The sequence below is a fragment of the Anomaloglossus baeobatrachus genome, chromosome 5 (assembly GCF_048569485.1).
Source record: "Anomaloglossus baeobatrachus isolate aAnoBae1 chromosome 5, aAnoBae1.hap1, whole genome shotgun sequence".
NCBI classification, from domain to species: Eukaryota; Metazoa; Chordata; class Amphibia; order Anura; family Aromobatidae; genus Anomaloglossus; species Anomaloglossus baeobatrachus.
The window spans coordinates 53,106,807-53,250,985 of NC_134357.1; the positions used below are offsets into that span (position 1 = coordinate 53,106,807).

General features: G+C 47.5%; 3 protein-coding genes across 4 annotated transcripts; 2 read left to right on the top strand and 1 right to left on the bottom strand.

The window, feature by feature from the left end:
* Positions 1–3,970: 3,970 nt before the first annotated feature.
* LHPP (phospholysine phosphohistidine inorganic pyrophosphate phosphatase) lies at positions 3,971–37,845 on the bottom strand. Its single transcript, XM_075348508.1, has 7 exons — positions 37,694–37,845; positions 13,481–13,668; positions 12,998–13,151; positions 4,744–4,807; positions 4,585–4,677; positions 4,351–4,442; positions 3,971–4,267 (listed from the first exon to the last, which is right to left on the bottom strand). The coding sequence occupies exons 1-7, from the start codon at positions 37,810–37,812 to the stop codon at positions 4,165–4,167; spliced, it is 813 nt and encodes a 270-aa protein (XP_075204623.1). The 5' UTR covers positions 37,813–37,845; the 3' UTR covers positions 3,971–4,164.
* On the top strand, positions 37,696–68,066 carry NKX1-2 (NK1 homeobox 2). Of its 2 annotated transcripts, none has more exons than XR_012754214.1 (2): positions 37,696–37,855; positions 66,903–66,992. XR_012754214.1 is itself a non-coding variant. In XM_075348509.1 (2 exons), the coding sequence occupies exons 1-2, from the start codon at positions 44,359–44,361 to the stop codon at positions 67,475–67,477; spliced, it is 732 nt and encodes a 243-aa protein (XP_075204624.1). In that variant the 5' UTR covers positions 44,242–44,358; the 3' UTR covers positions 67,478–68,066. The 2 variants fall into 2 exon arrangements, 1 of the variants encoding a protein (XP_075204624.1); XM_075348509.1 differs by lacking the exon at positions 37,696–37,855 and adding an exon at positions 44,242–44,515 and having other exon boundaries at positions 66,903–68,066.
* Positions 68,067–86,405: 18,339 nt separating this feature from the next.
* On the top strand, positions 86,406–126,176 carry OAT (ornithine aminotransferase). The gene is made up of 10 exons (XM_075352263.1): positions 86,406–86,485; positions 107,559–107,789; positions 111,357–111,581; positions 113,865–113,960; positions 114,711–114,838; positions 121,050–121,172; positions 121,249–121,377; positions 121,658–121,771; positions 121,854–121,998; positions 125,662–126,176. The coding sequence occupies exons 2-10, from the start codon at positions 107,591–107,593 to the stop codon at positions 125,820–125,822; spliced, it is 1,320 nt and encodes a 439-aa protein (XP_075208378.1). The 5' UTR covers positions 86,406–86,485; positions 107,559–107,590; the 3' UTR covers positions 125,823–126,176.
* The last annotated feature ends 18,003 nt before the right edge of the window (positions 126,177–144,179 follow it).

Consider the following 144,179-nt stretch of genomic DNA (forward strand, 5'->3'; position numbering starts at 1 on the left):
CACCATATCCGCAGTCCACATCCCAGGCGTAGAAAACTGGGAGGCAGATTATCTCAGCCGTCAAACCGTGGACAGCGGCGAGTGGGCCCTGCATCCAGCAGTGTTCCGGTCAATCTGCCGCAAGTGGGGCACTCCGGAAGTGGATCTCATGGCATCCCGGCACAACAACAAGGTCCCGGTTTACGTGGCTCGCTCCCACGATCCTCAGGCCTTGGCAGCGGACGCGCTGGTTCAGGATTGGTCCCAGTTCCGTCTGGCCTACGTGTTTCCCCCTCTAGCTCTCTTGCCCAGAGTCCTGCGCAAGATCAGAATGGAGGGCCGTCGGGTCATAATCATTGCTCCAGACTGGCCCAGGCGAGCTTGGTACCCAGACCTGCTCCGTCTGTCCGTAGAGGTGCCGTGGCATCTCCCGGATCGCCCAGACCTTCTCTCACAAGGTCCGTTTTTCCGCCAGAATTCTGCGGCTCTCAGATTGACGGCGTGGCTCTTGAGTCCTGGATCCTGACGGCTTCAGGCATTCCTTCTGAGGTCATCTCCACTATGACTCAGGCTCGGAAGTCTTCCTCGGCCAGGATTTACCACAGGACTTGGAGAATTTTCCTGTCCTGGTGTCGCTCTTCCAACCATGCTCCTTGGCCTTTTTCCTTGCCGACCATCCTGTCCTTTCTACAGTCCGGTCTGCAGCTAGGACTGTCCCTCAATTCCCTCAAGGAACAGGTCTCAGCTCTGTCAGTGTTGTTCCAGCGGCGTATCGCCCGACTGGCCCAGGTGCGCACCTTCATGCAGGGCACATCTCACATCATTCCTCCTTATCGGCGGCCTTTGGATCCCTGGGACCTTAATCTGGTCCTCACGGCCTTACAGAAACCCCCCTTTGAGCCTCTTAGGGAAGTTTCTTTGTCTCGACTTTCACAGAAAGTGGTCTTTCTAGTGGCCATAACTTCTCTCAGGAGAGTCACTGATTTGGCTGCGCTCTCTTCGGAGTCACCCTTTTTGGTTTTTCACCAAGACAAGGTGGTTCTCCGTCCGACTCCGGACTTTCTCCCTAAGGTGGTGTCTCCTTTCCACCTTAACCAGGACATTTCATTGCCTTCCCTTTGTCCGGCTCCTGTGCATCGCTTTGAGAAAGCGTTGCATACTCTGGATCTGGTGCGGGCGCTCCGGATCTATGTGTCACGCACCGCTGCTCTTAGGCGGTGCACTTCTCTTTTTGTGCTAACCACAGGTCAGCGCAAGGGTCTCTCGGCTTCTAAACCGACCCTAGCTCGTTGGATTAGGTCGGCCATATCCGATGCCTACCAATGTACTCAGGTGCCTCCCCCGCCGGGGATTAAGGCGCACTCGACCAGAGCTGTCGGTGCCTCTTGGGCTTTCAGGCACCAGGCTACGGCTCAGCAGGTCTGTCAGGCTGCCACTTGGTCTAGTCTGCACACCTTTTCGAAGCACTACCAAGTGCATGCTCATGCTTCGGCAGATGCGAGCTTGGGCAGACGCATCCTTCAGGCGGCTGTCGCCCATTTGTGAAGTTAGGTTTTGCCTACTTCTCAGTTTTCTGTTTATTCCCACCCATGGACTGCTTTGAGACGTCCCATGGTCTGGGTCTCCCATGAGGAACGATGAAGAAAAAGAGAATTTTGTTTACTTACCGTAAATTCTTTTTCTTATAGTTCCGACATGGGAGACCCAGCACCCTCCCTGTTGCCTGTTGGCAGTTCTTGTTCCGTGTGTTTTCACCGGCTGTTGTTGTAGACAGAGGTTCCGGTTATTCCGGGTTTTACTTTATCTCTACTTGTGGGTGGATGTCCTCCTTCAGCTTTTGCACTAAACTGGCTATATTTGGTTATCCGAGGAGTGTATATGCTCGGAGGGAGGAGCTACACTTTTTAGTGTAGTACTTTGTGTGTCCTCCGGAGGCAGAAGCTATACACCCATGGTCTGGGTCTCCCATGTCGGAACTATAAGAAAAAGAATTTACGGTAAGTAACAAAATTCTCTTTTTTGTCCGCCACAAGCAGCGATTTGCCCGTGACGCACAAACGACGGGGGCGAACGCTAGCAATGTCGCTGCGTGTAAAGCCCCCATAGTGTTTTATGTGTTAGATGCAGAACATGGACTATATATACCAAGAAGGGGCCCAGGATAAAGAAGTATAAACTACGATGGGAGACATATTCACAAGAATGGGGCACCAGATAGATTACAGCTCTGGCAAAAATTAAGAGACCACTGCAAAATTTTCAGTTTTTCAGATTTTTCTCTTTATAGCTATATTTTTTAGTGAAATGTAAATGGTTCTTTTATTCTATAAACTACTGACATCGTCTCCGAATTTCCTAGCAACATTTTTGTATTTTCTGAAAATGAGAAATGATCAAAATAACAAAAAAACAATGCATTGCTTTCAGACCTCAAATAATGCAAAGAAAATAAGTTCATAATCATTTAGCCACAACAATACTAATAATGTTTTATCTCAGGAAGAGATCAGAAATCAATATTTTGTGGAATAACCATGATTTTAAGTCACAGCTTTCATGCGTCTTGGCTGCTTTCCACCAGTCTTTCACACTGCTTTTGGGTGACCTTATCCCACTCCTGGTGCAAAAATGTAAGCAGTTCTTTGTTTGATGGCTTGTGACTACCCATCTTCCTCTTGATTACATTCCAGAGGTTTTCAATGGAGTTGATGGGGATGCTTCAGCAAGGCTGGAATTGGGCAGATTAAACTTTGCGAAGGACGTATGAATCAAGCCGTATACAAGGTTATCCTGGAAAAACACTTGCTTCCTTCTGCTCAGGCAATGTTCCCCAACTGTGAGGACTTTTTTTTCTTTTTGTCCCTGGTGGCCTCTGTACCTGGAATGTTTGTCTCTGGAGACCTCTGTGCCTGGAACGTTTGTCCCTGTGGCCTCTGTACCTGGAATGTTTGTCTCTGGCGGCCTCTGTACCTGGAATGTTTGTCTCTGGCGGCCTCTGTACCTGGAATGTTTGTCTCTGGCGGCCTCTGTACCTGGAATGTTTGTCTCTGGTGGCCTCTGTGCCTGGAATGTTTGTCCCTGGTGACCCTTGTACTTGGAAAGTTTGTCCCTGGTGACCTCTGTACCTGGAAAGTTTGTCCTTGGTGACCTCTGTACCTGGAAAGTTTGTCCCTGGTGACTTCTGTACCTGGAAAAGTTTGTCCCTGGTGACCTCTGCACCTGGAAAGTTTGTCCCTGGTGACCTCTGTACCTGGAAAGTTTGTCCCTGGTGGCCTCTGTTCCTGGAATGTTTGTCCCTGGTGACTTCTGTACCTGGAATGTTTGTCTCTGGTGGCCTCTGTGCCTGGAATGTTTGTCCCTGGTGACCTCTGTTCCTGGAAAGTTTGTCCCTGGTGACCTCTGTACCTGGAAAGTTTGTCCCTGGTGACCTCTGTACCTGGAAAGTTTGTCCTTGGTGACTTCTGTACCTGGAAAAGTTTGTCCCTGGTGACCTCTGCACCTGGAAAGTTTGTCCCTGGTGACCTCTGTACCTGGAAAGTTTGTCCCTGGTGACCTCTGTACCTGGAATGTTTGTCCCTGGTGACCCTTGTACTTGGAAAGTTTGTCCCTGGTGACTTCTGTACCTGGAAAAGTTTGTCCCTGGTGACCTCTGTACCTGGAATGTTTGTCCCTGGTGATCTCTGTACCTGGAAAAGTTTGTCCCTGGTGACCTCTGTACCTGGAAAAGTTTGTCCCTGGTGACTTCTGTACCTGGAAAAGTTTGTCCCTGGCGACTTCTGTACCTGGAAAAGTTTGTCCCTGGCGACTTCTGTACCTGGAAAAGTTTGTCTCTGGTGACTTCTGTACCTGGATAGTTTGTCCCTGGTGACCTCTATGGACGTGGATTACTGGTGAGCACGAGATTTGTGATCCAGAATGTAAAATAAAATATTATAACATATCTAAACATAATAACAGAACTTTTACAACACACTTACTTTGAATTTACAACTTTGTTATTCAAGTAAATGATTTATTTCTGTAAATGACAAGGCGTGTAACCCAATAAACGTTACCTATGCTGGAGAGGTTAGGATCAGGCTGAGCGGGCACAGTGCAGTTATTGCTTACAGTCCTTTCTTTTGCTATCATTATTCTTTTGCTCCTAATATCATTTAGTGAGAGGTCTCAATGAGTGTTCTGCGGTCACTGGTCGGCTGATATAGAGGCCAGGAGGATGTCCACGGCTTGGGCTAAGTTATCCACATACCCATCAGCAGTCACTTGAGGATGGCTTTCGTCACTAGGCCTGGAAAAAAGAACATTTTACCGGTATACTTAGGCAAATTCTTGTGTATACGACGCAACTGTGCGAAGACCTTATCGGCCTACCTGTATTTTCCAGTTCTGACGAGTACACCTCGAATGCCACAACTTTGTGCTCCTCCGATATCATTCACCACGTCATCTCCAATCATTACAGCCTAAAATATAAGGACAGTGTATAGGGCAGTGATCACCAACTTGTGGATGTCAGACCAATTCATCAAAAGTGGTGCACTTGCCTATGAGCCACCAAACCGGTTGCCATATGCATGCACTGGGCATGACGGCTCCATATTGTACCTCGTGGGGTTGCATTCCTAGCTCATCCAGTGCAGACAGGAAGAAGTTCTTGGACGGCTTTCCCACGACCTCTGCTGTGATATCACAGGCATACTGTACAAAAAGTGAAGAATTACATATGTGCAACAATGATTGATGAGAGCGCAAAAGGCTCCTTACCTCCAGAGCTTTCATATAGGCCCCCACGTCTAACATCAAGCCATCAGTCTCCTTGTAATAACGTCTGAAAAACACACAAACCTCTATAATATGGATGGAATGATAGATAGATTAATAGATAGATGATAGATGGATAGATAGATATAGATAGATGATAGATGGATAGATAGATATAGATAGATAGATAGATTAATAGATAGATGATAGATGGATAGATAGATATAGATAGATAGATAGATTAATAGATAGATGATAGATGGATAGATAGATATAGATAGATAGATGATAGATAGATTAATAGATAGATGATAGATGGATAGATAGATATAGATAGATGATAGATGGATAGATAGATATAGATAGATAGATAGATTAATAGATAGATGATAGATGGATAGATAGATATAGATAGATAGATAGATTAATAGATAGATGATAGATGGATAGATAGATATAGATAGATAGATGATAGATTAATAGATAGATGATAGATGGATAGATAGATATAGATAGATGATAGATGGATAGATAGATATAGATAGATAGATTAATAGATAGATGATAGATGGATAGATAGATATAGATAGATAGATAGATTAATAGATAGATGATAGATGGATAGATAGATATAGATAGATGATAGATGGATAGATAGATAGATTAATAGATAGATGATAGATGGATAGATAGATATAGATAGATAGATTAATAGATAGATGATAGATGGATAGATAGATAGATATAGATAGATAGATAGATTAATAGATAGATGATAGATGGATAGATATAGATAGATAGAGGGATAGATAGAGAGATAGATTGATAGATAGATAGATAGAGGGATAGATAGAGAGATAGATTGATAGATAGATGATAGATGGATAGATGATAGACAGATAATGATAGATAGATATAGATGGATAGATAATGGATAGATCGATAATAGATAGATAAATGATAGATAGATATAGATGGATAGATAATGGATAGATGATAAATCGATAATAGATAGATATTAGGATAGATAGATATAGATGGATAGATAATGGATTGATCGATATTAGATAGATAAATGATAGATAGATATACATATTAGGATAGATATAAATGGATAGATAATGGATAGATGATAGATCGATAATGGATAGATATCTAGATCATAAACAAGAAATACTAAAGGAACAAATAAAAGAAAAATCCAGCAGTGAAGCAAAAAAGGCTAAAAAAATATATATATTTTTTTGTATTTTAATTTTATTATTTTTTTCCCCACAAAACATGACGGTGATAAAGGAAACTCGATGCTGATATGGTTCATGAATCAAATGGTACGAGTCAGAACATTACTTTTCACATATTTCTATGATTCCTCTCTAGATCATTTTTAAGGCTATGTGCGCACGTTGCGTTTTTTCCCGCGGAAACGCTGAGTTTAGAACTGCAGCGTTACAGTGCCAAGTAGCATGCGTTCAGCTTCCCCAGCAAAGTGTATGAGAAAGCCGAAAAATTGATGCACACGCTGCATTTCTAAACGCAGCGTTTTGGATGCCAAAAATCGGTGCGGATAAAAAAGCAGCATGTCACTTCTTTTGTGCGTTGTAGCTGCGTTCTCCACCCATTGAAATCAATGATGTGGGTCAGAACGCAGCTACATCGCAGTTCACTGCATTGTTGTTGCAGTACGCATGCTTTTTGGGCATACAGAACGCAGGCATTTTTACCTGGAAGTGAGGTCAAGAGGTTTCCTGTTGACCTCACTTCCTGGCAAAGTTCAGGAAAGCCGGTGTCTCCAAAGTGCCCGCCCTGACCCCCAACCCCCTCCCGAAAATCCAAGATGGCCGCGCGCACAGCAGCGCACCAGCCGTACCCTATTCCTCTGTTTCTGCCGCATGTGCCATAACACATGCGACAGAAAACTGCTCCCCAGGCCCTGCCAGTTCACCCCCTATTCCCCCCCGGTGTCCCCCATACCTGTCGCTGATCCCCCGCGGCCCCCTCCTCCTTCACAGTGCGCGCCGGTCACATGTGCAGAGCAGGTGACAGCTCAGCTTCCTGCCTTCACTCTGCAGCTGTGGCCCGGGGAGAGTGGGTGCAGATTCTTTGCACCCACTCTCCTCAAATGGAGGGTCTGCACTCCTAGAAAATGGGGGATACGTTCCCTGAACGTGCCCCCCATATTCTAGAAGGTCCAGAGTCGTGGGACGTCAAAAATGGATTACTGCAGACCCGATTTTTTTTTCTTTTCAATAAATTGGTCAAAGAGGGAATATTTTGGGGAGTGTTTTTTCAAATAATTATTTTTTTTGTTGTCAATTTTTTTTTGCTATTACTGTCAATTAGTTTTGTCGGGTATCTGATAGACGCCATGACATCACTAATTGCTGGGCTTGATGCCAGGTGACATTACACATCTGGTATCAACCCCATATATTACCCCGTTTGCCACAGCGCCACTTCTGGGGCGCCACTTCTGGGGCGGCTGCGGCCTGCTATTTTTAGGCTGAAAAGAGTCCAATAACCATGGCTCTTCCCATCCTGAGAATACCAGACCCCAGCTGTCAGCTTCACCTTGGCTGGTGATCTAATTTGGGGGGACCCCACGTTTTTTTTTTTTAATTATTTATTTATAAATAAAAAAAAAAAACAGCTTGGGGAGCCCGCCAAATTGATCACCAGACAAGATAAAGCTGTCAGCTGTGGTTTGCAGGCTACAGCTGTCTGCTTTACCCTTACTGGCTATCAAAAATAGGGGGGACCCCACGTCATTTATTTTAAATTTTTTTTTTTTGGGCTAAAAACAAGGCTAGGCAGCCTTTAGTGCCACATGAAAGGCACTAAAGGGCGCCAGCTTAGAATATGCAGGGAGGTGGGACATTATATATATGTTTGACATCCATTGACGCATTTTTGGCTGTGTGCCGACAATCAGGGTTTCCAGCGTTTTGGGCGCATAGTGTTTTCCCTGCGTCCATAACGCTGCGTTGTGCAGTAGAAGCACAGTGGAAGGATTTTTAGAAATCCTGTGCCCACTGTGCTTCTTTTCTCCGGCGCATAAACTGACCTGCGGCGTGGCTTCCTGAGCCTCAGAATGTCAATTTATGCTGCGGAGACGAGAGTGTTCTCTGCACGTAGAATAGAGCTAAAGTCCACAGCAGCCTGAACCCAAATCGTGGGCATGGGCAGCTGCGTTCTCCCGTGGACAACACTCACATCTCTGCAGGAAGGCTGGCACTGTGTACTACACGCCGTGTCACTGGATCATGTGGTCAAAAACGCACCTGAAGAGAACGCATGTAAAACACATGAAAAACGCATGCATTTTCGATGCGTTTTTTCCAAAACGCATTGTTTACAATTGTCCCCTCTGCCAGAGGGTGCGGTTTTTTCTGCACTGAAAAAAACGTGCGCACATAGCCTAAGATTATATTACATTTTTTATGATAGTTTTTTTTAATTAGTTTTACAACTAAAAGTTAATCACAAACGTTTCTGTTAGATTATGTTTAAAAGGACGTTGACACCTTAGGGAGCATTTTTTTTTTCTTTTCTTACTTTTTAGTTTTACTGTAAGGCTATGTGCGCACAGTGCGTTTTTCGCGGCGTTTTTGCGCGTTTTTCGGGTGCGTTTTTGGCCTCAAAACTGCATGACTTTGCTTCCCCAGCAAAGTCTATGAGTTGTCATTTTTGCTGTCCGCACACAACTGGTTTTTTTAGCTGCGTTTTTGAGCTTGAAAAAAAAATGGACATGTCAGTTCTTTCCTGCGTTTTTGATCTCTGCGTTTTGCTGCGTTTTTCCAATGCAATGAATGGGCAGAAAACGCAGCAAAACGCAGAGATCAAAAACGCAGCAAAACGCAGCCAAAAACGCACCAAATCGCGGTAAAAACGCATGCGTTTTTTGATGCGTTTTTTTCGACGCAGGTGCGTTTTTGTGCGTTTTTAGCTGCCAAAAACGCACAAAAACGCAGCGTCAAAAAAACGCAGCGTGCACACATAGCCTAAGAGAACCTGTGAGCAAGTTTCTGCTATGTAATCTGAAAGTAGCATAATAAAGGGACTGAAACACTAAGGCTATGTGCGCACGCTGCGTTTTTTTGACGCTGCGTTTTTGGCCGGAAAACGCAGAAAAACGCAGGAAAGAATTGACATGTCCATTTTTTTTTTTCAAGCTCAGAAACGCAGCTTAAAAAAACATTTGTGTGCGGACAGCAAAAATGAAAACTCATAGACTTTGCTGGGGAAGCAAAGTCATGCAGTTTTGAGGCCAAAAACGCACCCGAAAAACGCGCAAAAACGCCGCGAAAAACGCACTGTGCGCACATAGCCTTATTCTAGTATTCTGTACTTTCAATGCAATCAGTGTTCTATCAGCAGGGGATTATGACTGCAGGACTAGGTGCTGCGTGCCAGATAATCCAGCTAATCCGTTTAACCCCGCCTACATCACTGATTGGCAGTTTGCTGACAATGTACAGTGTACACAAGAAGGGAGCATTTTTTTTTTTTTCTTTTACTTTTTAGTTTTACTGTAAGAGAATCTGTGAGCAAATTTCTCCTATAATCTGAAAGTAGCATAATAAAGGGACTGAAACACTTAGGGTACCGTCTCACTAAACGACGTACCAGCGATTCCGACCACAATATTAGGTTAGGATCGCTGGTGCTTTGCTACATGGTCACTGGTGAGCTGTCAATCAGGCAGATCTCACCAGTGACCAGCCACCAGTGACTCGTGGAAACAATGCTGCGCTTGGTAACGAAGGTAAATATTGGGTAACCAAGCAAAATGCTTTGCTTGGTTACCTGATATTTACACTAGTTACCAGCGCACACCGCTTAGCGCTGCCTCCCTGCACTCGTAGCCAGGGTACACATCAGGTTACTAAGCAAAGCGCTTCGCTTAGTTACCCGATGTGTACTTTGGCTACGTGTGCAGGGGGCCAGTACTGGCAGCCTGAGAGCGGCGTACGCTAGTAACCAAGGTAAATATCGGGTAACCAAGCAAAGTGCTTCGCTTAGTTACCCGATGTGTACCTTGGTTACCAGCGTCCGCAGAAGCTGGCTCCCTGCTCCCTGCACATTCAGATCGTTGCTCTCTCGCTGTCAACCACAGTGATGTGTGCTTCACAGCGGGAGAGCAACGAGCAAAAAATGAACCAGAGGTGTGTGTAACGATCAGCGATTTCACAGCAGGGGCCAGATCGCTGCTCAGTGTCACACACAGCGAGATTGCTGATGAGGTCACTGGTGCGTCACAAAACCTGTGACTCAGCAGCGATCTCGCTATGTGAGAAGTACCCCTTATTCTAGCATGCTGTACTTTCAATGCAATCAGTGTTTTATCAGCAGTGGATTATCACTGCAAGGACTAAAGCTGGTGTCACACATAACGACGACGACAACGACGTCGCTGCTACGTCACCATTTTCTGTGACGTTGCAGCGACGTCCCGTCGCTGTCGCTGTGTGTGACATCCAGCAACGACCTGGCCCCTGCTGTGAGGTCGCCGGTCGTTGCTGAATGTCCAGCTTCATTTTTTGGTCGTCACTCTCCCGCTGTGACACACACATCGCTGTGTGTGACAGCGAGAGAGCGACGAAATGAAGCGATCAGGAGCCGGCACTGGCAGCTGCGGTAAGCTGTAACCAGCGTAAACATCGGGTAACCAAGGGAAGACCTTTCCCTGGTTACCCGATGTTTACGCTGGTTACCAGCCTCCGCTCTTGCTGCCAGTGCCGGCTCCTGCACTGTGACATGTGGCTGCAGTACGCATCGGGTAATTAACCCGATGTATACTGTAGCAAGGAGAGCAAGGAGCCAGCGCTAAGCAGTGCGCGCGGCTCCCTGCTCTCTGCACTGACATGTAGCTGCAGCACACATCGGGTTAATTAACCCGATGTGTGCTGCAGGAGAGCAAGGAGCCAGCGCTAAGCGCGGCTCCCTGCTCTCTGAACTGTGACATGTAGCTGCAGCACACATCGGGTTAATTAACCCGATGTGTGCTGCAGGAGAGCAAGGAGCCAGCGCTAAGCGCGGCTCCCTGCTCTCTGCACATGTAGCACAGCGACGTTATGATCGCTGCTGCGTCGCTGTGTTTGACAGCTAAGCAGCGATCATAACAGCGACTTACAAGGTCGCTGTTACGTCACCGAAAATGGTGACGTAACAGCGACGTCGTTGTCGCTGTCGTTTAGTGTGACACCAGCTTTAGTGTTGCGTGCCAGATAATCCAGCTAAACCATGTAACCCCGCCTACATCACTCATTGGCAGCTTGCTGACAATGTACAGTGTACACAAGAAGCTGCCAATCAGTGGTGTGGGTAGTGGTTATACAGAGTTCAGCCTTCTGACCACTGCTACATCTACATCAGAGAAAACAGAAACTTAGAAAAAAACAAAAAAAAGAGCTCTAAACTCCCTGCCAGAACGAGCTCACTGACAAGACTCTTAGTTCATCTTGTGCTGCACCCAGCAATAATGAGCAGAGGAAAAAAAATAGGCCTTCAAAATCAAATGGTGCCAATTTTTAATGAAACTCAATTGCAAAAATTATTTTTAGACAACATACTGTACATTTAAGTAAAAATGCAGGTATTTAGGATTTGCTCATGATAATAATCTGCGGGGGCCCCAGTAGTCAGACCCTACAGATCTTAAAGGGGTTGTCCACTATAAGGACAACCTCTTATGTTTCCACATGTTTAGGTGAAATGATAAAGCCTATACTCACCTCCTCTACCAGCGCCATTCCAGAGACTTGCGTACCCGGGGCTCACATGGGGTTGTAACATCATGTGAGTCCCGTGTCCAATCAGCTTCGGGTTCCTTTTCTCTGCCTTCAGACCAAACAACAGGAAGTGATCAGCAGCCGCTGCGCTCATTTCCTGTTGATTAACACATTTGGTCCGAAGGCAGGGAGACAGAAGCCGGTGCTGATTGGATGCAGGGCTCACCTGAAGTCACAATGTCAGGTGAGCCCTGGCACCGCGAGGCTCGGCACCGCTATAAGGGCGCTGGTATGGGAGGGGAGTATAGGCTTTATCATTTTACCTGGGGGAAACATTTGGAATCAGAAGGGGTTGTGGGAATAGTGGACAACTCCTTTTAAAGAGGATCAACAATCAGGATTTTCATATATAAACAGGAAACACTCTTTCCTCCCTCCTCTCCCTGTAATAACAGAGGCGGGGAGATAGGGCAGACAGCAGACAGAGGCGGGAATAACTAGCAAAGCCCGACCCACCTATTAGATATTCTATAGCTGCTATCAATCAAGTAACAGTGAATTTCACAGACTTTATTTGCCTGTATTTCAGAAACTATACATCCGATCTCACAACTAAAGGTATGTATAGAATCAGCATGATAGCGCCAGTATAGCACTGGTTTTAGTTTATATATGAAAATCCTGGTGGTTTGTCCTCTTTAAAGGGAACCTGTCACCACTTTTTTGGCGTATAAGCTGCAGCCACCACCACCGGGCTCTTATATACAGCATTCTAACATGCTGTATATAAGAGCCCAGGCCGGGGGTATAACATAAAAAACACTTAATAATACTTACCTAATGGTCGTGCGGTGGGCCTTATGGGCATCTCCGGTGCCAGCGCCGCCTCTTTTGGCCATCTTCGTCCTTTTTCTGAAGCCTGGGTACATGACGAGGCTGCGTCATACACACTCGCCGGTCCTGCGCGGGCGCACTACAATGCTTTGATCTGCCCTGCTCAGGGCAGATCAAAGTGCGCCTGCTCAGGACCTGAATGCCGGTGAGTGTGGATGACGTTGGACCCGTCATGCACCACGGCTAAAGAAGAAGGAGCACAAAGATGGACAAAAGAGGCGGCGCCGGCACCGGAGACGCCCATGAGGCCCAGCGTGCGACCGTTATGTAAGTATTATAAAGTGTTTTTTATGTTATACCCCCGGCCTGGGCTCTTAGATACAGCATTTTAAGATGCTGAATATAAGAGCCCGGTGGTGGTGGCTGCAGTGTATAGGCCAAAAAAGTGGTGACAGGTTCCCTTTAAGCTGGATATAAGCACTAGATGTGTATTAACCTAAACTAAAGATGAATTATCTAATGTGTATTGTGCCCCCCTAATTTTCCTTGATATCGGATGCCGGGATGATAAGACTCGGGAAGTAGCATTTGTTCCTTTTGTTTGGCATGAACAACCAATATTCCTACTCATGTTCGTTAATTTGGATTCCAATAGCTAATTCCATGGACACGTAAGAAACTGAACCACTCACCCTTTCCCAAGAGATATCAGCACTGGTTTCTCCAAGTTCACCAACACCTGAAATGCTTGGTTGACATTTTGATAGGAGAAGTTTTCGGCAGCGTCTCCGATCACAACACAGTTGGGTTTGGATTTATCAATGGAGTCAAATTCTGGGAGAAGATCTAAAACAAAAAAGGTGGTGGACATATACATACCATTCACTGATCTATCACAGTAAGCACTTCATTTTTCAAAATATCATGTGGGGTGACCGGTCGATATTGACTTTTAGGTTTGCTATATCCAATGAGTGGTGGTGGAACTCATGGCCTTCTGAAGAGGCTATTTGCAAATATTAAAGGTGTCATGAACGATGTAAAAAATCTTGCATAAATCAGTATTTGTCTGAATAAACCATTCTTTGATATATTATCCACCATCATCTGCTCGGGTATATGACTTCCATTATTGGACTGGTACAGTATCCTGGCATGAAGCTTCTTCCACTCACCGTCATGGACTAATAAGTGAGGGCGCAATCCCTGTTCCAGCATCAGTTTTCTTGCAGCAGGTCCTGGAGCCGTTACTTCATCTTCACATATGTTGAAACCAAACTTCTGCAGTTTTCGGACAAATTGGGCTCTTGTGGCCTGAGACTCATTTGTGCAGAATCGCAACTTCAAACTAGATTGACGGATCCTAGTGAAGAAGACCGGAGATTTCGATTGATAAAATCGGAGTCCATAAATGTGCAGGCACAAAAATCATGCACATGAAGTGACATTTCTTCTCTTTGAGAAGACCAATCTATAACTAGATCATATTTTTTTGGTTTCGGAGTTTTAGGCCCCTTATACCATGTGTATAGTGGCTTTTTTCGTTGAGCGGGGCACTCTACTCAAAGATAATTTTTTCATTGCAACTTTGGGCACCTGTAGTCAAGGGATTTTTTGTGTTATTTATTAGTTAGCAAAAGTGGATATGTTAGAAGCAAGAAAAATGGGCAAGTGTAAGGAACTGAGTAATACAGACAAGGGGAGAATTGTCTTGACTGGACAATTGGGTCAGAACATCATAATGACAGGTCACAGTATGCAGTGATGCAGTGGGTGGTTAGAACCTAGGAACAATGGTCCAAGTTAGGACAACCAGTTAACGGACGGCAGGACAATGGACACCTGTAACGCTTTTGGCCGGATTAGTGTCATTGAGCGGGATTAGTGGACCCACTGGACTACAGGGGGATGGGATTACCTTTTAATGGGAGGGGGTTAACTGGGAAGGGCTTAACTAAGCACCCACTGCGAGGCGGACGCCAGGTACCAATCCCAGGGCAGTGACTGGAACTGTGGCAGCTGACCCCCAGGTCAGGTGACGGACTCAGGGTACAGGCGGGGTGACTGTGGCAGGCCGGACAGGCGAGTACGGACAGGAATGGTGGGCACGGCAGGGGCAGACAGGTGTCGGAAGGCAGGTACTGGAAACGGACACAGGGTTAACATGACGGGAGCTCAAAACCTGACAACTAGATAGGTAGCAGACTGGAACACGGACTAAGAGCATTGTGCAGGCACCTCCCCTAATTGGAGGATGCCTTAACCAAGCTGTGCCTCTGAGCCATTAGCTGAGAAGCATTTCCTGGAAATAGCACGCCAACCCTTTATGAGGAGGGCCGATGCATGCGTGTCTTAGGTTAAGGCTGGAGCCACACGGGGACTACTGCGATCCCCTTATATGACACTCGGCTCATGCTGGCAGTAAAGCAGAGCCGAGTGTCATGCGAGTGTCCTTGCTACTGAGGTCCGTTCGTGCAAGCAGACCTCAGCTGCGGGGGGCGGGCCGGCACTCAGGAGGGGAGGGAGGGATTTCTCTCCCTCTCTCCTGCATAGCCGGCTATTGCCATTCTCACACTGCACTTGCGGTACACCGGTGTACCGCGAGTGCAGTGCGATTTTTCTCTCGCCCCATTCACTTGAATGGGTGCGAGAGAAAGAGTCTCGCATTACAATCGCAGCATGCTGCGATTGTTTTCTCAGTCCGATTAGGGCTGAGAAAATAATCGCTCATGTGTGCTCACACACATATGGAGATAAGGTATGCACACCAGTGACTATGCAAGGGGAATACATGTAATAGCAGAAACTGCTGTGTGAATACTGACATGAAAAATTCAATAGCTATATGTAAGAATGAAATGTGAAAAATGGAACCTGCATTACTGCCATGAATATATGAATAAAGAGAAATTTAGCTACTGAATTGATCAATGCAATAGAGCCCCAACACTACGCCAAAGTATTTCCCTACGTTGGGGTCCCTAGCTTGTGTGTGTCCTCTCATGCAGTTAAAAAACTTACCGTGTATGGGAAGCTGAGACCCAGTCTATTTATGCGTATGATATGGATTGGCAATAGGTGTGGTTGGGGAGGGTTCACAAACGAAAAACTACTAACAAATAAGGAATAACGTTTGGAACTCCATTCTAAGTCTGAACTGGGTGCAAAAACCTAAAAAAACATCACTATATGGAGATAAGGTATGCACACCAGTGACTATGCAAGGGGAATACATGAAATAGCAGAAACTGCTGTGTGAATACTGACATGAAAAATTCATTAGCTATATGTAAGGGTGAAATGTGAAAAATGGAACCTGCATTACTGCCATGAATATATGAATAAAGAGAAATTTAGCTACTGAATTGATCAATGCAATAGAGCCCCAACACTACGCCAAAGTATTTCTCCCCTTGCATAGTCACTGGTGTGCATACCTTATCTCCATATAGTGATGTTTTTTTAGGTTTTTGCACCCAGTTCAGACTTAGAACGGAGTTCCAAACGTTATTCCTTATTTGTTAGTAGTTTTTCGTTTGTGAACCCACCCCACTCACACCTATTGCCAATCCACATGATACGTATATATAGCCTGGGTCTCAACTTCTCATACACGGTAAGTTTTTTAACTGCATGAGAGGACACACACAAGCTAGGGACCCCAACGTAGAGAAATACTTTGGCGTAGTGTTGGGGCTCTATTGCATTGATCAATTCAGTAGCTAAATTTCTCTTTATTCATATATTCATGGCAGTAATGCAGGTTCCATTTTTCACATTTCACCCTTACATATAGCTAATGAATTTTTCATGTCAGTATTCACACAGCAGTTTCTGCTATTACATGTATTCCCCTTGCATAGTCACTGGTGTGCATACCTTATCTCCATATACTGATTTTTTTTAGGTTTTTGCACCCAGTTCAGACATAGAATGGAGTTCGTTATTCCTTCCTTCCTTGTGTGCTCACACACAGGCTAGAATTGGTCCGAGTGGAATGCGATGTTTTATAGCACTCCACTCGCACTGTTTTTCTCTCCGTGTGTCTTAGGCCTAACTAATGGGAACCCTGTGTGGGATGTACAGGACTTGGGAGGTGAAGGAGGCCACAGCATACATGGAAGGTTGCACGGCAGCAGGGGAAAACGGGACCGAGCTGGGGCAGTGAGTAAGTCTACAGCAGCCAAGGTTCAATGATGCTGGTGGGAGTGAAGCCTAGCCTGTCTAGTCCGATCCCGCAGATGATGGAAGTGCATTGTTGGGCAACCCAAACCAGTCAATACCAAGCCTGGTATTGACTGTCAAAGCCATCCTGGTATATCAGAAGGAGAAACTAATGATCCCAATGCAAAATCTGTGGTTGTACAATTCAGAGAAAAGTAAGTTTTGGGGACAAAGTCAGCCCTGAGGTTAAGTATACACCGCGCTAGAGTAGAACTGGGAACAAGAGTTGGAGGAGCGGAGTCCGAGCCCTTGTGGTACCTCAGGCCTCAGCAGCTCGAGGTTAAATACAGCTCTATGGCTTGTCTGTGGCCATCAGACAGATGAAAATTACACATAACACTTAACGTGTAATTGCCCTTCATAACATGAGCTTTTCTCTTTTAAATGAGGCCATTTGGATAAAGAGATAACGAGATTCCAGCGTACGTTACTAATGTACCAGCGAAGCGTGGCGCACTTGGAGGGTAATGATGCAGGTGAGCAAAGCATACGAGGGACCAATTATCCCTAATAAATTACTATGCGACCTTCTCAGAACAGTGAGCAGAGGGCGACAGGAGGAAAGGGCCGAGGCAGCATCTGTTCTCTCATGTTATGGTGAATACTCCCAACAAGTGCCCACCCGAACCGAAATATACGGACGAACACAGCCATGGTCCCAGAAATGTGCACTTGATGGCCAAACTTTTATTCAAAGTTCACTACTGTATATGTGAATTTTAGAAATCTACTAAGCTCTTGTGGTATCGATATGCAATGACAAAGGTCCTGGAGTGGAGGGTCTACTGGCACAGGTGTGTGGAGGGTGCAAGGCAGTGCTCTCTAGACCAGGGCACTTTACTACTACTATAGTGTTGGCAAAGCTGGAAAAGGATGGTTAAAGCCATGAATCACACAGGACCATTTCCAAATTCACAACTGATGTTAAAACACCGGCCAAAACAACATGAGTAATAAGGCCCGGTCACACACACAGATAAATCTTTGGCAGATCTGTGGTTGCAGTGAAATCATGGACATAGTTACATTTGTACACAGCCACAAACCTGGCACTGATTGCCCACAATTTCACTGCAACCACAGATCTGCTGCAGATTTAGCTCAGTGTGTGACAGGGCCTTTATGGTCGCCGAGGAGCAGCGAGTGACCGGAAGTGGACCCAAAGGACCTTACACCGGTCTCCCCTGAAGGAGCTAACCTAGAGCTAACTCCAAGGGGACTGTCAGGCACAGCCCCAGGGGCCTAAATGCACGACCGCCAGGACCAGTGGTATCGGCTCTACAGACAGAAGCGTGTAATACTATTGTATGTACTGAGGATTTCGATTGCGTTAGGGCAATGACAACCAGAGACAGGTTCTTGGTGCAAAGACGTTTTATAATATGTAACCACAATATGTACACAGGACAGAATATACACAGTAGAACATAAACACAGTAAATACCTGCCGGGTTCAGAGCAAAGGGGAATTCCCGGGACCGCGCACCGGACTCCCCCAGGGAGACCACCAGGAGCGAACCCCTATACAGGGGCTGTCTGGCAATCACCCCAGAAGGCCTAAATGTGCAGCAACCGGGACACGAAAGGGCAACAGGTATAGTCAAAAAAATGTCCATACGTGATGTGAGTCCTAGGGTGGATATGAAATGGAAGGGACCGGGCAGAAGTGCCGACCAGAGACGGCAGACAGAGTCCGAGCACAGCTTGATGAGACAGGTGAAGTCCAGAGCTGGTGTCGGGTGTTTCAACAGGATCCAAACAGCAATCAGGAGATGAGAGCAGCAGGGCAGGAGTACACAGGAAGCAGTATACTCAGGCAACTAGACAAAGCTTAGGGGCGGGCTTTTAAACAGATGAACAGGAAGTAGGGCAACAGAACAGAAAACTCCATGTTAACAAAGGGCAAGATCACTCAGAAGAAAACTGGAAATCCCGGAACTCTGACAGTACTCCCCCCCCCAGAAACGGCCTCAGGACGAAACTGATGAAACTGAGCAACCTTCCGGGGTGCTCGGATGTTACCCACAGGTTCCCAGGAATCGTCCTCGGGGGAGTACCCCTGCCAACGTACCAGATACTGAAGCCGATGCCGATGGAGCCGGGAGTCAATAATGTCCTCAACCACAAACTGCTCCTGGCCATCAACCATCACTGGTGGAGGAGGAGGCACGATACGACCATGAAACGTATTAGGGGAAACGTGAAAGACCGGGTGTACCTTTAAATTGTGCGGCAACCTCTGCCGACAGGCCACAGAGCTCACTATCCCGGTGATCTTGAACAGACCAATGAATTTCTGCCCCAGCTTCTGCGAAGGAACACCTAGTTTCAGATTCTTGGTGGATAACCACACCGAGTCCCCTACCTTATACAGTGCCTACAAGTAGTATTCAACCCCCTGCAGATTTAGCAGGTTTACACATTCGGAATTAACTTGGCATTGTGACATTTGGACTGTAGATCAGCCTGGAAGTGTGAAATGCACTGCAGCAAAAAAGAATCTTATTTCTTTTTTTATTTTATTTTTTTAAATTGTGAAAAGTTTATTCAGAGGGTCATTTATTATTCAACCCCTCAAACCACAAGAATTCTGTTTGGATCCCCTAAAGTATTAAGAAGTATTTCAGGCACAAAGAACAATGAGCTTCACATGTTTGGATTAATTTTCTCTTTTTCAAGCCTTTTCTGACTAATTAAGATCCTCCCCAAACTTGTGAAGAGCACTCATACTTGGTCAACATGGGAAAGACAAAGGAGCATTCCAAGGCCATCAGAGACAAGATCGTGGAGGGTCACAAGGCTGGCAAGGGGTACAAAACCCTTTCCAAGGAGTTGGCCCTACCTGTCTCCACTGTTGGGAGCATCATCCGGAAGTGGAAGGCTTATGGAACTACTGTTAGCCTTCCACGGCCTGGACAGCCTTTGAAAGTTTCCACCCGTGCCGAGGCCAGGCTTGTCCGAAGAGTCAAGGCTAACCCAAGGACAACAAGGAAGGAGCTCCGGGAAGATCTCATGGCAGTGGGGACATTGGTTTCAGCAAATACCATAAGTAACGTACTCCACCGCAATGGTCTCCGTTCCAGACGAGCCCGTAAGGTACCTTTATTTTCAAAGCGTCATGTCAAGGCTCATCTACAGTTTGCTCATGATCACTTGGAGGACTCTGAGACAGACTGGTTCAAGGTTCTCTGGTCTGATGAGACCAAGATCGAGATCTTTGGTGCCAACCACACACGTGACGTTTGTAGACTGGATGGCACTGCATACGACCCCAAGAATACCATCCCTACAGTCAAGCATGGTGGTGGCAGCATCATGCTGTGGGGCTGTTTCTCAGTCAAGGGGCCTGGCCATCTGGTCCGCATCCATGGGAAGATGGATAGCACGGCCTACCTGGAGATTTTGGCCAAGAACCTCCGCTCCTCCATCAAGGATCTTAAGATGGGTCGTCATTTCATCTTCCAACAAGACAACGACCGAAAGCACACAGCCAAGAAAACCAAGGCCTGGTTCAAGAGGTGAAAAATCAAGGTGTTGCAGTGGCCTAGTCAGTCTCCTGACCTTAACCCAATTGAAAACTTGTGGAAGGAGCTCAAGATTAAAGTCCACATGAGACACCCAAAGAACCTAGATAACTTGGAGAAGATCTGCATGGAGGAGTGGGCCAAGATAACTCCAGAGACCTGTGCCGGCCTGATCAGGTCTTATAAAAGACGATTATTAGCTGTAATTGCAAACAAGGGTTATTCCACAAAATATTAAACCTAGGGGTTGAATAATAATTGACCCACACTTTTATGTTGAAAATTTATTAAAATTTAACTGAGCAACATAACTTGTTGGTTTGTAAGATTTATGCATCTGTTAATAAATCCTGCTCTTGTTTGAAGTTTGCAGGCTCTAACTTATTTGCATCTTATCAAACCTGCTAAATCTGCAGGGGGTTGAATACTACTTGTAGGCACTGTACATGGGTGTCTGTTTCCGGTGAGTGTCTGCCGACTTCTTGTAACGCTCCTGAGCCGAAGCCAAAGAGTCCTTTAAAACCTCCAGATTCCGTTGTAGCTCCGTCAATCTGTCCTCCACCGCTGGCACCGAAACCGCCACCGGTGACCTAGGCAAAATATTCGGATGGTAACCCAAGTTAGCGAAAAAGGGCGTTACCTTAGTGGAGCTGCTCTGAGTGTTGTTATACGAGAACTCCGCCAAAGGAAGCAGCTGCAACCAATCGTCCTGCAGATGGCTGACATAACATCGTAGGTACTGCTCCAGGGTTTGATTAGTCCGTTCGGTTTGCCCATTTGTCTGGGGATGGTATGCAGAAGACAAACAGACATCAATATGGAGTGCCGAACAAAACCCTTTCCAGAACTTAGAAGTGAACTGCACGCCCCGGTCAGAGATGATCTCATCCGGTACCCCATGCAACCGAAATATATTCTGGATAACCAAATCCACTGTCTTTGCGGCTGAGGGAAGACCGGTACATGGAATAAAGTGAGCAGCCTTTGTCAACCGATCCACTACCACCAAAATGGTATTGTTACCGCCCGAGACGGGCAACTCCACAATAAAATCCATTGAGATGGATCCCAAAGGTCGAGATGGTACGGGTAACGGTTGAAGGAGTCCCGTAGGAGCCACACGAGGGACCTTGCACCGGACACAAACCACACATGAGTGGACATAGTCTTTCACATCCTTTAAACAGGTAGGCCACCAGAAAAAACGACTCAAAAATTCCTGTGTCTTCTGTACCCCCCTATGACCTGCCAACACGGAGTCATGGACCAACTTGAGAACCCGAAGTCTTACAGCCTCCGGGACATAAATACATCGCTCTCTCGACCACACACCATTCCGAAGGACAAGAGTCACATCATTCGGGGGGGCAGCAAGAAATACGTCACCATCATAGGCCAGCTTGATGTCCTTCCACAAGTCCTGGTCCCGGATTACTCCAACAAAATTGGCATCTGATAAAACGGTCTGAGACGGGGTTCCAGGCACGGAGTCCATGGCGTGGATTCGGGACAAGGCATCGGCTTTCCCATTACGTGACCCTGGACGGTATGTAACGATAAAATTGAACTGGTTAAGGAACAGGCTCCAACGGGATTGCCGTGGAGACAGGCACCTGGCAGATTTAAGGAATTCTAGGTTACGATGGTCTGTGAGAACTATCACTTGTTGCGCTGCTCCCTGTAAGTGGTGTCTCCATTCCTTAAAAGCAGAAATAATCGCCAACAATTCCTTGTCCGCAATGTCATAGTTCTTTTCTGCAGGGGACAACCGGCGAGAAAAGAAAGCACACGGGTGCAAGAGACTCTTGTCCCCAGTCCTTTGTGAAAGGATAGCCCCTAATGCATAATCGGAAGCATCGACTTCCACAATAAAAGGGAGTGCGGGATTCGGGTGTATTAGTATGGGCGCTGAGGTAAAACAAACCTTGAGACGATTGGAAGCTTCCTGGGCCTGGGCGGACCACACAAACTTCTGCCCCTTTTTGGTTAACAGAGTGATAGGACGGACGATCTCTGAAAAGTTACGGATAAAGCGTCTGTAAAAGTTAGCAAAACCGACAAAGCGTTGTACCTCCTTGATGTTTCCCGGTTCCGGCCAGTCTAGAATTGCCCGTATCTTGCCAGACTCCATGTTCAATCCCTGAGGAGAGATGACATATCCTAAAAATTGTATATTTGAGCAATGGAATTCGCACTTCTCCAGTTTAATATACAGGTGGTTATCCCTCAGACGGGTAAGTACTGTCTTGACGTGCTCCTGGTGTTCCTGTAGGGAATCAGAAAAGATCAAGATATCATCCAGGTAAATCACCATGAACTGGTCCATTATATCCCTAAAAATATCGTTGACTAGGTGTTGGAAAGCCGCAGGGGCGTTACAAAGTCCGAAAGGCATCACTAGATACTCATAATGTCCATACCGACATCTGAACGCTGTTTTCCACTCGTCCCCGGGACGTATGCGGAGTAGATTATATGCCCCACGGAGATCCAATTTAGTAAATATTTTGGCCTGTTGTACTCTCTCCAATAGTTCGGGAATCAACGGTAACGGATACCGGTTCCGGATGGTTATCTTATTTAGTTCCCGGTAGTCGATACAAGGTCTCAGAGTCCCCTCTTTCTTTTTCACGAAAAAGATGGGTGCCCCTGCTGGTGAGGTAGAAGGTCGAATAAATCCCTTGGCTAGGTTTTCATCGATGTAATCTTTTAGTGCTTGTAACTCAGGTGCCGCCAACGGGTAGACATGACCAAACGGGATCTCTGCCCCTGGGAGTAAGTCTATGGGACAATCATACGGTCTATGCGGGGGAAGCCGATCTGCTTTTTTTTTGTCGCATATATCAGCGAAGTCATTATAAACCGGGGGTAGAACAGGTACCTGTACAGTGCCCTCCGCATTCGGTGTTACTGGAACCGGTACAGTTGGACTAATGGTCGGACCACTCTGGGGTGGGAAGGATATTTCTTTAGTCTCCCAATCGATGACTGGATTTGTAGACCGCAGTCAAGGAATTCCTAAAATTATCGGAAAATGGGGAAAAGAAATCAACATGAAAACAAGGGTCTCCTGCTGACCTGGTTTCATCACACATTCAAAGGGTACTGTCTCCCGATCAACTGGTCCGGAAACTAATGGAGAACCGTCTACCGTCTCCATGGTAACCAGTGAGGATCTTTGTTGAGTCTGGATACCGTGTTTCCTGGCAAAAGAAGAGTCCATGAAATTTCCCCCTGCCCCAGAGTCTATCATAGCAGATGTAGGAATTAACTGTCCCTCCCACCGTATCTGAATGGGAAGCGAGCAATGGGTGTATTTCCCTTCTGGGTCCTTAGGTGAAGTTGACATCAATGTCGAGGGAAATACCGCATCCAGGTGTAAACTTGCCTCAGAGATATCGGACTCTGCGTCCGTGTTGTCACACTCTGCCATTGCTGCCAGTACCTTATTCGGGCGATTTGGACGTTTTGGGCAGTCAATCAGAAAATGGTCCGATTGACCACAATAGAAACACAAACGCTCACGGAGCCGATGTTCACGACGTTCGTTGGTCTCTCGCCTTTGTAGAGAGTCCACTTGCATAAGAACATCCTCGGCCTCCCGTGGCGTCTTGTGAGCGGGTTCTTTAGAAGGAAACGCAAAGTTGGTTACCCGGTTTACAGCTGCCCATTTTTCCTGTCTGCGTTCCGTCAAGCGGGTATCGATACGCACACAGTGTTGGAGAAACAGTTCAAAATCCTGTGGAGATTCGGCACGAGCTAACTCGTCCTTGATGGTACCGGACAGACCCTTTCTGAAAACTGACAATAGCGCATTGTTTCCCCAGTCGGTGTCTACCACTAACCTTTTGAACTCAGTGGCGTATTCGACGACAGACCGCTTTCCCTGACGTAAGGAAAACAGAGCCGATTCAGCGGTAGCACGGCGATTAGGATCATCAAACATTTGCGCCATTGCTGTTAAAAAGTCATCCAGGTTATTTAAACGGATATCACGATTCTCAATCATAGGATTAGCCCAAGCCAGTGCTCGTGAGGTTAACAACATGATTATACATAACACTTTTGACCGGTCAGACCGGTAATAATCAGCATGTACATCAAAAAACAGTATACACTGGTTAACAAACCCACGGAACTGACTTCGATCACCACTGAAACGAAATGGAGGTAACCTAGGCATACCGGGAGCTGATACGGATGTAGCGGGGGTGGCTTCCTGAGCCTTCATTCTGGATTGCAAATCCTGAATAGCCGGACCCAGTACCTGGTGATCATGGCCCAGCTGTACCTCCACATCTCTAAGCTTAGTTTGCACCTCCTCCATCTCCTGCTGCAAGGAGTTAATCATGGAGAAAAGCTGATCTACTCGTGTCTCAGTCATTGCCCCAGCGAAATCCTCTTATTGGCCTGAGTATAATGTAATACTATTGTATGTACTGAGGATTTCGATTGCGTTAGGGCAATGACAACCAGAGACGGGTTCTTGGTGCAAAGACGTTTTATAATATGTAACCACAATATGTGCACAGGACAGAATATACACAGTAGAACATAAACACAGTAAATACCTGCCGGGTTCAGAGCAAAGGGGAATTCCCGGGACCGCGCACCGGACTCCCCCAGGGAGACCACCAGGAGCGAACCCCTATACAGGGGCTGTCTGGCAATCACCCCAGAAGGCCTAAATGCGCAGCAGCCGGGACACGAAAGGGCAACAGGTATAGTCCAAAAATGTCCGTACGTGATGTGAGTCCTAGGGTGGATATGAAATGGAAGGGACCGGGCAGAAGTGCCGACCAGAGACGGCAGACGGAGTCCGAGCACAGCTTGATGAGACAGGTGAAGTCCAGAGCTGGTGTCGGGTGTTTCAACAGGATCCAAACAGCAATCAGGAGATGAGAGCAGCAGGGCAGGAGTACACAGGAAGCAGTATACTCAGGCAACTAGACAAAGCTTAGGGGCGGGCTTTTAAACAGATGAACAGGAAGTAGGGCAACAGAACAGAAAACTCCATGTTAACAAAGGGCAAGATCCTTCAGAGGAAAACTGGAAATCCCGAAACTCTGACAAAGAGTCTGTGAAATCCAGTACAGATGTGCTCAGAAGTAATGATACAGAGGTGGTGACTCAGACGTGACCGCGACGAGGTGGTGACTCAGACGTGGCCGTGCAGAGGTGGTGACTCAGACGTGGCCGTGCAGAGGTGGTGACTCAGACGTGGCCGCGCAGAGGTGGTGACTTAGACGTGGCCGCGCAGAGGTGGTGACTCAGACGTGGCCGCGCAGAGGTGGTGACTCAGACGTGGCCGCGCAGAGGTGGTAGTAGTAGGAGGCTCTAGGAAGAGACGCAGATTAGCGGGTACAGGTAACTGGTACTAGGACACGTGACGCAGGACTAGACACAGTAACGGGCACGGGACCTGAGAACTAGCAACACACTATGGATAGGCATCGTTGCTCAAGCGCCTCCCCTAAGAGAAGAGTGCTTTCTATAGCTTCAGGGTGATAGGTGACCCCAGGAGTCACTTCCGGGTAATAGGGCGCCGACCCTTTAAAAAAGGGGGCGTGGCTGTGTGCACTTTGGGCACTTCCAGAAGACCTGCGTGTGACCTTGAATCAGGAGGGAGCTGCGGCAGGCCCCGGGGCAGGGACAGGGCGCATGGGTACGCTGGGCAGGTGAAGAGAACAGCGCCCTCGCCTAGGCATTAGAGCAGGGGGGGGGCACCGCACCGGGATCAGGCGCTACAATAAAACCTCATTCAGATTTCAGAAAACTGCACCGAAACGGCGTCAAAACCGTTTTTGACCAAAAAATCCAGATTTGGTGCTGAAAATTTTTATACCATATTCTTGCACTTAAGCTACACCTCCTGGCAAAAAAAATCGCATCACTATCGCATCAAAACTGCATGGTGTTTTGTTGCGTTTTTTTGCCAGGAGGTGTAGATTGGGTGCAGTAATATGGTGTCGAAATTTCAGCACAAAATCTGCATCTCTTGGCAAAAAAAAGCTCAATTTTCTGCCAGGAGGTGAAGGTCTATGACCTCAGTGACCTCACTTGAGGTGAGGGCATTCAGTTCAGTGAAGTCACATGAGATCAGGTTATCTGCGGTCACAAGTGGAGGACCACGGGAACCTCCAACTGTAACCGCAAATAAACTGAGTGACGTCATCGCTCAACACTGTGGCTCAGTCTCTCCCTGAAGCTCACAGCATGAGGTCATGTTCTGTAGCGGCGCACTGTGCCTTCTGTAATGTAGAAGAATTGGAATCTTAATGGAACCTCATTTGGATTACATTGGACCTGGGTGTTTTAGGGATTAATAAAGGGGTGAAAGGGTGTTTTTTTTGTATTGTATTTTAAAGAAAGGATTTTGGATCTCCCCAACCTGAGAATACCAGCCCGGAGTTGTCAGGCTTTATTGTGGCTGGGTATCAAAGTTGATCAGGGGTGTCGAACGCAGTTTTTTAAAAATAATTTCATTTTAAAAAGAGATGCATGTGTTTCCACTATTTATGATACACAGCCAAGATAAGCACACAGCTGGGGGCTGCATCTTGTAGCCGTATGCTTTATCTGTGCTTGTTATAATATGGGGGGACCCTATGCCAATTTTTGTATTTATTTTTACACTAATATAGACACACAGGCAGCATCTTTGTGAAAAGACACTTGGTGCAGTTAGCAACTAAACCAACAGGTGTCGCTTAAGTACATCTAAACAAGATACACTAGCATAAACCCTAGGAGGAGCAGAACCCAGCTTAGAGTAATCAAAACAGGCCGAGGTCAATGCACAGAGAGGTAGCGTCAGGACAAAAGGGGAAACAGAGACAGAAACAGAACAAGCCATGACCAGTAAACCAAGGAAGTCAGTCAGGGGGTAGGGAAGAGAACGGACAACAGAAATGGGAAAGAAAGGAGGAGGGTAATACAGCTGGGGGTCTATGGAGGGAGTTGGGCAATACATCGGGACAGGTGGAGACAAGGAGGTGAGACGGAGGGAGTCACAGGGAGGTCAGGGAAATCAGACATGGGCGAAGGAAGGCAGTCAGGAGGACTGGAGGAGGGGAACGATAGCGGGACAGGATCAGGGAAGACACAAGCAGAGCACTAGCCGAGCACTAACCAAAGCCAAGCCGGAAATAACACTGGCAGTGCAACAGCAGGGTCAGCTCTGCTATAAAGTGGAGGAAGGTCCAAATTGAGGTTAGAATGATCCCTCCCCCATGGTCTGAGGCTGAAAACCCAGAAGGGATCGCAAGGGGTAAGCCAACTGTGCAGGGGGCCGGCCAGCAGAGCAAGGTGAGACACTGGCTCTGTAGGACGACGGGCCTGCAGAGCATGGTCATGACAATCTTTGATTGAAAGCAGCCCAGACATTGTCACACAGGGTGGGGGCGCATCTGACTGCAACCAATCAGGACTAGTGGTGGGTGGGGTAAGCAGTGCATATGCATGAAGGATAATGAGCGGGCCCAGAAGTAGTGTGAGTGGACCCGGAATCAGTGTACAGCCTCACAAGCACAAGACACTCGGTAAGCACAATGCACCTGCGTTCCCTTTTTTTCTTTATTTTTCTTTAATTACCCTAGTTGATGAACCTGGATTGTTACTCGGAGTTCCCTGAGAACGGGGCCAGTGCTCGGGTACTTTTGATCCCATGTGGATCTGCGCTTTTACAGTCCGGTTCTGCCTTTCCCTACTCCTTACAATGAAAGTGTAGGGAAATGTAATATTTGTGTGCGTGAGGTGTAGCCCAAAAATATTCCTACGCCAATACAGACAAAAAAAAAACTAATAATTCTACCCAGAGGGGATCATTCACGATCTATAATAACGCTTGTGTTTGGGCGTCTGTATTGTACATTGCAAGCGTTCACTTTCCAAAATTAAATTAGAATTTCTGTAAATGGACACGTGTCAATAAAGAGGGGGAGCAATAAAACCCGTGCACACTTTGGTACCCCAGCCTCACCTCCAGGCCGCCTTCCTGCTCATTATCTGCAGTGTAACGCCGCTCGGCAGGAGGTTAATGTGATCCTAATTCCCGCAGACAATCAGGTCTTCTGATCTTTTACGACTTCCACAAAACATCTGTGTTGGTAGAACAATTACCTGCGTAGATGCCCGTGTGCTGTTTAATCATTAATCGGCTGAGGGCTGGAATCTGGAGTGTGATCAGGGCATCTGTCCCCTCATTACACACGCCATGGACTCATCAGTAACAATCACACATATTGTAATAAGGCAAAAGAAGTTGTATCTTAGAGGATCACGAAAGCGACATTCCTGCCCGGTATGGTTACTATAAAAGAAACGCAACGTCTCATTCTGCTCCTTCTATGTTAAGTCTTTTCCCCAAATAACGAATGGATAATCATTTATGTTCTAACATCCTTAGAAGAAGCAGACGGCCATCCGAGTACACAGCGAGCCACTTCTTGGGACTGAAAGAATGGCGCTTAGGGTAAATGCAAACCTGCCGCATGGACTGTGGATTTTCATCCAGATTTGCCTTCATAAATGTAATACCAGCTATTAGTAATATATGTAATTATATGTAATCTATGTAATATACTCGAAACTAGTGATGAGTGAGCACTACCATGCTCGGGTGCTTAGTACTTGTAACTAGTGATGAGCGGGCACTACAATGCTCGGGTGCTTAGTACTCGTAACTAGTGATGAGCGGGCACTACAATGCTCGGGTGCTCAGTACTTGTAACTAGTGATGAGCGGGCACTACCATGCTCGGGTGCTTAGTACTCGTAACTAGTGATGAGCGGGCACTACCATGCTCGGGTGCTCAGTACTTGTAACTAGTGATGAGCGGGCACTACCATGCTCGGGTGCTTAGTACTCGTAACTAGTGATGAGCGGGCACTACAATGCTCGGGTGCTTAGTACTCGTAACTAGTGATGAGAGGGCACTACCATGCTCAGGTGCTCGGTACTTGTAACTAGTGATGAGCGGGCACTACAATGCTCGGGTGCTCAGTACTTGTAACTAGTGATGAGCGGGCACTACCATGCTCGGGTGCTTAGTACTCGTAACTAGTGATGAGCGGGCACTACAATGCTCGGGTGCTTAGTACTCGTAACTAGTGATGAGCGGGCACTACCATGCTCGGGTGCTTAGTACTCGTAACTAGTTATACTCAGGTACACGAGTCGCACCCATCTGAGCATCCAACTACTCATTACGAGTACTGAGCACCTGAGCATGGTAGTGCCCACTCATCACTAGTTACGAGTACCGAGCACCCGAGCATGGTAGTGCCCACTCATCACTAGTTAAGAGTACTGAGCACCTGAGCATGGTAGTGCCCACTCATCACTAGTTACGAGTACTGAGCACCCGAGCATGGTAGTGCTCGCTCATCACTAGTTACGAGTACTGAGCACCCAAGCATGGTAGTGCCCGCTCATCACTAGTTACGAGTACTGAGCACCTGAGCATGATAGTGTTCACTCATCACTAGTTACGAGTACCGAGCACCTGAGCATGGTAGTGCTTGCTCATCACTAGTTACGAGTACTGAGCACCCGAGCATGGTAGTGCTCGCTCATCACTAGTTACGAGTACTGAGCACCCGAGCATGGTAGTGCTCACTCATCACTAGTTACGAGTACTGAGCACCCGAGCATGGTAGTGCCCGCTCATCACTAGTTACGAGTACTGAGCACCCGAGCACGGTAGTGCCCGCTCATCACTAGTTACGAGTACTAAGCACCCGAGCATTGTAGTGCCCGCTCATCACTAGTTACGAGTACTGAGCACTCGAGCATGATAGTGCCCGCTCATCACTAGTTACGAGTACTGAGCATTCGAGCATTATAGTGCTCGCTCATCACTACCCGGTACATATGGCCCTATCAGTATTTTTGTTCCATGTGTTTTTCATTATTTTTCCCCTTTTGATAGCAGTCACATTATAATCAATGCACTTTTTCACATGTACATTTTTTGTGAACAATTATCAGCAACAAGAAAAAATGGAGACATCTTCTAATTTGAGCTCAAACTCGCACATGTAGGTGAATAGATGTCATCCGTCAGCTTTCCATTAAAGTTTAATCCCTAGGAAAGGCTAAGATGCAGCATTTGGAGTGCACGCTGATGTACTCACCAGAATAAGTCCAGCTTTTGTGTGTGTGCAGCTTCTTCTCCGGTGATATACCGCCATACACCGCCATATACCGCCATATAACGTCATTACGTTGTAAGTGTAATTGAACTAAAAACCTCTAAAAAGACTGAACATTTTAAAAGGCAAATAGCTATAAATTCCGAGCCGGGCTCCCCGGGCAGACGCCTCCCACAGTGCGGGATCATTTTATGGGCTCTCTATGGGCACATGCTTGGCGGTACCAGTGCCTTGTTCTGCCCGGTGGGAGACCCCGCGGACACCCGCCAGCAGATGCTCACTTCTTCTGTCACGCTCACAACTTTATTGCAGGTTCTTCAGACAGAAGTTGTGTGCAGATCTCCAATAATACGCTGTAAACGTCCGCCCAGCCCGCTATTCACATGCGAGGGGGGAGCGGAGAAGAATGTCACCCCCTCCTGGTCTCTATCGATCGGACACACTTCCCAATGAAAACATTCATTCAATACACTTGTCACTACAAAGTTCCAAGACAACGAGGTAAACAAAGGACTACAAGCACATGTACGTTTTGAAGAGTAACTAAACTTTTTTTTTTTTTCTCATTTTGTCCAGTATGGAAAGTTATAATATTTTGGAAATCGCTTTACACCGTGTGCAGAATTATTAGGCAAGTTGTATTTTAGAGAATTGTTTTTTATTATCGATCAACAACTATGTTCTCAATCAACCCAAAAGACTCATAAATATCAAAGCTTAATATTTTTGGAAGTTGGAGTGGGTTTTTTTTTAGATTTGGCTATCTTAGGAGGATATCTGTTTGTGCAGGTGACTATTACTGTGCCGAATTATTAGGCAACTTAATAAAAACCAAATATATTCCCATCTCACTTGTTTATTTTCACCAGGTAAACCAATATAACTGCACAAAATATAGAAATAAACATTTCTGACATGTAAAAACAAAACCCCAAAAAAATTAGTGACCAATATAGCCACCTTTCTTTATGATGACACTCAACAGCCTACCATCCATACATTCTGTCATTGCTTGATCTGTTTACGATCAACATTGCGTGCAGCAGCCACCACAGCCTCCAGACACTGTTCCGAGAGGTGTACTGTTTTCCTTCCCTGTAGATCTCACATTTTGAGGGACCACAGGTTCTCTATGGGGTTCAGATCAGGTGAACAAGGGGGCCATGTCATTATTTTTTCATCTTTTAGACCTTTACTGGCCAGCCACGCTGTGGAGTAGTTGGATGCATGTGATGGAGCATTGTCCTGCATGAAAATCATGTTTTTCTTGAACGATACCGACTTCTTCCTGTACCACTGCTTGAAGAAGTTGTCTTCCAGAAACTGGCAGTAAGTCTGGGAGTTAAGCTTCACTCCATCCTCAACCCGAAAAGGTCCCACAAGTTCATCTTTGATGATACCAGCCCATACCAGTACCCCACCTCCACCTTGCTGGCGTCTGAGTCGGAGTGGAGCTATCTGCCCTTTACTGATCCAGCATCTGGCCCATCAAGAGTCACTCTCATTTCATCAGTCCATAAAACTTTTGAAAGATCAGTCTTAAGATATTTCTTGGCCAAGTCTTGACGTTTTATCTTATGTTTCTTGTTTAAAGGTGGTTGTTTTTCTTCCTTCCTTACCTTGGCCATGTCCCTGAGTATGGCACACCTTGTGCTTTTTGATACTCCAGTAACGTTGCAGCTCTGAAATATGGCCAAACTGGTGGCAAATGGCATCTTGGCAGCTTCACGCTTGATTTTCCTCAATTCATGGGCAGTTATTTTGTGCCTTTTTTGCCCAACACGCTTCTTGCGACCCTGTTGGCTATTTGCCATGAAACGTTTGATTGTTTGGTGATCACGCTTCACAAGTTTGGCAATTTCAAGACTGCTGCATCCCTCTGCAAGACATCTCACAATTTTGGACTTTTCAGAGCCCGTCAAATCTCTCTTCTGACCCATTTTGCCAAAGGAAAGGAAGTTGCCTAATAATTAAGCACACCTTATATAGGGTGTTGATGTCATTACACCGCACCCCTCCTCATTACAGAGATGCACATCACCTGATTTACTTAATTGGTAGTTGGCTCTCAGCCTATACAGCTTGGAGTAGGACAACATGTATAAAAATTATCATGTGATCAAAATACTCATTTGCCTAATAATTCTGCACAGTGTATTCGAGAATTTGTCTTTATTGCTGTATAAAATGTATTTAAATGTCTTCAAAACCCCGACTTATCCACAGTGTATTTGCCTGCCATAATCTGGACTGATAGTCTTCTCTGAAAATAAGACTTAGCAGGAATTTTCTGCATTTTCGGCGTAAGGCTTAAATATAAGTCCTACCGTGAAAAATAAATAAGCCCTCGTCGCAGTCCAATAATGAAGTGTCCATGCAGCTAAAAAAGATAAAGATACTGCAGAACACTTCACTATAGAAAGCAGAGACCCCAAAAGAGAAAAGAAAGAAGAGAGAAGACCCTGAAATCATACTCACCAGACCGCGAACGGGAGGACCTGCAGTGGAACGCACATACACCCATCAGATCGCACACACCCATCAGATCGCACACCCACACACATCAGATCGCACACCCACATACATCAGATCGCACACCCACACCCATCAGATCGCACACCCACACACATCAGATCGCACACCCACACCCATCAGATCGCACACCCACACACATCAGATCGCACACCCAAACCCATCAGATCGCACACCCACACCCATCAGATCGCACACCCACACACATCAGATCGCACACCCACACCCATCAGATCGCACACCCACATACATCAGATCGCACACCCACACCCATCAGATTGCACACCCACACACATCAGATCGCACACCTATACACATCAGATCGCACACCCACACACATCAGATCGCACACCCACACACATCAGATCGCACACCTATACACATCAGATCGCACACCCACACACATCAGATCGCACACCCACACACATCAGATCGCACACCCACACAAATCAGATCGCACACCCACACACATCAGATCGCACACCTATACACATCAGATCGCACACCCATCAGATTGCACACCCACACACATCAGATCACACACCTATACACATCAGATCGCACACCCACACACGTCAGATCGCACACCCATCAAATTGCACACCCACACACATCAGATCGCACACCTATACACATCAGATCGCACACACATCAGATCGCACACCCACATACATCAGATCGCACATCCACACACATCAGATCGCACACCCACACAAATCAGATCGCACACCCACATACATCAGATCGCACACCCACACACATCAGATCACACACCCACACACATCAGATCGCACAACCACACACATCAGATGGGCACACCCACACACATCAGATCGGCACACCCACACACACACCCATCAGATCGGCACACCCACACACACACCCATCAGATCGGCACACCCACACACATCAGATCGGCACACCCACACACACACACACAGACCCATCAGATGGGCACACCCACACACATCAGATCGCACACACACACACACACACACATCAGATGGGCACACCCACACACATCTGGTCACACACACACGCACTCACCACGTTCGGCGATAAGGACTGCCTCCGGCTAGCAGAGGAACCTGGGATGTAGTGCAGCACGAGGACCTATGGTGGAATGTATCGATGTGTTCCACCGCAGGTCCTGGCACTCCACTGCACTGCATCCGATGTTCCTCCGCCAGCTGGAAGCAGTTGGTAATATGTGTGTGTGTGTGTGTGTGTGTGTGTGTGTGTGTGTGGGTGTGTGTGTGTGTGTGTGTGTATAATCTGTTGTATGTGAGTATCGAACAGAATTAGGCAAGGACCCGCCGATGATCACAGGAGGATGTGGGAGCGACGCCGACGTCCGGGGTCTGGTAAGTATGAGTCTTCTGGGAAGGGTGGGGGGACAGCATTTTTTTAGGAGTAAGCCTCCGAGAATAAACCCTACCCTGAAAATAAGCCATAGCGCATTTTTTAGGGGCAAAAATAATATAAGGCAGTGTGTTATTTTCAGACAAAAATGGTATCAGTATGTGCTCGTTTGGAGTACAGATGATTGCAGTGATGCGTCAGCGCCTGTCTCCACCTCTGAGTGTCCTGTTTATCAGACCGATCTCCTGCAGCAGCTTATCCCTGGACTAAGGGGTACCTTGCACGTTGCGACATCGCTACTGCGATGTCGTCGGGGTCAAATCGAAAGTGACGCACATCCGGCGCCGGTAACGACGTTGCAACGTGTAAAGCCTAGATGCACCGATAAACGATCGCAAAAGCGTCGTAAATCGGTGATCTGTGTAGCGTCGGACATTTTCATAATTTCGCTGCAGCGACAGGTACGATGTAGTTCCCCGTTCCTGCGGCAGCACACATCGCTGTGTATGAAGCCGCAGGAGCGAGGAACATCTCCTTACCTGCGTCCACCAGCAATGAGGAAGGAAGGAGGTGGGCGGGATGTTTACGTCACGCTCATCTCCGTCCCTCCGCTTCTATTGGCCGCCTGCCGTGTGACGTCGCTGTGACGCCGCACAACCCTCCCCCTTAGGAAGGAGGCGGGTCGCCGGCCAGAGCGACATCGCAGGGCAGGTAAGTGCATGTTTAGCTGCCGTAGCGATAATGTTCGCTACGGCAGCTATCACACAATATCGCGCTCGGCATCGCTACAATCGGCCTGCGATGTCGCAGCGTGCAAAGTACCCCTTAGTGACACACACTTACATGCATTTTTTTTTTTACATGAATGAGGAGAAATCACCTAATAATTTTTTTTTAAAAGAAAGTTTAGTTACTCTTTAAAGGCAACCTGTCACCAGGTTTTTCCCTTATAAGCGGCGACCACCACCTGTAAGCCCCTATATACAGCATTCTACAATACTATGCAAATGTCCCCAATCTACTCTGCATAACATTAAAAATGGCTTTTACTATACTCACCTATGGGGCGGACCAGTCCGATGGGATAAACCTGGTTTCTTGAGGGGTGCTTCACACACAGCGAGCTCGCTGCCGAGATCGCTGCTGAGTCACGCTTTTTGTGACGCAGCAGTGACCTCATTAGCGATCTCGCTGTGTGTGACACTGAGCAGCGATCTGGCCCCTGCTGCGAGATCGCTGCTCGTTACACACAGCCCTGGTTCGTTTTCTTCAAAGGCGCTCTCCCGCTGTGACACACAGATCGCTGTGTGTGACAGCGAGAGAGCGACAAAGGAAGCTAGCAGGGAGCAGGAGCCGGCGTCTGGCAGCTGCGGTAAGCTGTAACCAAGATAAACATCGGGTAACCAAGGTGGTTACCCGATATTTACCTTAGTTACCAGCCTCCGCAGCTCTCACGCTGCCTGTGCTGCCGGCTCCGGCTCTCTGCACATGTAGCTGCTGGACACATCGGGTTAATTAACCCGATGTGTACTGTAGCTAGGAGAGCAAAGCTAAGCGGTGTGCGCTGGTAACTAATGTAAACATCAGGTAACCATACCCGATGTTTACCTTAGTTACCAGTGTCCGCAGCTTCCAGACGCCGGCTCCGTGCAAGCGCAGCGTCGCTTGCACGTCGCTGCTGGCTGGGGGCTGGTCACTGGTCGCTGGTGAGATCTGCCTGTTTGACAGCTCACCAGCGACCATGTAGCGATGCAGCAGCGATCCTGACCAGGTCAGATCGCTGGTCGGATCGCTGCTGCATCGCTAAAGTGTGAAGGTACCCTTAGACTGTACAAGTTCTGAAATTTGCACACTGTCCACACAGGCTCCTATGAATGGAGTACTGATAATAGCAGCAGACTGCATGGCTCCTATGGGGCCGGAAAGATAGGAGGGAGGACAAGTACCAGCACTGGTACTGGGCCTGATCGATGGGGTGCGACACCAACCACCTACCCCCTCCCATGCTGGTGTCCATACTTTCTGTTTTGTATGAACAGGCATGTGTATGTCTTGGACGTGTAGTGCCCCGGCAGCGGTTGAACCGCTCGGCTCCGGGTGTTGCTACTGGCGTCTTGAGGGTCTGTGGACCCGGGGGCTCAGGGTCACTCCGAAACGTGATGGTGGGTTATTTACAGGGGAGTTAGGTAGTTTGTGACGCCACCCATGGTGTGCGGTAATAGGGAGTACCACCGCTGCTGTTGGGAGTACCCGGGGTGATGGAGTGGGGCAGCCAGATGACGTTACCCTCCATGGGTATGGAAAGGCCCCGGGACACTGAATGCTGTGATGGAGTGCAGGGGGAGCGCAGACTCGCTGGTAGCACGGGTTAATCAGGTACTCAGAAGGAAAGCAGATGCTGACAACGTGGTAAACCAAGTCTCTGGGTGCCGCTGCCCTCTTGGGGAGCTCATCCGGGTATCCGTCCCCTGCAGCACTGCCTGGTGGTCTGTGGCCTGCCTCCGTGCACAGAACCTGGTGCTTGCAGCTTTCCGGGCCCCGCTCCCCACTTTTTGGTGTGAAGGAGTTGTGCTCTCAGGAGCTCACACTTGGGATTTCAGTGGGCCACTTGTTTGGAAAGCCCTATCCCCCTCGTTGCGCTACTGGCCCGATCTCTGAGCTTTGTGGGAACAGTCCATAAAGGCCCTATCCTCCGCAGGTTAATTGCCGGGTTGCTTGAAGCCTCTCCCCGACCTAGGGTCCAGTATCCCGACGTGCTTTCGGCCCCAGACCGGCTATCGGACTGCAGCTGCCGAACGTCCTCCTCGGCTAGCCAGGCTCCCAGTCCCAATATCCCAAGACCGGGTCTCCGACTCCTCCGGGTACAGACCACCGTCTGCAACCCAATCTGCTTCTCCCCTGGGAGCTCCAATTGCCTGACCCCTAGGTGGGCGGCCCTATTCCAGCTTAGCAGCCCACTGGTGTGCCTGTGTGGTTAGGATTTTTAGATGCTGGTGGAGGCAGCACTGCAGGATGGGAACCCAGAACCAATAGGGGTTGAGTCCTGCACTAGACATAGTGTGCTGGGGCGACCTGACTAGTGCAGGGGCGTCACATGAACACTGCAGCCAATCACAGGTCAGGTGGTAAGCAATGTGTGACTGCTGTGGCTTTTGATCGGCTGCAGTGGTCACATTAGTCTGGACTGAGCAGAAAGTTCATTTGCAGGTATCACCGCCCAGTACAAATCTGTAATGCTCTGTGACTGTGCGAGCTCCTCTATATATAGAGCAATGTACTAAGTATAGCTGCCACCTGACAGCAAACACTGCCAGAAACCGTCACTGGGATACAGTATACAATGTGGATACAGCACTGACTACAGAGAATAGTAAACCTCTGTGCTCTGATGTTTTATGGATCTCAGCAGAGTAAAGAATTGCAAAGTTTCTATCGCTGGGGAATCACATTGACGCCGATCTAATTGAAAAGACTGAATTGGAAGAACTTGACTATACAGGTCACGTGACAGAGACAAACTGAAAATAAGCCACGCCTCTTCGCCGGACCCTAGCCCCGCCCAGTCACTTACAAACCACGCCCCGCCGCTCACCTGCTAACGGCCTCAGGGGAGCCAGTTATGGCGGAGCCCCCCGCGGAGCCGCCGCTGTCATACAGCACCCCGCTGACGTCCAGCAGCACCGCCCGGACCCCGCTACTCCAGGACGCCATGACCAGCGGCGCCTAGCTAAACCGGGCCGCGCGCACATATGACGTATGTAGCAGTGGGGCATCATGGGAAATGTAGTTCTGATATGGAAGCTGCTTGTTTTAGCGCTTGGACCTCGTTAGTGATAAAGTCACCAGAAGTGCAAATATTTAGTGAAAAAGATAACTCATAAATATGTGCGAGAGTCCCTGATAAAAAATACATAAAATATGTCTAGAAAAAATGGAACCGCATGAATAATAAACAATCTATTGGCTTCAAGGAATAAGACAAAGATTCAGAGGAATGGGATGTAAGTTTATGTGTGCAGTGCATGGGCTCCAGGCCCTGCGGGACACCGCTTTTAGGCCACTCCTGAAAAAAACCAAACAGTGACATCATTGTGCTGCGTGTACCGGCTGTGACGTCATTGTGTTGCCTACACCGGCTATGACCTCATTGTGTTGCCTGCTTCAGCTGTGGCGTCATTGTGTTGCCTGCTTCAGCTGTGGCGTCATTGTGTTGCCTGCTTCAGCTGTGGCGTCATTGTGTTGCCTGCACCAGATGTGACGTCATTGTGCTGCCTGCACCTGCTGTGATGTGACATCATTATGCTGCCTGCACCTGCTGTGACATCATTGTGCTGCCTGCACCTGCTGTGACATCATTGTGCTGCCTGCACCTGCTGTGACATCATTGTGCTGCCTGCACCTGCTGTGACATCATTGTGCTGCCTGCACCTGCTGTGACATCATTGTGCTGCCTGCACCTGCTGTGACATCATTGTGCTGCCTGCACCTGCTGTGACATCATTGTGCTGCCCGCACTGGCTGTGACATCATTGTGCTGCCTGCACCGTCTGTGACCTCATTGTGCTGCCTGCACCTGCTGTGACCTCATTGTGCTGCCTGCACCTGCTGTGACCTCATTGTGCTGCCCGCACTGGCTGTGACATCATTGTGCTGCCTGCACCGTCTGTGACCTCATTGTGCTGCCTGCACCTGCTGTGACCTCATTGTGCTGCCTGCACCTGCTGTGACATCATTGTGCTGCCCGCACTGGCTGTGACATCATTGTGCTGCCTGCACCGTCTGTGACCTCATTGTGCTGCCTGCACCTGCTGTGACCTCATTGTGCTGCCTGCACCTGCTGTGACCTCATTGTGCTGCCTGCAGCGGCTGTGACCTCATTGTGCTGCCTGCAGCGGCTGTGACCTCATTGTGCTGACTGCAGCGGCTGTGATGTCATTGTGCTGCCTGCAGCAGCTGTGACCTCATTGTGCTGCCTGCAGCGGCTGTGACCTCATTGTGCTGCCTGCAGCAGCTGTTAAAAGGCAAAATAAAGTAGCACTTCTTTCTTTTGAAACTTTTACCAAAAGAAACTGACAAAGTAAGACCAGAGAAGCCAGATCACCGATTGCCGATTGATTAGCTCCACAGCATGGAGCAACGTTCCTGCCGAAGACAACACCGATCGCCAAACAACAAAATAGGATCCTGCTTCACATTTTTATTGGTGAATATATACTGTGGATGAAATAAGTATTGAACACGTCACCAATTTTCTAAGTAAATATATTTCTAAAGGTGCTATTGGCCTACATTTTTCACCAGACATCAGTAACAACCCATCCAATCCTCACAGGCAAAGAAATCAATCCATAGATTTCCATAAATTAAGTTATGTGTAATAATGAGAAATGATACAGGGAAAAAGTATTCAACACATGAAGAAAGAGAGGTGCAAAAAGTCATGGAAAGTCATGACACCTGCTGATATCTATCAATAATTAGAAAGCAATCCTGCCACTTAGTGGAAAATAATATCAGCTGACTCTACTGATGGCCTATAGAAAGGTGTCTCATTACCAAGGTGCCACACAAGAAACACCTAATGATGGGTAAAACTAGTGAGCTGTCTCAAGACCTTCACAACCTTTTTGTTGCATTGGCATTGGATACAGAATAATTTCTAAACTGTTGACAGTTCCAGTGAACACTAGAGGCCATAATCTGGAAGTGGAGAGTGATTTGTGTGCTTTTTCCTGCAGAGGGACAGCGATCACATAACGGAGACAGAGCGAGCGGTGTCAATCAATATAGAAGGAATAGCAGTAAATCTAAATAAGTGGGTGGATCGGTGCACCAATGCACGTATTCACACCAAGGGTGCACTCAGTACAATAAATTAGTTTTTTGAAGCAATGGATTTTAATTTTTGCTCCATTTCCCACAAGGCCATGGGGTTAGTGTGAAGTCTAAATTTGGGGTTACAGACTTACAAATTGACTTACATTTCAGGCTTTAGGAAGCTGCGTATTCCCCTTTCTGTAGGTACAAGCTGCACAATGCCGCTTTCTGGGCTTGATGTCTATGTCTAATAATGAATCCGACCAGCCGCACCTTTGAAGGCCAAACCGCGCCGCGCTCCCTTATCAGACCAAGCCACACGCTGAGAGTATTGATTTCAGCTTGCTCTAGTCATCAGGACAGGTCGGGGGTGATACACACCCAGGATCAAAGCAATTTAAAGGCTGTACGGGCACAGAATATTAATGATGGATGGGAAATATGAAATAAGAATTCATAATGGAACAGGGGGAAAAATGATATCATAATTTACGGTTTCCTTATGAAGTGCAGGAAGATGTGTCTTTTCGGTCAGGAAAGGTACCAGATTATTGGAGCTCTGGAATTTATTCCAATACCTTTCATTTTAACCAAAACGAGGAAAATTGGATAAAACAGGAGACACGGAGTAATGTACAGGTGGAGAAGAATATAGTACAGCAATAGCTGCATAAGTAAGGGCTTATCCGCCGTATATTACATCTATGATTAGTTTAGCTGTCGCTTTTATAGGATATTTGATTTAAAGGGAAGCGTCACCTTATGCCATCGTTTGACTCGACCTTGGTAGAGATCTGTGCTCCTTGACCCTCACCGATCACTAGAACATGACATGTCGGAGGATGTTTTAAAGGGGTTCTCCCACCAAGGGTATTAATCATCCATCCACAGGATATGGGATCTGACACAATTACTAGGAGCCTTACTGGTCCGAAGAACAGGGGTGCAGAGTGCCCCATTACACCACTTACTGGGAGCCTTACTGGTCCGAAGAACAAGGGTGCGGAGCGCCCCATTACACCAATTCCCGGGAGCCTTACTGGTCTGAAGAACAGGGGTGCGGAGCGCCCCATTACACCAATTACTGGGAGCCTTACTGGTCCGAAGAACAGGGGTGCGGAACGCCCCATTACACCAATTACTGGGAGCCTTACTGGTCCAAAGAACGGGCGTGGAACGCCCCATTACACCAATTACTGGGAGCCTTACTGGTCTGAAGAAGAGGGGTGCAGAGCGCCCCATTACACCAATTACTGGGAGCTTTACTGGTCCAAAGAACAGGGGTGCGGAACGCCCCATTACACCAATTACTGGGAACCTTACTGGTCCGAAGAACAGGGGTGCGGAGCGCCCCATTACACCAATTACTGGGTGCCTTACTGGTCCGAAGAACAGGGGTGCGGAGCGCCCCATTACACCAATTACTGGGTGCCTTACTGGTCTGAAGAACAGGGGTGCAGAACGCCCCATTACACCAATTACTGGGAGCCTTACTGGTCCGAAGAACAGGGGTTCGGAGCGCCCCATTACACCAATTACTGGGAGCCTTACTGGTCCAAAGAACAGGGGTGCAGAACGCCCCATTACACCAATTACTGGGTGCCTTACTGGTCCAAAGAACAGGGCTGCGGAACGCCCCATTACACCAATTACCGGGAGCCTTACTGGTCTGAAGAACAGGGGTGCAGAGCGCTAAATTACACCAATTACTGGGATCCTTACTGGTCCGAAGAACAGGGGGGCAGAGTGCCCCATTACTCCTACCTGCCCTACAATGAGCAGCGAGACTAGAGCATGATCATACGAGTATGTGTCCTGCCATTCCAAAGAGAACAGGAGCAGTAGGGAATCAGATGGATAAGTAATATTTACTTTATTAATTTACATCATTTTGAATGTTTAATAAAATATTTTACGAGTGGATAATGTGGCTATAAGAGCTTTAAGCTGCTGGGAAACCATGCTATAGGATTCTAAAAAAAAAATGGCTGCCTTCTAAAACAGCGCCACATCTGTTCACAGGCTGTCTGTGGTATTGCAGCCCAATTTTTTAAAAAAAATCGTCTGGATTTCAGTACCAGGCACATAGGGGTTGCAACATTGATTGAGAGAGGGGTGGACGTGGACGCGTCAACGTCATGCACAGAGGCTTAAGAAGGAGGACGAAGATGGCCGAAAGAGGAGGCGCCGGCACCGGAGAACGAAGACGGCCATCTGTCTAGAATCTGCAAAACAAGAATGCCGCGGAGACATCATCACATGTTTCTCAACGCTGGCAGGACACTAGCCAGGTCTTTATCTGGGAAGGAACAACCACAGGAAGGGCAGTCTCCAGTCAAGGAAACCGCCTATACCAAAACATGGGATCCATCCACAGACAGCTGTTTCGGGGTATTTGCCCCTCATCAATGTGGAGTAGGAAACTGGCTAGTGGGAGCATTGCCTAGTAGAAGACTACATAGGTAAGGATGGTTGACCTCGGGGAGATCAACATCCAACACCGCGGAGACACCATCACGTGTTTCTCAACGCAGTGACACTAAAACAAGGCTCCCTGGGAATATATGCATATGTTTTGCATATTTTCCCAGGGGGCCTTGTTCTAGTGTCACTGCGTTGAGAAACACCTGATGGTGTCTCCGCGGTGTTGGATGTTGATCTCCCCGAGGTTACCCATCTTCACCTATCTGACTAGAATCCACCGTAGAGCGACCTTTAGGTAAGTATTATAAATTGTTTTTACGTTCTATACAGCGGCCTGGGCTTTTATATACAGCATGTTAGAATGCTGTATACAATGTGTCCACCACCATTAACTTGAGAACGGCGGCAGCTATAGGCATAGAAGTGGTGTCTAGGTATAGTAAAGTAACCATGTGCTACGCAATGAAACCACCTATAGCGCCACCTGGGCATCCCCCTACCCGTGGAGGGTTATAACACCTTGCTGCCCCACTTCATCACCCCGGGTAGTCCCAACAGCAGCAGTGGTACTCCCCAAATTACCGTGCACCATGGCTGGCGCCACGAACTATACATCAACTCCCCTGCAAATACTCCCTTTCAATTGAGTGGCCGCACGACCCCCGGGTCCGGAGACCCTCGAGCCACAGCGAATCCGGATTTCTGTATGCAAGGTGTCGATTCGTATTGAATTGATGATGCCCTACAACTTTGTAATTCACTTTTTTCTCTATCTCGTTTCGTTTTCGAGATAAAAATGCTAACTCTGTTGTTTTCCACCAGGTGGCGCTATAGGTGGTTTCATTGTATAGCGCATGGATACTTTACTATACCTAGACACCACTTCTATGCCTATAGCTGCCGTCGTTCTCAAGTTAATGGCGGTGGACATGATATGGGTGGACACACTATATAAGAGCCCATTGGTGGTGGCTGCGGCTTATAGGCCAAAAAACTGGTGACAGGTTCCCTTTAAAGACTTGCAATAATTGGGGGCCCCATTGGCACTTTTGCATTGGGGCCATGAGCTTCAGGTTATATCACCGGTGAAGAACATTTTTTTTAAACACTTGCAGCTAATGACAGGTGTTTTCTGAAACCGGAAAACCCCTTTAAGCAACACCGTGTATGCCGATATCAGACTGCCAATCTTGTGCATTCATCTGCATGTGGATAATCCACTCACTCACCTCTAGGAAACAATAAACAATTACACACAAGCTGCAGATCATCTGCAAAATATTTTCATTATGTGTCAATATTGATACAAAGTTTCAAATTGTTCTGAAAAGTAACATTTAAAAATTGTGTCCATTTGTCACTTAGTTTCTGGCAGCGCTCCATCCATTACCCTCACTGTAAAGATTGATGAGAATCACTGGACGTTTCGTGTTTTGTTTTCTTTGTGAATTATTTAGAATCCACATCAATCTATAACCGGGGAACAATGACCTGTTAATGTCTGTTTTAATCTTTACCTTGAAATTCACATTATAACTAACCAACCAATACTAATTTGGAGAGTGAGGCCAAATGGATGAGGAGTTAAATAGATGATTGGGATGATGGGCAGATGGGAGATGAAAGCGCAGAATTACAGGATGGGGTAGTGTAAGTGCACGGTAATTGTGCCTATGAAAGAACACAATAGTAGGACACCAAGGACAAATAAATGGACTGGGTACCAGGATAAATAGACTTCTCCTCTCCTCCCCTTGTCTTGTTGTCATTCCAGTTTAGTGTCTTCTCCTCCCCTCTGTTTCTCGTGGCTGCAATGTCTCCTCCTTTATGGGATGCCCACTAAGCCAGAGGCTCGCACCTCACATAAAGAGTGGTCATCACACAGAGGAGACACTGAGATCATCCTGCCGCATTCCAGACTCATCCTACAAAAAAAAGGAACATTTTCTAATCCTTCAAGACACAGACCCTTCTGAGGAATTTCAGGTGCCACCCTATAGGACACATCGGAACATTATGGGGATGTTCAACTGCGACAGTGGGGACGAAAAAATGAACTCTGCTCCGAAACATCTCCACACACCTTTCTCCATTGTGGACATCTTGAGTCAAGCCAAGGACAAGAAGCCAAGTGAGAGTTCTGAAGAAAGTAAGACAGGGGAGGAGGATGCAGGTGAGACTGGGGAAGTGATGGTGGAGAAGATGATGATCTTATTCTGTGGCTTTAGGGTTGTTTCACACCATGATTTTCACTAAAATCCTGTGTTTATCTTCGCTTTTACATTTTTTTTTCCTGCCATATCATCATACAATGACATTAAATGCACCACAAACTGAGTGTTTTCTTCAGGTGTTTTGGTGATTTTCTTGGGTCAGTGTCATTTTTCCCAAACAGCATACGCTGAGTATCATATTATTCCAATACTGCATTTTTCATGGAGTTTTTGAAACTGAGCAGAGAGTCCCCTCCAAAACTCAAAAATTTGAAGTTTCAGCTCCAAAAACTCAGCTAAAAAAAACTCAGTGTGCGCCTAGCCAGCATATCCATAAAACATGAAAAATGCCAGAAAAAAAATGCATTGAGAAATGTAACCAAATAATATAAAATAGTATCTTTTAAGAATGATTAGATCACTTGTTGCTCACAAACTTTTGTAAAACTTTTGTCAATCTTCTACCTATTGGTGCTGGGACTTTTAGTTTCTCGATAACCAGAGAGACATGGGATACCTATTTAACCATTTCATTGTTTAGTTATTAGTTTAGTTATTACAACCAGCGGTCATTAAGACCATTTTGTTTATATTATCTACCTATAAAAAAAATAAAAAATATTATATATATATATATATATATATATATATATATATATATATATATAATATTTTGGGTTTTTTTTATAGGTAGATAATATAAACAAAATGGTTTTAATGACCGCTGGTTGTAATACATTTATATATAATCCTGACTTTTAATATAGGTGGAGAAAAATTGGGATATTAATTAACAACAAACTTCCGGTGGTCACAAAATGTTTCAGATCTAATTCCAGTTTTTTTTTTGATTACTAATTAGAATTTTTTGGTTTAGAGAAAAGCAAACTGTGTCTGTATGGGAATATTATTCCTATCACTGCAGAACCTCTTTACAAAAGACCATTACTGTGCGAAGACAACCCCCTCAATCCGGACCAGATCTTTAGTTTCACCATATATTAGCTTACTAGTATATTTTTTAAGAAGACCACCCACTTTTTAATGAAATTTTTGGATGTGGTTTTATATATATATATATATATATGTATGTGTATGTATGTATGTATGTATGTATGTATATATGTATGTATATATATATATGTGTATATATATATATGTATGTATATATATATATATGTGTATATATATATATATATATATATATATATATATATATAGTAACATTATTACTGCTGGGTCTGGATACCTTTTTCTCTGATCTGGATACTGTGTGCATTATTAAGCTGCACCCCATCCTACATTCTCCTATTGGACGTACGGTCATTCAGATTTTTGGGATTTCTAGCTCATAATGTGTTCCATAGCTACATAAGGTGATATATAGATGAGTACTGTTTGGGGGGGGGGGTCCTACTATATAAAATATATGCATATAATAATGTCCCTCACACTTTTTATCCCAGACTTGGGTGACGTCATTGGGCATAAGGTGAAAATGAGATTAATAAGGCATCATGATTACCCAGAGCCCGGGGCCCCAGTAATTGCTCTGGCCCCGATGGGAAGCAGGGGCAAGTAGGTTTAGTTGTAAGACTGCTTGTCCCTGGCAGTGATCAATATCCCATTACTGGTGGCTGCCTATCTCTGAGCACAGGCTTCCTGTCTGATGAGAAGCCCCTGTATTACAGAGATGACAGCTATCGATCTAATCACTGGCCGGTCACTTCATCTGGGCACGGAAGCCGACAATTTCTCCGTAATAACCCCCGGCTAATAAAAGCCGCCAGTCTGTGCTCACTCGGTACATGTGAAAGCCACAGGTCACTGTTTTAGCACTTGTACAATAGATACAGGGAGATGCTGATGTGTGGAACTACAAGTCACCGGATGACCTTAAAGTCATTTACTCATGGGGTATGGATATTCTTAAGAAAAGCAGGTGACAAATAAGTCCAAATGAGAATTGAAAAACTAATAAAGTAAAGAAATAAAGTTTTCTTAGACTCATACAGGGTGTCTTGGTATAACACTTGCAGCTGATATAGGGACAGTGAGGGGGATTAGTGGACCCACTGGACCAGAGGGGAAACCAAGGCTTACCCTTTAGTGGGAAGAGCTTAACTAAGTGCTCACTGCGAGGCGAACGCCAGGTACCATTCCTAGGGCAGTGACTGGGACTGTGGCAGCTGACCACAGGACTAGTGACGGACTGAGTTACAGGTGGGTACGGACACGAATGGTGGGCACGGCAGGGACAGATAGATATGGGAAGGTAGATTTAGGTACAGGTGACTAACACGGGTAATGGGACATGACAACTAGCTATACAGAGAGGACATTGACTAACTGGGAAAGCTGCTTAGGCGCCTCCCCTAATGGGAGGGTGCCTTAAATACATACTGCCTCTCAGCAATGTGCACCCTGGGTTACATCTCTACATTGTCACAGGTTAAGGCTGGGGCTAAACGACAACTTTAACTGTGACATAAGTCGAGTGGCCAAAGGTCGCTGTATGGCACTGCTACATCATGACCTCAGAGAGCAAGTCAAAAAAAGAAATTAGTTGGAGTTGTTCTTGGGGTTGTTGGAAAAAAAATAAAAAGCTCAGTAAGTAGTGTTATGTGTTTGGGAAAAATGATGAACACCCAGTTGGAATCCCACAGAATCCATAATTGTCAGGATTTAAAATGACAGGAGCTGTAAGGCCCTGATTACATTTCTTACACTCTGAGCCATCACCTGGTAAAGAGCCCTGTGGGTAAGACTCACATGTACGTTTAGAGCATATTCCGGCATACATGCTAAGTATAGGCTAAAAATGTGATGTGGACATGGCCTGAAATGTCTTTATAGTGCTCAGCTTTTTTGTCCGTTTAGAGCTGGAGAAGGCTATTAGTTTTCCTGAGGGGCCACATAAGACACCAGTATGGAGGGCCGAGCCAACAGGCTGAAAATAATGCTGCTAAATATTAATATTAAAGGGGAATTCCCATCTCCAAGATCCTATCCCAATATGTAGTAGGCAAAATAATGATAATATTAGCAGATACCTCCAATTAGAAATGTAGTATAGTTCTCCTGATATAGTCATGTCTCTTACCTCATATGCAGGGCATTGCTGCTCAGGTATCCATGGTTATGACTATGAGAAACTAACTATCACTATATAAGTGGTCGTAACCATCAATGCCTAAGCTGTAATGCCCTGCACATGAGGCAAGAGACATGGCTATATCAGAACTATACTACATTTCTAATTGGAAGTATTTGCTAATATTATTATTATTACACCTACTACATATTGGGATAGGATAATGGAGATGAGAATACCCCTTTAACGTATTAATTCAAATTATTATTTTATATTAATACTAGCTGTACTACCCGGCTTCGCCCGGGTTAATAACTGCTGTTAACAAAATAGAATGTATTAACAAAAATGTATTCTGCACACAAAAACCACAAAACAAATAGATAGAAATGTAATTATTAAAAGGCAAAAACTAAGCTAATAAAAGCATTTCACAACATATATTTCAACACCACAGATATTCCACACAGATTTAACTAAATTGGCCAAGTAATGTGCTCCGTCTGTCTCTTTCCAGGTCTGTCTCTTTCCAGGTCTGTCTCTTTCCCCGTCTGTCTCTGTCTGTCTCTTTCCCCATCTGTCTCTTTTCAGGTGTCTCTTTCCAGGCCTTTCTCTTTCCAGGTCTGCCTCTTTCCAGGTCTGCCTCTTTCCAGGTCTGCCTCTTTCCAGGTCTGCTTCTTTCCAGGTCTGCTTCTTTCCAGGTCTGTCTCTTTCTCCGTCTGTCTCTTTCCCCGTCTGTCTCTGTCTGTCTCTTTCCCTGTCTGTCTCTTTCCCCATCTATCTCTTTCCCCGTCTGTCTCTTTCCCCGTCTGCCTGTCTGTCTGTCTCTTTCTTTGTCTGTCTCTATCTCTCTGTTTCTTTCCACATCTGTCTCTTTTCAGGCCTGTCTCTTTCCCCATCTGTCTCCCTGTCTCTTTCCCTGTCTGCCTGTCTCTGTCTCTTTCCTTGTCTGTCTCTATTTCTCTGTCTCTTTCCCCGTCTGTCTCTATCAAGGTCTGTGTCTTTCCCCATCTATCTTTGTCTGTCTCTCTGGCTGTCTCCTCCTTCCCTGTCTGCCTGTCTCTTTCCCCGTCTGTCTCTTTCCCCATCTGTCTCTTTCCCCATCTGTCTCTTTCCCCATCTGTCTCTTTCCAGGTCTGTCTCTTTCCAGGTCTGTCTCTGTCTGTCTCTTTCACCATCTGTCTCTGTCTCTTTCACCGTTTGTCTCTGTCTGCCTCTTTCCCTGTCTATCTCTATCTCTCTGTATCTTTCCCTGTCTGTTTCTCTGTCTGTCTCTCTGTCTGTCTCTCTCTATCCGTCTCCCCACCGACATCTTATTACCTCACATATAAGCTTCTTATACTATGAATGTCTTTTGTTCCTATAGCAACCAATCACAGCTCCTACTAATAACCTGTAGTTCCAGGCTCCATTTACATTAATGGAGGCATGTTTTTTGGAGTGTAACTGTAAAACGCGGGGTTAAATTTTCCTGTCAAAACATAGTCTACGATGTTCCCTGGGTCACATGAGGTGTCTGTGCAAAATTTTGTGATTGTAAATATGACGGTGCGGATACACTTTTCGTTTCACTTTTTCCCGATTATGTAGATAGGGGCAAAATTGACTGGTAAATTGGAACGCGCGGGGTTAAAATTTCACCTCACAACATAGCCTATGACGCTCTCTGGGTCCAGACATGTGAGTGTGCAAAATTTTGTGGCTGTAGCTGCAACGGGCAGATGCCAATCCCGAACATACACACATACATACACAGACCCTTTGCTCAGTATTTAGTTGAAGCAACCTCCTTTTGAGCCAGTACAGCCATGAGTCTTCTTGCGATCCTGGATTTGGGGATCCCCTGCCATTCTTCCTTCTTCCTTGCAGAACCTCTCCACTTCCGTCAGGTTGGATGGTGAACGTTGGTGGACAGCCATTTTCAGGTCTCTCCAGAGATGCTCAATTGGGTTTAGGTCAGGGCTCTGGCTGGGCCAGTAAAGAATGGTCACAGAGTTGTTCTGAAGCCACTCCTTTGTTATTTTAGCTGTGTGCTTAGGGTCATTGTCTTGTTGGAAGGTGATCCTTCGGCTAAGTCTGAGGTCCAGAGCACTCTGGAAGATGTTTTCTTCCAGGATATCTCTGTACGTGGCCGCATTCATCTTTCCTTCAATTGCAACCAGTTGTCCTGTCCCTGCAGCTGAAAAACACCCCCAGAGCATGATGCTGCCACCACCATGTTTCACTGTTGGTATTGTATTGGGCAGGTGATGAGCAGTGCCTGGTTTTCTCCACACATACTGCTTAGAATTATGACCAAACAGTTCTATCTTCGTCTCATCAGACCAGAGAATCTTATTTCTCATATTCTGGGAGTCTTTCATGTGTTTTCTTGCAAACTCTATGCGGGCTTTCATATGTCTTGCACTGAGGAGAGGCTTCCGACGGGCCACTCTGCCATAAAGGTCCGACTGGTGGAGGGCTGCAGTGATAGTTGACTTTGTGGAACTTTCTCCCATCTCCCTACTGCATCTGGAGCTCAGCCACAGTGATCTTGGGGTTCTTCTTTACCTCTCTCACCAAGGCTCTTCTCCCACGATTGCTCAGTTTGGCTGGACGGCCAGGTCTAGGAAGAGTTCTGGTGGTCCCAAACGTCTTCCATTTAAGGATTCTGGAGGCCACTGTGCAGAAATTCTTTTGTAACCTTGGCCAGATCTGTGCCTTGCCACAATTCTGTCTCTGAGCTCCTTGGGCAGTTCCTTTGACCTCATGATTCTCATTTGGTGTGACATGCACTGTGAGCTGTGAGGTCTTATATAGACAGGTGTGTGCCTTTCCAAATCAAATTATCTCTCCAGGACAGGAGACAAAGTCTAGCGCAGCGCCACCTATTGGAAGTAACGATCCTAAAAGTTAAATGTGGATTTTTAACAATCCTTTACATATAACTAGGATATATGCCAGATCAGAATCCCAATTTGCAGACACGGTGTTTCAGGGTGCTTGCCCTTCGTCAGTGCAAAGTATAGGGTGTCTGATCTTACTCATGAGAAGCTTTGTTAGGACCACTTGATTTCCAAATCAAGTCCTATCACTTGAATTAAACACAGCTGGTCTCCAATGAAGGAGTAGAACCATCTCAAGGAGGATCACAAGGAAATGGACAGTATGTGACTTAAATATGAGTGTCTGAGGAAAGGGTCTGAATACTTATGTGATATTTCAGTTTCTCTTGTTTAATAAATTTGCAAAAATGTCTACATTTCTGTTTTGTTTTCCTTCAAAATGGGGTGCAGAGTCTAATGGGAACAAAATAAACTTATTTGAATTTACCAAATGGCTGCAATGAAACAAAGAGTGAAAAATTTAAAGGGGTCTGAACAGTTTCTGTACCCACTGTAGCTTGTGAACACCCATATAGCCCCTCTAAATACAGTATGAATCCCCACATAGGCCCTATATACAGTGTGAGCCTCCACATAGCCCCCTATGTACAGTATGAGACCCCACATAGCCCCCTATATACAGTGTGAGACCCCACATAGCCCCCTATATACAGTGTGAGACCCCACATAGCCCTTCTATATACAGGGTGAGTCCCCATATAGTCCCTCTAAATACAGTATGAGCCCCACATAGCCTCCTAAAAATTATAAGCCCCATATAGCCTCCTAAATACAGCATGAGCCCTCACATAGCCCCCAATATACTTTATGAGCCCCACATAGCTCTGTATTACAGCATTGGCCTCCATGTTACTCGTGTTCTGGACACAGCTATTTTCGCTTCTTCTGCATTTTACAGTACAAGCACAGTGGATGGGATTAATAGAAATCTCCTTCCCACTGCGCTTCTTTTTTATGCTATGTAACCTGACCTGCAGTGCGTGAGTCCAATTCGCAACATGTCAATTTCTCTTGCGGGAACGCTCATTTGTCAGTGATGAATTTCCCAATAGACTTGCATTAAATGTGGAAAAAACATTGGTAAAGGATACACACGCGGTTTTGGTGCTTGTACGCAGCGGAAATGCACCAAAACCGCATATAACCACACCTAATGATGTCAACACCAGGGAATTTCAAAAGCAAAGCAGCTTTATTTAAAGGATGACACAATGAAATAGAGACAAAAACGCAGCTATAAAAACACAATGAAAAACTGCAGGTAAATTAAGGTGCGGAGGTGGTGCAGAAATTCAGCAGCATCAAAACTGAACTGATCCTGATGGAAAGTGGCCTAATTTGCCACTGACAGTGCACACACAGCTCCAGTATTCTGCTGTCTGCTTGATGTTCAGGACGCCACCTTGTGTTGGAAGTGAGCACTGCATGGTAGAAATGTCCAAATATATACTGTATACATATACATATATACATATATATATATATATATACACACATATATATAGTACAGACCAAAAGTTTGGACACACCTTCTCATTTAAAGAGTTTTCCTTATATTCATGACTCTGAAAATTGTAGATTCACATTGAGGGCATCAAAACTATGAATTATCACAGCCAGACTGGCTTGCAAAGTCTCCTTAAGGAGAATAGTGTTCCCCCGTGGTCCCCACATAGCTTTCTCATGAGCCAGATCAGACACCCCCATACTTTGCACTGACGAGGGGCAAGCACCCCGAAACACCGTGTCTGCAAATTGGGATTCTGATCTGGCTTATATATCCTGAGTCATATTGCAAAGGATTGTCGAAAATCCACTTGTGACTTTTAGGATCGCTACTTCCAATAGGTGGCGCTGTGCTAGAGTTTGTCTCCTTTACTGGAGAGACAATTTGAATATTTCCCAGAGGGGCATTGCAGCTATAAGTCCCCTTACCTGGCAGCCAGACTGGCTTGCAAAGTCTCCTTAAGGAGAATAGTGTTCCCCCGTGGTCCCCACATAGCTTTCTCATGAGCCAGATCAGACACCCCCATACTTTGCACTGACGAGGGGCAAGCACCCCGAAACACCGTGTCTGCAAATTGGGATTCTGATCTGGCTTATATATCCTGAGTCATATTGCAAAGGATTGTCGAAAATCCACTTGTGACTTTTAGGATCGCTACTTCCAATAGGTGGCGCTGTGCTAGAGTTTGTCTCCTTTACTGGAGAGACAATTTGAATATTTCCCAGAGGGGCATTGCAGCTATAAGTCCCCTTACCTGGCAGCCAGACTGGCTTGCAAAGTCTCCTTAAGGAGAATAGTGTTCCCCCGTGGTCCCCACATAGCTTTCTCATGAGCCAGATCAGACACCCCCATACTTTGCACTGACGAGGGGCAAGCACCCCGAAACACCGTGTCTGCAAATTGGGATTCTGATCTGGCTTATATATCCTGAGTCATATTGCAAAGGATTGTCGAAAATCCACTTGTGACTTTTAGGATCGCTACTTCCAATAGGTGGCGCTGTGCTAGAGTTTGTCTCCTTTACTGGAGAGACAATTTGAATATTTCCCAGAGGGGCATTGCAGCTATAAGTCCCCTTACCTGGCAGCCAGACTGGCTTGCAAAGTCTCCTTAAGGAGAATAGTGTTCCCCCGTGGTCCCCACATAGCTTTCTCATGAGCCAGATCAGACACCCCCATACTTTGCACTGACGAGGGGCAAGCACCCCGAAACACCGTGTCTGCAAATTGGGATTCTGATCTGGCTTATATATCCTGAGTCATATTGCAAAGGATTGTCGAAAATCCACTTGTGACTTTTAGGATCGCTACTTCCAATAGGTGGCGCTGTGCTAGAGTTTGTCTCCTTTACTGGAGAGACAATTTGAATATTTCCCAGAGGGGCATTGCAGCTATAAGTCCCCTTACCTGGCAGCCAGACTGGCTTGCAAAGTCTCCTTAAGGAGAATAGTGTTCCCCCGTGGTCCCCACATAGCTTTCTCATGAGCCAGATCAGACACCCCCATACTTTGCACTGACGAGGGGCAAGCACCCCGAAACACCGTGTCTGCAAATTGGGATTCTGATCTGGCTTATATATCCTGAGTCATATTGCAAAGGATTGTCGAAAATCCACTTGTGACTTTTAGGATCGCTACTTCCAATAGGTGGCGCTGTGCTAGAGTTTGTCTCCTTTACTGGAGAGACAATTTGAATATTTCCCAGAGGGGCATTGCAGCTATAAGTCCCCTTACCTGGCAGCCAGACTGGCTTGCAAAGTCTCCTTAAGGAGAATAGTGTTCCCCCGTGGTCCCCACATAGCTTTCTCATGAGCCAGATCAGACACCCCCATACTTTGCACTGACGAGGGGCAAGCACCCCGAAACACCGTGTCTGCAAATTGGGATTCTGATCTGGCTTATATATCCTGAGTCATATTGCAAAGGATTGTCGAAAATCCACTTGTGACTTTTAGGATCGCTACTTCCAATAGGTGGCGCTGTGCTAGAGTTTGTCTCCTTTACTGGAGAGACAATTTGAATATTTCCCAGAGGGGCATTGCAGCTATAAGTCCCCTTACCTGGCAGCCAGACTGGCTTGCAAAGTCTCCTTAAGGAGAATAGTGTTCCCCCGTGGTCCCCACATAGCTTTCTCATGAGCCAGATCAGACACCCCCATACTTTGCACTGACGAGGGGCAAGCACCCCGAAACACCGTGTCTGCAAATTGGGATTCTGATCTGGCTTATATATCCTGAGTCATATTGCAAAGGATTGTCGAAAATCCACTTGTGACTTTTAGGATCGCTACTTCCAATAGGTGGCGCTGTGCTAGAGTTTGTCTCCTTTACTGGAGAGACAATTTGAATATTTCCCAGAGGGGCATTGCAGCTATAAGTCCCCTTACCTGGCAGCCAGACTGGCTTGCAAAGTCTCCTTAAGGAGAATAGTGTTCCCCCGTGGTCCCCACATAGCTTTCTCATGAGCCAGATCAGACACCCCCATACTTTGCACTGACGAGGGGCAAGCACCCCGAAACACCGTGTCTGCAAATTGGGATTCTGATCTGGCTTATATATCCTGAGTCATATTGCAAAGGATTGTCGAAAATCCACTTGTGACTTTTAGGATCGCTACTTCCAATAGGTGGCGCTGTGCTAGAGTTTGTCTCCTTTACTGGAGAGACAATTTGAATATTTGCCAGAGGGGCATTGCAGCTATAAGTCCCCTTACCTGGCAGCCAGACTGGCTTGCAAACTCTCCTTAAGGAGAATAGTGTTCCCCCGTGGTCCCCACATAGCTTTCTCATGAGCCAGATCAGACACCCCCATACTTTGCACTGACGAGGGGCAAGCACCCCGAAACACCGTGTCTGCAAATTGGGATTCTGATCTGGCTTATATATCCTGAGTCATATTGCAAAGGATTGTCGAAAATCCACTTGTGACTTTTAGGATCGCTACTTCCAATAGGTGGCGCTGTGCTAGAGTTTGTCTCCTTTACTGGAGAGACAATTTGAATATTTCCCAGAGGGGCATTGCAGCTATAAGTCCCCTTACCTGGCAGCCAGACTGGCTTGCAAAGTCTCCTTAAGGAGAATAGTGTTCCCCCGTGGTCCCCACATAGCTTTCTCATGAGCCAGATCAGACACCCCCATACTTTGCACTGACGAGGGGCAAGCACCCCGAAACACCGTGTCTGCAAATTGGGATTCTGATCTGGCTTATATATCCTGAGTCATATTGCAAAGGATTGTCGAAAATCCACTTGTGACTTTTAGGATCGCTACTTCCAATAGGTGGCGCTGTGCTAGAGTTTGTCTCCTTTACTGGAGAGACAATTTGAATATTTCCCAGAGGGGCATTGCAGCTATAAGTCCCCTTACCTGGCAGCCAGACTGGCTTGCAAAGTCTCCTTAAGGAGAATAGTGTTCCCCCGTGGTCCCCACATAGCTTTCTCATGAGCCAGATCAGACACCCCCATACTTTGCACTGACGAGGGGCAAGCACCCCGAAACACCGTGTCTGCAAATTGGGATTCTGATCTGGCTTATATATCCTGAGTCATATTGCAAAGGATTGTCGAAAATCCACTTGTGACTTTTAGGATCGCTACTTCCAATAGGTGGCGCTGTGCTAGAGTTTGTCTCCTTTACTGGAGAGACAATTTGAATATTTCCCAGAGGGGCATTGCAGCTATAAGTCCCCTTACCTGGCAGCCAGACTGGCTTGCAAAGTCTCCTTAAGGAGAATAGTGTTCCCCCGTGGTCCCCACATAGCTTTCTCATGAGCCAGATCAGACACCCCCATACTTTGCACTGACGAGGGGCAAGCACCCCGAAACACCGTGTCTGCAAATTGGGATTCTGATCTGGCTTATATATCCTGAGTCATATTGCAAAGGATTGTCGAAAATCCACTTGTGACTTTTAGGATCGCTACTTCCAATAGGTGGCGCTGTGCTAGAGTTTGTCTCCTTTACTGGAGAGACAATTTGAATATTTCCCAGAGGGGCATTGCAGCTATAAGTCCCCTTACCTGGCAGCCAGACTGGCTTGCAAAGTCTCCTTAAGGAGAATAGTGTTCCCCCGTGGTCCCCACATAGCTTTCTCATGAGCCAGATCAGACACCCCCATACTTTGCACTGACGAGGGGCAAGCACCCCGAAACACCGTGTCTGCAAATTGGGATTCTGATCTGGCTTATATATCCTGAGTCATATTGCAAAGGATTGTCGAAAATCCACTTGTGACTTTTAGGATCGCTACTTCCAATAGGTGGCGCTGTGCTAGAGTTTGTCTCCTTTACTGGAGAGACAATTTGAATATTTCCCAGAGGGGCATTGCAGCTATAAGTCCCCTTACCTGGCAGCCAGACTGGCTTGCAAAGTCTCCTTAAGGAGAATAGTGTTCCCCCGTGGTCCCCACATAGCTTTCTCATGAGCCAGATCAGACACCCCCATACTTTGCACTGACGAGGGGCAAGCACCCCGAAACACCGTGTCTGCAAATTGGGATTCTGATCTGGCTTATATATCCTGAGTCATATTGCAAAGGATTGTCGAAAATCCACTTGTGACTTTTAGGATCGCTACTTCCAATAGGTGGCGCTGTGCTAGAGTTTGTCTCCTTTACTGGAGAGACAATTTGAATATTTCCCAGAGGGGCATTGCAGCTATAAGTCCCCTTACCTGGCAGCCAGACTGGCTTGCAAAGTCTCCTTAAGGAGAATAGTGTTCCCCCGTGGTCCCCACATAGCTTTCTCATGAGCCAGATCAGACACCCCCATACTTTGCACTGACGAGGGGCAAGCACCCCGAAACACCGTGTCTGCAAATTGGGATTCTGATCTGGCTTATATATCCTGAGTCATATTGCAAAGGATTGTCGAAAATCCACTTGTGACTTTTAGGATCGCTACTTCCAATAGGTGGCGCTGTGCTAGAGTTTGTCTCCTTTACTGGAGAGACAATTTGAATATTTCCCAGAGGGGCATTGCAGCTATAAGTCCCCTTACCTGGCAGCCAGACTGGCTTGCAAAGTCTCCTTAAGGAGAATAGTGTTCCCCCGTGGTCCCCACATAGCTTTCTCATGAGCCAGATCAGACACCCCCATACTTTGCACTGACGAGGGGCAAGCACCCCGAAACACCGTGTCTGCAAATTGGGATTCTGATCTGGCTTATATATCCTGAGTCATATTGCAAAGGATTGTCGAAAATCCACTTGTGACTTTTAGGATCGCTACTTCCAATAGGTGGCGCTGTGCTAGAGTTTGTCTCCTTTACTGGAGAGACAATTTGAATATTTCCCAGAGGGGCATTGCAGCTATAAGTCCCCTTACCTGGCAGCCAGACTGGCTTGCAAAGTCTCCTTAAGGAGAATAGTGTTCCCCCGTGGTCCCCACATAGCTTTCTCATGAGCCAGATCAGACACCCCCATACTTTGCACTGACGAGGGGCAAGCACCCCGAAACACCGTGTCTGCAAATTGGGATTCTGATCTGGCTTATATATCCTGAGTCATATTGCAAAGGATTGTCGAAAATCCACTTGTGACTTTTAGGATCGCTACTTCCAATAGGTGGCGCTGTGCTAGAGTTTGTCTCCTTTACTGGAGAGACAATTTGAATATTTCCCAGAGGGGCATTGCAGCTATAAGTCCCCTTACCTGGCAGCCAGACTGGCTTGCAAAGTCTCCTTAAGGAGAATAGTGTTCCCCCGTGGTCCCCACATAGCTTTCTCATGAGCCAGATCAGACACCCCCATACTTTGCACTGACGAGGGGCAAGCACCCCGAAACACCGTGTCTGCAAATTGGGATTCTGATCTGGCTTATATATCCTGAGTCATATTGCAAAGGATTGTCGAAAATCCACTTGTGACTTTTAGGATCGCTACTTCCAATAGGTGGCGCTGTGCTAGAGTTTGTCTCCTTTACTGGAGAGACAATTTGAATATTTCCCAGAGGGGCATTGCAGCTATAAGTCCCCTTACCTGGCAGCCAGACTGGCTTGCAAAGTCTCCTTAAGGAGAATAGTGTTCCCCCGTGGTCCCCACATAGCTTTCTCATGAGCCAGATCAGACACCCCCATACTTTGCACTGACGAGGGGCAAGCACCCCGAAACACCGTGTCTGCAAATTGGGATTCTGATCTGGCTTATATATCCTGAGTCATATTGCAAAGGATTGTCGAAAATCCACTTGTGACTTTTAGGATCGCTACTTCCAATAGGTGGCGCTGTGCTAGAGTTTGTCTCCTTTACTGGAGAGACAATTTGAATATTTCCCAGAGGGGCATTGCAGCTATAAGTCCCCTTACCTGGCAGCCAGACTGGCTTGCAAAGTCTCCTTAAGGAGAATAGTGTTCCCCCGTGGTCCCCACATAGCTTTCTCATGAGCCAGATCAGACACCCCCATACTTTGCACTGACGAGGGGCAAGCACCCCGAAACACCGTGTCTGCAAATTGGGATTCTGATCTGGCTTATATATCCTGAGTCATATTGCAAAGGATTGTCGAAAATCCACTTGTGACTTTTAGGATCGCTACTTCCAATAGGTGGCGCTGTGCTAGAGTTTGTCTCCTTTACTGGAGAGACAATTCACATGTGGAATGAAATACTTAACAAAAAAGTGTGAAACAACTGAAAATATGTTTTCTATTCTAGGTTCTTCAAAGTAGCCACCTTTTGCTTTGATTACTGCTTTGCACACTCTTGATGAGCTTTAAGAGGTAGTCACCGGATTTGGTCCTCACATCACAGATGTGCCCTGTCAGGTTTAATAAGTGGGATTTCTTGCCTTACTGTATAAATGGGGTTGGGACCATCAGTTGTGTTGTGCAGAAGTCTGGTGGATACACAGCTGATAGTCCTACTGAATAGACTGTTAGAATTTGTATCATGCCAAGAACAAAGCAGCTAAGTAAAGAAAAACGAGTGGCCATAATTACTTTAAGAAACAAAGGTCAGTCGGTCCGACAAATTGGGAAAACTTTGAATGTGTCCCCCAAGTGCAGTGGCAAAAACCATCAAATGCTACAAAAGAAACCGGCTTGCATGAGGACTGCCCCAGGAAAGGAAGACCAAGAGTCACCTCTGCTGCGGAGGATAAGTTTATCCAAGTCACCAGCCTCAGAAATCGCAGGTTAACCGCAGCTCAGATTAGAGACCAGGTCAATGCCACACAGAGTTCTAGCAGCAGACACATCTCTAGAACAACTGTTAATAGGAGACTTTGTGCAGCAGGCCTTCATGGTAAAATAGCTGCTAGGAAACCACTGCTAAGGACAGGCAACAAGCAGAAGAGACTTGTTTGGGCTAAAGAACACAAGGAATGGACATTAGACCAGTGGAAATCTGTACTTTGGTCTGATGAGTCCAAAATTGAGATCTTTGGATCCAACCACCGTGTCTTTGTGCGACGCAGAAAAGGTGAATGGATGGACTCTACGTGGCTGGTTCCCACCGTGAAGCATGGAGGAGGAGGTGTGATGGTGTGGGGGTGCTTTGCTGGTGACACTGTGGGGGATTTATTCAAAATTGAAGGCATACAGAAATAGCATGACTACCACAGCATCTTGCAGCGGCGTGCTATTCCATCTGGTTTGCGTTTAGTTGGACCATAATTTATTTTTCAACAGGACAATGACCCCAAACACACCTCCAGGCTGTGTGGGCTATTTGACTTAGGCTAGTTTCACACTTGCGTTGGACGGGATCCGTAGCATTGTGTTGTGTGACGCATGCAACGGATGCGTTGCATATAGTGGCACAACGCATGCTACAGATCGTACAAAATAACGCAATCCGTTGTAGATTTTTTTCCTTGACTTTACACATCTGAGCATGCGCAGTTGTGTAAAGACAGCTGCGTTAACGGAATCCGTCAAATGACGCATTCTAACGGAATCCGCCACCATAGGCGTCCATTATAAAAACAACGGACGCCTAACGGATTCCTGCAGGTTGCGTTTTTTTGACACTCCGCCAAGCGCAGAAAAACGTTACATGCTGCGTTCCATCCGCCCGACGCAGCGTCAAAATAACGACGCTGCGTCGTCCAGCGGATGCAACGCAGACACTTGCGTTACAGTGCGTCGTCCATACAAGTCTATGGAGAATAGCGCAGTGCGTTAACGGACTGCGCTATTCTCCATAGTGACGGAATGCGCTGAACGCAAGTGTGAAACTTGCCTAAGAAGGAGAGTCTCTGGGAACTCCTTCAAGACTGTTGGAAAACCATTTCCGGTGACTGCCTCTTGAAGCTCATCAAGAGAATGCCAAGAGTGTGCAAAGCAGTAATCAAAGCAAAAGATGGCTACTTGGAAGAGCCTAGAATATAAGACATATTTTCAGTTGTTTCACACTTTTTTGTTAAGTATTTCATTACACATGTGTTAATTCATAGTTTTGATGCCTGCAATGTGAGTCATGAAAAATAAAGAAAACTCTTTGAATGAGAAGGTGTGTCCAAACTTTTGGTCTGTACTGTATATATATATACCGTATATACTAGAAGGTGGCCCGATTCTACGCATCGGGTATTCTAGAATTTACGTATTGTGTAGTTCATGTATGATTTTTGTTATATATATATATATATATATATATATATATATATATAGATATATATATAGATGTTGTTGTGTGTAGTTACCAAGTGTTTGTGTAGGGGCTGTACATGTTCTGGGTGTTGTCTGGGTGTGACGGGGGGTGAGAGCGGTGTTGTATGTGTGTTGCGTGTGTTGCGTTGTTTGTGGAGCGCTGTGTGTCTGTAGCGTTGTGTGTGTGTGTTGCACGGTTTGTGTGTGTGTGGTGTGTTTTGGGGGGAGGTATGTTTTGTGCAATGTGTGTGTTGTGCGGTATGTGCGTATATTTGTGTGTGCCGCGGTGTTTGTGTGTTGGTTGTTGTGTGTGTGCAGCGTTGTCTGTGTGTGTGGGTGTCTGTGTAGGGCAGTTGTTTGTGGTTCCCAGTGTGTGTGTGTGTGTGGTGTGTTGTGCAGTGCGCGCGCGCGTGTGTGTGTGTGTGTGTTGGGGGGAGGTGCGCACTCCCAAACGTGCTCCATCCCCCATGCAGCGCACTCCCCATCGTGCTCCATCCCCCATGCAGCGCACTCCCCATCGTGCTCCATCCCCTATGCTGCGCACCCCCCATCGTGCTCCATCTCCCATGCTGCGCACTCCCAAACGTGCTCCATCCGCCATGCTGCGCACTCCCAAACGTGCTCCATCCGCCATGCTGCGCACTCCCAAACGTGCTCCATCCGCCATACTCCGCACTCCCCATCGTTCTCCATCCCCGATGCTGCGCACCCCCCCCATCATGCTCCATCCCCGATGCTGCGCACCCCCCCATCGTGCTCCATCCCCCATGCTGCACCAGCATCAGCCTCTCTGCCCCCAGCATCAGCTTCTCTGCCCCCAGCATCAGCCTCTCTCCTCCCAGCATCAGCCTCTCTCCTCCCAGCATCAGCCTCTCTCATCCTAGCATCAGCCTCTCTCCTCCCAGCATCAGCCTCTCTCCTCCCAGCATCAGCCTCTCCTCTCTGTCCCCAGCATCAGCCTCTCTCCTCCCAGCCTTCCCCAGCATCAGCCTCTCTCCTCCCAGCCTCCCTCCTCCCACCCTCCCCCAGCATCAGCCTCCCTCTCCCAGCCTCCCCCAGCATCAGCCTCCCCCAGCATCAGCCTCTCTTCTCTCAGCCTACCTCTCCCAGCCTCCCTCCTCCCAGCCTCCCTCAGCATCAGCCTCCCTCTCCCAGCCTCCCCAAGCATCAGCCTCCACCAGCATCAGCCTCTCTCCTTCCAGCCTCCCCCAGCATCAGCCTCCGCCAGCATCAGCCTCTCTCCTTCCAGCCTCCTCCGGCATCAGCCTCCCTCTCCCAGCCTTCCCCAGGATCAGCCTCTCTCCTCCCAGCCTCCGTCCTCCCAGCCTTCCCCAGCATCAGCTTTCCCCTCCCAGCCTCCTTCAGCATCAGCCTTCCCCAGCATCAGCCTCTCTCCTCCCAGCCTCAGCCTCTCTCCTTCCAGCCTCCCCCAGCATCAGCCTCTCTCCTTCCAGCCTCCCTCAGCATCAGCCTCTCCTTCCCAGCCTTCCCCAGGATCAGCCTCTCTCCTCCCAGCCTCCTTCCTCCCAGCCTCCCCCTCCCAGCCTCCCTCAGCATCAGCCTTCCGCTCCCAGTCTCCCCCAGCATCAGCCTCCCCAAGCATCAGCCTCCACCAGCATCAGCCTCTCTCCTTCCAGCCTCCCCCAGCATCAGCCTCTCTCCTTCCAGCCTCCCTCAGCATCAGCCTCCCGTTCCCAGCCTTCCCCAGGATCAGCCTCTCTCCTCCCAGCCTCCTTCCTCCCAGCCTCCCCCTCCCAGCCTCCCTCAGCATCAGCCTTCCCCTCCCAGTCTCACCCAGCATCAGCCTCCCCAAGCATCAGCCTCCACCAGCATCAGCCTCTTTCCTTCCAGCCTCCCCCAGCATCAGCCTCCCCAAGCATCAGCCTCCACCAGCATCAGCCTCCCTCGTCCCAGCCTCCCCCAGCATCAGCCTCCCCCTCCCAGCATCAGCCTCTCTCATCCCAGCATCAGCCTCTCTCCTCCCAGCATCAGCCTCTCCTCTCTGTCCCCAGCATCAGCCTCTCTCCTCCCAGCGTTCCCCAGCATCAGCCTCTCTCCTCCCAGCCTCCCCCAGCATCAGCCTCTCTCCTTCCAGCCTCCCCCAGCATCAGCCTCCCTCTCCCAGCCTTCCCCAGGATCAGCCTCTCTCCTCCCAGCCTCCGTCCTCCCAGCCTTCCCCAGCATCAGCTTTCCCCTCCCAGCCTCCCTCAGCATCAGCCTTCCCCAGCATCAGCCTCTCTCCTCCCAGCATCAGCCTCTCTCCTCCCAGCCTCAGCCTCTCTCCTTTCAGCCTCCCCCAGCATCAGCCTCTCTCCTTCCAGCCTCCCTCAGCATCAGCTTCCCCTTCCCAGCCTTCCCCAGGATCAGCCTCTGTCCTCCCAGCCTCCTTCCTCCCAGCCTCCCCCTCCCAGCCTCCTTAAGCATTAGCCTTCCCCTCCCAGTCTCCCCCAGCATCAGCCTCCCCCTCCCAGCCTTCCCCATGATCAGCCTCTCTGCTCCCAGCTTCCTCCAGCACGCCGTGCTCCTCTGCCGACACTCACACACCCGATCGCATCCACTCACACACACCCGATCGCATCCACTCACACACACCCGATCGCATCCACTCACACACACCCGATCGCATCCACTCACACACACCCGATCGCATACACTCACACACACAGACACTGACGATATCGCACATACGCGCTCACACTCACAACATCCGGAGATACCACATGCCTCTGGCCATGTGATCCTCCGTCAGGTCCTGGAAGGTCACAACAGCACAGTATCGAGGCCGAGAAGCAAGCGATATCGCCGGATGCTGTGAGTGTGTGGATGCGATGTGAGGTGTGTGTGAGGTGTGTGTGAGAGTGAGTGTGATCTGATGTGTGTGTATGTGTGTGTGTGTGCTGTTATGCGTGTGCGTGTGAATGCTCCGCCGCTGCAGGACCTTGATGCGCTTGTAACCATGCCAACGTGAGCCCACACCACTCCCGTGCGAGCGGGGGATGGGGGACGGGGGGGGGGGGGGAGTACAGTACTCACCTCCGTGACAGCCGTGTCAGTTCGGGGAATGCGCGGGGGGGAGAGGGGGGGGGGGGAGTACAGTACTCACCTCCGTGACAGCCGTGTCAGTTCGGGGAATGCGCGGGGGGAGGTGGGCGGGGCCAGAGCTAACGTGCGTTGCGTGAGGGGGGCGGGGCGTGGCGTGGCCGAATTGCCAATGCCTGCAGGGTGCCGGGGCGAGAGGCCAATCTGTGGGGGGGGCGGAGCCTGGGCGAGCGGCTGGCCAATCCGTGTGGGGGCGCAGCCTGGGCGAGCGGCCAATCGGTGTGGGGGGGCGGGGCCATGGCGAGCCCAGCGGCCAATCAGCTTTGTGTCACCGTAAGGACACAATTTTGAAGCATGACACACAGACAGACAGACAGACAGAATAAGGCAATTATATATATAGATATATATATCTATATATATATATAAATTGCAAAAAGAGCAAATACTCACCATGCACACTTCCGGTTCTGTCTTTTCACCGTGCTCTGACCTGCTCTGGAGGTAACTTTCTGTACATATGTACTGTTTACAGTATACCATTGTACAGTACAATAAACTGAGGAAAGGAAAAGGTCAGCTCACCCACTCTGATGGAGACTTGAATGGAGGACAGGTGCACGGGAAGTAAGCCGGCCAGGCTGAAGATTCCAAACCGAGAAGAATTTGATACTGTACCACATAATAGCCTTATACTAAAGCTCCAGAAGCAAGGACTGGGGGAAACTATATGCAACTGGGTAAGGAATTGGCTAAAAGATAGGAAACAAAGAGTAGTCATAAATGGTATATTCTCTTATTGGGCTATAGTCAGCAGTGGGGTGCCGCAGGGATCTGTGCTAGGACCAATTCTTTTTAATCTCTTTATTAATGACCTTGTGGATGGAATTGATAGTAAAGTGTCAGTCTTTGCTGATGACACCAAACTATGTAGGATATTAAAAACTGAACTTGATAGTATAATATTACAAAAAGATCTGGATAAGATGTCAGAATGGGCAGATACTTGGCAAATGAGATTTAATGTTGATAAATGTAAAGTGATGCACCTAGGACGGAGTAATCCTATAGCTGTGTATACATTAAATGGAAGTAAACTCGGGACTACAGAACAGGAGAAGGACTTGGGTATTCTCATTACAAATAAGCTGAGCAGCAGCACTCAATGTCAGGTAGCAGCTGCTAAAGCAAACAAGATTCTAGGGTGTATAAAAAGAGAGATTAGATCCCGTGATCCCAACGTATTGTTACCCCTCTATAAATCACTTGTAAGGCCACATCTGGAATATGGGATTCAGTTTTGGGCTCCACATTTTAAAAAGGACATTCAGAAGTTAGAGTCAGTTCACAGGCGGGCAACTAGACTACTACAAGGAATGGAGGCCGCCCGTATGATGAGTAATGGAGGCCGCCCGTATGATGAGTAATGGAGGCCGCCCGTATGATGAGTAATGGAGGCCGCCCGTATGATGAGTAATGGAGGCCGCCCGTATGATGAGTAATGGAGGCCGCCCGTATGATGAGTAATGGAGGCCGCCCGTATGATGAGTAATGGAGGCCACCCGTATGATGACAGGTTGAAAAAGTTAGATATGTTTAGCTTAGAAAAAAGACGTCTCAGAGGAGATCTCATTTATATGTATAAATACATGTGTGGTCAATATAAAGGAATGGCACATGACTTATTTCTTCCAAAGACAATACTAAGGACCAGGGGGCACTCACTGCGAGTGGAAGAAAAGCGATTCCGGCAGCTAAATAGGAAAGGGTTCTTTACAGTTAGAGCAGTCAGACTGTGGAATGCCGACCACAAGAGGTAGTAATGGCAGACACTATAACAGCTTTCAAAAAGGGGCTGGATGATTTCCTCAGTACACAAAACATTGTTGGTTATAAATGACTTGGTGACCAGGTGTAGAACTGGTGGAGGAAGGTTGAACTAGATGGATCTAGGTCTTTTTTCAACCTTAGTAACTATGTAACTATGTAACTATGTAAGAAGATTCCAGCATCCACGTCCAAATAATATAAAATGGTCTTTATTGGATATGCATTAAAAAGGTGATGAAATCACATCCCAAGCAATAAAAATCCCCATGGAGATGATGGGAATGTTATATGGTACGCGTTTCGAGCGTTCACCGCTCTTAGTCCCAATCCATAATGTTACAAACAACAGAGTGGGGATTTAAAGGGAAAAGGTGTGTAAAAAGGATATGACATCACATCAATGAAAAAAGTCAGACAAGTAATCAGTAAGCGGTTCTCAACATAGAACAATGGTAAATTTAACCCAAACACATAGGAGAAAACGTGCAGAAAAAGGGAAGGTAATTCAATAACATTTGCACCACAAAAAAAAAAATATTTCTCAAAAAAACATTTTCACAAAAAAAATAATAAAAAAAAATAAAATAAAAAATAAATATACATAATATGTAACTCTGCACAAGTACAGTACAGTGTATACTATATAGCATGTTTATCAATTTGCATTTGTGGATATAGTATTGTACTTTCTTTCTGCTAACCAGTGCAGCACATTGCTTATACTGTACCTCTCACACACCAACAATTCTATTGTAAGCAAAAGGGCAGTTTAATTTGCTTTATGTGTTTTTCATGTACAGTATTGTGTATTAGTGTACTGTAATAATTTTATATGAATACAGGACATTATTTTGTATCACTGTAATAAGTTTGTATAAATACAGTAAATATTTTTGGGTTGTGGAACAAATTGTCTGCGTTTCAATTGTTTCCTATGGGAAAATTCACTTTGATGTAAGAGTAACTTGGTTTAAGAGCATAGTCCCGGAACCAAGGTTCCACTGTGTGTATGTATATATATATATATATATATATATATATATATATATATATATATATATAATGCAGTGAAAATCAGCAGAATGTAGTTTGGGATGTGGTTTTAATTTATGATTTATGGGAAAATCGGCTTCATTTTGTGAAATTACACCCCTAGCAATGACATGCTGGAGCTTGAATAGAAGCAGAAGCTTCTCTAATCTAGAATATACGTGATATTAATGCAGCAGTAGCTTTTTGGAACATTAATGCTTTTATTATGCTTTATATACATTCTTACTGTTATAAAATGTTTGTTCATTTACATTAAGTGATGCAGAATTTTTGGGTGGAACATTCGCACTTCTGTAATTTCCAGAATTATACTTATGGTTGTCCACTTTTTTCTATTTCTTTTTTCAATGAATGACAGATGAGAACTTCTCCGCTGTGGACATTGAACCTGGACCTGGAAATGACGTTGGATCATCTACTGCCTATAGAATAAAGGAATCAGAGGAAGAAGATTCAGTAAGTGAGGAGGCTCAGAAAGACCTCAGCCCTCCCGTGGCCAGCTCCAAGCCCAGGCGAGCCCGTACTGCATTTACTTATGAGCAACTGGTGGCATTGGAGAGCCGGTTCCGCAGCAGCCGCTACCTGTCGGTGTGTGAGAGGTTAAGTCTGGCATTGAACCTGCACCTAACAGAGACCCAAGTCAAGATCTGGTTCCAAAATAGAAGAACTAAGTGGAAGAAGCAGCAGCCGCCGGGAAGTTCTGAGGCCAGAGGATGTAGCACTCACAACTGTCCAAGAAGTCCAAGTCAACAGTTTCTTCCACCATTCCCACCCTACCCCTGCCCTGCACAGCTTCCTTCCAGTACAAACCACCATTTACCTCCGTTCCCAAGACTATTCTTCTCTCCTTCCTCCAACAATCTCCCACTTCCATCATGCCCATTTCCCCAGCTTGTAAATTCAGTTGGCATTGTATCTTTCTATAGTCGCTAATGACTCCTACAACCTACACAAACTAATGGATTTAGAGGTATTCCATGATCTTGGCTGTCGTGATACTATCACTACCGACTTTTCTGTCCCATTGGTCACATTGGAAGTTGTATATCGGTAATTTGAGGGGGGCAGCTATTAATAGATGGGATGTGCAAGCGATCCATATCTTCCGTCAGTCATGATATGCAATATACTCCCTTGTGTGAGAAGGACGAGCTCTTTGCACTTTCATGGTGTTACCGTAGCATCATAAACGGACAACCATTTCACCGAGCGAAGGAGGACCACTACGGATTTAGGGAACGATTGGACTAGCTTCATACATCCAACTTTCATAGTCCATTTTGTCCTAATATGCATATACGAGGCTGTGGAGTTCAGGTCATTGAATATTTTGAGAATGAATTATCAGTCCGGGAGGAGAAAAAAATCAGATTTCTCTAATACAATATGTTAGAAACTTTCTTATTTTCATGTGTACTTCTTTTTTCTGAAATCAATAGTACAAATGAAAAGAAATAAGAAATTTTGTCATATACAGTCATATGAAAAAGTTTGGGCACCCCTATTAATGTTAACCTTTTTTCTTGATAACAATTTGGGTTTTTGCAACAGCTATTTCAGTTTCATATATCTAATAACTGATGGACTGAGTAATATTTCTGGATTGAAATGAGGTTTATTGTACTAACAGAAAATGTACAATCCGCATTTAAACAAAATTTGACCAGAGCAAAAGTATGGGCACCTCAACATAAAAGTGACATTAATATTTTGTAGATCCTCCTTTTGCAAAAATCACAGCCTCTAGTCGCTTCCTGTAGCTTTTAATGAGTTCCTGGATCCTGGATGAAGGTATATTTGACCATTCCTGTTTACAAAACAATTCCAGTTAAGTTTGATGGTTGCCGAGCATGGACAGCATGCTTCAAATCATCCCACAGATTTTCAATGATATTCAGGTCTGGGGACTGGGATGGCCATTCCAGAACATTGTAATTGTTGCTCTGCATGAATGCCTGAGTAGATTTGGAGCGGTGTTTTGGATCATTGTCTTGCTGAAATATCCATCCCCTGCGTAACTTCAACTTTGTCACTGAATCTTGCACATTATTGTCAAGAATCTGCAGATACTGAGTTGAATCCATGCGACCATCAACTTTAACAAGATTCCCGATGCTGGCATTGTCCACACAGCCCCAAAGCATGATGGAACCTCCACCAATTTTTACTGTGGGTAGCAAGTGCTTTTCTTGTAATGCCGTGTTTTTTTGCCTCCATGCATAACGCCTTTTTGTATGACCAAACAACTCAATCTTTGCTTCATCAGTCCACAGGACCTTCTTCCAAAATGTAACTGGCTTGTCCAAATGTGCTTTTGCATACCTCAGGCGACTCTGTTTGTGGCGTGCTTGCAGAAACGGCTTCTTTTGCATCACTCTCCCATACAGCTTCTCCTTGTGCAACGTGCACTGTATTGTTGACCGATGCACATTGACACCATCTGCAGCAAGATGATGCTGCAGGTCTTTGGAGGTGGTCTGTGGATTGTCCTTGATTGTTCTCACCATTCTTCTTCTCTGCCGTTCTGATATTTCTCTTGGCCTGCCACTTCTGGGCTTACCAAGAACTGTACCTGTGTTCTTCCATTTCCTTACTATGTTCCTCACAGTGGAAACTGACAGTTTAAATCTCTGAGACAATTTTTTGTATCCTTCCCCTGAACAACTATGGTGAATAAGCTTTGTTTTCAGATCATTTGAGAGTTGTTTTGAGGAGCCCATGATGCCTCTCTTCATAGGAGATTCAAATAGGAGAACAACTTGCAAGTGGCCACCTTAAATACCTTTTCTCATGATTGGATACACCTGCCTATGAAGTTCAAAGCTCAATGAGGTTACAAAACCAATTTAGTGCTTTAGTAAGTCAGTAAAAAGTAGTTAGGAGTGTTCAAATCAAGAAATTGATAAGGGTGCCCATACTTTTGCACCGGTCAAATTTTGTTTAAATGTGGATTACACATTTTCTGTTAGTACAATAAACCTCATTTCAATCCAGAAATATTACTCAGTCCATCAGTTATTAGATATATGAAAATGAAATAGCTGTTGCAAAACCCCAAATTGTTATAAAGAAAAAAGGTTAACATTAATAGGGGTGCCCAAACTTTTTCATATGACTGTATCATATTGGAGCAATCTGCTTAGTTCCTCCTAGATTGATCTTTCATTCTCAAAAATTTGCAGTTCATAAATATAATCTGTTTTCAGTGAACATACATTTTCCGTTGTCTGAGATAGGAGATGACAGTTGGTGCTCATAACGTTCTATGGAAAACTTCATCAAAACGTGTAGCAAAAAGTCTGTGTCTGTAGCTCCTCAACTCTACGCAGGATTTTAACGTTTCCTATCTCATTATTGAGACAATCTGTCTTCACTGAATGAGGATTTTACCCATGAAATGAGACTGAAGGAGGAGAAAAAAACAGATTTCTCTAATAAGATATATTACAAAGTTGTTTCTTTTCATGCGCACTATTTATGACATAAAAATTAAAACGACTGTTAATCGTCAACGATTCGTTACATTTCAAGCCTTATTTCTGGAGATATTAACATTTGTAAATATACATTTATTAATATTAAAGTATAAAACTCGTGCCAGCGCTATATGCTGTGAGGGAATATACTGTACGTATATTATGGTGTGATAACTTCTATGAGCCCCGTATGCTGTCCATAGGGATTGAAGCCGCCATGAAACATCCCCTTCTCAGTGTCATATCGATCAAGGTCTGGTTGAAAAATTATGTCTTATCTGATCACTTGAAGTTACAAGGCCAAGCCTGACTATAGAGAAGTTCTGATGATGACATTTTTTATTCTGGTTCTTACAACGTGGCGTGTGTAAATAGTAACCAGATCCGTTGATGTCAATTATAGTGGCATGCAAAAGTTTGGGCACCCATGGTAAAAATTTCTGTTATTGTGAACACTTAAAAGGAAATTGTCACCAGTTTTTTTCAGTATTGACCCTAAAGTATCCCCTTCTGCAGCTCCTGGGGTTCGTTCTATGAAGGTGCAACTTGTTCCCTGACTCCCCTTGCAGACCCCAGAAATACAGTTATAAAATTTGCCGCCACATATGCAGATCACCTGTTCTGGTCGGATGGGCGTGCTATTTTTCGTCTCCTGCCCCCCCACCTCCTGCTGCTGATTGCAGTCCTGCTTTGAGGATTGACGTGGATGACGCCTCCGTCATCCTCCATGTACTGGGAAAACTCGCGTGCCTGCTCAGTCATTCCTGGCTCATGCAGGCGCACTTTGCTCTGCCCTATTGCGGGCAGAGCCGAAAGCATAGGCGCGCTTGCTCGAACCTATGAGCTCTCTCATGATCTTGTGCCTGCGCAGAGAGCTCATGGGTTCGCATTCCTCTAAGCAGCTGCCTAGCGCTCTGAAAATGGTGGAGGCCTACAAAGCAGGAGAAGACTATAAGAAGATAGCAAAGCATTTTCAAGTTGCCTTTTGCTTAGGTTGAATTGGCAGTTATCAGTGGAGGCCAGGATTAGGTCTGGAAGACCAAGGTAAATTTCTGTGACTGCAAAAGACCTTCAGGAGGATTTAGCAGACTTTGGAGTTGTGGTACATTGCTCTATTGTTCAGAGACACTGGCACAAATGTGGCTTTCATGGAAGATTCCTCAGAAGAAAACCTCTCCTGTGTCCTCACCATAAAATTCAGGGTCAGAAGTATGAAAAAGAACATCTAACCAAGACTGATACATTTTGGAAACAAGTCCTGTGGAACAATGAGGTTAAAATAGATTTCTTTGGTCACAATAATCAAAGGTATGTGTGGAGAAAAAACGGCACAGAATCTCAGGAAAAGAATACCATGCCAACCATTAAGCATGGTGGTGGATCAACAAATCAACAAATTCTTGATGTAAACATAACACCATCTGTAAAGGGGGCTTTACACGCAATGACATCGCTAACGAGATGTCATTGGGGTCTTGGAATTCGTGACGCACATCCGGCCTCGTTAGCGATGTTGTTGCATGTGAAACGCACGAACGACCGTTAACGATCAAAATTACTCACCTTATCGTTGATCGTTGACACGTCGTTCAAATCCCAAATATCGTTGCTGTTGCAGGGCGCAGGTTGTTCGTCATTCCTGAGGCTGCACACATGACTCCGTGTGACACCGCAGGAACGACGAACAACACCGTACCTGTGTCCTGCAGCAACGAGGTGGGCGTGTCTTACTTTCGGCTGCTCTCCGCCCCTCCGCTTCTATTGGACGGCTGCCGCGTGACGTCGCTGTGACGCCGCACGAAAAGCCCCCTTAGAAAGGAGGCGGTTTGCCGATCACAGCGACGTCGCTAGGCAGGTAAGTCCGTGTGACGGGTCCTAGCGATGTTGTGCACGACGGACAGCGATTTGCCCGTGACACACAACCGACGGGGGCGGGTGCTTTCACCAGCGATATCGTTAGCGATGTCGCTGCGTGTAAAGCAGCCTTAAAAAAGCTGAAGATGAAAAGAGATTGGTGTCTACAAATGGATAATGATGCTAAACAGATGACGAAATGCACAATCGATGACCTCAAAAGGTGCAAGTTGAAGGTTTTACAATGGCCCTCACAGTTCCCTGATCTCAATATCTTTGGAAATCTATGGCTAGACCCCAAAAGAGCAGTGCATGCAAGACGAGCCAGGAATCTCACAGAACTGGAAGACGTGTCCAAGGAAGAATGGATGAAAATCCCTCAAACAAGAACTGATACACTCTTGGCTGCAACAAAAAGCGTTTAAAAGCTGTGATACTTGCCAAAGGTACTAACCATGCAGGGTGTCCAAACTTTTGCATTGGGCCATTTTCCGTTTTTGTTACTTTAAAAATATAAAAGATGACAATATATATATATTTTTTTTTTCCTAAACTACAAAAGAAATGTGTCATCTTTAACTTTATGCCTTTTAGAGATCATTTCCTTTTCAACTTGCTTAACTATTCATAATGACAGTAATTTTGATCAAGGGTGCCCAAACTTTTACATCCCACTGCATATTCATGGACATAATGGTTTAGTACATTACAGTTAATAACTCTGGAAATCTATAACATATCCTAGCGATTCTGAGAAGGTTTTTTTTGTGACACAGTGTACTTCATGTTAGTTTTAATTTTTGTTTGATATTATTAGCGTTTATTTATAAAAATATTGTAAATTTGGCAAATAATTTGAAAAGTTCACAATTTTCAAATTTTGAATTTTTATGTCCTTAAACCAGATAGTTATACCACGCAAAATAGTTAGTAAATATAATTTGCCACATATCTACTTTACATTTACGCCATTTTGGAAAAAGGTATTTTTTTTTTGTTTGCAAGTTAAAAGTAATTTATCATTTTTCCAACAAAATGTACAAATCCAATTTTTTTAGGGACATGACATTTGAATTGACTTTGAGGGGCCTATGTGACGGAAAATAACCAAAAGTGACCATTTTAAAAACTGCACCCCTTAAAACCACATTAGTTTATTAATAGGGATGATCGAATATCAAAATATTCGCCTTCGCGAATATCTGACGAATAGGTCGCCGCTATGCGAATATTCGATGCGCAATGTAAGTCTATGGGAAACCCGAATAATTGTTATTTGTGTTTCCCATAGACTTACATTGTGCGTCGAATATTCGCGAATAGTCGAATAGTGGCGATCTATTCGGTGAATATTCGCAAAGGTGAATATTTGTGGTATTCGATCATCCCTATTTATTAACCCTATAGATGCTTCACAGGAATCAAAAGCTCCGGTTGTAATTATGCTGGAATTTTTGATATTTCAGCACCTCCTGCCAACTACATGCTCTGATCAATCAGTCACATTGACTGACCGATCACAGCGATCAGACAGTGGGGACTGATGAAATTGGTCCTCGCACCTCTTCCTTTGCTATTCAGCTGTCAGAGAGTGCTGTCCACTACTTTTACATCGATGGCCTATACTTAAGATAGGTCATCAAAGTCTGATTGGCCAGGGGTCCGACACCCGGCACCCCCTTCAATCAACTGTTCTCAGTCCCGGTGGCGGTAGCAAGCAGCAATGCTCAGTTCCGGAGCTGCTCTGTCTTCTGATAGCAGCTGCCTCCTATTGATTAGAATGGGAGGCGGATGTGCAGTACCTGGCCGCGGCCACTATCAGATGACGGAGCAGCGCTGGAGCTGAGCATTTTCGGCTGCCTGCTGCCACCGATTGGACAGGGAACAGCTAGTCAACGGGGGTGCGGGGTGTCAGACCCTTACCGATCAGACATTGATGACTTATCCTAATGCGGGCGTCACACAAGACGATCTATTGGGCGATATGTCGTCGGGGTCACGGTTTTCGTGACGCACATCTGGCATCGTTTGTGACGTCTTCCCATGTGACACCTATGAGCGACTCCGAACGATCGCAAATCGGGTAAAAATCGTGTACCGTTTACACGTCGTTTATTTTTAAAAAATTGTTTATTCTTCTTTGCGCTGGTTGTTCATTGTACCCGGGGTAGCACACATCGCTCAGTGTGACACCCCAGGAACGATGAACACAGCTTACCTGCGTCCCGCCGGCAATGCTGAAGGAAGGAGATGGGCGGGAGGTTACGTCCCGCTCATCTCCGCCCCTCCGCTTCTATTGGCCGGCCGCTGTGTGACGTCGCTGTGACGTTGAACGTCCCTCCGCCTTCACGAAGTGGATGTTCGCCGCCCACAGCGAGGTCGTATGGAAGGTAAGTACGTGTGACGGCGGTTTAACGACTTTGTGTGCCACGGACAACTAATTGACCGTGACGCACAAACGACGGGGGCGGGTACGATCGCTCGTGCGATCGCACGATAGCTCGTACCGTGTCACGCCCGCATAAGGATAGGCCATCAATGTAAAAGTAGTGGACAACCTCTTTACACAAGCCCCGCACCCTCTCCCCTACCAATACTGAACTGAACGTCAAGAAAAAAAATAGAGATGTCTGTTTTTAAGTTATGCATCAAACCCATAGATCTATTTCAATGGGACCATGATAAAAATGGAAAACACATGGATCGTGAGAAAAAAAAAGGGATGCCGCACTAATGCTAAAATATGCACACAGGCCAACAATGGATGGACATTGGATCCAACACATGAAGGAATAAAACAACCACTTTTTTCATGTTCACTAAAGAAAAGAACATCTAAATGAGGCCTCATTCTTTTTTATTATTATTTTTTATTTTTTTTTTTGTAATCACTCATATAGCACTATTAATTCCACAGCGCTTTTCAAAGAAATGTGATCATCACTGTCCCCACTGGGGCTCACAATCTAAATTCCCTATCAGTATGGTCTTTGGAATGTGGGAAGAAACCGGAGAATGAGGAGGAAACTCACACACACACAGGGAGAACATACAAACTGCTTGCAGATGTCGTTCTTGGTGGGATTTGAACCCAGGACCCCAGGCATGTAGTGCTAACCACACTCACCCTACTAGTTGCCACTATCATTAGGTCCCCCACCGGTCTCTTTTCTCTCTGCTCCAGTAATGATGGGCCCACACCACATGTGACCACTCACTGATTGCCACAGTGGTCTCAGAGTGGTCACATAACGTGTTTGTCACGCTCCCAATGCCTCGGCACCGCTCCTTACCTACTGAGCCGGTCTCGCCATCGCACCACCGCTCCTTGCTCACTGAGCCGCTCCCTGCGTCGCACCACCGCTATGTACCCACTGATCCAGCCTCGCCAGTGCACCACCGCTCCTTCCTCACTGGTCCTGTTCACGCGTCCACCGGTCTTGCCTGCCGCTCCCGCTCATACTCCCCAGAGTCCTGTTCCTGGTCTCAGGAGTCTGACTCTGACTGATGCCTCTGTATAGGACCGGGCCGCGCCCACTCACCTGGTCTTATAGCCCCAGCACTGCTGCAACAGGAAATGACCTGAGGCTGTGCTGGGTATATAAGACTGGCCTTTCTATGTGGGCGGGGCCTGATCATCGCGTGTGTTTCTATGCCTTGTCTTGTGAGCTAGGTGCTCAGGTCTTTGTTCCTGTTTCCTATTACTGCCTTAAAGTACGCTGTGACCCTAGTGACCTGGCCCTGTCTTTGCTTCCTGATACCTGCACCTGTTCCTGTACTGTCCTACGGGACTCCGTGACCCTGGTGACCTGGTTCTTCCCGTTCCTGCCACGCTAGTGCTCCAGCTACCGTGTACCCTGCCCTCCGGGTGGGGTGCTCGGTCCAGTGGATCCACCTCCTGGGCCTACCAGTCCTCCCTGGCCCTCACAGTGTTGATGAACAGAGAGCAGCGGGGAACCAGGGAAGTGTCAGGAAGTGATAAGGTATAACCTTTTTTTTGCTAATATACACCTTTGGAAGCTGTTTAGTAAGGAATAAGTAGAGAAAGCCGAGCAGTTCTCCTTTAGACGGGGCTCAATGTCACCGGCAGGAGCAGATTGTGGAGCATTAAATTTCAAGTCCATAAACTTCCAGCTGCAATGTGTCCAGACGGCCCTCGTACCCAGGCATGCAGAATGAAGGGCGAGTATCTCACCAATTTCTTCAGTGAAGAACGCTGGAGGTCCATTATTTAGTAAATGGGGGATATAAACCAACAGACAAGACTGTATCCTGGATAGCAAATACTGTAACTAGGAAGAATCACAGGTACTGATGTAACGCCAAGCTCTCATCATGCCTTCTAAACACCATATACCTTGTCTGAATCACACTTTTATGTATTTGTTACAATGTGTTATCTCAATAGGATTCTTTGTAAGGCACCATTTTAATGAAGCTTCAAAGAATTAATGTGGCAATGCGCACGTGCCACCAACAAAAGCAATGACGGCGCAATATTAAAATAAAGAAAAGGGGTCAAGCCAGGAGGACGCCGGAGGAGGAGGAGGAGGAATAAACGCGAGGACTCAACCTATAAAGGCAGAGATTAATTTTTGCTTGCCTGCCTAAGCCTGTGAGTTGATACTTGAGTCTGCCTGCGCTGATCACAGCCATCCGAGAAGTCAGCAGGCAGAGTGCCAGAATGTATAGTTTTCAGAGATCCTGACGCTGCCATGACAGTTGGCGATGCCTGCAAAGATCTCCTTGTGACTCTGGAAGGGTAAGCATACCATAATTGTTTGTTTTAAATTTTAAAAAAAAGCCGCCGCAGAAAGGGTCTTTGAAAAAATGGAATATCCCTTTAATGCTATGATTATATTGATTGGAGTGTTCGATTTAAATGCTTTATCAATAATATTGATGTGGATGTGAGAAGACGATTTTTAACCAAGTTTTTGATCAACCTTAATATTTTGCAGTCTGATTTTTTTCACAGAACACACTGTTTATTCACTGAACACAAACAAAGATGAGATGCCTTCGGCACAAGGTCTAGGAGTATTGACAATAGTGGCAAAGAAACGTTATATACAGTGTCTTGCGAAAGTATTCAGCCCCCTTGAATTTTTCAACCTTCTCCCACATTTCAGGCTTCAAACATAAAGATAAAAAAATTCACATTTTATGCTGAACAATCAACAAGTGGGACACAATTGTGAAGTTGAACAAAATTTATTGCTTATTTTAACCTCTTTTAAAAAATAAAAAGCTTAAAATTGTGGCGTGCAATATTATTCGTCCCCTTTACTTTCAGTGCAGCAAACTCACTCCAAAAGTTCATTGAGGATCTCTGAATGATCCAATGTTGTCCTAAATGACTGATGATGATAAATATAAGTCCCTGTGTGTAATCAAGTCTCCGTATAAATGCACCTGCTCTGTGATAGTCTCAGTGTTCTGTTTAAAGCACAAAGAGCATCATGAAGACCAAGGAACACAACAGGCAGGTCCGTGATACTGTTGTGGAGACATTTAAAGCCGGATTTGGTTCAAAAAGATTTCCACAACTTGAAACATCCCAAGAAGCACTGTGCAAGCGATCATATTAAAATGGAAGGAGTATCATACCACTGCAAATCTTCCAAGACCCGGCCATCCCTCAAACATTTAATCTCAAACAAGGAGAAGACTGATCAGAGATGCAGCCAAGAGGCCCATGATCACTCTGGATGAACTGCAGAGATCTACAGCTGAGGTGGGAGAGTCTGTCCATAGGACAACAATCAGTCGTACACTGCACAAATCTGGCCTTTATGGAAGAGTGGCAAGAAGAAAGCCATTCCTCAAAGATATCCATAAAAAGTGTCATTTAAAGTTTACAACAAACCCCCTGGAAGACACCAAACATGTGGAAGAAGGTGCTCTGGTCACATGAAACCAAAATCGAACTATTTGGGCACAATGCCAAATGATATGTTTGGCGTAAAAGCAACACAGCTCCTCACCCTGAACACACCATCCCCACAGTCAAACATGGTGGTGGCATCATCATGGTTTGGGCCGGCTTTTCTTCAGCAGGGACAGGGAAGATGGTTAAAATTGATGGGAAGATGGATGGAGCCAAATACAGGATCATTCTTGAAGAAAACCTGTTAGAGTCTGCAAAAGACCTGAGACTGGGACGGAGATCGGTCTTCCAACAAGACAATGATCCCAAACATAAAGCAAAATCTGCAATGGAATGGTTCACAAATAAACGTATCCAGGTGTTAGAATGGCCAAGTCAAAGTCCAGACCTGAATCCAATTGAGAATCTGTGGAAAGAGCTGAAAACTGCTGTTCACAAACGCCTCCATCCAACCTCACTCAGCTCCAGCTGTTTACAAAGGAAGAATGGGCAAGAATTTCAGTCTCTCGATGTGCAAAACTGATAGACACATACCCCAAGCGACTTGCAGCTGTAATCACAGCAAAGGGTGGCGCTACAAAGTATTAACTTAAAGGGGACTAATAATATTGTACCCCCCAATTTTTAGTTTTTTATTTTTTTATAAAAGTTTAAAATAAGCAATAAATTTCGTTGAACTTCACAATTGTGTCCACTTGTTGATTCTTCACCATAAAATTTTAATTTTTTATCTTTATGTTTGAAGCTTGAAATGTGGGAAAAGGTTGAAAAATTCAAGGGGGCTGAATACTTTCGCAAGGCACTGTAGCAAGTAAAATGCCGCAATTCAGACAAATAGGATATCAATACAATGCTATTTACACACGGCAATTCTACATGAAGCTTTAACGTCGCTAATGTTTTGTAGTATCCACGCCCAGGCCCAGTAAACGTCAGTGTCGCTACTGTACATGTCACCATTGTCACTTTTTAGGCTACACAAAGTGTCACAACTGCCACAACAGGGTTAACAATACTACCCACAAGGCAAGTCCCAATTGGCGGATTACTCTGCACCCTCGGCACGCTGACTACCTTCATTCTCTGAAGCATGGTCCCAGTCCCTGCTTAGTACTGTATGTTCACGCAGGAAGCAACGGCTCAGGTCGGATCTAGTCTTGGATCTTTTCTAGGTTCTAGTCATGAATCTTGTTGCTGAACTGGTCTCGGATCTTCTCTCGGATCAGGGCCGGTAAGACCACTCTGCTGCTCACAGGACCGTCCTGCTAAAGTTCCGGCATCACCGAGGCGGGACCCAGTCTCCATGAATGACTGGGCTGTGGGGGGAGAATCACCTCACGTCACAGCCCATCATCTCGCACTCTCTCCTTCACCGCAGAGCGCTGCAAGCACGGGTGATGCTGGGCTGTGCTGTGCGGTGAAACTCCCCCCACAGCCCAGTCATTCATGGAGACTGGTTCCCGCCTCGGTGCTGTCGGGTCAACTTCCAATTTCGGACTTTAGAATGATTTCACTGGACATCAGAGGTCACTGCAGCCTGAGTCACGTGATAGGGGATGAGTTTTTTATTAACTATGACAGATTTATCAGCTTTTAAGGTGAGAGGGTTTACAAATCTGCAGCCACATCTATATATATATAAGAGCCATTGTGATTACTCGTGGTTACTCGCTAATCCCACCCCCGCACATTACCACATGCGGTTCCGCCCCCCCGCATGTTACATGTGCCTCCACGCCCCGCACAATACATGCGTGGCTCCGCCCCCGCACATTACACACGTGGCTCTGCCCTCGCACATTACACATGCGGCTCCGACCCCCGCACAGAGACAAATGTGGTTGTGTACATTGCACACTTGGGGAGAGCTGTATACCCCTGGGGGGAGAGCTGTATACCAGGGAGGTGAGCTGTATATCCTTGGAGGGGAAAAGAGCTGTATACCCTGGGAGGGAAGCTGTATACCCTTGGAGGAGAGGAGCTGTATACCCTTGGGGGAGGGGAGCTGTATAACCTTGAAGGGAGAGCTGTATACCCTTTGGGGGAAGGACAGCTGTATACCTTTTGGGGAGAGCTATATACCAGGGAGGTGAGCTGTATACCCTTGGGGGGAGGAGAGCTGTTTATTCTTGAGGGAGAGCTGTATACCAGGGAGGTGAGCTGTATACCCTTTTGGGGGAAGAGAGCTGTATATCCTTGGTTGGAGAGCTGTATACCCTTGGGGGAGGGGAGCTGTATATCCTTGGGGGAGAACAGTTGTATAACCTTGGGGGTGAAGAGAGCTGTTTACCCTTGGGAGGAGAACTGTACTGTATACTGTCACGCTCCCCGGGTCCTCACCCCCGTTCCCCGGCTCACCTGCCACGCTCTCCGCTCCCCAGTCACCGGATTCCGTCCGTCCCAGGGCTCCGGGCCCCCGATCCCGGCGCCCGACAGCTTCCCTGGACCTGGCCGGCTCCCCTGCGTCCTCCTCGCAGCCTCCTTCCCTGGCTTCTGGCACCCGGGCGGCGCGCATGCGCATTAGGGCGCGCGCGCGGTCACTGACCCTTTCTTAAAGGGCCAGCGTCCATTAACAGGAAATGAGGTTGCACAGGTACAGGGTATATAGGGGGTCATTGTCCAAGGGGGCGGGGCCTGATCTTCGTGTTCCCTGAGCTAGGAGTCAGGTCTCTTGGTGTTTATGTGCCTGTACTCACCTATCTGTCTTTGTAGAGCCGTACCTGCCTCGCCATCCAGTCTGCCGTGTCCTGATCCCCGCACGCTGTCCGTCTGCCATCTGACAGTCCGTACCATCCCGGATCCCTGCGGTGACCCGTCATCTTGCTCCAGAGGTTCCGGACCCCGCCTGATATCACCTCGGCCTCCGAACCTGAGCTACGTCACCAAGACCACCTTCTGTGACTCCGTGGTCCCTGGGACTCCTCCGCTGCCTTCACTTGCACGGACTGTTCTACTGCCCATCAGTGCTTCAGCTGCCGGACTCCCTACCACCATCTCAGAGAGTTCGGTCCAGTGGATCCACCTCCTGGGTCTGCCCGACCGCCCGGCCGTGACAGTAAGATCAGGCCATGGATCCCGCTGCAGCACTATCGGTCCTGCAAGAGGAACTCCAGCGTCAGCATGAAGTCCAGACCCGCATGCTGCAATTCATGACCTCCGTGGACACCCGCCTGTACACATTACAAGCATCAATGACGCCTGCGGCACCCAGGTCCCCCGCCAGGCAAGCCATGGCCCCCGCACCAGTGGCAACCTCGTCAGATGCTTCCCGACTCCGTTTGGCGTCACCTCCTCGTTATGCTGGAGATCCCAAGACCTGCAGGGGCTTCATAAATCAATGTTCCCTTCATTTCACGCAGCTGCCACATCTGTTCGCCTCCGACCAAGCCAAGGTCGCCTTTATAATGTCCCACCTAGAGGGCGAGGCGCTGGCGTGGATGAACCCCTTGTGGGAGAAGGAGGACCCCATGACCAAGGATCTTCAACAGTTCCTGCAGGCATTCCGCAGCACCTTTGACGAGCCGGGACGCGCTTCTGCCTCTGCTTCATCACTCCTCCGCCTACGTCAAGGAACACTGACGGTGGGCCAATACGCCATCCGTTTTCGCACTTTGGCTTCAGAACTCGGGTGGAATAATGAGGCCCTAACAGCCGCCTTCTGGGAGGGACTCTCGAGTCGCATCAAGGATGAGTTGGCGGGTCGGGACGTGCCCTCCACCCTAGATGCCCTGATTGCCCTAGCAACTCGTGTGGACATACGTTTTCAGGAGCGCTCCAAAGAGCTATCTCGTGAGAGACGCCCGTTACGGCATTCATCTCCTCCTCAGAAGCCCTCCGTACCTCAGTCATCAACAGCTGGGAGTCCCGTCCACGAGCCCATGCAGATTGACCGAGTGCGTCAGTCTGCACAACGTAGAGCAGAGCGGCTTGCCAAGGGTCTCTGCTTTTACTGCGGTGAGGGCACACACCTCCTCCGTTCCTGTCCGGAAAGGCCGGGAAACTCCAAAGCCTAGGGTTGGTAGGAGAGGCCACCCTAGGTGCTGGGACTCTCTCTGATCCGGTCACATGGACCGTGCAAGTGACAACGGGAGAGACGCGGTTCACGGCTGAGGCCTATCTTGATTCCGGGGCAGCAGGCAATTTCATCCAGCAAGCCACCGTGGACAAATACCAGGTGCCTGTTATCCCACTCAACAAGCCCCTGGTGATTGCCTCTGTGGATGGGAGACCCCTTTCTGACACCATCTCCTGGACCACCAGGCCGGTTGAACTGCGCATCGGTGCTCTTCACACCGAGAACATCGCCTTCTACGTCCTTCCGCACATGTCCCATCAGATCCTGCTGGGCCTTCCATGGTTACGGACTCACGAACCATCAGTCAGCTGGGGCACTGGCGAAATCACCCGCTGGGGTGCTTCGTGTCATGAGAGATGCCTAAAATCCACACAACCCATCCGACGACCTCCGGTTCCTGAGAACCTACCGGGGCTGCCCTCGGCTTATTGGTCCTTTGCTGATGTCTTTGATAAAAAAGAATCCGAGGTACTGCCGCCACATCGCCCCTACGATTGTGCCATCGACCTGCTCCCTGGAACAACGCCACCACGAGGACGGATATATCCTTTATCTCCAGCCGAAACAAGGGCTATGTCTACTTACATCTCAGAGAGCCTGGCTAGGGGATTCATTCGGAGATCCTCCTCTCCTGCTGGAGCAGGTTTCTTCTTTGTCAAGAAAAAAGAGGGCGATTTACGTCCCTGCATCGACTACCGGGGTCTGAATCAGATCACTGTTAAGAACAAGTACCCTCTGCCGCTCATCCCCGAATTGTTTGACCGGCTTAGAGGAGCTCGTCTGTTCACCAAGCTGGATCTTCGGGGTGCTTACAATCTGGTGCGCATCCGCTCTGGTGACGAATGGAAGACCGCGTTTAATACGCGCGATGGACATTATGAGTACTGCGTGATGCCCTTCGGCCTGTGTAACGCTCCTGCCGTCTTCCAAGAACTGGTGAACGACGTGTTCCGAGACCTCCTCTACACCTGTGTGGTAGTATATCTAGATGACATCCTTGTCTTCTCTCCGGACCTCCCAACCCACAGAGAGCACGTACAGCTGGTTCTACGACGACTAAGAGAGAACCGTCTGTACGCAAAGTATGAGAAGTGTGTCTTTGAGCAGTCTTCTCTCCCCTTTCTGGGGTACATCATCTCTGAGACTGGACTGCAGATGGATCCCAAGAAGGTCTCCGCCATTCTCAACTGGCCTCCTCCTTCTGGACTGAAGGCAATCCAACGCTTCCTGGGATTCGCCAACTACTACCGCCAATTCGTCCCTCACTTCTCTGCTCTGACTGCTCCACTTTCCGCTTTGACTAAGAAAGAGGCAAATCCAAAGGACTGGTCGCCTGCGGCCAACGCCGCGTTTGGCTCTTTGAAGCGGGCTTTTGCTTCCTCGCCTGTACTTCACCGTCCGGAGTTAAACCGCCAGTTCACCTTGGAGGTGGATGCCTCCTCCTCAGGAGCCGGAGCAGTGCTCATGCAGAAGTCCTCCTCCGGGAAGATGGTGACTTGCGGATTCTTCTCCAAGGGCTTCTCAGCGCCTGAACGCAACTATACCATCGGGGACCGAGAGCTCTTGGCAGTCAAACTGGCACTGGAGGAATGGCGCTACCTCCTGGAAGGTGCAGTGTATCCCGTGATCATCTACACGGACCACAAGAACCTAGAATACCTGCGGTCCGCTCAGCGACTGAACCCACGGCAAGCCAGGTGGTCCTTATTCTTTGCCAGGTTCGACTTTCAGCTTCACTTCCGACCCGCGGACAAGAATGTACGCGCTGATGCCTTGTCCAGGTCTTTCATGCCCATGGAGCAGGAGGAAGAGACTACCCAACCCATCATCTGTCCTAGCAACATCATTCCGGTGGCCCCTGTCACCCTAGCCCAGATACCGCCCGGGAAGACCTATGTCTCCGATACCGACAGGCAAAAAGTGTTACACTGGGGTCATGCCTCAAAAACAGCCGGGCATGCTGGTCAGAAGAGAACATGGGGTGCGATTGTACGCCATTACTGGTGGCCATCCCTTCGCACGGACGTCGCTGCTTTTGTCTCTGCCTGCTCCTCCTGTGCCAGGAACAAGACGCCCAAACACTTACCCCATGGCCGTCTTCTGCCTTTACCGATACCCTCAGTCCCGTGGCAACACATAGCAATGGACTTTATTACGGACTTGCCATTATCCTCCGGGCACACAGTCATATGGGTCGTGGTTGATCGATTCTCCAAAATGGCCCACTTCGTTCCTATGGCCGGACTGCCCTCTGCTCAGGAACTCGCGGAAGCCTATATACATCACATCTTCCGCTTGCATGGCTTTCCATCCCACATAGTGTCCGACAGAGGAACTCAGTTCACCTCCCGCTTCTGGAGGGCTCTATGCAAACATCTGGGAGTGACTCTGGACTTTTCTTCTTCTTACCATCCTCAGTCTAACGGCCAAGTGGAGAGGGTCAATCAAATCGTGACCTCATACCTACGTCACTATGTCAACGCCCATCACGACGACTGGTCCTCGCTTCTGCCTTGGGCTGAATTCTCCCATAACCACCACGTCAGTGAGTCATCCTCCGAATCTCCCTTCCATGTTGTTTACGGACTCCAGCCCGCCGTCCCATTGCCTATATCCCCTTCATCGGATGTCCCGGCTGCTGATACTGCAGTTCGTGACTTTGCTACCATTTGGGACTCTGTCAAGGCGTCCCTTGGGCGCGCTTCCCAGCGGATGAAGAAACACGCTGACAAGAGACGTCTGGATCCTCCGTGTTTCTCTCCTGGTGACCTGGTCTGGCTTGCTTCCCAGTACATCCGATTGAAGATACCTTCCTACAAGCTGGGTCCTCGCTACATCGGGCCGTTTAAGGTCCTCAGCAAGATCAATGAGGTATCCTACAAGCTACAGCTCCCGGCCACGATGAGGATACCCAACTCCTTCCACGTCTCTCTGCTCAAGCCGGTTGTCCTTGGTCCCTTCTCCGCTGCTGCCAGTCCGGCCCCTCCTCCTATTGCCGATGATGACATCTATGCGGTAAGGGATATCGTGGCCATGAAGACCGTACGAGGTCGACAGTTCTTCCTGGTGGACTGGGAAGGGTATGGTCCTGAGGATAGGTCTTGGGAGCCCAGGGAGAACGTGGGCACTCCTCTTATCCGTGCCTTCATGTCCCGGTTGCGGGGAGGGGGGCGTGGGGGGGGGGGTACTGTCACGCTCCCCGGGTCCTCACCCCCGTTCCCCGGCTCACCTGCCACGCTCTCCGCTCCCCAGTCACCGGATTCCGTCCGTCCCAGGGCTCCGGGCCCCCGATCCCGGCGCCCGACAGCTTCCCTGGACCTGGCCGGCTCCCCTGCGTCCTCCTCGCAGCCTCCTTCCCTGGCTTCTGGCACCCGGGCGGCGCGCATGCGCATTAGGGCGCGCGCGCGGTCACTGACCCTTTCTTAAAGGGCCAGCGTCCATTAACAGGAAATGAGGTTGCACAGGTACAGGGTATATAGGGGGTCATTGTCCAAGGGGGCGGGGCCTGATCTTCGTGTTCCCTGAGCTAGGAGTCAGGTCTCTTGGTGTTTATGTGCCTGTACTCACCTATCTGTCTTTGTAGAGCCGTACCTGCCTCGCCATCCAGTCTGCCGTGTCCTGATCCCCGCACGCTGTCCGTCTGCCATCTGACAGTCCGTACCATCCCGGATCCCTGCGGTGACCCGTCATCTTGCTCCAGAGGTTCCGGACCCCGCCTGATATCACCTCGGCCTCCGAACCTGAGCTACGTCACCAAGACCACCTTCTGTGACTCCGTGGTCCCTGGGACTCCTCCGCTGCCTTCACTTGCACGGACTGTTCTACTGCCCATCAGTGCTTCAGCTGCCGGACTCCCTACCACCATCTCAGAGAGTTCGGTCCAGTGGATCCACCTCCTGGGTCTGCCCGACCGCCCGGCCGTGACATATACCCTTTGGGGGAAGGACAGCTGTATACCCTTGGGTGGAGGACAGCTGTATACCTTTGGGGGAGCTATATACCAGGGAGATGAGCTGTATACCCTTGGGGGGAGTCGAGCTGTATACCCTTGAGCCGAGCGTTAGCTGGTTGAGAACAGCTAGTAGAGTAATTCAGAGTGACTGCAGACTTATGGATTTAGACCGGACAACCCTTTTAATACATAAACAAGAGTTTCTATCCACTGAGAGCAAGCAGAGATTTTGAAAACTGCAATTATTATGACATGGCGGTATAAGATAATTTATGAGGAAAACAAGTGCAGTGCAGCGTAATCCTAGACTGGTCAGAGGACTGTGGACCATTGCAGCATGTGTCCAGCACAGTGCACAGGTGTAAAATGCAGGAGTCACGTGGTGTGGGGCTACAGTAATAGAGCAGTGAGCCACGTGGTGTGGAGCTACAGTAATGGAACCCCGAGTCACGTGGTATGGAGCTACAGTAATAGAATGCCGAGCGCGGCAGATTCCATCCATCTCTCGGCCCCTCCCATCTGTCACGCACAGGGGGCGGGAGGAAGGAGATGGCTCGAAACAACAATGCGATTGGTCAACTGTCTTGTACACTGACCAATCAGCTAAAACCCTGCAGAACGTCACCTGGCGGGGATTATACATAGAGAGGCCGGGAGGGGGCGTGGCTTTCTCGCAGCTGGGTGATTGGAGCAGGTGGGTCCTCGGTGCTCGGGTCTCGGTGCCCGGTTCTGGGATGATTTGTCCCGTGAGTGTGTTCTGTGACCGGAGCCGGCCGGGGCTGTGCTGCTGATGAGCGGGCGATGCCCATGTGCCGGCAGCCTGGCATTGCATCATCCTGCCGGCCCGGCTCGTGTCACGTTGTCTCGTTACAGTCTCAATAAAAGGATTTTGTGGCTTTTTGCAGCTCGCGATTTGTGCTGTGAAACGATTGGTACAATTCTGTTGGATGATGTGAATCGCGCTGTGACTTGACAGGTTTATCTCCTTATGTGGCCTGTGCGATGCTCGGGCAGCGGCTATTGTCACCCACAATGGCACCTGTGTAGTTTGAGTCCACTGATGGATCCTGATTGGCATATATAGGTGTTGTGGAACTATAATTCCCAGAATGCACTGCATCTGGAGACACTGGGGGTCTCAGGTCCAGACCACCCTATGTGCAGGTGTCCTGGGTGATGTGCATTATGTATAGTTGTGCATTTGCATTTTATTGTTTTTTCCTTGGTAGTTTTAAGACCGTGTTCTCACATAGCGGAAATGCTGCGGGGATTTTTTTGTGTTGAAAATCTGCATCCAAGAAGTGACTGACTCCATGACAGCTCTTACCATCAGTGGGCTTATAAACTGAGCTATAGTGTCCCCTCCCCCCACTGGGCTCAAAGACTGAGCTATAGGGTCCCCCCGTCCCCCCCCCCCCCTGGGCTCAAAGACTGAGCTATAGGGTCCCCCGTCCCCCCCCCCCTGGGCTCAAAGACTGAGCTATAGGGTCCCCCGTCCCCCCCCCTGGGCTCAAAGACTGAGCTATAGGGTCCCCCGTCCCCCCCCCCTGGGCTCAAAGACTGAGCTATAGGGTCCCCCGTCCCCCCCCCTGGGCTCAAAGACTGAGCTATAGGGTCCCCCGTCCCCCCCCCCTGGGCTCAAAGACTGAGCTATAGGGTCCCCCGTCCCCCCCCTGGGCTCAAAGACTGAGCTATAGGGTCCCCCGTCCCCCCCCCCTGGGCTCAAAGACTGAGCTATAGGGTCCCCCGTCCCCCCCCCCTGGGCTCAAAGACTGAGCTATAGGGTCCCCCGTCCCCCCCCCTGGGCTCAAAGACTGAGCTATAGGGTCCCCCGTCCCCCCCCCCTGGGCTCAAAGACTGAGCTATAGGGTCCCCCCCCCCCCTGGGCTCAAAGACTGAGCTATAGGGTCCCCCCCCCCCCCTGGGCTCAAAGACTGAGCTATAGGGTCCCCCCCCCCCATGGGCTCAAAGACTGAGCTATAGGGTCCCCCCCCCCCATGGGCTCAAAGACTGAGCTATAGGGTCCCCCCCCCCATGGGCTCAAAGACTGAGCTATAGGGTCCCCCCCCCCATGGGCTCAAAGACTGAGCTATAGGGTCCCCCCCCCCCATGGGCTCAAAGACTGAGCTATAGGGTCCCCCCCCCCCCCATGGGCTCAAAGACTGAGCTATAGGGTCCCCCCCCCCCCTGGGCTCAAAGACTGAGCTATAGGGTCCCCCCCCCCCCCCCTGGGCTCAAAGACTGAGCTATAGGGTCCCCCCCCCCCCTGGGCTCAAAGACTGAGCTATAGTGTCCCCTCCCCCCCCTGGGCTCAAAGACTGAGCTATAGGGTCCCCCCCCCCCCTGGGCTCAAAGACTGAGCTATAGGGTCCCCCCCCCCCCTGGGCTCAAAGACTGAGCTATAGGGTCCCCCCCCCCCCTGGGCTCAAAGACTGAGCTATAGGGTCCCCCCCCCTGGGCTCAAAGACTGAGCTATAGGGTCCCCCCCCCCTGGGCTCAAAGACTGAGCTATAGGGTCCCCCCCCCCTGGGCTCAAAGACTGAGCTATAGGGTCCCCCCCCCCCTGGGCTCAAAGACTGAGCTATAGGGTCCCCCCCCCCCTGGGCTCAAAGACTGAGCTATAGGGTCCCCCCCCCTGGGCTCAAAGACTAAGCTATAGGGGTGCGCCCCCTGGGTTGAAAGACTGAGCTATAGGGGTGCCCCCCCACCCCCCTGGGTTCAAAGACTGAGCTATAGGGGTTCCCCCCCTGGGTTCAAAGACTGAGCTAAAGGGGTGCCCCCCCACCCCCCTGGGTTCAAAGACTGAGCTAAAGGGGTGCCCCCCCACCCCCCTGGGTTCAAAGACTGAGCTATAGGGGTGCCCCCCCCCCTGGGCTCAAAGACTGAGCTATAGGGTCCCCCCCCCCCGGGCTCAAAGACTGAGCTATAGGGTCCCCCCCCCCCCTGGGCTCAAAGACTAAGCTATAGGGGTGCGCCCCCTGGGTTGAAAGACTGAGCTATAGGGGTGCCCCCCCTTGGGTTGAAAGACTGAGCTATAGGGGTGCCCCCCCCCTGGATTCAAAGACTGAGCTATAGGGGTGCCCCCCCACCCCCCTGGGTTCAAAGACTGAGCTATAGGGGTGCCCCCCCTGGGTTCAAAGACTGAGCTAAAGGGGTGCCCCCCCACCCCCCTGGGTTCAAAGACTGAGCTAAAGGGGTGCCCCCCCACCCCCCTGGGTTCAAAGACTGAGCTATAGGGGTGCCCCCCCCCTGGGCTCAAAGACTGAGCTATAGGGTCCCCCCCCCCCCCCCCCCCCCCGGGCTCAAAGACTGAGCTATAGGGTCCCCCCCCCCTGGGTTCAAAGACTGAGCTATAGGGGTGCCCCCCCCCCCCCCGGGTTTTAAAGACTGAGCTATAGGTATCCCCCCCTCCCACCCTGGGCTTAAAGACTGAGCTATAGGGTATCCCCACACCCACCCTGGGTTTAAAGATTGATCTGTGGGGTCCTGTCTTCCCCTGCCCCGCCCTGGATTTAAAGACTGTGCTATAGGGTCCCCCTACCCCAATATAGGCTTTTATTATGCAGTCTTAAAATTGCAGTATTTCTGCACTGTGTGAACAAGGTCCATCAGGCGTTTGATAGTTTCCTCCTGTCTGATTGGCAGCTCGTGTTACAGATGTCGTGTGGCTCGGTGCCATGTTCTGGGCAGGGTCGCTGTTCTGCATATTGATGTACACGCGGATTTCATTGCATCATTTATTCCTTATGTAATGAAGCTATGCGGATATGCCAGACCTGCACGATCTGACTTGTCCAACATTTCCCTTAACTTTATTAGTCTTATGAGTTTGTATTGTGTCTCGGTGAGGAGTATATCTGCAAATGGATCCAGTGGGATGTGAAGGGGGAGGTTATGATTGAAAAATGAAAAACAAAACCTGCCAACAGAAGCCAAAGGAGTTCCATCTTGTATATGTTTACAAACAGAAGCCAAAGGTTCCGTCCTGTATACATTTACATCAGTTGGTGTTCAGTTGAGTGGAATCCATTTGTCGGTGTCGGAGCTCTGCAGCTTTTCTATTTGCCTCTTCTATTTCAGCTGCAGAAATTAATCGCCAAGTAGGATATATTCTAAGGGATTTAAAGGGATAGTCCTACTCCATACCCTCTTGCATGCAGGGTGAGCAGTTGACGCCGCCTCTGATGGCGGCTGATCATGCAGGTATCGGTAATGTCACCAGCTGTACTCACCTTTCACTAATGAAGTGAGCAGAAAAGGACTATCCCTTTAAGAAAGAAGAGGGCACAAGACAAGATATAGGATAGCTGGCTTTAATCACTAGAACTCCTATAGCGCGTAGACCGTAGAGAATATTTATGTCCGACCCTCTATAGGCTGCTTTATACAGTTGCAGTAACTGCTGTAAAAAGATATATAAAAGTCAAAATAAAAACTCAACCAAACATGCTTATTGGCAAATTGTTTCATATTTTATTAAAATGCCTAATAAACTTAGTGTATATTTACTTTCCTAAAATACGATCAGTCTGTACCTACAATCAGCGTCTTCAGATTTGCACCAAAATTTGTAACTTTTTGTTGCAAAGCTCAAATCATATGCAAGGAGTGTTGGCGGTCTGTGCGCCTGCGGCTGCCTATGTGGCTCCTGCTGGTCTCCGCGGCTGAACATGTTTCTGGAGAAATAAATAGTTGGAAGAAGTGTTTATTGGGGGGCTGCATCTTTTTCTATTGTGAAAATCTTTCAAGGTTCTTTACCCCTCTCTCTTCTCACTATGTCCACTCGCTCACAACTTTTGGTGAGCATGGTGCAAAAATTCCAAGTTCCACTATTCCTGTGCCCAGTTGTGGTCACGACCTCTGCGACTATGAGCAACGCACCCCTGGACGTGCCACGTAATTTATGCTACATACTAATGTAAACTGTTCAAATGTGGGCAGTGTGCGAAGGACGGATGACTGTACTGTGCAGCACAGAGCGCACTTGAGCATGAATAGGTCGAAGTGTGGGAAACTTTAACCATTTGAGTTCTGATTTTTCATAACGCTTAAGTTTTGTCGTTTGTAGATTATTTTTGGCTTGGGGATCTGCATGTTTGCTTTTAAAGCTCTGAGGTTGACAGCTCGGAGAGGTTTACCAGGACATTAATATCAATGGTACGTCATTCACTGCAATATGGGTGGTGGTCAGACTTCAGGCACCCCTTTTGATCAGCTGAGGTCAGGGAGCGCTGGTAATCCCCACATTGAGTCCTCTGTTTAGCAGACTCGGCTTGGTACATTATAGCTGCACCGAAAATTAGTTTACAGCTGCATCCTACTAAATAGAACTGCAGGAGCAGGGACAGCGGCCACAACCACTGGTGCTGGACCTATTAAACGTGTCCAGAGGCCAATGAGCCCCAGTGCAAAAATTGGACCTATTCACTCCTCCCCTTCATTCTTTAGTCCTGGGCCCCTTCCTGGTAAATGTTATCCCTGCTCCTTCTTGGACCCCTTCCTGGTAAATGTTGTCCCTGATCCTTCTTGGGCCCCTTCCTGGTAAATGTTGTCCCTGATCCTTCTTGGGCCCCTTCCTGGTAAATGTTGTCCCTGATCCTTCTTGGGCCCCTTCCTGGTAAATGTTGTCCCTGATCCGTCTTTGGCCCCTTCCTGGTAAATGTTGTCCCTGATCAGTCTTGGGCCCCTTCCTGGTAAATGTTGTCCCTGATCAGTCTTGGGCCCCTTCCTGGTAAATGTTGTCCCTGATCCGTCTTGGGCCCCTTCCTGGTAAATGTTGTCCCTGATCCGTCTTGGGCCCCTTCCTGGTAAATGTTGTCCCTGATCCGTCTTGGGCCCCTTCCTGGTAAATGTGTCCTCCCTCCCCATCCTCGGCTCTTTCCTGGTATGTGTCAAGTCCTGCCTCTAAAGCATAACCAAAACCAAAGTTCTCATTCCCCACTTCCCGCATCCCACTGCGTCTTCTGTAGCCAGTGGCTTGCAGCTGACATCGGCATGCATGTTATGGCGACTCATGATATCACTGCCATCCGATGCCAGTGCCTGACATGTTGACGTCAGCTATCAATTACTTTGGCCGGCGGTGTATATTGTCGTGCATGTGTAGCACCCACAGGGCAAGGGGTTAGTCATTTACTTGTCACCAGGCTGGTGATGTCTGGTCTGGGGATGTCACGGGTGGCCCTGCCCATCTTCATGGCCCCGAGGCGTACAATAAAAGGGAATGATGAAGGATGTTTGTCTCGTGACGCCACCTGTGGTATGCAGCCAGGGTATAGCTGCTGCTGCTGTCCTCCAGGGCTGATGGTTGTAGCAGCAAAGATGGTTCTTGTTCCCCACAGGTAGAGTGGGCCCCGGGGAGGATGATGAGGGGAGTAGTGATGGCTGGCGCTGAAGCGCGGGGCGCCGGCAAGGACAGGCAGACAGTCTCTGTGGTTTCAAGGTTTCTTTACTCAGTTCTAGATTGCCCGAGAGATACTGGTCACCGCCATGATGGGCCCCAGTTGATCCTTGATCCGTTGGAGGTCAGAACCGGAACAGTGGGCCCTTCCTTGGGCCTTTACAGGTGGATTCCCGTGGCTTGAAGCTACTTGGGGACCCCGGTTATGAAAGAGTTAGCTCCTGTCCCGTATGCAGGTGCCGCGGGTCCGTGGTGGGGCCGAACTTGGATCACAACTCCGGACCCTATGTAGCACTGTGCTCCGGGAACTGTGGTGACCGAAAGGACATACAATCCCCCTGTCCTGCAGATTTTGGTGATACAACTTGAAGTCTGTGCCACACTAGGATTCTGCACCCTGCACCGCACCGGTCCCAAGGGAGCAATTAAGCTCTCCCCTCGGCGACCGTATTGACTCCTGCATCCCACCAAAGCCACCAGTAAACCCATCTGCTCTCTTCCTCTCCTGCTGGAGAACCCCTAACTGTTGTGTTGCTCCTCACTCCTCTGGTGGCTGCTCTTCCCCCTGTTCTCTGTCACTAGGGGGGTGGCAGCCCCCCATGTTTGGTGACTACCTTAAGACCCAACCCTAGCCCGGTCCCCCATTGAGGGCGGCAACCTATTGGTCTGTATGAGTTTGTGTGTTGTGGAATCGGTACTGACCTCCTCTGGATCCAGGATGAGTACCGCACCTGAAACTGAAACCACAGGGGCGCCACACAGGGGCGCCACACAGGGGCGCCACACAGGGGCGCCACACAGGGGCGCCACACAGGGGCGCCACACAGGGGCGCCACGGATCTCTGCTTTGCAATGTATCTCGGCTGGATGTGTCCTTGGATGCACATTCAGCTGAAGTAAGGGTCAGTGGGCCACCTCCATCCCCGTGCCTGAGTGTGGTCCCAAACTCTGAAGGCATTTGTTTCGCCCTCAGCTATGCCACATACAATGCTGGCAATTTGCGGATGCTTTTAGATGGTAGAGCCTGGAATGGTGGCTGTAATACGGCAAAAAAGCGTCACCTCTGTGTGCCAGGCTGGTATTTTTTGGCTGCCAGCTGGTGTAACTTTCCTCAATACAATCTCTGTGCCACGTACCTTCCAGCTTGACTTGGCGGACCTGATGCTTTGTGAGTTCTGGCATCATTTCTGTGAACTTTAGGAGATTACAGATTTTATTTTTTATTTTCCGCCCTTCCTATTTGGGAGGTCAAGGTAGAGCGGTGTTACCTGGGTGTGCGGAGGGCTGTGTGGTGACTGGCTGCTGTGCAGAGGAGTGTACGGGGGAGAGGGCGGCAGCAGCCAATTACTCCGCCGCGGGCGGCACATGGCGGCAGCACCTGCTTCCCCGGCCAGCCTGGTTTTGTAATCTATAGGGCAGATACGTAATAAAGAGCAATGCAAATAGACTGAGCAAATAGCAACGAAAGCATGACGAATGGGAATGTAAGAGGTTAAAATCTGAGGCAGCAAATGTCCTAGATCTGTATGGAGGCTCCGCTGCAGCCGTGTACAGCAATGTAAGGTGAAGATTTACAGTGAGTAGAGATGGAAATATTACTGGCTGGAATATGAATACTAAGGATATGTCCTATTAAAGGGAATCTGTCACTAGGTTTTTGCTTCCCCATTTGAGAGCAGCATAATACAGAGACTCTGATTCCAGCGATGTGTCACTTACTGACCTGTTTGCTGTCATTTTGATAAACTCAATGTGTTCTCTGCTGCAGATCTAGCAGAGCTCATGAGTATGCTGGACTACCTGGCAGCACACAAAGTAGTCCTGTAATGATTATCTACTACTGATTGTGATTTTATCAAAACTACACTAAGCATCCCAGTTATTGACACATCGCTGGAATCAGGATCTCTACCCCTACATTATGCTGCACTCAGATTAGGTGGCAAAAACCTGGTGACAGATTCCCTTTAATGCCCTGATTTGACACTGTATAAGCACAAACTAATTCTGAGAGGGAAGAAGATCTCAGGTGCCACCTGTTATAGGTAGCCAGCCTATAAGTTAATCGGACCTAATAAATGAGTATTGCAATACATTCTTATGAGGATAACCCCCGCCTTCCAGGTTAGCGTGACCAACCTAGGGGGGGGGGGGGGTTTGTACTTTTTTAATACAGGGGTTTTTTTATACTTTTTTTTTTTTTTTTTTGGCCCTAATTTTAAAAAAAATAAAGACTAAAACTGAATACTTGGGACCACTTGGAATGGAGAGAGAACAAAAAGATGCGTTCACCTGGTGCCAGTGTAGCACCCCAGGGGGTCTGGGGAAGATACTCGTCACCGGGCCGGTGAGGATCAGGGGATGTCACGGCTGGCCCTGCCCGGTTTCATGATCCCAAGGTGTACACGGAGGAGGCTGGGTGGATCAGGGTGATGGAGGATGGTGGAGGTCGGATTTCGTGAAATAGCTGCCGCTGCCTTCCGGGGCTGATTGTGGAAGCAGCTGAGATGTTTCTGCTCCTCACAGGTGGAGCAGGCCCCGGGCAGGATGATGAGGGGAGTAGTGATGGCAGGTGCGAGGCGCCGGGAATGACAAGCAGACAGTCTCTACGGGTTCCAGGTGTTTTACTCAGTTTATGCTGCTCACCCGGGAAGTACCGGTCACCCGCTGTGATGACCCCCGTCGAACCCGGATCCTTTAGAGGTCAATGCCAGTGAATTGGACAGTGGGACCTTCCTATGGCGCTTGGTAAGGATCCCTGTGGCTTGAAGCTCTTTGGGACCTCTGGTTCTTGAAAAGTGTCTGTGTCGCCCTGGGCAAGCCAGGGGACACGGGTCGCACACCACCACACCCCACACTCCAGGTAGGCACATCACAGCTAACCAGAAATCCTTGTTGCCTTCCTCCAGGAGTCTGATGATGCACACCAGGGGGTGGGCCAGGCGGTTGGCTCCGCCCACCAAGGAGCTCACAGCTCTGGAGGCAGGAAGTAACCAGGCAGATTAGCCCAGGCAGGGCTTGAGTGTAGATAGCTCAGGGAGGAGCAGGAGTGAGGAGCTAAGAGAGAGAGTAGCCCAGGCAGGGCAAGAGTGAAGATGAGTCCAGGAGGAGGAAGTGGAAGGAGTGGAGGAGTAGTCTAGACAGAGTGAAAGTGAAAGTAGTAAAGGAGGAAAGCAAGTAAAGTGACAGAAGAGAAAGACAGCCTGAAGGGTCCAGCTTTGTGAGGGCCAGAACAGCAAGGTCAGCAACGGCGGTGACTGTCTGGAGGGGGACCGTTTGGAAGTTCCTGCAAGGACCCCGTTGGCTGTGTGCCCGGTGGTCTGGAGCAGTGTTCCGAAGGACAGTCAGCACCAGGGCAGGGGCCTCTCGGACCCCGGCAAGGCTAGGAGTCGCCAGATTTGCCAAATCCGTCAGTGACGGGGACGCAGATCCCCCAACAACCAAGTCCCGATTGAAGGCAACAGCCCAACCCGTATTGGAGAGACACCGCCACCGCCACGGCACCAGTTTCTCAGGGCCAGCGCCTGCGGGCAAAGTGTAGAGCTCCTCCGGCCCAGATTGCAGTCGGGGAGCGGGTAACCGGAGGGAATCCACCGCTACCATCAGTCAACACAGGTGCAAGGAAGAGGGACATCACCGTCACCTACCGGGAGTGCAGGTGCAGCCGTCTGTGGGACCGTCCTACCAGCCGTTGGTTTACCGTACAAACTGTGTCCATGTGTCAGGCTGAGTGAGTACCATAGTGCCGCAAGGCACAGCGCTGCCCTCGCGTCCCTGCGCCCTCCAGGCCCTACACTTTACATCTCATCACCGGGCCCCGGGATCACCAACCCCTACCCACTGAGGGGTAACACAACACCTGGCTGCTCCGCATCACCATCCCCGGGACCCCCACACTGAGCAGCGGTGGTGCAATCACCACAACCGTGGGTGGCGTCACGAACTATAACAATCCCCACACCCAACAAACACCCCCTTTCACTCACGGGCGAGGAGTGTCGCTCGAGAAACCCCGGGATCCGGCCCACAGCTCGAGCCACCAGGAGCAGCTGCCGGACCCGAGCAGAAGGGGTGAGCGCGGTGTGCTGACACCCTCCTCCCCGCCCGCGACATGTCTATTCCCTGCCCATATGCAGGTGCCGTGGGTCCGATATGGGGCCAGCCTTAGGATCCGGAGCCGTGTTCCATGTGGCATTGTGCTCTGGGAACTGCGGTGGCCGGAGGGACATGCAATCCCCCAAGGCTGCAGATTTTGGTGGACAACCTGAAGTATAATTCACCCTAGGATTCTGCACCCGGTCAGTGCCGGACCCGAGGAAGCAATCAAGCTCTCTTCTTGGCAACCGTATGAATTCCTGTGACCACCAGAGCCACTGGTGAAACCCGACTGCTCGCTTCCTCTCCTGCTGGAGAACTCTTCAACTGTTGTGTTGGCTCCTGACTTCCCCAAGTGGTTGCTCCTCCCGTCCTAGATTCCCGCCAGTAGTGGATTGGGGATCCCAGGTGTGGTGGTGTCCTAAAGAGCCAACCACGCTGGCGACCCCTTTTGACCCAAACCTAGCCCGGTCCACGGTAAAGTAAGAGCTACATGTGTCCGTGTCCGTGTGGCACCGACCTCCTCTGGACCCGGGTTGAGCACTGCCCCTTAAGTGAGGTGCAGTACCCTGTGGCGACTGAAGCCTCATGGGCGCCACACCAGTTCAGCATTATATTTGTGGGTAGGTGACACCAGTCAGGATTTGGGTCTTCTGGAACTAATTTGCATATGTGCTTTTATTTTCCTTGGAGCATTGTGTGGCGCCCTGGACAAGCCAGGGGCCACAGAGCACAACATCCACACACCCCACACCCCACACTCCCGGCAGGCACACCGAAGCCAGAACACAAAACCCTTGTTGCCTTCCTCCAGGGGCTGATGTTAACACCAGGGGGTGGGCCAGGTGGTTGGCCCCGCCCACCGAGGAGTTCACAGTCCTGGAGGCGGGAAAACCAGGCAGATAGAGTTTGGAGAGTGAAAGTGGAAGGAGGGAAAGTAGTGAGAGAGGAGAAAAGTGACAGCTAAGCAGCCTGAAGTTGGTCCGGGTGTGTCCGGGCCAGCGCCTGCGGGCAAAAGGGGCTCCTCCAGCCCATATCCAAGCCGGGGAGCGGGTTACCGGTGGGAACCCATTGGAACCGTACAAACTACTTAGGTGCAGGGAAAGGCAGCCACCACCAACCTGCCGGGAGAAAACACCGCAGCCGTCTGTGGGACCGGTCCATCCAGCCATGTGTTTTACCGAGAACTGTGTCCTCATCATTGGCTGAGTGAGTACCACCGTGCCGTGCGGCACAGCGCTGCCCCCGTGACCCTGCACCTCACTAGGCCCCGTAACCTGCCTGCCATCCTTCCCTACCCCATCACCGGGCTCCGGGACAACCAACCCCCTACCCACGGAGGGGAGAAATAACAACCAAGCTGCTCCCTGTCACCGCTCCCGGGATCCCCGTCTAGAGCAGCGGTGGTGTCACCATTATCACCACAACCGTGGGTGGCGTCACGGACAATAAATCCCCACAATCAAATCCCCTTTTCACTCACGGGCGAGGAACGCAGCTCGAGTCCCCGGGATCCGGCCCACCGCTCGAGCCACCACTGAGCAGCAGCAGCCGCAGCAGCAGCCGGACCCGAGCAGTGGGAGAGCGCAGCGTCCCCTCCTCCGCCCGCGACAACTTGGCGTCACGAACAGGATCCTACTGTTCTACCGACTGGTGGAAGTGCGCCTTGTGTGACCGCCGGAGGTGTCCGGCCGGAAAATTTGAAAAGCCGCCATCTTGGGCGCGAAGAGTTCCCGCTCGAGCATCTCCTCGAGTAGTGGAGGCGCGTAGGCCTAAATCCCGCCCCGATAGAGGAGGAGCCAGAAAGAGACTAAGGGGGACGCAGATGGAGAAATGGCGGCGTCCTCGAATTGGAGCGCGGGAATACTCGCCACCGGGGCATCCAAGCTCTGGGGGAAACTAGGAGGAGTAGCCTTTGAGGGCTGCGGCCCGGGTGAGCTCCCCGCCGAGACCGCTGCGTGGCTGGAGCGGGAATTGGGCCGGTTCTGCTTGAAGGTGAGGGCGCAGAGCCTGCAGCAGTTGATGGATTGGAAAGCGGAGATGCGCAGAATGGTTGCCGTAGTGGGGGCCCGTGAGCAAGGGGCCGCTGCAGCCGTGCCGCGTCGTGATCAATCCACCCAAACCCCAGAACCAGCCCTGATTGAGTGGCAGACGGAGGCCAGCACCGCGGCCGGGGGTCCGGAGAGAATGCCGTTGATGGAGGAGGAAGTCCCAAGTATGCTGCCTCCACCGCCGTTCCTAACGGCTGTCAGTGGTTCGGGGTTGAACTGCCGATGGAGGGAGAACCCCATGTACCGCTCGGTCCCTGAGTGGGCCGACCCCCTGCGGTGGTAGCCGCCTCAAGGTCAGCGGAGTCCCGCTGCAATTGTCCCCGTTGGGACCACGTGTGTGTTTAAAAGTACTGTTTGAAGTTTGAAAATAAGTGAATGATACCGTGAAAAAGTCACCTGATTTGCAACCTTGATTTGGAACCGGTCGTTGCCGGCACAGTTGTCCCCGAGGGGACCGTTTGAAAAGGTTTTTTTGCATAAAGAACTCTTTATGAACAAGCCTGAGAACTTGCAAGGCAACCACAAACTAGTGGCATGTAAATAATGTTGTTGTAGCTTCCACCGTTGCCGCCTCCGGAGAGGCAGATTGGAGGAAGGGCCCGCAGTGGAGCAGGCTGGGGCCCAGCCACCACCGGTGGCAATCCTCTGGGGGTTTCAGGGGTTCCCCATGGACGTGTGTCCCCTGAAAAGGACAGAACCCACTCGGGCAGCTTGTGCAGGACTGGGGGCAAGGGGTGCTGCCCATTTGCTTAGGGGCAGCATCAGGGCCAGGTTGCTTGGGTGGGAGAGAGCGGAAGCCGTAACCGTAACGTTTAAGTAAGAGTACCTCCCGATGTGGGAAGAAGTTATTATTGTATGTGTTACCGTTTTCTTATCTTTTTCAGTTGGTGAAAATAAAACCGGTGATGGACGGGCAGCCTGCAGACGGTCTGCATTTAACTAAGGGGGAATGTGGCGCCCTGGACAAGCCAGGGGCCACAGAGCACAACATCCACACACCCCACACTCCCAGCAGGCACACCGAAGCCAGAACACAAAACCCTTGTTGCCTTCCTCCAGGGGCTGATGTTCACACCAGGGGGTGGGCCAGGTGGTTGGCCCCGCCCACCGAGTAGTTCAGTCCTGGAGGTGGGAAAACCAGGCAGATAGCGTTTGGAGAGTGAAAGTGGAAGGAGGGAAAGTGGTGAGAGGAGAAAAGTGACAGCTAAGCAGCCTGAAGTTGGTTCGGGTGTGTGGCCCGGACAGATCAGCAAGGTTGGCAGACGGTGGTGACCGTCTGCAGGAGTGGCCGATTGGAGTCTACCATAAGGACCGTGGACGGGCAGTGGCCCGGCGCTACCGGACCAGTACACAAAGAGAAGCCAGCACAATCTGGCAGGGGCTTTCGGACCCCGGCAAAGCTAGGGGTCGCCGTGAATTTGCCGAATCCGTTAGTGAAGGGGACCTCCTGGGTTTCCAAACAGCCAAGTCCTGACAGAAGGCAACAGTCCAACCAAGCGAGGGAGACACCGCCACCGCCAAGGCAACCGTTTCTCAGGGCCAGCGCCTGCGGGCAAAAGGGGCTCCTCCGGCCCATATCCAAGCCAGGGAGCGGGTTACCGGTGGGAACCCATTGGAACCGTACAAACTACTTGGGTGCAGGGAAAGGCAGCCACCACCAACCTGCCGGGAGAAAACAACACCGCAGCAGTCTGTGGGACACGTCCATCCAGCCGTGTGTTTTACCGAGAACTGTGTCCTCATCATTGGCTGAGTGAGTACCACCGTGCCGTGCGGCACAGCACTGCCCCCGCGACCCTGCACCTCACCAGGCCCCGTAACCTGCCTGCCATTTTTCCCTACCCCATCACCGGGCCCCGGGACAACCAACCCGCATCCCGGGGACTTGAGCGGCGTTCCTCGGCCGTGAGTGAAAAGGGGATTTGATTGTGGGGATTTATTGTCCGTGACGCCACCCACGGTTGTGGTGATAATGGTGACACCACCGCTGCTCTAGACGGGGATCCCGGGAGCAGTGACAGGGAGCAGCTTGGTTGTTATTTCTCCCCTCCGTGGGTAGGGGGTTGGTTGTCCCGGGGCCCGGTGATGGGGTAGGGAAGGATGGCAGGCAGGTTACGGGGCCTGGTGAGGTGCAGGGTCGCGGGGGCAGCGCTGTGCCGCATGGCACGGGGGTACTCACTCAGCCAATGATGAGGACACAGTTCTCGGTAAAACACACGGCTGGATGGACGGGTCCCACAGACGGCTGCGGTGTTTTCTCCCGGCAAGTTGGTGGTGGCTGCCTTTCCCTGCACCCAAGTAGTTTGTACGGTTAAAATGGGTTCCCACTGGTAACCCGCTCCCCGGCATCCCGCTCCCCGGCATAGATATGGGCCGGAGGAGCCCCTTTTGCCCGCAGGCGCTGGCCCTGAGAAACTGTTGCCTTGGCGGTGGCGGTGTCTCCCTCGCTTGGTTGGACTGTTGCCTTCTGTCGGGACTTGGCTGTTTGGAAACCCAGGAGGTCCCCTTCACTAACGGATTCGGCAAATTCACGGCGACTCCTAGCCTTGCCGGGGTCTGAAAGCCCCTGCCAGATGGTGCTGGCTTCTCTTTGTGTACCGGTCCGGTACCGCCGGGCCACCGCCCGTCCACGGTCCTTACGGTAGACTCCAATCGGCCACTCCTGCAGACGGTCACCACCGTCTGCCAACCTTGCTGATCTGTCCAGGCCACACACCCGGACCAACTTCAGGCTGCTTAGCTGTCACTTTTCTCCTCTCTCACTACTTTCCCTCCTTCCACTTTCACTCTCCAAACTCTGCCTGGTTTTCCCGCCTCCAGGACTGCGAACTCCTCGGTGGGCGGGGCCAACCGCTTGGCCCACCCCCTCGTGTGAACATCAGCCCCTGGAGGAAGGCAACAAGGGTTTTGTGTTCTGGCTTCGGTGTGCCTGCCGGGAGTGTGGGGTGTGTGGATGTTGTGCTCTGTGGCCCCTGGCTTGTCCAGGGCGCCACAATTGCCTATAAGATTCCATTTCCAAACTGGTCTCCTTAAAGGGGATGTCCACCACTTTTTTTTTTTTTTCTCATCTTGAATGTATTCAATAAAAAGTGATTGTCCCAAATATTTGCTACCATTTCACATGGGGATTATTTCCAGTGTTGGGGTCCCCCTTTTGTATACTGGGGCTTTCCTCAGGCCCTGTTCACACTCCAGATAAATCCAGGTTCAGTTACACGTGTCTGAGTGGAATGGACCTGATCTATGTGTATTTCAGTAACTGCAATATTTTATTGAATGTGCTCCTTCCAGAGCTGGAGGAGGAATAACTCTGGTGGTTGGGACCCGGGGTTATTTGGGGACTTGGTTCATGGCTGAATGTTTAAACACCTGGAGCCAATTGTGGGAGGATTGCACAGCAGTCAATCAGGGAGAAGGAATAGGAGTTTTTGGTTTATTTGCTATTACTCCTCCGTGCGCCAACAGGCAAATATAACCTGGTGTAGTGTAGATGACAGCCTGACCTGATGGCCACTATTGGTATGGCACTGACATAATACATGGCGCTGTACAGCATATACACTTGAATTACTCAGAGCCTTTGCTTAGGATTTTGTATCTTTTGTGCCTTTTAGGGCAATTTGTGGTTGAAACCAAAAAATGTGGAGACATGTCAGCTGTTAGCATATTCCAGCCCATGCATGGATTTGTTTATATAATCACCCACTGATTTCCAAAAAAAAAGCTAGAAGTCCTGAATCCCCAATTACGGCTGAACGCTTACATCACTGCGTCACTCCTTTTATGGTTAAAGTGTGATTGGCATGCCATGTCTTGTGCCATACGCAGTGCATTGGGGTGCAGCATATAACGCCCAATATCTGAGGGCTTGGGAAGTATTCATGATTAATAATGGAGGAGTACAATTCTGACGTCTTATGGATATGTATTTATTACTGATCCTCTGAAAAACTGCATTCAGATGGGTCATAGTTAAGAAACTGTTGTCTAAAGGGGAAGCTTTTCTCCTTGCGGAGACTGACACACCATTCCAGCATGCCAGTAGTGAGGAGACTTTAAGCCGCAATGCTCCTCTAGGAAATATTCAAATTGTCTCGTTAGGGATACAGAATACTAACTCTGGTGCCATCTATTGGAAGCCGTAATCCTAGAAGTCAAAAGGGACCCTTTAACAAGTCTTGTCATATAATTTGGTATTTGTCAGATCAGAACCTCAATTAGCAGACACTGTGTCTCGGAATGGTTGTCCCTCATCAGTGCAAAGTATGAGATCAGAACTGGCTTTAGGAGAAGCTAAAACTGGGTCTGAAGGGGAAGCTTTTCTCCTTACGGAGACTGACACACCATTCCAGCATGCCAGCGGTGAGGAGACTTTAAGCCAGTTAAGAAAACTGGAACGTGGAATTTTGGACTCTACCTTTTTCCCAAAATCCACTTTTCAGATGGAAGCCACTAATGAAGTCCAAAAGGAGCTCCAATATTTACTTTGAACTCTGCCTAATTTTTATTGCTCCAGGTCACCAGGGATCTCTAGGTACCGGACCCCTAAAGCGTTGCTTTAGAGCCACACACTAGTCCCTTCTATTGGTGCCAGAGATTTTAAGGGTTCAAGCTTAGATGAGTTTGTGCACATTTTTTTTCTTGTCCTGATGTGTTCCTGAATTTGCAGCCATTTTTTTTTGCAGTTGGGTCTTTTGATGCTACTCTAACTCCAGGAATTGGCATAGAGCATGAAATAGAAACTCTTCGGTGTGTCTGACCGCAGACTTCGTGCTCGGATATTGTGATCACCGGGTGTCATGGGCTGTGGCGGGTTTCATCCAATTAGGCTATGTGCACACGCTGCGTTTTTTTGACGCTGCGTTTTTGTGCGTTTTTGGCCGCTAAAAACGCACAAAAACGCACCTGCGTCGAAAAAACGCGGCAAAAAACGCACGCGTTTTGCCGCGATTTGGTGCGTTTTTTTGCTGCGTTTTGCTGCGTTTTTGCTCACTGCGTCCTTATGCGTTTTTTATCAGTGAACAAAAAAAAAAAAGGTCTGATGTCATTTCCTTCTTCAATGTGTTCTTCATTCTCCACTAGTGTATGCAGAAGAGCAGACAGCTGCAGAACTACAAGGCTCAGCATCCTCGATCCAATAGTGTATGCAGGACAGCAGACAGCAGCTGTCGAACTACAAGGCTCAGCATCCTCCTTCCAGGACTGTATGCAGGATTTCTTTGCCCCCCCCAAAAAAAAAAATGACGTGGGCTTCGCCATATTTTTGTATGCTAGCCGGGTACAGCAGGCAGGTACGGGCTGCCCCCAACCCCCAGCTGCCTATTTGTACCCGGCTGGGAAGCAAAAATATAGGGAAGCCCTTTTTTTTTAAATTATTTCATGAATTTCATGAAATAATTTAAAAAAAAAAATGACGTAGGCTTCGCCCCATTTTTGAGTCCAGCCGGGTACAACTAGGCAGCTGGGGATTGGAATCCACAGTGCAGGGTGCCCATGCTTTCTGGGCACCCCCGCTGTGAATTGCAGTCCCGCAGCCACCCCAGAAAATGGCGCTTTCATAGAAGCGCCATCTTCTGGCGCTGTATCCAACTCTTCCGGCTGCCCTGATGCCGGGTGGCTAGCCAGGTAATAATGGAGTTAGGGCTAGCTGTATATTATCAGCTAGCCCTAAGCCCGAAATTCATGGTGTCACGCCAATATTAGACATGGCCACCATGAATTTCTAGTAAAGATAAAAAAAAAACACAACACAGAAAAATATTTTTATTAGAAAGAAAACACAACACAATTAGTGACTCCATCTTTATTGAAATAAACCCCCCTCCGCAGTAATCCTGGGTTAGGGTCCCGCGCCGTCCAATCAGGATCCAATATCATCTGATCGGTTTGCTGGAAGGCAGAGCGATCAGATGATGTGTTAGGTTAAAGGATGTGAATCACATGACACAGCAGCTGATTGTATAAAAGCCGGTTATACAATCAGCTGATGCATCAGTAGAAAAAAAAAAAAAATAATACTCACTTATGTGCTGATTACCGGCAGCTCCCGGAGCGATGGGGCGGGAGTTTGATCCTGTCCGATCGCTGCAGCAGCTGCCGGTAATCAGGGATGAAGTCTCCTGACGCATCCGCTGATACCGGCCGGGCGCCCGCGTCAGCCCGAGACTCGATCAGCTGATGCGTCAGGTGACTGCATCAGGTGATCCATCGCCAGGTCCTGCAAGCAAGGTCCTGCCCCGGGGAGACTGCGCACAGCCGGAGCGGGAGCGGCGATACCGTGACAGGAGCTGGGAGCGGGCATGGCACCGCGAGGCTGCAGACAGGTGAGTATAACTTTTTTTTTTTATTCTACTGTTAACTTTTGTTTTCGCAGCCGCTTCCACCTCCTGCCTGTACATGGCGCCGCACGGCAGCATACATGCACAGGACGGGAGGTGGACGCGGCGGTGACGGTACCGGGAGGATTCACGCTTCTGTCTATACTGACAGAAGGAATCCTCTTCCTGTACACGTCACTTTACTACCCACCTCCTGCGCTTATAGCTGCGTTTTTGGTCTTAGAAACGCACCAAAACGCAGCTATTTGCGTTTCTCATTGCGTCTTTCAACATCCCATTGAACTCAATGGATGAAAAGCGCAGTGAAAAACGCAGGAATAATTGACATGCTGCGTTTTTGTGGTCACCACAAAAACGCAGCTGAAAAAAAACGCTGTGTGGGGACAGCAAAAATGAAAACTCATAGACTTTGCTGGGGAAGCAAAGTCATGCAGTTTTGAGGCCAAAAATGCACCCGAAAAACGCGCAAAAACGCCGCGAAAAACGCACCGTGTGCACATAGCCTTACCTTTCTATCGTTTGCTTCTGTTGGCGCCTTGCCAAGGCATACGAGCTGCCAGTGCGGCTCCAGCAGCGGTTTGATGTTTTTGTACAGACTTCAATAAGAGTTTCACTGTCTATAATCTGTGCAAAAAGTCAGGCTTCAGGTTTTTTGTTTTCTTCCTCCTTGTGACTGATTTTATAAAGTCTTCAGTGTGCGCCGAGCGGTCACCGACATGAGGCAGATTACAGGAATATTTAATGTTTGCTGTGGGTCCTGGTTTGCATCAGAAGAATGAGCCATGTGCGGCCACGGGCGGAAGCTTTACGTGATTGTTGGTTACAAAAGGGAAGTGACTGGGTGCGACCATCGAGGCGGAGTGTGAAGTGTCGGCTGCAGATTTGGGAGACTTTAGACTCAACTAAAAGGTAGTTATAAAGGGTCTAGAAGGAGCCATTGAGATGAAGGGCCTGGTGCTTGAGGGGTCCCTAAGGTCTCCACCCCCACAAGGCACCAACTTGGCCAAATACTGGACTTGGGGACCCCTCAAGCACCAGGACCCTACGACCTCCACCAACTTGGGCAAATATTGGACTGAGGGTCATGGTGCTTGAGGGGGTCCCTGAGGCCTCCACAAGGCACCAACTTGGGCAAATGGTGGACTTGGGGGTCCTGTCCTTGAGGGGGTCCCTGAGGCTTGCACCTCCACAAGGCACCAACTTGCACAAATATTGGACTTGGGGTCCTGGTGCTTGAGGGGTCCCTGGGTCCCGGTGCTTGAGGGGTACCTGAGGCCTCCACAAACTTGGGCAAATATTGGCCTGAGGGTCCTGGTGCTTGAGGGATCCTAAAGGCCTTTACCCCACATAAAGCACCAACTTGTTCAAATATTGGACTGGGGGTCAGGTGTTTGAGAAGGTACCAAAGGCCTCTACATCCACAAGGAACCAACTTGGGCAAATATTACACTGAGGCTCCTGGTTGCTTGAGGTTTCCCAGAGGCCTCCAGCCCCACACAGCACCAACTTGGGCAAATATTACACTGAGGGTCCTGGTGTTTGAGGGATCCCAGAGGCCTTTACCCCACATAACGCACCAAGTTGTTCAATTATTAGACTGGGGGGGGGGGGGGGGGGGCAGGTGTTTGAGCAGGTCCCAAAGGCCCCCATCCCTATATGGCACCAACTTTAGCAATTATTGAACTGTGGTCCTGGTGCTTGAGGGGTCCCAGAGGCCTCCACATCCACAAGGCACCAACTTCGGCAAATATTGGACTAAGGGTCCTAGTTGCTTGAGGGGGGGGTCCCAGAGGCCTCCAACTTGAGCCAATATTGGACTGAGGGTGCTGGTTGCTTGAGGGGTCCCAGAGGTCTTTACCCCCAACAATGCACAAGCGTGGGAAAATATTGGACTGCTTGCCTCAAAAGCTTTCAAGGCCTCTTCTTTCTTTACAAGAAATGGTTTACTCAACCGTCCTTTTTTGGAGAGGGTTTGCGAGACATCTACTATATTCCTGTGCACACTTGTCGTCATTTTTTTTAAGCATATACTTGGATTATATATTTACTTGGGCTCAGTCTTAAAGAGAATCTGTCAGGAGGTTTTTGTTGACTCATATGTGAGCAGCATGATGTAGGGTAGAGGTCCTGATTCCAATGATTTATCACTTGGATTACTGGATGCAGCTGTTCTGACACAATGAGTGTTCAGATGTGGCAAAGCTGAGAAAGCTGTCCCTCGCCCACACTAGGCTCTGTATATACAATATCTATAGACAATGAGCTGCTTATCAAAGCAGGGGGCGTGCCAGACTAGCTTACTGTAGTCCAGCAAGGATGATCTCCTGAAGCTAAAGTAAACATTGCAACTAAGCAGCACAGTGTGATAAGACACATCCCTGAAATTGGGTGTTAACCCTTGAAGCATGCTTTCTTCAAATTTACATAGCAAAAATCTGCTGACAGGTTCTTTTTAAACAAACATATCAAGTGTAAGCATTTTGTCCTGATTCGTGACTGCTTCATTATCAATGACTTTCGACTTTTGCCTTGCCTTTACATTCCGTCTTTGAAGGCAAAAAAATCTGGGTCAGATGAGAGATGAGCTGATGCAAAACGGTCTCCTCTAGAGGAGGAATGCTGACAATCTGCTCTCCTCGCACCGCGTGAACCTCAGTGTTTACCCAGAGGACTTATCTACGTGATCTTGGGTGTGTTATCGTCATATTTGCACTCGACTTAAATTGTTTGTTCGGCGTGGGAGTGCGATGTGGAGCTTGATATCGATTGGGTCTATGCTGGCGGCTCTCGACCATTTATAAGCTCCGGCATCTCGGCTCTTCTTGCATTCGGATGCACCTGCCTCTAGGACGCTCTTCTAACGGTTTCCATTCTCTATCGCAGGACTTCTACTACTTTTTCTTGGATTTTCCATAATGTTTTCCAAACTTGTCCAGAGACGCACCCTGGGTGCAATGTGCACCAACCTCAAAGCTTCAATGAGCTCCGCCGGACCAGTGGCCACAGAGAGCAGCATGGAGGACGCGCTAAACTCGGATTATGTGTACGACCGAGAAGCAAAATACGGAGCGCACAACTACCACCCTCTCCCCGTGGCCCTAGAAAGGGGGAAAGGTTAGTTATTTAACATCTAACTTTACTCTTCAGAACATTTTACTTATTAAATTCCTTTCATATCATTCATTTACTGCAATCATTAAAGGGGATGTCCAGCTTTGGGGGAGTTAATTTCTTTTAAATGCATGTATATCAAGCTTAAAAATATCACTTTTGCAATTAGGTTTCATAAAAAGTTATAAAATTTGTTTTCTGTAGCATCTGTGTAGCACTGTCTGTTGCTGGTTTCAGAACGAGTTAACTGAGAATCGGTCAGTGAGCTCGGTGACCTGGACTGATTTGAGTTCATTCTAAATTTTATCTTTTTTTTTTTTTTTAATAATTTATGCCCACAGATCACTTCAAAGTAAATCTGCTGGGAAACAAAGCCCGTAAAGACCAGTTTTAATAACTTTGCACCCAGTTTCAATAATGTTTAGCCTCCAATACATCCATTATAGTGAAAAATAAGATACAAGTTGGCTCAAAAATAGAGAACCTTTTTGCTACACCATATGCAGCACTGGAGGTGTTCTTTCCAGGAGGACTGTTTCTTGGAAAGTCCATATATATAATGCAACACCGGTATCATATGGCGACACATGACCTTCAGTGGTATGTGTAATCCAGGACGGGGCGTGGGACGTGACTGCTGTGCACGAGGTTTGGGACCCAAATACGTTAAACACCTCTATGATGCGATATATGTAGTCACCCTTTCTTCTTTAATGCTGTCTTACATTAACATATTTAGTATTCTTACTAATTTGGGTATTAAAGGGGGGGGGAGATTAATTAAACCTTTCAAGATGGTCCATCTAATTAATTGCATGACCAAAGTATCGCCTAACTAAAAGCCTAGAGGACCAGCTATCTCTCCCCTTTCAGTAGTAAGTAATTTTCCCTGAAATAAGCATTTTGGAACATCTTTTTTTTCTTAAACTTTGATGTGCTCTGTTATTCCTCCTGGAAATGTCATTCCTGTTATTCCTCCTGGAAATGTCATTCCTGTTATTCCTCCTGGGAGTGTGTGCATGAAGTGACCTCTGGCTTTCATTACCCCTTATGTAAGTGTATGGTGCCTCCATGTTGTGTGTAATGCCCAATTTATTCACACATTCCCAGGAGGAATAACAGAGGAACGGCACAATGTAAAAGCATTCCCCCTGATTTTATTATTTCCTGGGGAATTCTAGTATTTACTAAAATGTGAAAAAGTGAATGGATTTATTTAATTTTTTTTTCCTTCGTAAATGGGTATTATCAGATGGTGCTTCTATAGTACTAGCAATTTATGCTAACATTTCAGCCATTCTTAATATTAAAGGGGATATTCCCATCTCCGAGGTCTTATCCAACATGTAATAATAAAAACATAAAAATAAAAAAATAAGACTTATAAAAAAAAATATAATATATAAAATAATCTTCAATTAGAAATGTAGTATAGTTCTCCTGATTAGCCATGTCTCTTACCTCATGTGCAGGGCATTGAATATATGGTTTTTACCACTAGCAACTGTCACGGAGTGGTTGTAACCATGGATACCTAAGCTGCAATGCCCAGCCCATGAGGTAAGAAACATAGCTAATCAGGAGAACTATACTACATTTCTAATTGTAGGGATTTGCTGATGTTATGCCAACTATATATTGGGATAGAATCTTGGAGATGGGAGTACCCCTTTAACTTTGTTTTGATTGTTTACTGCTTGTTGCCTTAGAGACAAACTACTGCTAGATAGCAGAACGCTCAGTGCTTACAAGCTCTTCTATTGAGCTTGTAAGCGCTGATTGTTTCCTAATCCTTGCACAGTGCTTACAGGCTAGATGGCAGCAGTGGTCTGTCTCCTATTCAACAAGCTGTAAACAAGTGTTAATCTCTGGAGCTGCAAATTTTAATACAAAGTAAATTGCAAAAGTACTTGCGTTTTTTTGGGGGTTTTTTTTCTTCAAAGACCTATCTGTTAACATCCCTATGAAGATGGGATTGACCCCTTTTTAATGGGGTTGTCTAGTGAAATATCTGTGACCTTTCTATAGTATTTGACATAAATGTCTGATAAATACTGAGCCCACATCTGGGATCTGCATCCATCAAGAAGGTTACCCCTGGTGAGAAATGGGGCTCCCAGAGATGGCACCTGCATCTGTCATTTATGGTATACCCTATGGCTCACTATTTAATGGGGTGCTTCTAACTGATTAGGATTGGGGACTATCATGAATGTCATAAAAAGACAAATGTGTTGCTGTCCACCAGATCTTCACAATGAGCTCACTGATGGATTCTTAGTTAACTCAGTCTGCAGCCAGCAACAGTGGCTATAGAAGGCAAACTGTAAAAATGTATAGACTCAGTTACAATACATTTAAAGAGAATGTGTTAAAAGGTTTTTGCTATGTAATCTGAGAGCAGCGTGATGTAAAGACAGACCCTGATTCCAGAGATAGATCACTTACTGCAAACAAAAAAATTCAATTTTCCAAAGGAATCCTGGCAAAAATAAAGAATACAAAAATCATAAAAAATGAACCATAAAGGGTAAAAAGAATAAATGAAGGGACAACTACTGTATTTTAATAAAATATAAAGTTTTATGATCAATAATAATGAAACAAATAGGCAAATGGAGAAATATCACAAATCTGGAAAGGGAATATGTAGAGGCAGATACATAGTAAGGATCCCAAATTCCCAATCAAAGGGGCCTTTTCCTTGCCTTTATCTGTGCTCCTAATAGGCAATGATCATATAGTATAGATGGATAGTAACTAAACATAATCAGTATATGAATTCCATGAGTGGAATGATAGTAAGAAATTAAATAATTAATTTAACAGCACCCTGAATACAATAGTGACCCAAAACGCCTAACGTAAACCAAGAGAGGTCTATGGTATAATCACTAGTAAATTGCAACCAATACCTTGAGACATGATGGAATAAATGGAGCCAAGGAGGACACTGAGGGGGCACTGAGGCACCACGACACACGTTTCACCCCACTGGGCTTCATCAGGAGCCTCCTTACTATGGATCTCACTCCACAGATTCCTTTTTCATATTTTTAGTGTTATATTTCTCCATTTTTATACTAATAAACATTTATATTGTATTAAAATTATTGTCCCTTGGTGTTTTGTTGTTTTTTTTTGGTTAATTTTTGCCATGATTACTTTAAAAAAAATTGAATTCTTTTGTAGTATATTTGGGGGCTTTTTATTTTAGTCTAGATTTATTTTTTTTTTTTCTGTAAGTTATGCATTACTTACTGGGCTACTTGCTGTAGTTTTGATAAAATCACTGGAGGAGGGATGGAGGAGGGAGCCTCCTGCCAGGTAGTCAAACTACACCCCCACAACTGATTAGCTCCTTTCTGCCTATGCAGTGTACACAAAAGCCAATCGGTTGTGGGGGCGAACTTGTACAGGGCTCAGCATTCAGAGAACTGGTAGATCTGCAGCAAGCAGCCTAGTAAGTGAGAAATTGCTGGAATCTGGGTCTCTTCTCTTCATGTAAATGTTGCAGGTTTGATAGGGGACATCTCCTGTGTTCTGCTAATCATGCACTGTTCCTTGCAGGGGTTTACGTGTGGGATGTAGAAGGCAGAAGATACTTTGACTTCCTGAGCGCATACAGCGCGGTGAACCAGGGGCACTGTCACCCCAAGATCGTCAACGCTTTAAGGTCTCAGGCAGAGAAGCTGACACTCACCTCCAGGGCCTTCTACAACGACGTCCTGGGGGAATACGAGGAGTACATCACCAAGCTGTTTAATTATAACAAAATATTACCTATGAACACAGGTAAGCGGGGACAAGACGTCAGCAGCCGATCCCTTTTGTTTGAGATTTCCTATTGAAGTGTATAGTTCTCCTTGAGTCGCCCCCCCTCCCCAACCCTCTTTCCAGATCCAGACACTGGCCTCGGGCACACGAGCTTATTGCATCTAGAATACAGATGGTTAAATATAACACCCAGGCTACTGCGGGACTACTGATCTCAGCATGTCGCTGTGTCCCCGGTCCAAGACTAGAGATCACGTCTTCTCTACGACTGTTTCGAAGATTGTCAACATTCTAACATTCCAAACATTACTCTAATTCTAAAGCTGCAAATTGGCTTTTCGGCAGTTACCCCCCCCCCCCCATCAATTTATGAATTGAGTGATGACCTTTGCAAAGCTTAAACGTCACTGATGAGGAATGTAATTTAAAAAAAAAAAAAATAAATAAAACACAGGCTACACATATAAATTAAACTTGCAAAAAGGTGCAAATTGGAAGAGATAAATGGTGCAATCAAAGATTCAAAAAAATACAGGAATAAAGGCAGTAATGAATAGTCCCTAGACTTCTATCTTCTGGGAACAGATTTGGTTGAATGTCTGGAAGAGTCTTCTATGTTCTCGCTTCTGTTTTGAGGATCGGTTGCATAAAATTGACCCAAACTGACAATAACCAAACCCAGATAAACCTTATCTATTCAGTCACTTTTTGCATTAGTCATACTGTATTCATGTGTAAAAGGGATTCTTTGCAGAATTGAGGAATAAGGAAGCCGGGAGGCCATAATTCTGCGGTCTCTGGTTTCGGTTTGTCTGTTTTTAGAACAGGAGGAAATCTGCTCTGCATGGTGCACTGTTTGTTCTGTACTAAAAACTGGTGAAGGAGGGAGGCACTATGCCGCTCGGTCACCGCACTCCTTCGCCAGCGGGGTGCAGGACACTTAGTGGTTTCTTCAGGCCAGTGTCCATTATACCGCTGGCAGGTGTTGTAGACACTTAAGACGCTCTCACACATCCGGATTTTCGCCGGTTTGATGGATGCGGTGCACGCCAGTACAGTATGATACAGTACAGTAACAGCGCCGCAACTTCCGGGTCACATGACAGCATGTGACCGGCGCTTGTTGCGCTGCCACTGTACTGTATACACTGTACTGCCGTGCGCTGCATCCGTCAAACCGGCGAAAAGCCAGATGTGGGAGAGCGCCCTTAATAACGCGCAACACCGGAGTTAACTTAGTCAACCAGAATAGTTCACTTTTATTTGTTATGATCGACATGGCCTTTGTTTTCTTCCTCTGTGTGGGGTACTTCTAATCGACCTGTTCCCTTCCCTGCTATCTTGGACTTTGTCCTCAAGCTCCTTGGGGTCCACGTCGTCTTCCCCCTTTCTCAATTCACCCTTGTCTAATTCTGGGATTCCACGTCTGTAAGCCTGTCGGGGTGAGCCGTAGGCTCCAGACCTCTTGAGGTTATGTCATTGTTCCCTGACTGGCCCTCGCACTGAGACTACGTCTTCCCACACTTGAACCCTCTTCTCCACTGGTCCCCTCTCGAGCCTTTCCTTCGTTCTTTTCCACCATCTGCCTCTCCTCTTTTCCACTACCTTATCTATCTTTCTAGCATCTAATCTATAGTCCACTCTCACCCCCCCCCCCAGATGGCATCTGTTGGTTCAAACATATACATTTTATAGTATTAAACAGTATAGAGCGTACGACTCATTCAAAAGATAACGATATAGAGAGCAGTGTCAAAATGAATAAAAGAATGCATATAATATCTAGTGGCTCTACCTCCTGCTGGTGCCAGGTCCCAACGCACGTTTTGGCGTGTGGCCTTTGTCAGGGGGCAAAGTTGGCTAGTATTCAACAGTCCATAAAACATAGTTCATATATACGGTAGAGTGCAGCCCCCCTTTTACACTGGCACATAGCTGACCCCACAATAATCTATGGGATTCCTCTAATTGTGCCAGCAAAAGCAGTGTCTAAAATGGATCTGTTGTATAACGTCCTCAAGACCATGTCCTTCACAGAAGTGGGAGCTTAGGTGGCCGGTTCGTTATGGAATCTGTATTGTCCGCTTAGTGTAGCTGGACTCGATCGTGTGTGTAGTCAGACCTTTTTGCTTGGTGAGCTGATCTCCTACATTAGGGGTACAGTGGCGGGGGATGTGGGGTGTAACGTGGCCATGGCACACTCTGCATGTTGGGAGTCCTGTACGTCCGGATATCACACGGATATGTTTCATCGTCTTCTCATCACTATTTTTCACTGATGTGTAAATTTTGTCTCTATAGGAGTTGAGGGTGGAGAAACTGCGTGCAAGCTGGCCAGAAAATGGGCGTACACTGTGAAAGGAGTCCCCAAGTACAAGGCTCAGATCGTCTTTGCAGGTAATGATTTAGCGGCGTCTGCTCTTGCATTGCAAACGTACAAAAAAAAATTAATTTTCACATGAAGATGACTTGGGAAGAGATCTTTATCAAATTCCTCCCAAGTATGTTTAATTTCACTTTTTTTTTTAACTTTTTTTTTTCCCTTCCATATGATTAGATAATTGAACACAATGGACATGGACACAGTTCCCATCCTTGCAGCATTTCTCTGAGCTTGTCTTGCATTGATTGCTACATCAGTCATTAATGTTAAGATTATTTTTATTATTTTTATTTTATTTTTATTATTGCGCCATTTATTCCATGGCGCTTTACAAGTGAAAAAGGGTATACGTACAACAGTCATTAACAGTACAAAACAGACTGGTATAGGAGGAGAGAGGACCCTGCCCGCGAGGCCTCAGTCTACAGGGAATGGGTGAGGGTACAATAGGTGAGGACAGAGCTGGTTGTGCAGTGGTCTACTGGACTGAGGGCTGTTGTAGGTTGTAGGCTTGTTGGAAGAGGTGGGTCTTGAGGTTCTTCTTGAAGCTTTCCACGGTAGGGGAGAGTCTGATATGCTGAGGTAGAGCATTCCAGAGTATGGGGGAGGCACGGGAGAAATCTTGTATGCGATTGTGGGAAGAGGAGATAAGATAGGAGTAGAGATATTCTGTTACAATCAATTGTCCATTACCCCTCTCCATACTGTATGGGCTGCTCTGCAGTCGTCCATCGCTTCATATCTGCAATCTTTCTCCTCTATAGCCGGTAACTTCTGGGGACGGACGATGTCGGCCATATCCAGCTCCACAGATCCCTCCAGCTATGAAGGCTTTGGACCATTTATGCCGGGGTTTAAAATAATTCCTTACAACGACCTGCCGGCTCTGGAGGTGAGTGACGTATGGAGCCGCTTCTGTCCGAGACTGTCCACCATGGTATAATGTGTATCGGTGAAATATCCATAGTGATTGTGTATGTGAGCTGCAGCTGCTCGGTCTAGGGTAGGATCGCAACTCCCAACGTGTGGAACTACAGATTCCAGCTGCAGTCAGGACCCGTACAGATGGCCAGAGCTTACGAATTGGCCATACTGTGTGCATCGGCCACAGTCTGGGAAGACTGCACATCAGAGGGACCCCTAACCTTTCTTCTTACATACCCCTTGAGTGAGGACATTACAGATGGTAGCAAATTTCCTTCTGCCAATTACCCCTTACAACATGTGGCATTAAATAGTCACTACCGTTCCAAGGGACTACAAGCTATAAAGTTTGGTTTAACACACATAGGAAACCATACCTTAAGACTCCACGTGGAGTTCAATAAGGACATAGACTCTGGTATTACAATTAAAGATATTATACCCAGGACGGATCTGCGTATCATCCCTATATTTGCTGAAATAACTATAAATAATACTACAAGGGATCACAATTCCAAATATTCTATGATTGTACCCATTAAACCTCTCCAGAGCATTCACACTGTGAGACCATATATCTACCAGGATTTGCTCTCTGTAACCAATAGAAAAAAACAAAGCCCCGGGTCTCCCCTCTTTCTCTTCTTTCTCTGCACTTGCAGTATTCACCTTTTGGAAAGTAGCTCTTCCCTTCTATGGAGTGTAATACGGCGTGAAGAAGGCCTATACTTAGGCCGAAACGTCCCCTCCACTTGTATTATTTTTCACTTATATAAAATAAAATACAAAAAATTCTTTGATTGAAGAAACAAATCTGCTGGTCTTTTTATACTTCGTCTTGAATTGAGAGTGCAGTGTTTTGAATTTGCATATTACAGTCTGGACCTTGGTCCACTCACTAGCACCTCTAACCTCTCTATATTGCTGAGTGCACACCATATATCTCTAATATAATTGACACACTTCCTATTTTTATTAATGTGTAGACTGGTGACAACTTAATTAGGATGTGAGCAAAATCTGTTTTTCCATGAAGTGATCATATTGCTCCAATACACGTTCTTATTGCCGGTTTCCTTTGCCTCCTACTACCGGTTATGACCAAAGTCTATAATAAGTATTGGTGGCAACTAAAACAGCTTTTCTGTTTTTCAAGAATATTATGTCTTCTATTAAATGTATGTACAGTGGCGTAACTAGCATTCAGTAGGCCCTGGTGGAAACGTTTGACCATGGAACCCCCCCACCCATCCCTGTCCCCCTCGTGGTACAGGGTAATTATTCTAACTATTGGCTCTTAACCTCAGCACCGAGCTTTCCCATACTTCAATATCCCAATATAATATCCGATGATATAATGCAGAGGTCCCCAACTCAAGGCCCACCAACAGTGCAGGTTTTTGGGATTTCCTTAGTATTGCACAGGTGTTAAAGTTTGTATTTTCTTCGTGTTTCTGTGGGTTTCTTCCAGGTTCTCCTGGTTTCCCTAACACTCCAAAGACCTACTGATAGGCAGTTTAGATTGTGAGCCCCAATGGGGACAGTGGTGACGACAACACTGTATAGCACTGCAGAACTAATAGTGCTATAAAAGTGAGTACAAGAAATTTAATAAACCCAGACCTGTCAAAATAGCCAGTAGTTATAGCAGAGGCTTCTCATCTGTAGACTGGCGGAACTGCTGATGCCAACGGTCAATCACAATGTCTGCTTTTCCACCGCGCTGAAACAGAGCGGATTAGAGTCTGTTGCCCTGAAGAAGCCAGTGTATCGCTGGCAGGAGTGATCTGTGACTGCACTGCTGGTGAAGAATGGTGCTGGGCAGATGGGTAGCAACTATCTGACTATTAGTGCTTAGATACATTTTGCATATACCCTTTGTAATTGGGGGCAGTTTTCTAATGGGTCATCAAACGTCCTATAGGAAGCTGTAGTCTCCCAATGATTACTTACTAGCTTTGACGAGGTGTGTGTGCCGCCCCTGCAGCAGTCGGATTTTTCAGTGTTGCCGTGGCTCGAGGGTCTCCGGACCCGGGGGCTTGGGGTCACCCAAAAATGAAAGGGAACGATTTACAGGGGATTAATGTTCGTGACTCCACCTGTGGTTCGCGGTAAGGGAAGTACCGCCGCTGCCGATGGGAGTACCCAGGGAAGATGGAGTGGGGGGGGGCAGCCAATGATATTCCCTCCACGGGTAGGGGAGGCCCCGGGACTCTGGATGGTGGAGTGTAGGAGAGCGTAGTGCAGGTTGAATGCAGGGGAGGGCAGTGTTCTCACTCAGGCTGTGTTGGTGTTGGTCTGACCATTAAGCAGACTCTTACACAGTAGTAAACAAAGTCTCTAGGTGCCGCTGCCACTCTGGGGAGCTCGTCCGGGAGTCCTCCCTGTTGGTATTGCTGATGGTTTGTAACCTGCCTCCATGCACTAGAATTTAGATGTTATGAGTGACCCCTCAGCCTGAAGCTTTCAGGGTCCCGCTCCCTACGGTTAGAGGAGCTGTGCTCTCGATGGCTGACACTTGGGATCTCAGTGGGCCGCATAAGCTGGAAAGCACTATCCCCCTCGTTGTGTTGGTGCCTTCGATCTCTGAGCTCTTGGTTCATAAAGTTCATAAAGAGACTATCCCCCACAGGTTAATTATCAGGTTGCGTGAAGCTACTCCCTGATCTAGTGTCCAGTACCCCGCCGTGCTCGATACCGGTTCGGTTACTAGATTTTCCGGTGCCGACCGTTCTCCCAAACTAAGTCTGGCACCCCTTTCTATTACTCTGCGAACGGGTCGCCGACTCCTCCAGTCCCAGACCACAGTTTGCGATCTAGCCAAAGTCTCCCAGGCAGCTCCAACTCCCAGCTCCTCACTCTGAGGGCTACTACTCAACTGACAAAGTCCTTCCCACCAGTCTGACTGACCTCTAGGCGGGCGACCCTGTTCCAGCTAGACCAACCACTGGTGTGCCTGACAGGGTGTGGTGTAAGGTGTGGCTAGGATTTGAGTGCTGATGGAGCTATACCAAAGGTTAGGATCCCAGAACCATGGGGGGTTGAGCAAAAGAGAAAGGAGTGCAGTACCCTGTGACACCCTGACTAGTTGAGGGGCGTCACATTTGTGTGTTTTGAGTGTAGTAATTCTCCATGTAGTTGAGCTGATAATGACTCCCTATGTAAACATCCTAACAATCACCCTGCAAAAGAGCGGAATGTCAATATTATTAAGGCTGACCTAAATTCTCCAGCTCCGTGGTATAGAAGGGTAATGTGCTGTCTTCCACGTGCAACTGTGTGGGACAGCGCAATCTTATTAATGATCGTCATTAGTTATCAAGTTAAAATATACACGTCTAAATGGGCTGACAACTCTGTTGGCTGCTTATCCCCTGGGATCTGGTATTGGAATGCAACATGTCAGAAGATCCCAGTACGTGAGATCGACTGATCCCACTGAAATGGGGACTTTATCGAATCGCAGATAATCTGAATTGCACTGGATGCACAACTGCAGGCGTTTATTATAAAGCTCTGTAGCACTTCAGAGACACTGGAAAAGCCGGCAGCAAATGGTCTGACTAGTCAGGCAGGTCCATGGCAGCTTTTCTCTGCTGCAGGTCTCTCCCTATGTGTGTACATGAGAAGAAACCTGTCCGGTATTGGGATGGACATAAGCACCCGGGGGAAGCAGACCTCTTATACTACTTGGTTGAGACTGTCCCTTGCCAGATTTTCAAAATATGCTTCTCTGATTGTGAGGATGACATACGTGGGGGTGTCTGTTTTTGTGTGTTTTTGTGTGTTTTTGTGTTGCAAATTCTTCCCACTTATCAGTATGCAGCAAAAATGCTGAAAGCATTGACATACTGCAGATTTAAATCTACTAGGAAACTATACTCAGTCTATGAGAATCTTTAAGTCTCTTGCACAATGAGTGTGCATTTGTTGCAAAACCTGAAGGATTTCCTGATACCAGCAAATGGATCAAAACACATTTTAAAGGGAACCGGTCAGGTCCAATATGCACCCAGAACCACGAGCAGTTCTGGGTGCATATCTCTAATCCCTGCCTGACAGTCACTGTATACACTAGCATAGATAAGATTTTTTTTTCTAATGATCTTATATTGTATGCTAATGAGCCTGGGGACTAGTCCCCTGGGTGTTGCTTCCCTTGCCATGTGGCGCCATTAGCATGTTAGTACGTCCCTGTGGGTGTGCTAACATGCTAATGAATGAACAGCATCAACTCTCTGCCACCATGGCATCCGACGGGTGATTTCGGCTCACATGACCCCAGAGTTTCGGTCATGCGCACTACTTCACTTTGAAGCCAGGACGCGTACACCCGGCTTCATAGTGCACATGACCAAAACTCCAGGGTAATGTGCACTGAGCCGAAATTCAGTGTCGGGCAGTAATGGCAGCGGAGAGGTGAGTGAGATCATCCTGACGCTGTGCATTCATTAGCAAGTTAGTACGCCCCTGTGGGTGTACTAACATGGCAATGGGGGAGACTAGCCAGGTCCAGGGGATTAGTCCCCTCGCTTATTATCATACGATAAGAGATCTTTAGAAATACTTTTTGTAAAGATCTTGATCTATGCTACTGTATACAGGGATGGTTAGGCAGGGACTAGCAATATGCACCTGTACCGCTCTGCTGCAGCCGAGCCGCTCTGATCCGGGCTCGTGTGTCGGTGGCTCGAGCGTCTCCGAACCGGGGGTCACGTCGCTCTGTAAAGGGGGCTGGCGTGTCGAGTGGGGGGTTTTGGATTAGATTTAAAGTTCGTGACGCCACCCACGGGTTGTGGTGAATGTAGGCACCACTGCTGCCGGTTACCGGGCACCCTGGGGGAGATGTTGGGGGCAGCTTGTGATGTTAACCCCTCCGTGGGCAGGGGATGGTGCCCCCGGGGCCCGGTTGGTGTGGTGCAGTGTCGGTGCGCGGGCCCAGTAGTACTCACTCGGAATAACACACGGGAGTCTCTGGTAAACCAATCTGTTGATAGTCTGTGCCCGCAGCCGATAGCTTCGGTCCCCAAACGGTTGGTGTTGTCTGTCTTCTCCTGCACCTTTTTGTAGATTTTGGACAACCGCGCTTCAGCGACGGGAGTCCCGCTCCCTGGCGTGTACGTCGGGAGAGCCCGTTGCCCGCAGGCGCTGGCCCGGTGGATCTTTTGGCCCTTGGCGGTGGCCGTTATCCGGAATCGGTGGGCTGTTGCCTTCTTTCGCGACTTTGGGTGGGAAAGGACCTAGAGTCCAGACCTCAATCAGTTAATTAACGGGGTCCAGTAGATTCGGGACCGCGTTTCAGGGTCTGAGTACCCCCACTTGTGCTCCGGTTTCTAGCTGGTTCCCCGGTGCGGTACCGGCGGGCCCCTACCCTGTCCACCAGGACTGTCTTCCCGGCTCCTGCAGACGGCCACCACCATCTGCCTCCTGATTAAAGTGCCCGGGCTCCTACCCAGGGCACAGACAGATTTGCTCCTCCACTCCACTTCACTGTCAAAACAGATCTCTCCTTCAACTACTCCTCTCCTCCTCTAAAACTCACCTCTGTCGATCTGCACTTGTTTTCCTGCCTCTGGGCATGTGAACTCCTGGGGGACGTGGCAAACTGCCAGGCTCTGCCCCCATGGTGTGGACATCAAACCCAGAGGGAGGTAACCAGGGTTTTAATGGGTTGGCTGCTGTCACCTTATTTGGGGATGAGTGTAGTGCATGGGGCTAACTGACTACCTGGCTAGTCCAGGGCGTCACACACCCAGAACTGCTCATGGTTCTGGGTGTATATTGTACCTGACAGGTTCCCTTTAAGTCACTTTAAATCTTGAGGTTTATATATAGATGGTGATGGATCTAACCCCAAGATGATGACTTGTTTTAGAAGATTTGTTAAACTAGATATTATGGACACTACATGGTTCCTGTCACTGGTTTGGTTTATGGCTTCCATCTTAGGCCGTGTTGCTTCCTTGCCAACAAAAGTAAATCCTTAGTCAATCTCTGTCGGGGTGTACAATAAGTGTGAACTTGTATGCTTGTGTGTGGTGTGGATGCTTCTTCATGCACATTGTCCAGGCTCCATGTGGACCTCTGACTTGAGTTTGTACTCGTCGCATATAACTTCTACGCTCACATTTAGGATAATGTTATCTCTTACGGTGGACCTTTTTTTTTCTCCATTTTAGAGAGCTCTCCAGGATCCCAATGTCGCTGCGTTCATGGTGGAACCAATTCAGGGCGAGGCCGGAGTCATTGTGCCCGATGAGGGTTATTTGACGGGAGTGAGGCAGCTGTGCTCGGCACACAATGTAGGTGGTTTTCCTACACTTTATGACTCTTCGGACATCTCTGATGAATGTGGCTGAGCTCCATTCTTTTCTATAGGTTCTGTTCATTGCTGATGAGGTGCAAACTGGCTTGGCCAGAACCGGGAAGATGCTGGCCGTGGACCATGAGAACGTCCGTCCAGATATCGTGGTGCTGGGAAAAGCCCTTTCAGGAGGAGTTTATCCTGTAAGTGTATATGTAGAGCTACCTCCTTGTATGTCTGCAGGGTGACTGGTGAGGACTGGTTTTAAATGGAAATCCTACCTGGACCATGCTGGTGTAAACCACATGATGGAGGCTGTGTTGGGTGAGTGGGAGTCTATGGTTACATTTGGCGCATGCAACAGGAGTTTTCTGTTCTGTCGTTTTTCCTTGGACTGTCCAGGATGTTGTACAGGTAGTAATCCTGTTAATGAGGAATCTTTGGTATATAATTTTTATTTATTTTATTTTTTTTCTCCTCCAGGTCTCGGGTGTACTGTGTGATGATGAAGTGATGCTCACTATTAAGCCAGGAGAACATGGGTCCACATACGGAGGCAATCCTTTGGCATGCCGGGTGGCCATGGCATCTCTAGAGGTATATTACTGGTCATTACTGATATATCCATGTCCCATGTTGCTTTGAACATCACGGTCACTGGATTTATCTGTTTTTATAGGTCATTGAAGAGGAGAAATTGGCAGATAATGCCCGAAAAATGGGTGAGCTGCTGCGAGCAGAACTCATGAAAACCCCCTCAGACATTGTCACGAATGTGCGAGGGAAGGGATTGCTGAACGCCATTGTCATCAAAGAGACGAAAGGTGAGATGTTCTCCAGTCACTCGCCTTACAAGGGTTTTTGGGTGGGGAAAGTTTGGCAGGCTTTTCAAATTTTCGTCTCCTGTTTGCATTGTGGTTTGTCTATCTTAGACCATAAACACCAATGCCATAACCAATAAGGGGGGCTTAATACATAATACCACATTTAACCACCAAGAAAACGAATGCAAGACAATTAATACTCTTTTAGTCAAAAAGATAAAACGCAATACGCAAAACAGAATAAACCAACCCAAGAAAGATGGATGGTATTTGATATGGGGGACCCGGCACCAACCCTGATAGAGGACTTATAATAATGAACTGCATAAATAGGACATGAGACACAGATAATCAAAAGAATACAAAGTCCTGGACGTAGTACTTTGGTTGTGAAACGCGCGTCGAGATACTGCACTATTACCCTGGCTCTTGACTCTATATGCTGGTAACATGTTCTAGGTTTTATTTTACATTGTCAAAACATGATATAGTTATATAGCCTCACACTTGTGATTGATTATACAATTTAGGCTCATAGCTCAAATATGGTCTAAGTGAACATAGATCTTTTATATTCTTTAAATTATCTGTGTCTTATGTCCTATTTATGCAGGTCATTATAATAGGGTCCTCTATATCAGTCTGAGTTGGTACCGGGTCCCCCATATCAATACAATCAGTCTTTCTTGGGTTGGTCCATCCTGTTTTGCGTATTGTGTCTTTATCTTTTTGACTAATAAAGAGTATTAATATATATATTGTATATTGGCTTGCATTAGTTTTCTTGGTGGTTAACTTAGACCATAGTTACATGCCGGACCCTTGCATGACATATGCCATTGGTACTGCATTGTCTCATCCTGGGGTACAGCGGGGACTATCTTTGTGATTGTTCCAATATTAACTCATCGTCTCACCGGGAGGTGAAGGTGGTTCAAAATTTTGGGGGCTCTAGACTGCAGAGAGGCATGATGCCAACTAAACTAGGGGTGGGGAGGTCACTTCCAACATTTCAAGACTGGATGAAAATGCAGAAATGTGATGTGTCCTCCATAGTCTGTGCGTGATGCACAACGCTGGCCATCCTGTGCCCGCACACTTGATCACCTGCCAAAATGGTAAAGAGGTGCTCACATAAGCAGCAATTTATCAGGAAAAATTGAAACGACATTGAAATGAAAAAAGGCAGCGGCCCAAGCATCCTCTGGGGCCAATTTAGTCCGTATTATAATGGGGAATGAGGTTTCCTTGAAACTCTTGTTTCCTGATTATCTACCTCCCTAATCGGGCTGGTTATCGCCTGCCGACTAGCATCCAATACACTCATCAGGAGAAATAATTCTTGAAGATGAGAAATCCTCGTTCTTGGTAGCGAGTCTCCCTGTATAGATGGGGCTGCCGGGAGCCATTGTCATCTTTGTGCCCAGAACAATCATGGTGCGTGCATTAATTTTTGGTCTGTCTTAATAGGGCATTAAGCGACCCTTGATCGGCTTGCATGTTGCATCATTTAACCCCCGCAATCGGTCTATATAAATGGGGCCCCAAGTCATATAGAAAATGCCATGTAACTGGTCAGCTACCTCTAAAATGGTCTTTCAAAAAAATGGCCAGCCAAAAATTGTTCGCCTTTTATAAACACCAGCACTAATCCAAGCCACAAAATTCCTTAGGTTTATCCAGTCATTGATAAAATCCAAATCCAAAAAGTACTGCCTGGATTTTATCAATTACTGAATAAACTGAAGGAATCTTATGGACGGGATTAGTGATTTTCTTTCTTGATTTTTTTTTTTTTTTTTTGATGTTGCACTGAATAGATGAGCTGATTTGTTCTGTTTCCTTAATCTTTCGCCTTCTCCTTATTTATCTCCCACCCAGTTGTGCGCTGTTCCCAATGTGCAGCTGTAGAGACATGAGCATCACACGTTAAGTGTCATCCACATACTGTGTACACTTTTTAACTTTTGCCTGGAAACTGACCAGCAGTGCAGACTTTTACATACTGAAGAACTTAAAGGGAACCAACCTGCAGAATTTTACCCTATAAACTACAGGCGGTCCCATAATGGCGCTGGGATGCTGATTTTGAAATGATACCTTTTAGTTGTGAAATCCGGGACTTGAATGCAGAATAATCTTTGTTCATACTTGAAATGGCGTCATTGGAAAAAGCTTGAGCATTAGATCTAAGCCACACGGCATGAAAATCTGACCGAGTGGAATGCGATAAAACATCGCATTCAACTCGGACCAATATTAACCTATGTCCCAGCACCCATGAACGATTATATTCTCGGCCCCAATCAGACCGAGAAAACAATCGCAGCATGCTGCAATTGTAATGCGAGACTTTCTCTCACACCCATTCAAGTCTATGGGGCAAGAGAAAGATCATACTGCATTCGCAGTACATCGGTGTACCTCGAGTGCAGGGCGAGAATGGCAATAGCCGGCTACGGAGGAGAGAGGGAGATAAATCCCCCCCTGCCCTACTCAGTGCCCGCCCGTCCTTCCTCATTGCCGGCCCGTCCCCCGCAGCTGAGGTCAGATTGCATGATCGGACCTCAGTGGCAGTCACTTGCATGACACTCGGCTCCTGCTGTGCTGCCAGCGCGAACAGTGTCATGCAAGGATCGCATTAGTCTGTGTGGCCCTGGCCTTTGGGAGGTACTTTGTGGGTCGCGTCCTCTGTATTGATTCCTCCTCCTGCCTTGTCACTTTCTTAATTTGTGCACTGCCGCCATTATCTCTGGAGGCATATTGCTATTGTGACGTTGTCTTCAATAAAATGGCAACTGAATCAGTGCATGTGCATACTGAGATCTTTGGCTGCATTTTATTGACAACACTCGGTGGTGGCGCATGCGCTGATTATACTTTTTTTTTTTTTTTTTTTTTTTTGTATCCGCGCATGCGCCATTCCCGCTTAGTCCTCTTCAGTGTCCTCAATAAAATGGTGCCAGTATGTGCATGCACTCTATCCTGGAAAATTTTACTGGAGACCACGTCACAATAGCCATGCGCATGCGCTGCCAACAGTGGTAATGGTGGTGGTACTGTGAAATTAAAATAAAGAAAAGCAGTTAAGGCAGGAGGAGAAATCATAAGAGGACCTGAGCCATAAAGTCCTGCCCTGATGCTCAAGCCACTGCTCCAATTTCTGAATTTTGAATGAGTAGTATTCTGGAATCAAGCCTTGTATTTCACAACTAAAGGGATCATTCTACTCAGCATCGTAGCGCCATTATGGCACCACCTGTAGTTTATAGGGCAAAAACCTGCTGGTTTGTTCCCTTTAAATTAATCTCAAGCTTTGTGCTGAAATCTGCAGGGAGGATTTATATCCCAGGCTGACCTAATCCGTCACTTTCTACATTTCGCGCCATTCCATTTGTAAAATATGCCGCCTATTAGAGTACCAGTATCTGGGGATATTATAAGCAATGCGGATGCTGAAGGGGAACGTCAACACAGCCTTTAAATCTACATGGTCACATTTTTGCTGTGACCTTTTTCTTTTTGGTTTCCGCAATACAATGGCTGCCACCTAGTTCTGCCGCAGAATTTATTGCGGAAATGCTGCCTAATTGATCAGTCCTGTAAATCCGTCAGGCTCTGGTGGCTTGTCCATATTAATGGTGTCACTTTTTTGTTTTTTAGATTGTGACGCGTGGAAGGTATGCCTGAGGCTCCGAGATAACGGACTTCTGGCCAAGCCCACCCATGGAGATATCATCAGACTGGCCCCACCGCTAACCATCAAGGAGGACGAGATCCAGGAGTGCACTGAAATCATCCACAAGACCCTCCTCTCCTTCTGAGCGGACATCGCAGAGTCTTGTATTCCTCCATACTGCTTTTCACATGGTTGTACAATTGAATTGGATACTCCCACCATTGAGTGTTACTAAATTTTGGTCCAATGGACAGTGTGCCCTCTACTAGACTGGTAGTGCTTGGCAATGGCTGGAAGGCGGCAGTGATGGGTAATGGACCGGTGTGCCATCGTGAGCTCACACAGCCCTCCATGTATTGAACATTTGCTGGTGTTTGTATTTAGTGCTCAGTTCTTTGTCTTGTATTTATAGTATAAAGGTAGATATTATTTAATATTATAGTTTATAACCTATTTTTTTTGCTTCTGAAATGTGAAATAAAATATTATTTCTCCGAAACATTGGCCTGGACTGTTTTTTTTTTTTTGTTTTGTGTTTGTTTTTGTTTTGTTTGTTTTTGTTTTGTTTGTTTTTGTTTTGTTTGTTTTTGCTTGTGTTTTTGCTTGTGTTTTTGCTTGTGTTTTTGCTTGTGTTTTTTTTTTCTAGCGGTGATTTCCAGCCTCGGGTGTCAGACTGGGAGCACTGGATTATTGAACTGGTCTGACATGAATTACAGTATTGTAATATATGGTATAAAATGGGATTTCTTCTAGGTTGCAATTTCATGGCATTTGTGCCCCTGTGTAAGGCCTACCTTTATTGAGGCTACAGATGCCGTTCGTCTATGGTAAGGTATTGGTGTACAAAATTAACCATTTTAAGCAAAATAAAGTTGGAGATAGTAAAACCCTAGTTGGGTACATGGGTTCAGGGCACTCAATAAACCCATAACCAATTTGAATTATTTCATATCTTGGTTCAGTGGTTAACGTTTGTGTAGAAAATGTTCCAGTGACCAATGGAGGGAGGATTGTTGCACATAAGGGAGTTGTCGGACATCATTTTCACCTTGGAGGTGACTGGTGCCCATGACTTTACCGGCTGAGACTAGTGCTCCATTAGAAGTGGTCAGGCACGTCTTCTAATGCAGAAGGCACATGTATAGGTTTTGTGCACTTGACTCGGCAGATGCGTGCGGCCGAAACGTCACTGCATCAGCCATCCCAATGTAGAACTAAGGGGCACCAAACACTACCCCCTTTAGTAGCACATAATGTAGGCCCTTGAAGATGGGGGATAGACACTAACAGTGTGCCATTTGGGGGGAACAAGCATTTTATCTTCACATTCATCACTCCAGCACTTTGTTTTACTGATGGAGTGTTAATTTTTAATCTAGGGTCCCTGCCCCCAGTCTTATACTCACTCTCAGGCGTCTTAACCTTTTTTTTTTTTTTATTTTCTTTCTTGGTGCCATTCCGGTCCCTGCGGCACAACCTTGTGCCCATATCTTGTGTTCTGACTTCCAGACAGGTGGTCTAAATGCATCTCTGAGAGCTGAAACAAGGCCAGAACGAGGCCCTCATAGACTTGTATTGAGTTTGCACCTGTGGCGAGCTCCATCAAACACTGGAGTTGCCAACATGTTGCAAGTCACAGGAGACCGACTGGAGCAGCACCAATAAAAGGTGATCGCTAGGGGGTCCGTATAAAACCAAAGGCAGGGAACTTGGTTAAAAGGACCACTACAGCGGTGGGAAAAAATAGTAAACAAATGCTGGAGTGGTGCTTTAAGAAGATGCAAACCCTTAGAGGAGCCATTGCTAATTTTGAGCATAGTAAACTAGCCACATCATGGAGTAGTGACCACAACTGAGAAACAAGTAAAATAATCGTGAGCAATACAAAACAGACTGGTACAGGAGGAGATAGGATCCTGACCGTGAGGGCTCAGTCTACAGGAGATGGGTGAGGACCGAGCTGGTCATGCCGTGGTATAGTAGACTGAGGGCTTCTGCAGGTTGTAGGCTTGGCAGAAGAGGTGGGTATTCAGGTTCCTTTTGAAGGTTTCCACGGTAGGTGAGAGTATGAGATGTGGTAGACTGTTCCAGAGTATGGGGAAGGCGCGGGAGAAATCTTATATGCGATTGTGGGAAGAGGAAATAAGAGGGAAGGAGAGGAGATCTTGTGTGGATCTGAGGTTATGTGCAGGTAGATACCGGGAGACTAGGTCACAGATGTAAGGAGGAGACAGGTTGTGGATGGCTTTGTATGTCATGGTTAGTGTTTTGAACTGGATTGTTTTGGGCAATGGGAAGCCAATGAAGGGATTGGCAGAGTGGAGAGGCCAGGGAATAGCAAGGGGAGAGGTGGCTTCATTGGGTGGCAGTGTTTAGGATAGCATGGAGGGGTGCAAGAGTGTTAGAAGGGAGGCCACAGAACAGGAGCTTGCAGTAGTCTAGGTAGGAAATGATGAGGGCATGCACTAGTGTTTTTGCTGATTCTTGGTTTACGAGAGAGTCTTCTCTGGGGATCTGCACTTTGCCCCCTGTATGATGTTCACCAATCAGGTGGCAGGAAGGGCTAGAGCTGAGAGAGCTGCAGATGGACACATTAGTAATGCCTCTCCTGTATTCTTCCTGCCCCTTCCCACACTGATACTGTCCTGAGAGGAGATCTGTGAGTATTTATTGCCCTCTGCTGTGATCTATACTACACCGTAGCTGCAGACACCTGGGCTGAAGCTATTACCACTTGTCTCACAGTAGACAGCCCAATCTTCTGACCTGGAGATGTCTTATCCCCTTCCCTTGCAGAACTCTTCCTGCTTAGAATTGATCATTTGTACTAATTTTCTTACCTGTATGACAATCTCTAACACGCATTTGGGCTTATTGAAAATTATAACCTTAACTTTATCAGCTAATAGATCTGCACATGAGTAATAATACTATTATGTATTTAACTTTGCTCTGCAGCCACTATTCTGTGCTTTCTCAAACTGGTGAAAGATCCTCTTTTAAAGGCTATGTGTACACAGTTTGGATACAGAAGGGATTTTTTTGATGCTTCTTGGTAACATCTTGGATGAAAATTTGCAAAAGTTCATCCACATTATAGATAATGACCACCGATGTGGACTTCATGGTCTGCAAAGCAGTAATAATTTGGAGCCAGGTTTTGTAGTCTTTGGAGAAATGCTGATCTGAATATTGGGTCCTCTGCATATAAAACAAAATTTATATACAACCCGTGGCAAAAATTATGGACTCGCCTGGCTCTGAGGATGTTTATTCAGTTGGTGGTTTTTTTTTTTGTTTTTTATTTTTTTGTTTAAACAGATCACAGATGGTACAAAACTAGAGTAATTTCAAATGTCAACTTTCTGGCTTTAAGTAACACTAAAAAAAAAAAATCATGGAATCATAATGTGCTAGCCAGTAACTGTTACTTTTCAAGACCACACAGGGGGAAAAATTATGGAATCACTCAATTATGAGGAAAAAATTATGAAATCACCCTGTAAATTTTCATTCCCAAAACTAACACCTTCATCAAATGAGATCTGCTCGTTAGTCTGCATCTAAAAAGGAGTGATCACACATTGGAGAGCTGTATCACCAAGTGGATTGACATGAATCATGGCTCCAACCCAAGAGATGTCAATTGAAACAAAGGAGAGAAATATCAAACGCTAAAGAGGGTAAATCCTCATACAATGTTGCAAAAGATGTTGGTTGTTCAGTCAGCTGTGTCTAAAATATGGACCAAATACAAACAACATGGGAAGGTTGTTAGAGGCAAACATATTGGTAGACCAAGGAAGACATCAAAGCGTCAAGACAGGAAATTTAAAGCAATATGTCTCAAACAGGAAATGTACCACAAAACAAATGAGGAATGAATGGGAGGAAACTGGAGTCAATGTCTCTGACCGAACTGTAAGAAACCGCCTAAAGGAAATGGGATTTACATACAGAAAAAATAAGCAATAAAAACATGACTGCCTGAAGAGCATCTGTAAATTTCCAGTCATTGATGATATGGGGCTGCATGTCAGGTAAAGGCACTGGGGAGATGGCTGTCATTACAGCTTCAATAAATGTCCAAGTTTACATTGAAATTTGACACTTTCCTTATCCCATTAATTGAAAGGATGTTTGGGGATGATGAAATAATTTACCAAGATAATAATGCATCCTGCCATAGAGCAAAAACTGTGCAAACATTCCTTGAAAGAAGACACATAAGGTCAATGTCATGGCCTGCAAATAGTCCAGATCTCAATCCAATTGAAAATCTATGGAAGTTGAAGAAAATGGTCCATGACAAGGCTCCAACCTGCAAAGCTGATCTGGCAACCGCAATCAGAGAAAGTTGGAGCCAGATTGATGAAGATACTGTTTGTCACTCATTAAGTCCATGCCTCAGAGACCGCAAGCTGTTATAAAAGTCAGAGGTGGTGCAACAAAATATTAGTGATGTATTGGAGTGTTCTTTTGTTTGTTTTTCATGATTCCATAATTTGTTTCCTCAGAATTAAGTGATTCCATATTTTTCTCCCCCTGTTTGGTCTTGAAAAGTAACTGTTACTGGCCAACACATTCTTTTCAGGATTTTTTTTTTAGTATTTCTTAAAGCCAGAAAGTTGCAATTTGAAATAACTTTAGGTTTGTGCCATGTGTGTGATCTGCTTTTTTTTTTTTTTTTTTTTTAACAAAAGTAAAACAACTGAATGAACATGCTCAGAGCCAGGGGAGGCCAACATTTTTGCCAGGGTTTGCATACTGTGTGTATATGTGTGTGTGTGTGTGTGTGTGTGTGTGTGTGTGTGTGTATGTATGGTATGTATGTATATATGTATGTGTGTGTGTATGTGTGTATATATATATATAGATAGATAGATAGATAGATTAATTAGATAGATATACTATAATATAATATTCCAGCTTCTGCAGCCGGGGTTCTTTGATTTCAGCAGCAGAGGACTCTGTGCTGTGGTCAGCGAGTTCCCTGCTTTACAGGTTCATTTTGGGATTCTTGAGTTAATCCACTCGGCAGACGTGACAATGTTTGTGTTGCGCCACTGATCACAATGTAAGACCAGCTAATCTGATTTGACGGTTTTAGCCATGAAGCTTTGTGTCTGCATATTAAGTTATGACGCTCAGGCCAGGGACATAACGACTGAGGTCGCCATAGCGACTGGGCCCGCAGGTTTAGAGGCCTAGGGCCCGCAGTATTAGGCGCTTGGCGTCCGCCCTGTAGATCAGCAACCGGCTCCTCTGTGAGAGGAGCTGCGCTGTTCTGTGGCAGACCACGCGGCCAGTATATGGCCTGTGAATTAGGGGGGCTTAGTGTCAGCCCTTGCCCGTCATTGCACACAGCAATGATGAAGACTTGAGCGGCGTGCTCCGCTCCATGCTTAATCATTCGCTCCCTGCGCTTGACATCACGATGACATCACTCCTGTGCGACTGCTGTGCTGAGACGTCAGGATGGTGACGAAGAGAGGTAAGTACTTGTGTGTGTGTGGGTTATTTTTTTTTTTTTTTAATCAATGAGGACACTGGCCAGAGGCCTATGGGGCTGCATTATACTTCATGAAGGACACCTTATACATGAACTATACTGGTGCATTATACATGGAGGTCCATGGGGCTGCATAACACAACATGAAGGACACCTTACACATGACTATAGGGGTGCATAATACAATATGAAGGTCTATGGGGGCTGCATTATAATATACAGAAGACTATGGTGGATACCTTATACATGTACTATGGGGGGGGGGGGGCGCCCCTGAGGTTTCAGTTGCCACAGGGTACTGCACCTCAGGGTGCAGTATTCATCTCGGGTAAGGAGGGGGTTAACCACCGGTGTTTCCACATTTCACCTTACATATAGCTTGGGTACCTTCTCACTGGGGACTGGATTAGGGTAGACAGGGGGGTGACCATCACGAATCATGGGACTTTCCAGGTCACTAGGATGTGAAGCCCCGCTAGTGCAGTGTCGGTGCATTACCTTCAGGGACTCCACTCAGCTGGATCTTGTCACAGGTAGGAGATCTTCTTTTAGGATTGTCGTGACGCCACTCTCAGAATTGCGGTCAGTGGGGACCGCCACTGCAGATTAAGGGATGCCTGGGGCTGATGGTGGGTGCAGTCAGTTGTAATAGCCTCCTGAGAGTGAGGCAAGCCCCAGGGCCCTGTGTAGGTGTGTAGAACCACAAGGCGCAGAATAACTCCACACAAGCAGAATGTCTTTCAGGGGTTTTACTCACTGTTGATGGCAGGGTGAGTAACCCGGGCGTAGCTGGGATGAACCAGGATGGAACCAGGTATCCTTCAGGCTGACTGATGAGGGTGGCTACCGACTCGCCTTCCTTAGCCCCTCTGTGGTTTGTGGTAACCCCGACTTTTAATCCCTATGGGGGTCACCCAGGGAAGTAGCTGCTCCCCTCGTTTGTTTGCCGTTTGCTTGTCGCCTGGACCAGATCACTCCAGCTGCTTGCCTCCTGTGAACTATGGGCCCTAACTGTGGCTACGTGGCTGCGGCTTTTGTGGTGTTGTGGCGTGGGCTTTAAGGGCCCCACACCGGCAGGTTTAGCAAGGAAAGGTGGATCTATCCCCGCATCGGGATCTGCCGCCCGTTTGGGCCTGGTACTCCCTGACAGTCTCCTTACTTTCCACTACACTGCTCTCTCTCCAGCTGTGTGTGGTGTTCGGGCAGCACTACCAGGTGACCGTTCTCCCCCGTCGGTAGTCACTGCGCGGACGCTGTTAGACTGTAACAGCTCCAGGGTCTGCTTCTGCTCTTCCTGAGCTGCACACTAAACCGGCTCACTCGTGGGACTTGCACTGCTGCTCTTGTCTGAGCTCCACTGCCATGCTCCTCACTCCTCCACACTCTGCTTCAGACCGTTTACTCCTCCTTCTCTTTTCCCTTTTGTGCCTGCCTACGCCACCTAGCAACCAGATTCTCTTACCACACCCCTTGAGAGGAGATGGAGGCTTTTGGCCCCCTCCACTATTCCAGTGGAGGCGAAGGCTTTTCCCCCTCCTGGGATCCCCAGGGGTCCTCTCATAGGTACATGTGTGAGACCTGATCACTATGCGCCTGTGTAGTCACACCTCGGTCAGCCTTCTGGATTACCTGTATTGTACTGTCCCCAGCATGGGTGCAGTACTCAGTGGTGCCTGACCAGGTCAGGGGCGCCACAAGGACAACCACCTTGGGGGTGGGCACCACTTAGGGTAGAAGTAGGAACAACTCTTACATGATCTTTAGGCAAGTCGGGACTACAGTTCTGGCAACACGATACCACCTTCTTCCTTCTGTCTTCTTCACTGGGCCTGTGTCTTAGAGCAAGAAACTCAGCCTGGGTTCCTTACTTCCACAGGGGCAACCCTCAGGAAAGGACATTTCAGTATACTGGTGCCTATCTCCAACTTATCCGGGATTGGCTGGGGCCCATCACGGCAGAGACCGGTACCCTAAGGCACCACTTGAACTGTGAGTAAAAAGACCTGGAACCGCAGCAGCTAACTCAGCCTCTTATTGCCGGAACCAACGGCCACGACTACAACATCCATCTTCCCTGGGGCCCGCTCCACCTGTGGGGAGCAGAATCATCCTTGCTGTGACACCACCAGCCCCAGAGGACATCACCTGCAGTGGCAGCTAATCCCTGGCCGCGTACCACAGGTGGCGTCACAAGACAAACTACTATTCCATCCTCCCTTTTATTGTACACCTCGGGGCCACAGAGCCGGGCAGGGCCACCTGTGACATCCCCCTGACCCGACATCACTGGCCTGGCGATGAGTACATTTTACCCCTTGCCCTGTGGGTGCTACAACTGCATTATAAAACATGCAGGACTATGGGTTGCATTATAATATATGAAGGACTATGTAGTGCAGTATAATAGAGAACTATGGGGTGGGTCAAGATGGATATTAGAACATAGGAAAGTTGGCTGCTGATAGAGGGATTTCAGATCATGGGAAATCTGAGTGCTGAGGGAAAGAGCCAAGTGTCAGCTTCATTATCCTGTACCCCGAGTGTTGGTGGGGGCCCCCGCAGGTCCATACTTTGCACTGGGGTCCATCAAACTCTAGTTACGCCACTGCTCAGGGCCGGTCAACAATGGATTTTGCAACCGATGGGGATTCCTCTTTGCTGGCCACCAATGGGCATTAATGTTTTATTCTAAGCGGCCCATGTCTTGTTGGTAGATCCTGATATTGTCCAGACCTTCTAACAAGCGAATATCTGAAGGCACAACTGGATCTCTGCTAGCGGGGTTTGTGCATTCCAGATCCAATAGTTCTGACCTGGGTACTTGTCCCATTAATTTTATGATGATGCACATACGGTAGATTTGTTGGGATGAACACATATATAAATGTTATAGCATTGTCCTTTTTTTTTTTTTTTTTATCGCTGCAATTGGCAATGGAAGTGTTGGATAAAGAGTCACATGTGGCTCGCGGGCCTCTGATACTCTGATATGTGGTTCGGAGCTGTCTGCTAGCTAGGACATTTGCACCAGGTCTAGCAAACCGCTATGAAGAGCAGATGTCCAGATGGTGACATTTGTGAGTAGCACCACACGAGCAGCTCTGAATGGGGGTAAGGTAGGATCCCCTGGATCTTGGTATACTGACTCAGCGTGTAAAATCTTTGGCTGTCATGATACCGGTAATGGGGCTGAGCCCTTTCCGAGCGTCTCATCTGCTACACTCACCCATTACTAGTGTGCACCCATCCAAGGGATTCTGCATCACATCCATGTGGAAGGGGTTATCTTGGTTTGAGATGACATCTGCACTAGGTCATGATTCTCCGGAGCAGGTTAACAATTGACCTCAAGTATGCAATTTGCATAAATACTCACATGCCAACTAGACATTCTCAGCCTCGATCAATTCACGTCTATTGAGCGAGGCCTCGTTTGTCTAGTCAGACTGTGTCCAGAAGGATGCAAATCTCATACTTGCCACACTAAAGAGTGCTTTACACGCTGTGATCTCGCTAGCGAGCGTACCCGCCCCCGTCGGTTGTGCGTCACGGGCAAATCACTGCCCGTGGTGCACAACATCGCTAGTAACAGTCACACATACTTACCTGCCTAGCGACGTCACTGTGACCGGCGAACCACCTCCTTTCTAAGGGGACGGTTCGTTCGGCGTCATAGCGACATCACTAAGCGGCCACCCAATAGAAGCGGAGGGGCGGAGATGAGCGGGCCAAACATCCCGCCCACCTCCTTCCTTCCTCATTGCCGGCGGCCGCAGGTAAGGAGATGTTCCTCGTTCCTGCGGTGCCACACATAGCGATGTGTGCTGCCGCAGGAACGACGAAAAACCTGCGTCCTGCAACAGCAACGATAAATGGGAATAGAACGACACGTCAACGATCAACGATAAGGTAAGTAATTTTGATTGCTAACGGTCGTTCGGGCGTTTCACTCGCAACGACGTCGCTAACGAGGCCGGATGTGCGTCACGAATTCTGTGACCCCAACGACATCTCGTTAGCGATGTCGTTGCGTGCAAAGCGGCCTTTAGACTACCTGCTCTCGCCAACAGCACTAGAGAGTCCTGACAGCGTGCAATGTGCGCGCTGAAAGAAGTCATTCGTGCCTGCAGACTTTCATCCCAAACCTAGACAACCCCTTTAATGCAACATCTTGGGTTTGTCTTTTAGTTTTTATGGTCCTTATGCAAAGTTTGCAATTCAAAGAGCGAAATGTGTGGTTATGCTATGGCATTTTCCACTGTAGAAATGAAAAATGGTATTGTACCTTTTTAGTCTATATACCATTTTTTGGGTTAAAAAAAATAAAAATAGCTGGTTTTGCTCCCAGTCGTTTACGGCGTGTAGAAACCTTGCACTACTAAAGTACCAGTGACTCCTGGCACAGAAAGAACGTGAAGGGCGGAACCCTGAGGAGGAGCGATGGGAGATGGAAACCGCCGGTGCGAGAATTCCTGTCCAGGACCCGGTATCACAGGGAGGCAATGCATATAATAATGAGGTATGGAGGATGCCGATGATGCAAATAATAATAAGGTGTGGAGGTCACTTCCGGTAAACAGCCACCCCATAGCCTGGAAGAGGTCAATCACATAAAGTGGTATAAAGATGGTTTATCCACAACAAGGCATCTGATAGGAGGCAGGCAGGTATGGCTTTTTTCAGCAGTCTGTATCCTGTATGCCCATATAGTTTATGTAGGTCAAATGTGGTGACAGATTTCATTTAATAGGGAACAGATTGTAAAGTGATGAAGCTGTAATGAAGGAAATGTATAAAGCGAACATCTAACCTGCAAGTCTGTATAGAAGAGCGCCACCTAGTGGCTGATTGCAAATTAGTTCCTCTGCAGTAGGCAATAATTAATACCGTAAGTGTGCAGCAGACTGACATACGTGATCCCTACAGCTGTAGAGATGTGGAGGAGATTCCAAATTCAGACTCCGCACCTGCGTCAATAAATGCTGTCAGCGCCCGTCTCTGCACCTACTACTCAAAGAAAGACTAATATAAAGAAGATACAAAACTAAAAGAACTAGAAGGTTAAATGAAAACTTTTTTTGTCTTTAGTCCCATGATGTGTGATCAGGACCTAAACCTATTTAATTGCATCCATGTGGAACTTCTTTGTATTATTAGTCGCGTTCTTTAAAAAAAAAAAGAAGTCTGGTCCTGACCTCACGCGTTACATCATTATCCTGGAATCCTGAAATTGGTTGTGACTGAGGAGCGAGACTGCTGACACCCACAGAAGGGAGACAAACCTACTCATTATGTGGGAATCCACTCACCGAGCCGTGCTGCACACTCTGCACAAATCCACTCCGTACTGATTAGTTTGGATTTCCAGTTGTATGCTTGTAGTATATCGATGGGACTTATTTGTATAACATTCTAATCAATGGCATAACTGGAGTCCGATGGACCTGGTGCAAAATAAGGATCTGCCCCTCTAGCCCCTACCCTGCATTGTTGGTCAGATGTATGGACCCTTGTAGCATTCTAAATCCTATAAAGGCATGTGCTGCCTTCCCTATCCTGGGCCCCTTCCTGGTATATATGTTCCCCATCCTGGGCTCATCCTGGTATATTTGTTAAAAATCTTCGTATATACTGGGCCCCTTCCTGTTATATATGTCCCCCATCCTGGGCCCCTTCCTGGTATATATCATCTTCATCCTGGTATATATGTCACCCATCCTGGGCCTATTCCTGTTATATATGTCCCCCATTCTGGGCCCCTTCCTGGTATATATCATCTTCATACTGGTATATATATCACCCATCCTGGGCCTTTTCCTGTTATATATGTCCCCAATTCTGGGCCCCTTCCTGGTATATATAATCCTCATCCTGGTATATATGTCACCCATCTTGGGCCTCTTCCTGGTATATATGTGCCCCTTCCTGGTATATATAACCTCCATCCTGGTATATAGGTCCCCCATCCTGGGCTCTTGTCTGGTATATATAACCTCCATCCTGGTATATATGTCACTCATCCTTGACCTTTTCCTGGTATATGTGTCCCCCATCCTGGGCTCCTTCTTGGTATATATATGTCCCCCTATCTGGGGGTCTTCCTGGTATATATGTCCTCCATCCTTGGCCTCTTCCTGGTATATGTGTCCCCCCTCCTGGGTGGCTCCCTGGTATATCTCTCTCCCATTCTGCCGCAGTTTTTTAACCCATTAAAAAATGAAAAATTCTATTCCCTTCCTCTGCTCCCCACAAAATAGTCTTCTGCAGCCTACGCAGGAGCTGGCAGCCTACATCAGCATGTGCTCCCCCAGTCTGGGACATGCTAACATCAGTTGCTGGCCGCTGATCGGCTGACGGCATGTATTAGAGTGCAGAGATCTAATGAGTTGAGCTGAACGTGCGTCCTCAGACTCTGGGGTCCTCGCCCCCTCCCGCTGCACAGGCCTGGTAATAGTCACAATCTCTACGACTGCAATCGTTCCAATTTTGCTTCTAATATAGCACACTGATCTGATTGATCCCTATTTATACAAAGTAAGACTTGTGGGGCAAGTCACCATACTGCAGCTGTGATGTACAACTGTAGCGCCCCTGAGCCACTCAGGGCACTACAAGGAACTGCATCCTCTTGGGGATGCAGGACTTACCCCCTGGACCTGGAGTACCAGTGCCGAGACCACCAACCAACACACAACAAAAATCCTAGTTCTCCACTCCACACCGGGCATAGAGGGTTAACCATAAAAGGGAATGGTCGCCATGGAAGGAACGAGTCCAAGATTAGCCAGCCTGGTGGGAGGGGTCAGTGGTGAGTCTAGAGAAGTGAGGCGTACAGAGAGGTGTGCGAACGTGCCGGAGCTGGGTCCGTGCAGCGGTGACCCCAGGGGCACGGGAGATAGGTTGCCAGGGCGGGTACATACAAGTACCGCTGGGACAGGAGCACGCACGAGGCACAGGACCCTAGATCAGGCGCCAGTTCTACACAGCTTGATAAATACCTGCTCGGTGAGGACACCTTCATGGACTTCACCGAACCAAATAATCCGGGGGCATCAGCAGTAAACTAGGATCAGGGTTCGGACACTTATCTCCCCACAGGGTCTGCACCGCCCGCCGTATGGAGGAGACTGTAACCCCCAAAAGGGACAGTCGGGACCCAAACGCTCCAAGCTACAGGGACCCAACCAGCAGAGAGCGCTGGGGACAGAGCAACCTAGGTCACTACATTGGCATTGATACTCCAAGGGACCTGAACCAGTAATCCAAGGGCCTGAGTGAGTAGAGACTGTTCAAGAGAACCTGGTGTGGTCTCCGGTATTGCCCTATACATCTCCCAGGCACGGCTCTACCTGCGTAGGGCCTAACGTCATTGCTGTTACCAGCTTTGGGAGTACTCCCATTCAGCAGCGGCGGTTCTCCACCTTTAACCAAACCCGCAGGTGGCCTCACATGACCATTAACTCTTATCTCCCTATAAATACTCCCCTTTTACAAAAGAAGCCCCAGGGCATGCGACCGGGCAACGGCCACCAGAGTGACATTCCCATTTGCAACCGCCCGGGACCGAGTACCCCCTTCCGTGGGCACGACACAACCAGAGACTGGGAAAGTGATGCTGTTGATATTTAATCTAAACTTACCCATTCACAGCCTTGGATTAATTAAGAATTGCAGTTTACTAACCCCTACCACCAGGGACTTGAAAACTATAAAATTATAAGTAGGATTGCTACTTTGCCCAGGGCCCCATTTTCTAGAAAAAACAGTACCAGCTATTCCCTACTGGGGCAACAGAGATTTAAAAAAAAGAAAAAAAATATATATATATAGTCAATATTAGTTTCCATTATTGGATAAATAGCAAAAAAGAAAACATTGCAGCTATCTGACCACATACGGCTCATGAAGTCCAGGGGCACGGGAGATCCAAGAATAGAAAAGTCGTTCCTTCTCCTGATAAAATGTAAAACTTTATTGGAAAAATTAAAAATTGGATTCCATATTACTCTCAGAAAAAAAAACAGCTATGGGTTTCAAACACTCTGGTATCCTTTGTATTAGGCTAGGTTCACATTTCCATTGTTTAGGATCAGTCACAATCCGCCGCTCTGATAAACAACGCAATCTGTTTGGCGGCTTGCGTTCTTTCCTATAGACTTGTATGAGCGGCGGATTGTGACCGATGACCCTGCATTGCATCCGCCGCGCGGCGCATCAGTTGTTTACTGACTGACCGTCGGGCGGGAGGGACGCAGCATGCAATGTTTTTTGTTGCGGCAAGAAAACGCACCCCGCAGGATTCCATTGGAATCAGTCAGGAGGCATAATGGTGCAGGAATCTGTCACGTTTTACTGAGCATGCCCAACATGTGCAGCAAAACGTCCGAAATCATGTAAAATCAGTTCCTCTCTCTCCCCCCTCCCCCACGCAGGTTTTAAACTGAAATGATCGCCCCGCTTTTGAGAGCGATCAGCTGATTTCCCGGCGGCCAGCTTTTGAGAGCGATCAGCTGATTTCCCGGCGGCCGGCTTTTGAGAGCGATCAGCTGATCGTTCTGTAAAACTGACCGCCGGGAGATCAGCTGATCGCTCTGAAAAGCCGGCCGCCGGCTTTTGAGAGCAATCAGCTGATCGCCCGACGGCTGGCTTTTCAGAGCAATCAGCTGATCGCCCGACGGCTGGCTTTTCAGAGCGATCAGCTGATCGTTCTCTCTCTCAACGGAATCCGCTTTCTCATGACAAGAAATTCCATCTCTTGTCACCCGTTGTACAACATCAGTCACAAGCGTTAAGCAATTCAGCTGACTGATGCAAAAAAAACGGAAATGTGAAGATGGCCTAAAGGCCGCTTTACACGCTACGATATCGCTAAAGCGATGTTGTTGGCGTCACGGAATTTGTGACGCACATCCGGCCGCTTTAGTGATGTCGTTGCGTGTGACACCTAGGAGCAAAAACATGCAAAATCGCTCATCGGTGACATCCCCCATATTCCCAATTATCGTAGCGATGTAGATCCTCATTCCTTCGGCAGCACACATCGGTACGTGTGACACCGCAGGAACGAGGAACCTCAACTTACCTGCGGCCGCCAGCAATGAGGAAGGAAGGAAGTGGGCGGGATGTTACATCCCGCTCATCGCCGCCCCTCCGCTTCTATTGTGCGCCCGCTTAGTGACGTCGCTGTGACGCCGAATGAACCGCCCCCTTAGAAAGGAGGCTGTTTGCCTGTCACAGCGACGTCGCTAGGCAGGTAAGTAGTGTGACGGGTCTGCACGATTTTATGCACCACGGGCAGCGATTTGCCTGTGACGCACAAACGATGGGGGCGGGTACGCTCGCTAGCGATATCGATAACGATATCGCAGCATGTAAAGCGGCCTTTAGCCGAATTACAATGTATCAAAGTTTTGCATTTTATCAGGAACTGGAATTCCTTCTGTTTTCTTGGATTCTTCTCCATTTTCTGTAAGATCACATCTGCACCTTGACTTTGAGTCCTGTGAATGAGACATGACTCACACACGTCTAGTCCTTGCGGTGGATTTACATTCTTTCCATTGTCTCAGTTAATCCCAATTTTTAATGTTTTCCATCACTAGTCGCTCAGGATCCGCTCAGTTTTTGCTTTCATATCTGTGAATTTTAAGTAAACAAGAGGCAGACGCGCGTTAAGACACGTTTACCCCTTAAGATGTAGCAATAAACGCAATAAACAAATTATGATGTCGGCTTTTGTGTTTCAATAAATTTTATTGTTTTATAAATATTTTAACAATTAAGTAATTACAGATGAGAAATATGCAGAAAATATAAAACACTAATACTAGATCAGGGGTAGAAGGGTAAAAAATGGGGGGTCGGGTAGAGTAACTTTATTAGGGAGGGAAAAATGGGAAGGGGGAAGAACATTAATATAGTTGGAGTAATTTAGATTTTATTTATTTATTTTACTCAATTATTTTAAAAACATATTGCAAATAAAAAAAATTAATATAATGCAATACAAAAACCATATGATAAAATATAAAGTAAAGTAAGCTTGGCAAATAATGAATTGAGCTATTAAAAAAAAAATATATATTTGACTCATTTTTTGTAATAAGTTGAAAATAAATTATTGGAAATAGGGTAGCTTGGCTTTTCTCGTAGGCATTATTTAATGAGATTTTGTTGATAATATCTGAAACGAATGGGATTAAAGCTTTTTTTTTCCAATTTGCTGCTATAGAATTTTTAAACAATCAGAAAAATGGGAATTATAATTATCAAGAGAAAGTAATGCCATTTGAAGAGATAATTGACAATTCACATATCACATTATTTCCAAACACGCAGGACATATGTCATGATGACTTTGGGATAGCAGGGAACTGGGACTCCTAAGCTGTCCCTCAAGCTTGGGGACCCTATGTTATCCCTAACCTCAGGGATACTCCTAATGGTGGAGATGCCTGAGTCTCCTTCCTCTCCCTGCTCCTGATCAGTCCTGATATGATACCCTTTCCTCTCCCCTATAGAGAGATGGGACAAGAATGTGTATAAACCCACAGATAAAGACAAACAAGGGAAAAACACAAAACTCTGTCACACAGCAGGCACACACAGAGTTAAAGACAATAAGAGGTTTAGATGGAAAAACAAGATCCGGAAGGAAGCTACAAAATAACAGGGGGTAAACTCCACAACCGTTCCAAGCAATAGGCACAACCTAAGCACAACTTTCACCAAAGAGTCTGGGACATCTCACCTCACAGACCAACATAAAATAAATTATAGCTGGCATGGTTAGAAGGATTCCACCAGCATAAATAGGAGGGGAGCAGATGTGATTGGTATCCCCACAGCATGTGATTAAAGGAGCAAGCAGACCAGCAGAGAAAAACTTTTGCTAGCCTGCCTATGAATCAGCACACAGCACGTCGATGCCTGAGTCTGCCTGTGTTGATCCCAGACAAACCATTGGGCAGAGTGTTAGAATCTGCAATTTGAGAAGAGCCACAGAGCCCAACACCTCACAGACCAGCATAGAATAAACTATTGCTGGCATGGGTAGAAGGATCCACCAGCATAAATAGGAGGATTGGTCTCCACACAACATGTAATTAAAGGAGCAGCAGACTAGCAGAGATTAACTTTTGCTACCCTGTCTATGAATCAACACACTGCAGGTCAATGCCCGAGTCTGCCTGTGTTGATCCCAGACAAACCATTGGGCGGAGTGTTAGAATCTGCAATTTGAACAGTCACAGAGCCCAACACGTCACAGACCAGCATAGAATAAACAATAGCTGGCATGGGTAGAAGGATTCCACCAGCATAAATAGGATGGGAACAGATGGGATCGATCTCCCCACAACATGTGATTAAAGGAGCAGCAGACTAGCAGAGATTAACTTTTGCTAGCTAGCCTATGAATTAGCACACAGCAGGTTGATGCCTGAGCCTGCCTGTGTTGATCCGAGATAAACCATCAGGTGGAGTGTTAAGCCCGCTTTATTAGATTGTGCGACACATTCAACAAATTGACGTGTCGCACATATGATGGGGGCTAGTACGATCACATACGATATCGTATGCTTAATTGCAAGGTGTAAAGCAGGCTTTAGAATCTGCAATCTAAACAGAGACCAATGCCGCCATGACAGTCTCATGCGAAGTTTCACATGACAATACAATAATGCAATTGGTGTCTTCAGGGAAAGGAACACAACTGTATCAGTCTACCTCCTTGCAGGACCCCTAGCGATCATCAAGATATAGGATAGGGGATAACTTTTTTTTTTGGGGGGGGGGGGTAAAATAACTGTTCAAATAATTCAACACAATCCATAAAAAAATATAAAATAAATATCTATATAAAAATAAAGGGAGCGCCACAATACAAAATAATTATTTAAGTTTTCCCTTTATTTTTTTGAGCAGTATATATATATATATATATATATATATATATATATAATGTGGCTTTTTTTCTTTTTAAATGCAATGCATGAAACATAGCTATGGAACGCCAATGTAAACACATGAAGGGGAATTTGAGATTATCAGTGATCGGGGAGGAATAGCCCAGTTGGATTTCCTTTCTGCTGCCATTATGTAAGTGAGATCAGTGTAATGTATCAGGACCACATGCCAGGGAGAAGCACAAAGCTTCCTGCTAGACGCTTCTGTAAGAAGATTAACAGGCTCATATCTGCTAGTAATTTAGTGTACACGGATTTTACAAGGCATGAACGCACGTGCTTTTGGTTAGATTTGGAAACATCATAATCATAAATAGGAGATTTCAGTGCTCTGATTTATTGTAATGGACTATTCTGCTGGCTTCATAGACTGAAAATGCGCAAACTCCAGCCTAAAGGCTGGGGCATAATAACAGTAAAGAATATCTGGGTTTATTCATAGGAATATGCCACCACCACAGAAAATATGATTAAATAATTAAAGTGATAGAAGGAGAGATCACCTAAAATATAGCTCAGCTTTAAGGGTAATTTATATTACGCCAAAGAAAATTACTCATCCATTTCCTAGTATAGGGTTATCAATGGGTAACAGTCTAATGGCAGAGAAAATAGGGGGTTTGGAATATGTACATTGTTTTAAGGGGTTTGTAAAAGAAAAAAAAAGAACCAAAGCATATCCTATACTGTTCCTTACGCTAGGGTAGCCTATGCTATCCCTAACCTTTGAATTACCCCTGATGGTGAAGATGCCGGAGTACCGTGCCTGGCAATTGTCTTGACCATAACTAAACTGTTCGCCCCGCCAGGGAAGGAAGGGGAAGAAGTGTGATGACAACACAGGTTAAGATAGACAGGGAAAAAAACAAAACTAGGACACACTGCAAACTCACAGGAGCAGGCAGTAAGAAACTAAGGAGAAAAGCAAGAGAAAGTAGGCAGCAACAAAAGGACAACAAGGGTTAACACTACAACCGCTCACAACAATGAAGTACTAAAGCCACCAGTAAGCCTGATCATAACA

Coding starts and splice junctions, on each gene's coding strand:
- LHPP (XM_075348508.1), bottom strand. CDS start 37,812: ATGGCGTCCTGGAGTAGCGGGGTCCGGGCGGTGCTGCTGGACGTCAGC. Junction 4,808..12,997: donor CTGATATCTCTTGGGAAAGG/GTGAGTGGTTCA, acceptor TGTGTTTTTCAG/ACGTTATTACAAGGAGACTG. Junction 4,678..4,743: donor CCTATATGAAAGCTCTGGAG/GTAAGGAGCCTT, acceptor CTTTTTGTACAG/TATGCCTGTGATATCACAGC.
- NKX1-2 (XM_075348509.1), top strand. CDS start 44,359: ATGGGGATGTTCAACTGCGACAGTGGGGACGAAAAAATGAACTCTGCT. Junction 44,516..66,902: donor GACAGGGGAGGAGGATGCAG/GTGAGACTGGGG, acceptor AATGAATGACAG/ATGAGAACTTCTCCGCTGTG.
- OAT (XM_075352263.1), top strand. CDS start 107,591: ATGTTTTCCAAACTTGTCCAGAGACGCACCCTGGGTGCAATGTGCACC. Junction 114,839..121,049: donor ACGACCTGCCGGCTCTGGAG/GTGAGTGACGTA, acceptor TCTCCATTTTAG/AGAGCTCTCCAGGATCCCAA. Junction 121,378..121,657: donor TTTCAGGAGGAGTTTATCCT/GTAAGTGTATAT, acceptor TTTCTCCTCCAG/GTCTCGGGTGTACTGTGTGA.